This window comes from Lacerta agilis, chromosome 16 (assembly GCF_009819535.1).
Source record: "Lacerta agilis isolate rLacAgi1 chromosome 16, rLacAgi1.pri, whole genome shotgun sequence".
Classification (NCBI taxonomy): Eukaryota; Metazoa; Chordata; class Lepidosauria; order Squamata; family Lacertidae; genus Lacerta; species Lacerta agilis.
In genome coordinates this window covers 36288016-36412062 of record NC_046327.1, presented here as the reverse complement: position 1 = coordinate 36412062, position 124047 = coordinate 36288016, and the positions used below count along the sequence as shown (strand labels likewise).

Genomic DNA, 124047 nt, shown 5'->3' with positions numbered 1-124047 from the left:
CTTCATCCGCAGATCCCAGAGCAGTTCACAACATAAAATTGCAATATAAAAACACAAAATATACAATTAAAATAAGAACAAAAACAAACCAGTAACACCCCCCCTCCCACCACACATTTAAAAGGGTATCAGATGTCAGTTAGCCAAAGGCCTGGTTGAAGAGGAATGTTTTCACCTAGAACCTATTCTGCCTAATGACAGGACTGGCCTTGCCATACTCTAACATAAAGGGCCAGCAACACAGTCACACCAAACCACCCTCAGCACCCACCTGCCAAAGCTTTGCCTTTGAAAAGCAGGCGCTGCTGGGATACTGGGACATTCAACTTCTCGGAGACCAAGCGTTTGAGAGAGGAGATCCGTTCATCTGGGGAGACCTGAGAAGGAAGAATGTGATGAAGTGGGGCTGGCCCCCCAAAACTGACAGGCTCAGAGCAAGGACTTTCATAGGCTGGAGAATATAGGCCCTGATCAAGCACGGAACTAGAAAAGCTGATCAAACCTTTTGTTCAGTAATATACACTACACCTACTGTACCTGTCCGTTCTCAGGTCCTTTTCAGAGTGAATTCCCACCCCCCTCCAGTTGCTCTAAGAAGCTTGCCCCATTGACAAATTGGTCCACAGGAAAGAATTTTGTTCTGTGCTAAATTTATGGCTGGCATTTTTTCTTCCTCCTTCTGGAAAAGCTCCTGTGAAAGGTAGAAGATCAGTTAAGTGCAGCTTTTCACAGCATGAATATTTTCTGCTTTTCCGGTAGCTGTTAAATAATATTACTAAGTAGGCATATAGTGTTTTTCAACTTAAATTAGTGTTGGCCCCTTTTTCTCCCTAGCATGAAAATCACTTGAATGTAGAAAATACAGTCAAACCTCAGTTGTCGAAAGTAATCTGTTCCAGAAGCCCATTCGGCTTCCGAAATGTTCAACAACTGAGGTGCGGCTTCTGATTGGTTGCAGCAGCTTCCTGCACTCAAGCAGAAGCCGTGCCAGACATTCGGCTTCCGAAAAACGTTTGAAAACCGGAGGAATTACTTCTGGGTTTTCGCTGTTCGGGAGCTGTAACGTTCCAAAATGGAGGCGTTCGGGAGCCAAGGTTTGACAGTATAAGGTATGAAGTGGAAATTCATAGTTAAAATCTCTTTTTCCCTTTAAATCATTGAGAGTCTGTTCCCCCAGCTGTAACATGACAATAATACTATTATCATTTATTGATACAGGGATGCCTTAAGCAATTGTTATAAGAACGACCATGTTCACGTGTGTACAATGCTTAGGAAGAGCAATGCATATTAAGTTCAAGGTGTTGGTTCTGGTGCTCAAAGCCTTCTATACAGCTTGGGACCAGGATACCTAAAAGATGGTCTCACCCTTTATACAGCCAACCAAACACTGCACTTGGTAGGAGAGGGCCTCTTGCAAACACATCTCAGCAAGAGGTCTGTTCCATACAATGTAGAAATTGAGTTCTTAGTGTGGCCCTGCAGCATCTATCCTTTGGAACTCCATCCCACTGCATATCAGACAGACACCATCTCTATTGTCTTTTTGGTGTTGCTGAAGACCATCTGTTTTTTAACAGTTCTTTTAAGTGGAGATTGTTTTGCTCTTATATGAGAAACTGTCTTAATTGTTGATTTTTTTACTGTTAAATCGCTTGAGATTTTTCATAAATGAAATGAAATACATTTTTAATGTACTTCTAACATTACTGGATGTTCCAACCTTGGAAGGAAGTAATCTTTTTTCAAGGTACAGTCTGAGGGGATATAAAAGCATAAGAGGAACATTGCCGGATTGGATCAAAAACCATCTAGTCCGGCATTCTGTTTCCAAAGTGACTAACCAGATGCCTGTGGGAAGTCTGCAAACAGAACACGAGTACAACAACCCTCCCACATGGTGCAACCACTAGCTGAAGCTGAGGAGCTTTGGGTCTGGTCTGCTTTGAGCATTATGGAAGAAATGTGGGGTATAGATGCACTAAATCAGGGGTGGGGAACATCTGACCCTCCAGATGTTGCTGGGCTCCCAACTCCCACAGGTACCCCAACCTTATATCAAGAGCCCTTAACCCTGACCCGAAGGCATGTGGTTACTTTCCTGCGAAGGGAAGGCACAGAATGCATGGTTAGAAACACTTACCTTCCTCTATCCAGATCCTGGGCCTGAGCCCTAGCAATAGCAGACACTGTAAAGCCCTTAAGAACTTAGGACCAGTTTACCTAGAAGATCGCGTTACTCTAATCAACTCATTCAATGGATGGAACTGGCACTACTACAGGTGCCACACCCGTTCCACATTTGTAAGAACCTGGCTGTTTAGCATGCCCACGCCTGCTCTTTGGAACTCCCTGCCTATTGAGATCAAGCAGGAGCCCTCACTGTACTCCTTTTGGTACAGTGAGGGCTCCTGCTTGATCTCAATAGGTAGAGACTGTTTAGACAAGCCTACCCCACCCAGATACTTAGAAGTTAATGCCATTTTTAATCCGTTTTAGCATTTTAACTTGATTCGGCCGTTTTGTATTTTTGAGGTTTTTTGTTTGTCTTTCACAACCAAGCTGTGTACACGTTTTATGAAATGAAGTAATACTACCACTCCGTTTTGCCTTGGTCAGACCACACCTGGAACACTGTGTCCAGTTCTGTGCACCGTAATTTAAGAAAGATATTTGACAAACTGGAACATGCGCAGAGGGGGGAGACCAAGAGGACCAAGGGCCTGGAAACCAGGCCTTATGAGGAATGGTTGAAGGAGCTGGGTGTGTTTAGCCTGGAGAAGAGGAGACTGAGAGGAGCGAGACGACCCTCGGGGTCCCTTCCAACTCTACCGTTCTATGACTCTTATGAAAATAAATATTCCAGCGGCAGAGCTGAATTCGACTTCGTCAACAGAGGAAGAAAAAGGCGGCAGGAGAAACAGCTGAGGGCCGGGAGGTATCAGATCTGCTCAGGAGCCCCCACCCCCCGAGTGCATGAGGTCCCTTCGCAGCCATCGATGGAAGGGACCCCTCGCTGCCCTCCGACCCCCACCCGCCCAGGCACAAGCCGCAAGAGCCGGAGAGGCTCCTGCCGCCCTCGGCCTCCTTCCTCCAGGCCAGGTTCTCCCGGTGGCTCCTCTCAACGTCGCCCCTGGGCTTGGGGCGGGCAAGGGCTACACCCAGGCAACAGCCCCCACCCAGCTCGGGCCTCAGCCCTTGACTCAGCATCCCATCACCCGGGAGGAGGAGGAGGCGGGATACCTGGAGGCTGCATTCCCGGCCCTGGAGCGCCTTCACCGTAAGCAGCATCTCGGGACCCCGCAGCTCGGAAAGCCAGAAGCGGCCCCTTTAACTGAATCATAGACACGCGGAAGAAACTTCCCGGAAGGCAGAGCGGCGCGGCGAAGGGAAGCTACGTAGGCGAAAGGAATACGCGGAGGCCTCTCATCTCTACGAGGGCCGCACGCGCACTGAAGCGGTCAGAGAGAGAAAGCGGCCAGAGAGGCGGAACTTGAGTCTATAGGAGAAGCGCAACATCCCCTAGAATGCTAACGAAGAAGACCCGGAAAGCGGTGGGCGCGGCGAAACCCAACCTCTCCACGTCATATGAAACTCTATGATGCAAAGGCTCACGTGCCCGGGAGTTACTAATCATAGAGTGGAGGTGGGGTAGAGCGAGAATAAAGGAGATTCGGGGTTGGGCGGCCCGGCGCCGCAGCCTGAGAGACTTTAATAAGATGCTTAGAAAGCGAAGGTATTTTCATTTTCGGTATTTTAACTTGTGTATGTTTTAAAGTAAGGTTGTGAGCCCCCCCCCCCGATTCTGTTGTTTTATGTTTTTGTAAACCGCTTTGAGGGTTTTTGTAAATTTTATGAAATTAATTAGTTGATTAATTGATTTCAGATTGTAGATTGCGGCGCTTAAAATCTGCCAAGCGCGGGGCGAAATCAGTAGAAACGAACAGGAACCAATATAAGAGGCCGAAATCCAGGCGGACTCGAAGCTTTCCTTCGTTGAAGTGCTTTGAAATAAATACAGTAGTTGTGCCGCCTCTCAGAGAAAGCACAAAAGAAGCTAGGAAATGTCGCTGTGTCGCGCTCTCTCTCTGGGCAGGCTCACTCACTTAAGCTGAGGTGCCAACGTCCTGGGGCCCTGGGAGCACCCATAAAATTCCCTATGAAGGGGCCGGGCACCCACAAATTTCAGTGCCAGCCAGGACCATGGGCGCTACAGGCACCCACATTCGCAGGGCCAAGCTGACACTCCTTTACATCATGTCATGATGTCATGTGTCTATAAAACACTGGATGAAGTTCAGTAGGTTGGTCCCAGCTTTCTTTCCTCTGCTATGGAGAGAGCAAAACCTGTTGAGTCCCCGCCCCACCCCAAACCCACAAAAAATACAAAGGGGACCCTGACACAAACACACCAGAGCACATTCAGTGAGCTCACCTGTGCACTTGCCTACAAAACTGGTGGTTCTAATTTGTGAAAGCATATCATATCCCTAATTTTGCCTCTACAAGCCATCTGCTCTTTTTGCTGGACAGGCAGGTGCTTCTTTTTAAAGTTATGCATGAGTTCCATCAGGAAAAAAGGCAGGGAAATAAATAATAATACCACCAACTTTAGCGTTGTCAGCCAGCTGTTGTACTCATAGCCTGCCTGCGGACTTCCTATAGGCGTGTATGTGGTGGCTGTCGGAAACAGAATGTTGTAGATCCGGTAAGGCTTTTTTATTCCTGCGTTGCAGGGGGTTATACTAAATGACCCTTGGGGTCCCTTCCAACTCTACAGTTCTGTGATTCTCATGCCGTTATCATCCATCCCAACCCCTCTTGCTTACCTTTTTCATAAACCAAAAGGTACTACAGTAGTACCTCGGAAGTCGAACAGAATCCGTTCTGGAAATCCGTTCGACTTCCAAAACTTTAAATGGCTTCCTCTGAAGAATCCTGGGGACAGTAATTTGCCCCTCCCAGAGCTACAATTCCCGGCAGCTTTAGCAAATTACAGTTCCAGGATTCTTGGGAAAAGCCATGTAATATAAATGTGCTTCAAAAGTATGACGTGTATGCAATTTCAGTGTAAGGCAGCTTCCTATGACCTTTCTTCATATTGGACTTTTCAAATTGCCATTGCCAGTTATACTGCCATGTTCTAGAAAATACTTTGCTGTCAGCATGGCATCAGCAGTTTTGAGAAGTTTACAACATACTGTAGATATAAAGGACGGTCTAGGAAACATTTTATATGAATAAATCCCAAGCCCCGTCTAATGGATGATATAGTTGTTTCTAGCTGAACAACTAGTGGTGCTGTTTAAATTGTAGTTTTCCAGTTGGTTGGTCATCAAAGGCCCACTAAGGGCTCATCCACACTTCCTTTTGTGCCGTGTTTCCATGGATTGCCATTTATTCTAATTCAGCAGTGAAATGCTGGTTTTCCTGGGGAAAGTGCAGAGCAAAAGTAAGTATAGATGAGCCCTCAGTGAGCTTCATGGCTGTGTGAGATTTGAATTGACATTGAACCAGTTCAAGCCTATTCTGTCTACCATGGCCAGCTAATTAACACATGGATTGAACAACAGGAAGGTAACAGCACTGGGATCTGAGCAGGTAAAATCTTATTACCACAATTAGCCATGTCCCTTGGGATATTGCTGCAGCTGTCTGCCAGGAAGGCACAGCCAGGTAGTACTTCAGAAAGGTATCTGCAGAGGGGTGAAATTTAGGCTGGAACAAAAGATACTGGAATCTGAAACACAAAGTTTTTCAGTCACAGACATTGTAGCATATTCATCAGCTAATTAACACATCTATTGTGATTAAAAAAATCTTCTCTGATCAGATTCAATTCACAAGTTAATCAGTCAAGACAGTTTCAACATCAATAAATAGCATATGCACATAAATACCTGTGCCAGAGGAATAGAGTTTTAAAACTGGCATTTGAAATACCTGGTACCTACAGGGTCACCAACTTGGCCCCTCCCAACACTTGTGTGTCCCCACCCAGGCCTTCTCTGGAGCCCAGTTTCCACCTACCCTCCCTGCTGAAATTAACCTTGAAACATTCACTTCATTGTAGTCAATAGAATAGAAAGCTGCCTTCTACTGAGTCCGACCCTTGGTCCATCTAGCTCAGTACTGTCCACGCTGACTGGCAGCTGCTCTCCAGGATTCCAGGTGGGGTTCTTTCCTATCTATACCTGGAGATGCCAGTGGGGATTGAACTTGGAAAAGCAGATGTTCTACCACTGAGCTATGGCCCTTCCCCAATAGGCTACTTTGTATGTGAGGTGCCCACAAGTTTCACTTTGCAAATGTGTCCACATGCTCTAAAAGCTTGGCAACCTCTGTAAAGACTGATATTTAACCAGTTTCACATCTTTGTGAAGTGTCCCCCCCCCCTTTCTTGTATTTTTTTCATGTGTAAGGAGATGCTTGTAGTGGCCAGACAGGGACAGTGTTTTCATTCTTTCAGAAATAAAGCCAATCTGCATGCACACGAAAGCTCATACCAAGAACAAACTTAGTTGGTCTCTAAGGTGCTACTGGAAAGAATTTTTTATTTTGTTTTGACTATGGCAGACCAACATGGCTACCCACCTGTAACTGGTACAGTACTTGTGAATCTCATTGTATTCCATCTGTTAATGCTGCTGATATTGCGGAATCATCTTCCACTGTTGTGGCATATATGTCTCTAGTTACAGAGGGAGAAGGTGTTTTTTCTTTTGTAAACTGGAGGTAATTACGGAGTGTGATCTTATCTCATGGAAATTTCCCCGTCTACAGTGCCACCGCAGGCGTGTGCATGCATGCACAGGTGTGCAGAGCGGATTGCATTCCACCTGCCCTGTCAAGTTAGATTAACCTTGCCCTCAAATTAGTTCTCTTCATTCCTTTCCACTTATCAAAGTCTCTCTTACCTTTTTTTTTTTTTTTTTTTGCCTCTGACCTGACTCAAAGGATAATAATATATAGGTATTTGTGGATAATTTATCTGTGTGCATGATGGGAGCAGGTGCTGAATAGCCTGTATTTTTGGATTCAGTATCTTAGGCAAAGCAACAAAAGAAAAAGAAATGCCAGACTTAGACATGTTATGGTTGCATTTCTTAGTTTTAAAAACAAGTGGAGGCATTGCCACGATATAATGTCCAATCCACCATGTCACTGCATCTACTATCCAGTCTTGAGCCTGACCTCTATAAAACGGGTGGGCGGTCTTGCGGTACATTGGATCTACTTTGTTTTTTGCTAGAACCCCAAGATCTACTGAGAGCCAGTTGTAAATAGTTAGAATGAAAAAAACAGGGGACTTCTGGGCACATTCTGAGCCAGGAAATCCATTTTCAGTACCAGAACTGAACTGAGCTCACACCAAAGTCCACTCCTGCCTCATTTGCTTAGTTTTAGCATCCTTCAGGAGGAATATTTCAGTTAGCTCTAACCTATGATGCCTCTTCTCCTAGTTTGCACACAAATGAACAAACAAAATGGGACTCACTATGTTTTTTCTTTCCCAAACAAATGATCCCAACTTCCACCCCATCACAGTGCACTTGACGGAAGTGCTGACCATCAAATCAAACACTGATTTATCTGTCTTGCACCTCCCAACATGTTTCAGGTGGGCTGTCTTTTTATTTTTAAAACACTGAATGCACATTTACGTCCGTTACCGGTAAATTTTTATTTTTTAAACACTGAATGCACATTTACGTCCGCTACCGGTAAATTCATCGCTTTTTTAATGTTAACAAAATGCACTGGGAGGTGGGAAGTAGGTTTGTGATGCCTTTGGCTCTCACCAATCAGCCCTGTGCACAACTGACTTACCGTACAAACATACAGAAAACATTTCCCCCGAGCTCAATCTTGGAGAGATCATGGTACATGTGAACAAAACACAGTGAGTGCATTTCCACCAAGGCCCCAGTGCTCCAACTATGTACATTTGACTCACTTCTTACACAAATGATCCTTTAGCATAGGGGTGAGGTATGTCTTATCAGGGACCATTAACCTACAGAAGAAAAATAAATGAGGAGCTTTGATTCCCCGTCTCCATGGGTCAGTGGCCAGAGGGACACATTTGAAAACATGAATCAGGTTGGCTGTCAGCCAGTCTGATCAGTACCTTCAATAAGCTCACCTCATTTAAGAGGCTGTCCAGTGCTCTGAAAGTGCAAACGGCCCACTGACACCCAGACTGGGCTGCACGTAAGGAATCCCGAGAACTGCAGCTTGTTCGAGCAACAAAACAACTTGGCCAAAACAAAGAAATTTTGTGCATGGTTTGCCCACCTGCCCCCCTCGCACTTCGATGCCCCGGCATCTTATCTGCATAATTTAAATATCCCAAAGTATAGACGTGCTTTTACGTTGGCAAGATTGGACGTACTACCCTCTGCCGTGCTCGAAGGCCGATATCAGAAACTCCCCAGGGAGAAACGACTCTGCCCATGTGGAGACGGAAACTTGGAGACAGTGTCACATGTTCTTCTGACCTGCCCCCTGTACAAAGACCTGAGGAGCGAGATCATTACTCCCCTCCTACTTTCCATCCCAGGTCGCTCATCAGCGGCCGCAATGTTTTATTTGTTAGCGGACCAGAACATCCAGACAACAGAGAAGGTCGCCAGATTTATTGAGAGGGCAATGAGACTAAGGGCCACAATTCGACAGACAACTCGAACGAGGCCACCTTTGAACGGCCTTTTAGCCTGGGGGTTTCATATGATTTATTAGTATTTTTATATATTTGTGTACCTGACTGGTCTTTCCCCAGTATTTTTATCTGTTTTATCTGTATTTTTAGTCGCAATGGCCTGTTGGCTACGTGAATAAAGTTTGATTTGATTTGATTTGAAGATGCTCTGCGAAGGGTAAACTGCAGTTACCAGGATTTGGGTGTGTGTTTTGAATGTATGGTGTGTACACAGCCCTGACCTGCGCTTTCAAAGGTATTCCTCCTGAAATGAGTTGGACAGTAGTTGAGAACTCCCCACCTTTGTAGTTTGCCTGTGTAAATAGCAACAGAGGCTTTGGCAGGAGCCTCTTATGCCCTTCAGCCATTTACTCCCAATTGCTAATCTACACATTTTATTTATTTGTAGAAACAGATGCTGATATGGAAATTAATAATAATAATAATAATAATAATAATAATAATAATAATAATAATAATAATAATAATATGGAACCACCATTCTTGTTTTAACATATTCACAGAGACTCCTTAGTCAAACTGACAAATTCCAACCTGCTCCTTTGAATGGCTATCTACACATCACAACCACTAATGCTGTGGGAACTAAGAAATACCGGTACAGTGGTACCTCGGGTTGCACGCTTAATTTGTTCCGGGGTGCCGTTCGCACCCCGAACAGTGCTCAACCCGGGCGGCGCTTTCGTGCATGTGCAAAAACGCGAGAGATCTCACTTCTACGCATGCGCGAACTGCGCAGAACGCTTCTGTGCATCTACGGACCGTGTGGACATGCGCAGAAGCGTCCGCGCTCAGTGTTTCACTTCCGGGTTTGCAGAGTACGCAATCCGAATGTACTCAACGTGGAGCGTTCGCAACATGAGGTATGACTGTATATCAAAAGGGGCGAAATGAGTAAAAAGGCCTCATAAAAACTCCCCCAAATACTTTATTGAGTGTCCCCCATCTTGTCTTTCTTTCAAGCCCCATCTCATACTCTCCTCACGGGAAGTAGAGGAGTTTAGAGGATATGGGGTTTTTCAACCACTTCTATTTGGCAAAGCTCAATATGGCAGTCCTGCTAGTTCTGCCCTTTCCAACAGCCTTCCTTTGGGTACACTTGGCACTCCAAGTGGGCTCTGCCAAGTGGCCTTAATGCCAATACTTTTTTCTTTTTAATCTGTGAGGCCTGTGTTAATAAAGACATTGCCCAGAAGCTCTTAGGCGAGCAGGTTCCAGCTCTGCTACCCAATGGGGCTGCTGAGTGGAGGTGTTGGTAAAATTGATGCAGACATCCTGGAAGTGCAGCTCTATCTGGGCTGACATGGGATATGCAAGTAGGAGAGAAAAACACGACACCTGACCACAAAGAAGTTATTTCGAGAGTGGAAAGTAACCGTCCTCTAACACCCACCTCTAAGTAATGGAAATAGCCGAACAAATTGACAAAGATAAGGCCCAGCAATGGATTAAAGGATACGGGAGTTCTACGACGACTGAATTTGAATTCTATACATCTGATGCCCTTAGGCAACCCTCATCCACAGATGCGGAACCATTATGAACGTCCTGCTAATCCCACAATTTTCATTAGTTGAACCCCTCCCCCCCCCCAGACCATTTCCAGAAGGCATCTACGATACCACTTCTCTTTTTCATTTCACTTCCTCTTCAAAGCTAGATTACAACTATCACACATACACACACCCCAACCATTACCCAAGAGCCTTGCTGGCAGGCCAACGTCAAAACTTGCAATGTAATCCTATGCATGTTTACTCAGAAACAATTCCCACTGAATTTCAATGAGAACTACTCCCTAGTGTGGGTAGAATTGCAAGCATTAGCCAGTACTCATCCTTATTGCCCCATCAAACAATGAAACAAACCATTCCATGAAGAATTTTGGAGCAGAACATGCCTCTCCCCACCAAGAGTAGAACAGAACAGGCCTCTCCCTACCTCTCCTGAACACTTACAACACAGGAGGGGCACCCAGTTTAGGTGTGTGTGGGGTGTGTCCTACTTTACTCCATTCTCTGCCTGATTGTTAATCCATCTCCAGTGCTGTCCACCCAACCAGGCAATGCAGGGGAGGGTGATGGGGGTGACGAAAGGGAAAGTGGTCCTTAAAATGGATTTGGGGCCATAGTTGAAAAAGTAGATTGGACTCTTAAGCTGACAGGTGAGAAGGGCGGTTTAGTAGTAGTAAAGTCATTGTTTCCCTCTGGCACAAGATCAAACACTTTTAATTGAGACACCCAACCGCAGCAAACGATCACTGCCCTCAGAACAAACTGTGCTGGATGAGAGGACTGGGCACAAATGTCACAACCCTCCCACCATGTCCCCTGTGGTATGCCATACACAGCCAGCCTGGAAATAGTGAAAGTGATCTATACTCAGCAGGCATCCTGCATGAGTAGCGAGAGCTAAAGTTGAACTAGCTCAGAGGTGGCCAACGTGTGGTTTTCCCACTGTCGTTGGACTTTAGCTCCCTTCATCCCTGACCATTGGCCATGCTGGAGGTTAGTGCCTGCTGGACTAGGATGATACTGAATGTTGACGCAGCAGAGCTGGTTCTTCACAGGCCAGAGGCAGAGTACCTTTTGTTCAGACTGCTGAGACAGAGCATGGTCTGCATATACTCTTCCACATTGCCTCCATTTAAAAAACTTGTTTAACGGCACAAAAACATTAATAAGAAATTAGTTTATCAGAGGCAACAGTAGAGAGAATGCAAATATATTCTTACACACACTTATGGACACACAGGGAGGGAGACACAGAGAGACAGACTACAATGCCCCTCTCATATTCCCTGAACTATCACCCAACTCCAAACTTTTTTTTACTTCATTATGTAAAAAAGCAAAGGTAGCCATCTCGGTCTATAAGAAAATAATAATAATCCAAAATCCACAGTTGGGCAACACCTTTATTAGGACCTGCAAGTGACATTTTGGTTGGCCGTAACAAAAGGCATCACGCAAGTGTGGATTTTGGAGTTTTTATTTGTTTCTGACATTTTCACCCAGGCCTTCAAGCACATTTCAGGGTCACTAGCTTTTTTTTTTTTTTTTAAAGTGACAAAATCCTCCTAGCCTGCCTCCACGTCTGCCCATCCCTCCACAAAGCCCCATTTCTGCAGCTCTTGGAAGGAAATAAGAAGAAGAAAGACAGCCACACAGAACATATTATCTCTTTCGTTTTATTCAAAACCCTGTATCCCTGGTGAATGGGAGAGAAGAAATGGGTCAGTTCCACACCCCCCATCTTCCACCTCACAGTCAGTACAGCTCTAGCTCTTAAGCTCCAGAGGCACCACTTGCTGTGTAGAAAAACAAGTAGACAAGAAAACAAAAAGGCCAGATGATGTGGATTCCTAACACACAAGCAGCCTCTGGGAGGTGTGTGCTTCTCACTTCAAAGGGCCCCTTTGCTACCCAAGCCACCCCTTGAAAGGCTGAGAGGCTGAGGCCTTGGAATCCACACCCCAGGGAGGGGGGAAGCGCCCCAAGACCAGCTTCTAAGGCCTATGGTATCCGTCTCTTCTTGCAGGCCACAGCCAATGTTTTGACATCTTTGGTATCTGCCTCCCCTCACCCAGGGGCACTCAGGAGCCAGCAGAACAGAGTCTGTTGTATGCCAGGTTCCCCAAAACCAGCAACAACATCTCTGAAGTGCTGCTCAGGGCCACAATGAAAGGAGCCTGCGAGGCAAAGTCAGCCTGGGCCCGCTGGAAGGAGAGCTGCAGCACAGCCAGAGCCAGCAGGCTGTTCTGTACCCCAACCTCAATACTAACCGTCCGGCGCTGTGGCCCAGGCAGCGCTAAGCACCAAGCTAGCAAGTAGCCCAACAGCAGGCCAAAGAGGGGCACAGTGACGCCCGCCAGCACAATCGGGGCCTGCACATTCGCCAGGATAAAGGCGCCCATATGGTACGCCATGAAGAGCCCTCCTACAATGAGGGTGAAGCTGAACGGCTTGATCAAGAGCAGCAGGAGGCGGGCGAGGCGAGGCAGCTTGCACTTGACCAACATGCCAGTGGAGATGGGCACAGCGATGAAGAGCAGGGTGACGAAGATCTTGAGGAAGGGGACGTGGAGAGTCTCGTGGGCACCCAGCAGCCAGCCGTAGAACGACGAGGAGAGCGGCATCAGCCCTGTGGCTGCAATTGTGGACAGGAGGGTCATAGAGATGGCCACGGTGACGTCGCCACCCAGCAGCAGACTGTACAGGTAGCCGCCTCCACCGCCAGGCGAGGAGCAAGAAATGACCAGTCCCAAGGCCAGCGGCTTAGGCAAGGAGAAGGCCACGGACATGAGGTAGCCGTACAGCGGCATGACCACAAACTGGCCTAGTATGCCTAGCATGACCGGGTGGGGCTGGCGCACCAGGCTCCACAGAACCTCCACCTCCACCTTGCAGCCAAATGCACATTTGTTGAGGAAGATGAGAGGCAGGAGAGCATAGAGGATGGGGTTCTCAGAGAAGTGGCCCAGCCCCGACGATGCCACCGGCTCTGGAGCACTGACACGGATCTGGAAATCGGCTTTCTCAATAAGTCGATTCTGCTCCAGCAACTGCAGCTGCAGCGGAGCTACGCCAGCTAAGCTGGACTGAAACCCAACCATAAAGCCTCCTCCCCAGGAGGCACTGACGTTCTCAACGGCAACAACTGTAGGTTCCAGAGATTCCACGCTCAGCCAAGCATTGGGCCCTGAATAGCGGCAGGAAACCAGCAAGACACCACGGCTGTGTGCAGGGAAGTCAAATTCCAACGCTGTCCCGTCCCCCACACTAAGGTAAGGGCTGTCAACAGTCGCTCCCTGAGCCCAACCAGCCACCAGCAGGTGGAGAAAGAAGAGGGCTACCCCACCCATGGTGCAGCTGGCTGGCAAAGTCATGTAGAGGACTCATTCCATGCAGAACTTCTTTCCCTCTCCAGCATGGACAAAACATGGATTCACTGGGCAGGGGTCATTCTCCTTTTGGGCTCAGGTCCACGGGCACCCTCTGCTGATGCAACAGTGATGGCGCAGAAGCATTCAACCTAATCGGGGAGTGGAAAGGGAGGCAGAGTGTTCAAGCACACCGCACAGTGTTCACCTATAAGGAAATAAACATTGGATAATTCTTAGAGGCACACACACCGTGACCAAGTGAATCACTTCATCTGATCTAACCCAAAGGTCAGCAAACTTTTTCAGCAGGGGGCTGGTCCACTGTCCCTCAGACCTTGTGGGGGACCGGACTATATTTTGGAAAAGAAAAAAAAGAACCAATTCCTATGCCCCACAGAGATGCATTTTAAATAAAAGGACACATTCTACTCATGTAAAAACACACTGATTCTTGGACCGTCTGCGGGCCGGATTTAGAAGGCAATTGGGCCGCATCCGGCCCATGGACCTTAGGTTGCCTACCCCTGTCATAATACAATCTGTAGAATCCTCTAATCTTTAATAGTCTTGCAGCCACAGATCCTCCAGTTCCACTGTTCCCTCCATTCCCAACAACTGGAACAAGGAGGGCTCTCATTCATTTGACCCCAAGGCAGGAAGGGCCACTGAGTGGGTGCTGAGACAATGAAATGGGGCCAGGAAACCCCATCTGGGGGCAATTTCACAGACTGGCTTGCATACGGGAGGGTGGATGACATAATCAGGATTAGGAGAGGGGCAGAGGGATTGCCAGAGTGCTCCCAGTCTATGCAACCCTTTGCTCAACAGAGCTACTCCAACAAAAAGGCAAGCTAGGCAACCCCCTGGGGCACCCAAATTCCAGGGGTGCCTGCCCCAGATAGCTAAACAATGGGGTGAGGAAGAGCCTGCCTGCACTTTCAAGCCAGGCAGCAGCCCAGCAACCCTCAGACCTTCATTGGCTGCCCTGTGTTAAAGGTAAAGATGGGCATAACAATCAGTGTGTCAACATTTTAACTTGCCTAGGGCAGCAATAATACACGGGGGCAGCCCCACATTTATCTTTTCTTAAAAACCTTACAAGGAAGTACATTTCCCCTTAACCTCCCTTTTAAATTCAGCAGATAGTTTTAAAAAGAGAGAACCTTGCTACTTCCCCTATGCAGAGAAAGACTAAACAATGACTGCCTTTCCACCTCAGGATTGTTTTAAATAGCACCAGGCTTGCCATAAATGTACTTGCTCTAGGTGCATAGCTGTCAACTTTTCCCTTTTCTTGCGAGGAATCCTATTCGGAATAAGGGAATTTCCCTTTTAAAAAAGGAAAAAAGTTGACAGCTATGTCTAGGTGTGTTCCATTTGTTTTGGCTCGACCTCCTACAATTTCCCTTTACTGTATATTTGAGGTGTGCATGTTTAAGCTGCTCTTTCCAGGCCTGAAGTGTTTCTAACTCCTCAAACATTTTTAAAGCCCACGAGCGCAAGGTGTTTCCCACAGGAATTATCCCACCACCCATTGCACTCCTGCTCTCAGTCAGTGGCCCCTTTGGAAGAAGAAGAAGGGCGCGCGTGTGAGCGAGAAAGGGGAAGGGAGAGGAAGGGGAGAAGGAGGCACAGCAGGGCACGAGCAGCCCACCCGCTTTGCTCTCCTGCTTCCCCTGCAGTTCAGCTGAGTCACTTCTCTCTTCTAGCCATAAACACCTGTTGGGAAAGAGCCCGCTGGCCACAAAACTTGCTTTCTCTCTCTTCACCCTTTTTTCTTAGGCAAGAGGAAAAGCTCGCAGCCCTCTCGCAACACTTTGCTCCAAACCGATTCCTCTTTCCTTGAAAGGGAGGCGGCCCGTCCCTTCACCCACCCTCAGTGCGTCCTCTTATCTCCCTCCCTCCCCCTACCCCCGCCAAAAAACCCGCCACGCAAGTCTTACCAAAGACCCCCCCCTAAAAAAGTCAGCAACGATCCAACAAGAGCCCCGCGCAGCTGCCCCCGCGTGTGCCCCCCCCCCCGATTATCTCTCCAGCCGTCAATTAAACAAGTCCTCTGCAAAGGAGCGCTCAGGGAAGCCGCGATCCTCAGCCCGAAAATCTGCCCTGGTCTGACCCCTCCGGCTCTATCTCGCTCCCACCGCCTCACCTGCCGCCGCCGCCGCCGCCGCCCCAGAGCTGAACTCCGCCGCTGGATTTGGTTGCGTTCTCCTCCTTCCTTCCTTCCTTCCTCTCCGACTCCGCCCCCCGGGGGTGGCGACGCATCACAATCATAGCCACGCCCACAGCAACTGAATGCGAATTCATGGCAGGATCAACCCGTGAGTTTAGCAAGGCATGCTGGGATTTGTAGTCTTCCCCCCGCAAAATATATATATATATGCTATTTAGGCGCAGAGAATAACAGGGAAAGCACTTCGGATCTGGTATAAGCAAAAATAATTCCCTGCCATGCGCTGGTTGGTTGGCTTGTGTGTTTTTTTAAATAATCTCAGATTGCAGCAGGCGGTATTAAACCCGCTCTGTGCCTCGATTAATAGGATCAGAGGGGCACTCTGTGTTCTGATTGGAGGAAGTGGACAACCACGTCTGTCCTAAATGGGAGATTAATAGTTACATTCTTCTGCTCCGTTTAGCAAAAACCCTTTGCCTGGTTGGCTGGATCAGAAACTCGCTGAACGCTGATTGGAAGAAACGGATGCACTCCACCGCTAACTATCTCAATGGGATTAGGCAGTGATGTGATGGAAAGGATTATGCTCATCCTTTTATTCGATTGGGCAATTTAAAGGCCTTCTGTCCTCGGATTGATGGGATTGGGAGGCTTTTTTTGCTCTGCTGGGATTATGGATTCACTGGTATCAATTAAATCCATTTAGTTTGAGTATTTCCTGTGCTCAAGCAGAGGGTTTGGGATTATTTTTAGTCAGGGATGATGAGAGGGAGGACTTTAATCATTGTTCCACGTGAGCAACACGTTGTAGGGAAGATATAAACACAAGGAAGAAAAGCAAAAAGCAAGCAGTCCTCCCAATGCCATTTCCTGTCAGCTCAGTAACAATATGGCACCAGAGGATGTGCTAAGCAGAGGTCGATAGAAGAGAATGGCTGGAACTTAATATTTAGGATCTGGGATAGCTCAGTTGGTAGAACATGAAACTCTTAATCTTAGGGTTTGGGGTTTGAGCCCCACTTTCGGCAAAAAGATTCCTGCATTGCAGGGGGTCGGAGTAGATGATCTTGGGGCTCCCTTCCAACTCTACAACTCTCTGTGATTTGTATACCACTTCAGATTGTTCAAAGCACTTTACTCATCATTTCTTTTGCAATACTGTACGTATTTACCTGGGTGTTATCCCTATTTTACTAAACAGGGTATTAGCCACAAGACTGTATAGTTTCAAATAGCTAAATTATGTACTTCAAACCACCACATTAAAGTGGAACAAATGGCACTTGATAACAATGGAGGTTTTTTTCAAAACACATGGTTTACCTGTCGGTGTCTTTTTAAAATTATAACATCTGTAAGGATTATGATTGGGACTGCAATCATAATTTTCCTCTTGCTTTATAGTCCCATCTCAAGATATTTCCCTCCTGCTTTGTACAGTGGTACCTCAGGTTACATACGCTTCAGGTTACAGACTCCGCTAACCCAGAAATAACGCTTCAGGTTAAGAACTTTGCTTCAGGATAAGAACAGAAATTGTGCTCTGGCGGTGTAGTGGCAGCGGGAGGCCCCGTTAGCTAAAGTGGTGCTTCAGGTTAAGAACGGACCTCCAGAACAAATTAAGTTCTTAACCCAAGGTACCATCACCTATTAAAAGCTCCTATTATTAGGCCTTCAAAAGATGTAACAAGTATAGCAATTTAACCACCTTAAATGCTTGATTGCTGCAATTCAAGTCTTTGTGCATCTGAGTACCAGTCACTGGGGAAGAACAGCAGGAGAGGGTGATTGCCCTCATCCCCTTGTTACAGGACTGGGGGTAGTGGTGGTCTGGATATCATCTGTGGGTAGAGGCATACCTAGGCTCCCTTGTACCCTTGTCAAGGAACTGCATTGGTACACACACACACACACACACAGTCATGTGCACCTTTGGGAAGATGTTTTGATGTGGAGAGGTGTGATTTTTGCACCCTTTCCTGGGTGGGGGACAACCTAGCGGACCCCTAGGTACAACCCTGTCTGTAGGTTCCCTCCAAGCCTGTAGTTTTATATCTGTAAAATGATATTCTTAAGAAAGAAAGGCTACTAAAGTAGTCAAACCAGTCTCTTAATAGCTCTAGCCAGGCCTGTTTAGCATCTCTTTGCATGACTAAGAAGTCCAAGTGACAGGTTTGCCACAGAAACTATGACTGGATATGCTTTCAGAAGCTGAGCAAAAAGTGGACAGGTTCCCTGCTGCCGCCTCACCCTTGAGGTGATATCATCAGTGAATGTCAGAGGAGAGTAGGTCAGTTTTGGTTTTTGTGGAAGTTTGGAAACTTAATGGTGGAGTGCTAATGCTGTGAACTTTTCCATCTTATACTCAACCTGTAAAAAGTAAAGGTAAAGGTACCCCTGATCGTTAGGTCCAGTCGCAGACAACTCTGGGGTTACGGTGTTCATCTCGCTCTATAGGCCGAGGGAGCCGGCGTTTGTCCACAGACAGCTTCCGGGTCATGTGGCCAGCATGACTAAGCCGCTTCTGGTGAACCAGAGCAGCGCACGGAAACGCAGTTTACCTTCCCGCCAGAGCGGTACCTATTTATCTACTTGCACTTTGACGTGCTTTTGAACTGCTAGGTAGGCAGGACTCAACCTGTAGATGTGTGTAAATAAAACCGTGTACTATAAAGACATGTCTCTAGCATCCTTAATTCTAAGGGTAGCAAACTCAAGGTGTGTATTGGTATCCCTGAGATCTCTCACCACTCAGGAGTTTAGCCTGCATGTATAACCCCACTCATGGACTTTCCAAAGGCAGAGCCGTTGCTACGGTGAGGCTAGCCAGGTTTTTTTTGCCCTGGGTGAAGCCTCCAGAGGCTCCCAGCCTGTGTGTGTGCAAATGCACATGGATGTGGGTGTGTTCTAAACAGGGTCTTTGACTCGGGTGAAATAAAGACTAGTTTTACCCTCTGCCAAAGACGGTCGATTGTGGAGACAGGGTGCCAGCTTACATAGGCCTTGGGTCTGATCTAGGTTGGTTCTTCTTATGTATTTTGTCTGCATGGTAATGATCACTGTAACTGTGAGCAAAGATGGGGGACTCTGGTGGGCCAAAACAGATACACTTTAAAATAAAGTTCCCTCCTCATTATTGCTTTCAGGAAAAGGGGGCAGGGGAACAAAAGGAATATTACCATGCAGACAAAATACTTCAATCCATTGCTTGTTGCTGCCCACTCAGAAGTCATAAAGCTGCAACAAAGCTCAGTTGCGGGAGAACACCACCAAGTACATGTCAATAGCAAAAAGTGTGAGGGGACAGAGAGAGGGAGTCAGCTTAGGGGTGCCTTGAACACAGTCTTGGAAAGCAGACCTGAGAAACCCCTGGTCAAATCCCAGGAGAGCTCCTGTCAGTAGATCAACTATTCTAGGGGTTAGATGTGCCAGTTGTCTAACTCCATACAAGGCAGCTCCTTCTCTCCAGTGTGCTTAGTTTGGTCACTGACACCAGCAGAAGGCAGAGCGAGCTCCATTGGTAAATCTCTGGGTGAGAAGTTGGCAAGGTTTCTGACTCCCTATTGTTTAACAGTAACAACAATGGATTTTTGTATGGGAGGACTGTGAGCTCAGCTCAGTTCTGGCACTTAAACTAAATCCATTTGTTCAGCAGTGGCCCACAGCCAGCATGTTCTTAATTCTGTTTTTTGCACCAGGCTCCACTGGCTATGAGACATGCTCCTGTGTCTTGCTCCTCTGATGCGTCTTGATTTTCTGCTGCTCAAGGAACTTGTCAAAGTTCTCTTCTTCAAACCATTCCCATTCCACCAGGAATTTATTGCACAAGGCATAGCATGGTAGGTATTGTTTCTTTACTAACGAGAACTGACTGCAAATCTGTGCCTTAGATGACCATAAGTATGTAAAGAGCACCTGTAGACCCAAGACAGCATATCTTAGTTTCCTTCCCCCCCTTTCCAGCAGCAAGTGATTGACCCAGGTCAGCCTTCCACAACTTGGTACCCCCCCCCCCAGAGATCACTGGGCTACAACTCCCATCATTGCTGATCACTTGCCAGTTGGGAGGTGGAGTCCAAAACATCTGGAGGACTCCAGGCTGGTGAAGGCTGCCCCAGGTACTTGGCAACACTTGAAATAATGGCTACCTATGGATCCAGAATAATCCCCATCCCAGGCACGCAAAAGTTGAGATTACCTGGAACTTTTTCTATAGGTACTGTCCGAGGACACCTTTTGCTCTCTTGTTCAACAAAGCAAAAGTGATTATTTTAAGCTAGGCTTCCCTAAATGCTCTATTAAAACTGCACAACAGCAGTCATAGGATGCAGCCAGCCCAGCTTTTATGGACATGATCCAAGGAAAAACTACATGTTATTCACACTGTAGAAACATGTGTCAAGTGGCCACTATTTTTAAAGAAAAAGCAGCTGCTGATCTGGATTGGGGCCCCAATATTATTATTATTATTATTATTATTATTATTATTATTATTATTATTATTATAAAAATTGCATATTGCTATTCATCTTTAGATCTCAGGGCAGTTCACAAGGTCCCATGCCAGTTTCCTAACCTAAGTCACCTTCCTCTGCTGCTATTTACTCTCAAAGGTGCCAATGAATGCAAGCAGCACCTTTGAGGGCAAGGTGATGTTGAGGGAAAAAAACTGATATGATAAGAAGCGAATACTGGAATGGGGCAGTGACTACTTTTTCTTCAACTTAAGTGGCTAGTTGAAGCTTTTTTAAAAAAGAAGTATGAGTAAAATGCAGTTTAGCCTTCAGCACAGACACGGGTATGTCCCAAGCCCAAGCATCAGGGTGATTGTGAGATTGGTAGAAGTGCTTCCCCCTTCTGGATTTTGCTCCCAGTTACAGAGGACATCAGGATTGTCCACCCTGCTGCTTGTCCTGTGCTTTCTAGGCACGGGTCTGAGTGGTTTTGCCTTTGCCCTCCCACTTTCCCCTGGAAATCCTACTCTTTAGCGCTCAATTGGAACAAAGGCGGTCCACAGAAAACCTGACTGCCATTTGTTCCAATTCAAGGCTAAACAGAGGGTTTTCCTGAGGAAAATGCTGGGGCAAACTAAGGTGTGGATAAGCCCATCTAGTGGTAACATGATTTGGATCACCATAAGTCTGTTCGCAGTCTTAAATTATGCTTGCGGTGATGAAAAACCTTGGACAGGGTACATGTTGGGGAGAAAGCAGGGGAACAGGCGAGGGAAAAGATAGTAAGCTCAAATCCTGGAAAAGGGCTAGAGAACCTTTCCAGCTGTATTCACCTCTGGGCAACTCAATTGTGTGCAAAGCCAGAGGCAAAAGTGAGCAGAGCAAAGAATGTAAAGTTTTACCTTTGTACACTAGGCTAGTTTCTACCCACACTCTTCTTTGTTTTCCCTCCATCCAGGGAAGCAAGAGGCTTTATCAGAGTCAAGGACACATTCTAGCCAGGCTAGACAAAAACACTCAAGGAGAGCAAAAAACAAGACTAGGAGGGGGTAGGGCTGGGAAGAGTCCCAAGGGCCAGGCAGAGAAGCATTTGTCTTCGGTCCCTAAGGTTCCCCACTCCAGCTATTAAAAGAGCTGCAGTAGCCCATGTTCATCCTTTCCTTCCAAGAATGTGTGAGCTGGGTCCTCCTACTGCGACAGGAAAGAAATTAGGATCCCACCCCCCAAGGGCAGATTAGGCGTTATCTGCAGCGGAAGGCCAAAATGCTGGTTGCAGACCTCTACCTAAAGCAGGAATGGAAGAGTTTACAAGAGTGCAATCACTCTCTTGGCCACTAATTGTGGATCCCAAGGGAACAGCACTGGTTCTGCTCTTGAAAGAATAACAATTAACCAACAGCTGCTGTGCACATTGTTTATTGGAGATACCGTTTATCAACAAGTGTTCTGAAAAAAAGAAACTCAGCTTTGATTCCTTTCCACAACAATGTATGAACAGTGATCCCTCTTCAATTCCCATCACAGTTTAAGTACCAACATTGCCTTTCAGGAAACAGCAACTTGACATTTTTCAAGAGTTTCACCAAAACCATAAAAAGGATTGTCCTTAACACCCTTCCTCCTATATATTAGTGTCTGTAGTAGTGGAAGAACTAACTTAAACCACATAAACTATTATAGAAAAGTAGTGGTCCCTTTAACACAGGGATGAGGAACCTGTGGGCCTCCCAATGTAGTTGGGACTACAACTCCCATCACCCCATAACCACTGGCAGGGCTGACTGGGGCTCATGGGAGCTGGAGTCCAGCAACATCCAAAGGGCCACAGGTTCCCCACCATGTTAGCAGATCACTGTGGAAAAAGAAAGACTGTCACATAAATACACTTGCTTCCTCTGAGCAGAGGGCACCAATCTGCTCATCACATTCAGAGCAACAGGCAAAGGGGAAGTAGGATGAGCTCTTCCAACCAAGAGAAAAATAAGGCACTAGGGGAGAGTTGCGTGTGGCCTCACATATACCTCACTTCTTTTCCCAGGGTTTCGGCCAGACGTGCCTTTTGGAAAGGAAAACTTGATTGCCTAGTTGAGGCAGAGGCTGCTGGAGAGGGGAATGGATAGCTGCCACCATAGGGAAGACAACAACAGGTGGACAAGCAAGGACCTTTCCCCCACCACAAAAAGACACCGCAGGCTTCAAGGAAACAGGTCCACGCTAGACCTCAGCAGTTCGCTGTGGAATGCAGCCCTCCATCTCAAGTGCTTCAGGCCAACCCTCATACTTGTTGGAGCTCTTTTTGTTCTTGACGTGCTATGAAAATAACAAAATCAGGGTTTAGATGGATATTTCACACTCCTCTGCTTCTCCTCCCAGATTTTATCTAAGGCAGAGGTAGAGAACCTCCAGCCCTCCATATATTGTTGGACTCCACCTCCCATCAGTCCCAGCCACCATGCCCAATAAGTCAGAATCAATGGAAGTTGGAGACCAACAATATCTGGAGTGCTCCAGTTTCCCTGTGTGAGCTAGTGATTTCAGGATTTCTCTGAAATACAGACATTTCAAGGTGACATCTGTGAGAAGGAAAAATGGTTCAGTACCTGTTCAAAAGGACTTTTGTTCTGCACCCCTTTGGCTCCTACAAAAACCCAGCTATCTCGAAAAGCTAGGTCTTTGGCAACCTTGCTGCCCAGTTCTGAGAAGATTTTACGGGTCTCTTCATTCATCCTAGAGGGAACAGAAAAAGTGAGTAAACAAACCTCTGCTATTCATTCCTCCAGTCCAATCAACACAGTAAAACATTCTTCTTTCTGGAAAAAGTTCAGTGTGGTGCCAAGAAACTATAGAGTTCCTGTGCTACACAGCAAGACTTTCAACTGGAATTTCTTCTCCCATCCAAATGCTGTAGTGGTGTGAGAAGTTGTACTTAAACACAAGTTATTAATTCAGGTGAAAAAGCCCTGTCCTGACCGTCTGGCAATCTCCCTTTGATCCAATATCCAACAATGGGGAACCAGTGACCCCACCATGTTTCTTGTCTACAGCTACCATCATCCCCAACGACTGGCCATACTGGCTGGGACTGCTGGGAGTTGGGAGTCCAACAACACCTGGAGGGCCCCTGCTTCCCCATCTCTGTCCTAAACCGTAATATAAAGCCACAATATCTGAATTTTCAAACCCTCTCTCCTATAAGCTTATTCATACATGCATGCCCATCATTTGAAAATTGTAGCATCAAGCACCACACACTGCCTGTGTGGAGGAGTCATTACCAATCAGATGGAACTTTCATATTTCATGTTTTCATATTTCAAACACTTTTTTTGTCTTGTTACCCTATTATTTTAACATGAGTGTCCCTGTGGCAACTTTACATTGAATGGTGGCATATAAGAATACCAAACATTTCTCGGGACATGCGGACACATGTGCTTGTTAACAGGCCCAGGCTGCATGTTCATCAAGGTGTGTTGAACCAAAGGTGAACTGTTCCGGAAGCTTTGCTAATGCCATCTTGTTAGTCAAAATAATCTCACCATTAATTGGCAGTTCCTGTAGCAATGAGATCATATACACTTGCTTTGATATAAGCTAATTGGCTTGCTTTGATGTTATCCTTATCTGTGGGCTTGGGGTGCTGGGCTCTGAGCTCAGAAAGGGGAACTATCTGTAAGACTTGGGTATTTGCCACCTATGTTGTCATTAGGGCAGGTGAAGTGATAGACAAAGTAACATATGTTGGATGATATGGAGTTATGCAACTCCCAAGCCAAGGAGAGAAGTAACCTAAAAACCTTTAGAAGACATCTGAAGGCTGCCCTGTATAGGGACTTTTTATTGTTTAATGTTTTGTTATGTTTTTTTACATATGTTGGAAGCTGCCCAGAGTGGCTGTGGCAACCCAGTCAAATGGGTGGGGTATAAATAAAAATTGTTCCGGCACCTCTCGCCACGCCTCTGGCTCACAAGAAGATTCTCCCTGGAGAGGGTCTTCTCATGAGCCAGAGGTGCCCCAGGGCTTTAATGAGGTTCTTCAGCCTCCCCTGCCTCAGCTCTGCAAGCCGCCCTGTCTCTTCGGCTTGCACAAGGGACAGGATAGCTTGCAGAGCAGATGCGCAGGGAAAAAGCTTCTCGGCTCATCTGCTCTTCCTCCTCCACAGAGTTGCCCTGTCCCTCCTGCTTGTGCATGGAAGCAGGAGGGACATGGCAGCTTACAGAGCAGACACACAGGGAGGCTTCTTCCCTGCGCATTGGCTCTGCCTGTTCACACAGCAGCCCTCCCTCTTCCACTGGTGCACAAGCAGGAGGGACAGGGCAGCATTCCTGCACCTGTTTTTCTAGAAAAAAAGCACTGTTTATATTCACTTGCTTTGATATAAGCTAATTGTCATGCTTTGATGCTATTGTTATCTGTGGGTTTAGGGTACTGGGCTTTGAGCCCAGAAAGGAGAGCTATCTGTAAGACTTGGATATATGCCAATCTATGCCTTCATCTGGGCAGGTGAAGTGATGGGAAATTCTAGACAAAGTGATGTACTGCTTTGTATATAAAGAATGTGTGCACATTTGCTTGGGTGCAGACAAGCCATCTCCCTGTTGTGGTGTCTGTCTCGAACATGTAATGGATAGGGGACCTGGCAAGCTGTAAGTCTACTCCTTTCTTTAATAAAGCGCACTGGTGTTTTTGGCATCCTTCTTCAGGATACCTGCACTCAACCACTCCCATGAGCCCTCCTTTGGGCCAGCGGTTCAGGACACAAAGGCTGAGTAACCAAAGGATAAGTAATCAAGCCATGGGCATGCAGGTCTGAATAAGCCCTCAGTGGCCCCCATGCTAGATATAGTCCTCTGAAGGAGACCAGCTTTGGATCTCAGAGTCTCAAATACCAGGCATCAAAAAACAGATGCAACAAACGGCTGTCTTTTCTCAATACACTCCCAATTTTACTTGAGTACCTGTTAAGAGGGGGATTCCCCAGCCTCCCCAACAACTGATTTGCATTAGTTTTATATAAGTTAGGTAGCTTCCTTTCAGGTTGAGTACATTTTTACTGCATTAGTTGAGTGTAACCTGTGCTGGCTGTCCCCCTGTTAACACTCACTTTGTGGCAGGATCATCGTATGAGGCCACAAACACCAGCGTCCCCTCGTGCAGTGGCCGGATAAATTTTAACAACTCGTTCACGTCTGGAAGGGTAGGGAGAGAGGGAGAGAATGGAAGGAGATCTTAGAACAACTGTTCCTCCCAAGTGTCATAGACCAAAGGCTTGCATAAATGCTACAATTCTGCAGAAGTGCAATTCTGCAGAAATGGCGGCATAGTGTGTAGGATTCAGCGATAATGAAAAACTTAACTTTAAAAACCTCAAAGTGGTTGGGGCAGATTTGCTCCAAAGTGCAGGTGGGCAATGCATGCTGAATTATTAGATGATAGAAGGGTGGCTGGACACAATTCGCAGAGGTTAGGTGTGAGGTTTGAGCACTCTGCTTAGCCTCTAGCCCTTCCTCAGTACTAGCAGAGACAAATTAGGAATACATTGTGCAAAAAAGGATGTAAGCAAGTATCAACACAGGAAAATATGGAAGTGTGATCAATTTGCAAAGCAATTATTTTATGACCATGACCCCTAAAGTCTGTTCCCTTACAAGGGATGCGCTCCACATCATCAATACGTTGCAATCTGGATGTGCCCTCTTGATGCATTTACAGCATCTTGACCTTTGAGGAGCCTACAGCACATGCATTGACCCAGGGCCCATTCCCCCCCATCAAGCACCCAGAGTTGTGCTGGGTGTCAAAGCACGTTCTGTTCTGCTTTCAGGTCCAGTATGCACCAGCACCACAAGCTGTTTGCACAGCCTCAGGTGTCCCTGTTCACACAGACCTAGCCTGCAAATCCATCCACTGTTTTTCCGCCTGCTGTCCAGAGCTCTTGGCCTGGTGAGTATAGAGCAGGGGTGGCCAACTTCCAAGAGACTGTGATCTACTCACAGAGTTAAAAACTGGCAGTGATCTACCCCCTTTTGGGGGGTTCAGGTCAAAGTTGTTGAGCTTTTTTTTAGGAAGGAAAGCCCTGTTTTGGGGGGTTCACGTAAAAGTAGTTGAGCTTCTTTAGGGAAGAGGAAAGCGATGCTGAGCTTTTTAAGGGAGGGAAGCCCTGTTTTTGGTGGTTCAGGTCATTTTAGGGGTGCAGGGCAAAGATGGTGAGATTTTTTTTTTAGGGGAGCCAAAGTTTTTTAGCTTCTTTGGGGGGAGCCACTGATCTGCTGGTGATCTACCACAGACGTCCAGTGATCTACTGGTAGATCACGATCTACCTGTTGGACATGCCTGGTATAGAGTGACAGCAACCCTATGCTACAGCCTCTTCATAGGCAGCCTCCATCTTCTGTAATCCAGTGCATGTTAGTCAACATGGCAACCTTCCTTGAAATTATTTTGCCTTCCTCCAAATCCAAAGGCTGCCCGTGCTCCCATAACCATATAATTATTATTATTATTATTATTATTATTTATTTGTACCCCGCCCATCTGGCTGGGTCTCCCCAGCCACCCTGGGTGGCTTCCAACAAATATTAAAATACATTAAATTGGAACACATCCTTAAGATTTCTCAAATAATCCCTGTATCTCCCGTTCTTTTTGCCCCACCTTGAGTACCAAACTCCTACCAACACAGCACACTCACCTCCTGCCCACATGTCAAAGAACTTTGCATCAATCAGTTCTCCATTCACCCCTGCAAAGCAGAGCAGAGCAGAACAGGACAGTGTTGGTGACTAGTTTTTATGTTGCCCTACACCATCATCATTCATGCCCACCACCCTCAAAAGCCCACCTTACCATTCACAAGTGCAACGTTCAGGCCCCGGCCTACATTGTTCTTCACGCTGCTCATTAGCCTGAAAGGAAGATGGGGCTGGTCAGAAAATGTCCCATCAAGAGATCTAAGTGAGGCTAGAGTGGGGTCACATCTGGTTGGTAAGGCTTTCCCCTAGTTTCTTCCCCCACTCCAATAGCCACCCATAGGGGATTGCACCTGAGCAAGTAGATGCAGCCCATGAGCATCACCACCTCCAGTCAGGTTGGTTACAGCAAGGCTTTGAGAGCCACAGTCGTCCTCAGTGGCAATGACTCACATTTTATCCTCAAGGCAGATCTTCGGCCCAATGACATTAGCTGCACCGCTCATGATCCGGAAGGCGAACGAGTTGTCTGGGCAGGCCCGAGGAAGGCCACACTTGTACTTCTTAGGCCTAGGTTCTAAGTAGACAGCAAAGAAGAAATCCTAAAGCCCCGTCGTTACAAGTACCCTTTTGCACCAAACAGGATGCTTTCTTGCACTGTCAAGAGCTGGGCAATCTGTGGACTCCAATTCCCATCAGCCCCAGCCAACACGGTCAATGGTCAAGGATGGGAATCCAGCAACATCTGGAGGGCCACAGGTTCCCCAACACTGCTGCATTGCTCCTAACTGCTGGTGGCGAGGGGAGGCACGACAGTGCTTTAGTCATCCAGCCCCAAGATACAGCAGTGATTGTCACCTAAAAGATCCTGCCCACCTTATACATTATAATAATGGAATTCCTGGGGCAATCCTCTCTGAGAATGCCTTGCGGGAGATTCTGTGATGGCTGCCAATGCCACAGGGCTAAGTGGTGCTTTTTGTCTCACTCCTCCCCAAGTAGCCTGACTTGTGCTTTCTTTCGCTTTTCTCACTGCAAGAGTGACCATCCTGGCCAACTGCCCCCCCCCCGCCGCCGCCACAATCCAGCAAGGAGGAAAAAAGAAGGGACAGCAGAGGGGGGATAACAGAGGCAGTTGGGTTTTTTTTTCTATTAGGATGAGGAATGCAGTACAAGGCAAGTAAGTTTTAAGATAAAACTAGACAAGCAAAGTAAAAGGCTTAAGAGTGGACCAGGCCAAAAAAAAAAAAAAAAAAAAAAGGCCAAGAGAGGCAAGTGTAACTAATCTGAACCTGGGCAAGGCTGAATTCCTCTACCTGCCTCAGAATTCAAAGCTGCATCTATCAACCCTGCCTGTCTTGAGGGAGACACCCCATGTCTGGACATCTCCCTTCCACTGATAGCCACTTTTTGACCAGCTGAAGGAAAGCTGTTGCCAGGAACTGAAGGAGACTTTTCCATGGAACTGGCAACAGCTCTCCAAGATGCCGGGTTGTGGATTTTCCTGACATCAAAGCAAACATTATTTTAAACCCAAAGTTACATGGAAAGCACGTGCTCTACGACTGAACTATGATAACACTACTTCTTCTGACAGCTAGGGCAGGCCAGAACCTTCCCTTAAAGTAGGAATGAGGCTTTCTGGATGTTTGTTTTGGACACCAGCTCCCATCAGTTCCCCAGCCAGCATGACCAAAAGCAGAAAGCTGGGGAATAAGTCTTGCTTTCAACAGGCCTTCACATGCTCCACTGTACTATCCTCTACTTGCACCCTCTCAGCTCATCTGAACTCACTGCGGTATCTACTGTTGCTGCCTTTCTCTGCCGTGACCACTCTGATCTCATCAAGAATGCTGGCCAATTCTTGGCGAATAAGCCGAGGACATTGAGGTAAACCAGTATATTCTAGGGATGGCAAAACACACACAAAGAGCCAGAGGAGATGCACAAGAAAAAGTGATGTGGAACCCTCATTTCCCACTTACCCTAACAAGCAGGGGTGGGCAAATTGTGACTCTCTAGATCAGAGCTTTCCAAACTGTGTGTCAGGACAAGTTAGTGTGTCAGCATGTTGCACAAATGCTCCTTGTGCTCCTCCCAGGGCTGGAAAGGGGTTAGTTTTACCTCTGGTTTGCTAGTAAAACTGTATTATTGTGTCGTGAAATGATGCATGTAAAAAATGTGTCACCAACATAAAAAGTTTGGAAAACTCTGCTCTAGACGCTGTTGGAGTCCAACACCCATCAGCCCCAGCCAGCATAGCCAAAGAGATGGTGGGAGTTGGAGTTCACAGTACAACATAATCTCTCCTGAACTGGTCACCACAAACTCATTTCCTACCAGAGTGGAGTGGCGGGGAGTCACTACCACCACATCTGCTGCTAAGGGAAATTAATGATTCCACTTTATCTTAAGATATATTACAAAGCCACCCCAAACAGAACCCCACTCTTCAGACAGCTACTGAGAACTGCAGTACAGCACAGAACTGTCCTAGACAGCACAGATAGTTGCCAATGAAGACCTCTCTCTGCCACCCCCTTAATTTCTGTGTGCATTTTGTTTGGTCTCCCACCACTGCTTGGTAGTTGGTGCTACATGACAAACTCTATGTCTCTCAGCTGGTGATGCTGTGTGATGAGCTATGATGAGATAAATCTCCCAGTTTCCCCCTGAGGATTTCCTTGCTCTTTCCTTTTGCCTTCTCCTTGTTCCAAAGTGACAATCGGCACTGTGAAACAAGCAGGATCTCTCTGGTTTATCTCAGCTCCACTATGGGAAGTTTAAAAAGTCTCTCTATAAGTGGCAGAACAGTTCAACACAGTTTCAGAGTGCCCAAGCTCCAAGACCTGTGTTGCTCCCAACAAAGTAAGAGTGAGTGATGAGTTTGCAAACTGGGCGTGTGTTAGTGTAGACTCCATGAGAATGTAGCCAAAGCCATTTACCTGTTGTAGGAGGATTCTCAGGACCTGCAAGGAAGCAAAGAAACAGCTGTATCAGCAAGATCCACTCCAGATTGTGCCCTGCCTTTTTACTTGAAGAATGTAGCAGCAATATGTCAAGATTTAAATTACTTTACTCCTCAAAATACCCCAACAGGACAGGTGCCAAAGCACTGATTTAAAACCTCTTCAGTTTATTTATTTAAAGTGTTTTGTGCCCCCCATCATCACAATGCAATACTAGGTCAGGAGATATATATAAAATCATAAGGCTTGGAGGCGAAACTCAAAAAGCCAGAAAGGAAACAATCTTCTTGCAAACTTGGAAATTATGTGGCTTGTATCACTAGGCTAAGCTATCCAGTTTGCGAAATCACTTTTTATACAAGAGTCTCCATTTCATCGTTAAAATAACAGTGTAATACTCTGCAGGGGGGAAAGCAGCTTCTTTATGGTGAAAAGTAGATTAGAACTTCTCAGTGAAGCCACCCAAGGGTTCCAAAGGCTACCTGAGCATACATATATTCATTCCATCACTGAAGAAACATTTAACAAGAGTGAAGTCTCAGGTGCCAGAAAAAAATGTAGATCACACTTTAGCTCAGGGATGGGAAACCTGTTGTCCTCCAATGGTAGGGCCACAGGTTTTCCACCCCTACTCTGACTAGTAAAATTTAATTATGTCAGTTAAAAAAACCCACACCATATGGGATGGCTCCTGCATTTCCACACTATAAGCTGTGATAAAGGGTGGTATATAAATCAGATGAAGAAAGAAAGAAAGAAAGAAAGAAAGGTGATCAAGTTTGACACTATCCACTTCAACATGGGTCATCAGAGTCCAAATCCATACTTCAGGGATTAGGAACCTGTGGCTCTCCAGGTGTTGGACTACAACTCCTATCAGGCTTGGCTACTGACCATGCTGGCTCAGGCTGATGTGAGGTGGAGTCTAACAACATCTGGAGGGCCACAGGTTCCCCATCTTTTCCCTACATTGTCACAAAGCTCACTCAGTGACTCTAGGTTCATCACTTTCTGTCTGATTCAACCCAGGCTTGTAAACAAGCTCACAAAAAGTTTTAACACTCAAAATTTCTTAGTAGCCTGCTGGGGGTTTGCAGTTGAGGAATTTAGAGGTGCAGATCCAAGGGCCTTCTGATGGTTCCCTCACTGCAATAAGTGAGGTTACAGGGAACCAGTCGGAGGGCCTTCTCAGTAGTGGCGCCCGCCCTGTGGAACGCCCTCCCATCAGATGTCAAGGAAATAAACAACTATCTAACTTTTAGGAGACATCTGAAGGCAGCCCTGTTTAGGGAAATTTTTAATGTTTGATGTTTTATTTTGCTTTTAATTCTGTTGGGAGCCACCCAGAGTGGCTGGGGAAACCCAGCCAGATGGATGGGGTATAAATATATTATTATTATTATTATTATTATTATTATTATTATTATTAAACTCTGTATACTCTCCAGCATTTCTACAATAGGCATGAAGGAGACAGCTGCCCCCCACCTCAGCAGCTTGCTTGGATCTCTTGCTAGGTTCAGAGGAAATATATATAAAAATAAAAAAAAATGTCCAGCAGCACCTTAGAGACCAAATAAGTTTGTTCTTTGTATGAGCTTCTGTTTCAGTGTATCTGAAGAAGTGTGCATGCACATGAAAACTTATACCAAGAACAAACTTAGTTGGTCTCTAAGGTGCTACTGGACAATTTTTTTTAATATATATATATATTGACTGCGTCAGACCAGCACGGCTACCTATCTGAATCTAGGTTCAGAGGAGTGATGGTGCACTCTGTCCATCTTCCACCAGCCAACATGCTATGGCTAACAAACAAGTGCTTAAATACAAGGGTGGCCTAACCTCCTTTACAGGGACACTGATGGAATAAAATGTGTTAAGGCCCATGTACATGGCCCTCAACTCCCTTGGGTTACAAAAAATAGGAAGGCACGGAAAGGGGGGGGGATAAATAAACTGCATTGGAACAGTAAGTGCAAATTCTGCAGAAGTTACATAATTAGTACTCTTGGAATTATTCATTAGAGTAACATCTCATGTCTGAGAAAGTAAGTGTGAAAACATCAGCAGAAAATAAATTGCACTCAGTAATTGTGAGAAGATTTTGCCATGATGGAGCTTCTGTACTCCCTCTGCTTTAAGCCTAATTACTCTTCTAAAGTCACATGTTATAGGCACAGAGACTTTAATGACCCTGCGACTGGGCTCCATAAAGGTCTCCAATCTCACTTCTTGTTTAGGGCCATGTAGGGTTAGCCCAAGACACTGAAACACTCACAGATACAATATGCTCATAGCACAGTGGAACTTTCTCTGCAGCTCACCATGCAGCCCTCATGGAGCAGATGACAAGCATGAAATGAATGAAGGCAGGGGCCTTCTTCCCTTGTAGCAGCTGGTACTTGGTGTTACACTTTCTGAAAAGTTCCACTTGGATCTCATGGCTAATAGCTCTTACTAGACCTATGTAATGCTAATCTAAAAAACATCCTAGCCTTCCAGTTATTCTGCTGCCAGTTCCACACAGCCACCTCTAGATCAGATATGAAGAACCTGTGACTCTCCAGAGACTGTTGGACTCCAACTTCCATTAGCCTCAACCAGCATAGCCAATGGCCAGGGATGCTCTAGGTTTAACAACCATAGTTGTCCTCTTTCTACTTTTCCAGAACCCAACAACATGGCTGGGAGTGAAGCATGGAGAAGCAGGCACAGGTAAGGCTGTGGCAGCTGCAAAGGCAACTGTTCTGCCATGACCCAGTGCTCCAACCCTTCCCCACCATAGCCCATCATCCCCACTCCTAGCTGTTCTGGTTCTTACTCCTGAGGAACTGCTGCAGGCGAGAGAAGCCACTCTGGGTACCCAACAAGATGCTGACAAGGATCCAGGTCAGTCCTGCTGTCAAGACGATCACAACAACACGAAGGGGACCTGAGATGGTTAAGACAGACAAAGTCAGATCTGCAACAACAGCAGCAAACCCCTGAAGGGTTGAACCTAACTGCCGCCATAATACAGTCCTTGCTACTACATCTTTCCCTTGTTGTCCCAGGAGCTTAAGGGCTCCAAAGGGCATATCTGATATCACTGGCTAAGTGCTGCAATGCTGTGTCTTAACCAAATCTAAACGTTTCTTTCAAGCTAAAACTTTCAATGCTTCTTTCAAGCTAAAACTCACCTGCTAGTCTCATGGCCCCTTGAGGGTGTCCGGAACCAGCGACAATCCAATGCTACTAGGCTCCTGAAGTGCCAGGGCGGGTGAGGGATTCTGAGATGGGTTAGTCACATGCACCCTTCAAACTACAGAGATCAGAAATGGTAATCTGAATATCTGAATCAGCCCAAAGAATTTTAAAAAAGCAAACAGCCCATACTGTAGTCTGCACTACTCAAAAAGTCATAAACATAAAAATGTCAAACAAATATTAAAGTACTACTTTCACAGCACCCAGTGAAACAACCAAGATAACAATCTTGTACTATTTCCAGACTATGGGCCATTTCATACATTTACACAGCAACAAACCCTGGTTTGCCCTCTCAGCAGGGAGCCACAGTCAAACCCAATTTTAATTTTATTTGAAATAGATTTATTCTGCCAAAACAGTCAATACAGGCTCCTGTGGTGGCAAACCATTAAGAATAATTTATGTACTAATAAATGAATCTGTAAAAAAAACAAAACCCTCAATTACTTAAAACTGTTTTGAGGCTTTTTCTTACAATCAAGTGTTATATATATATAAACTTTATGAAATGAATAAATAAAATATATCAACATCAGACTGCATAAAAATCCCATCAACCCACAGGGAAAGGGAACCTGTACCCTCCAGGTGTAGTTGGACTACAATTCCGATCATTATTGCTTTATTGCTTTTATATCACAAAGAGGTTCTCCCCCTCAGTTAATTAATCCCAACAACCCTGTGAGGTAGGTTAGGTTGAGAGGCAGTGACTGGCCCAAGGTCACCCAGTGAGCTTCATAGCCAAGTGGGGATTGGAACCCTGGTCTCCCAGGGCCTAGTCTGACACACAAACCACTACACCTCACTGACCGCTGGCCATGCTGGCTGCTGCTAAGGATGATGGAGCTGGCGTCCAACATCTGGAGGACACTAAGTCCCCCAACCCTGTGCTAAACCAATTATCCAAAGACTCTTCTAAAAATGAAGAGTTTTCATTAACCTCCTAAGTATTTAGACCAGGGGTGGCCAACTCCCAAGAGTAAAAACTAGCAGTGATCTACCCCCTTTTGGGGGGTTCAGGTCAAAGTTGTTGAGCTTTTTATAGGAAGGAGGAAGGCCCATTTTGGGGGGGTTCAGGTCAAAGTTGTTGAGTTTTTTCAGGGAGGAGGTAAAATGTTGAGCTTTTTTAGGGGGGCACATTTATTCAGCTTCTTTGGGGGCGCCAATGATCAGTGATCTACCACAGTGATCTACCAGTGATCTACCACAGACATCCAGTGATCTACCTGTAGATCACGATCTACCTGTTGGACATGCCTGATTTAGACCAATTAGGGGAAGGAATTCCATTTCTGGAACATCACAACCCTCAATCATGTTGTTGCCAACCATAAAGGGACCACAATTATACCTGCCAATTCCTCAATGGCGTATGACTGACAAACAGATCTGGCTTCCACTGACCTCAGAGGCACCTGGAAATCATAGCATCTCACTGCTTTCTGAGTGACTTGGGAGCTAGACACAAATTCAGGGTGAAACCCCTGCCTACTCTAGTCCCAGACTCTGTCCTTTGTTTACCGGTATGTTGCAACAGGATGAAGTGTCTCATCCTTGCCTTCTACCCTAGCTCCAAACAGGGGGGGGGGGGGGAGAAGAGTTTGGATTTGATATCCCGCTTTATCACTACCCGAAGGAGTCTCAAAGCGGCTAACATTCTCCTTTCCCTTCCTCCCCCACAACAAACACTCTGTGAAGTGAGTGGGGCTGCAAGACTTCAAAGAAGTGTGACTAGCCCAAGGTCACCCAGCAGCTGCATGTGGAGGAGCGGAGATGCGAACCCAATTCACCAGATTACAAGTCTACCGCTCTTAACCACTACACCACACTACACCACACAGAAGCATTTGTTGCACCCCTAAAGGTAGCATGACAGAAATGAGTTTTGCATTCTTTCTCTCCACCTCAGAGCTACAAAGCCAACATCTGAGTACCCCTCAATCAAACATGAAAAGTGAGCAGGTGAGGCGGTGGGGAGAGTGATGGCCGACAAGATCAGCAAAGCACATGTCGTGCAACCAGGCGAAAACACCATCTTTGGGAAGTTCACCCACAAAGAGATCCCTGGGAAGGTCATCTTTGAGGACGAGAAGTGCCTTGCCTTCTGTGACATTTCCCCACAAGTTCCAACCCATTTCCTAGTGGTTCCCAAGAAGCTTATTGCTCAGTTATCTCAAGTGCAAAATTCCGATGACGCTCTTCTTGGATTCTTAATTATTGTGGGCAATAAATGTGCAATTCAATTAGGCCTGACGAGGGGATACCAAATGGTGGTGAATGAAGGGCCAGATGGTGGTCAGTCTAACAAGTGCATCTCCATGTCCTTGAACATGTCAGATGGGTTGGCCTCCAGATTAAGAAGGTGGGGAAGAAAGAATCTTGCCTCCAAACTCCCTCAACTAATGTTTTCAAAACCCAACTATGATCAGTAACTTCAGTAACTTAAACTTTCCTGTGGAGTACAATTGAAGTTGTGCAATTATTGGTCAATAGAATTACAAGCATGCTAGCTCATCCAAAAAAAAAAAATAAACCTGAAAAAGTACAATAGTATGTCTAATAGGACTTCCTCTTAAACCTGTAAGGCAGGTTTGGATGTATACAGGTAAAAGTCTCCAGATACCCAAGACCCTATCTAGTCTTCCTGGGTTCCAAGAGACTTAGTCAAATATCAGTGGGTTTGGATTGAAGGTCAACATAAGCACAAGAATTGCACCTGACAACTTATCTGTAACCAGTGCAGCTCCTTCAAAGTAGGCAAAGTAGGCATTATACTACAAGACTTCAAGATAGGGGTTTTACACAACATTTTTTTATCAGTTGTAACTACTGGACACTTTCCAATCTCAAAGTAAACACAGCAGAAATCTTTATGGCTAGCTGTGTAAACAACTGTGTTTTGTTTAAAAATGTCTTTGTCCTGTTTAAAAATCCTCCTTCTTTGGAGGTCTTTAAGCAGAGGCTTGACAGCCATCTGTCAGGAATGCTTTGATGGTGTTTCCTGCTTAGCAGGGGGTTGGACTGGATGGTCCTTGTGGTCTCTTCCAACTCTATGATTCTATGATTCAGACATGAAGAGGACTTCAGCAAGTCACCATGGTAAGATGTTTTACAACTGAGATGCAGTGACTGATGAATGTCCCAGAAATGTCAAACCACACACTGAACAGCAGTGAGGCCTGGTCTACAGCAAAACAAGGTGGTAGGATGGATTGTACTGTACCATTTTTGGTGGGGGGGCAATGTTTTGAATGCTCTCCCCCATTAAACAAAAAACAGGTGCACAGTAGACTGTGAGGGAGACCTGGGCTAGAACTCTCCCCCCATTCTGCTAGGTTTTTTGGGTGGTTTCTGTTCACTTGCTTGTTTATATTGGAGAGTTTTGGGGAAACTAATACTTTTGTTTTCTGCTTCCTGGTTGCAATTTTAAAACTTGTATTTGTGTTGTGGTTTGTTTCCCTATGACTCCAGGGTCTATGGTTTGCTGTAATTTTATATCATATATTCCATATTTTATGTTTTTATGGGCTTATAGCCGCAATAAATTTGAATTTGAATTTGGGGAAAGAATGTGGCTTCCAGCCTAGTGACTGAAGTGGTACAATGCATTGCAGAACCTCAGAATTCTCTATCACCCTCTCATTCTGCTGCCTGTCTGTAGACCAGGCTTGAAGTGGCTTCCACTGTATATTAGCAGCATTGGCCTAGGGTTCAAGTTCCTACTCCACTATGATCTCTCTGGTCACGGGACCTTGGCTAATCCTGTTCCTCTCTGCTCCACATCATCATTTGTCCTCAAAAGCCACAGAGGCAAAACAAGGTAATCACCTCAAAGAAATTGCACAATACTGTAGTTAATAACAATCCCCTGAATTCTATGGAGTTGAATTGACCTCTTTCCTGAGCCCAGAGCTGGCTTCAGGATATGGTGGTGGAGCCTGCCCTGCCAGTTGTCAGCTCCTTGTTTGACCCTGGGGCTCTTTTCCTTTTAACCTGCCCTGGATCACCTCTTTCCCTACAGCTTCAGGCTGGGGAGCCAATGATCCACTCATCGCTAGACACTGGAAGGGAATCTGTCACACACACACACACACACACAGAATTTAAAGTTGCTCGGATTTCCCTCCAAGCTGGACCTTTGGGGCAGCGGAGCTCAACCCCCCATCTTGTTCTTCAACCCTCCCCACATTACTCTAAAATCAACCACCTTTTATTTATAAAGAAAATATACCTCCCTCCTCTCGTAGAATCATCGAGTTGGAAGAGACCCCAAGGGCCAGTCCAACCCCCTGCCAAGCAGGAAACACCATCAAAGCATTCCTGACAGATGGCTGTCAAGCCTCTGCTTAAAGACCTCCAAAGAAGGAGACTCCACCACACTCCTTGGCAGCAAATTCCACTGCCAAACAGCTCTCACTGTCAGGAAGTTCTTCCTAATGTTTAGGTGGAATCTTCTTTCTTGTAGTTTGAATCCATTGCCCCGTGTCCGCTTCTCTGGAGCAGCAGAAAACAACCTTTCTCCCTCCTCTATATGACATCCTTTGATATATTTGAACATGGCTATCATATCACCCCTTAACCTTCTCTTCTCCAGGCTAAACATACCCAGCTCCCGAAGCCGTTCCTCATAAGGCATCGTTTCCAGGCCTTTGACCATTTTGGTTGCCCTCCTCTGGACACGAGGAGGTGACAGGCGGGTCCCGAGCCTTTAACAGTTGCACGGGCGGCAGATGCGCAGCTCCTGAAGCCTCCTTCCCGCCCGCCAGTCGCTACGCAAACATACCGCGGGGAAGCGAGACCTGTTGCACTTCTGCCTGCCGCGCCCCTGGAAACGGCGCCCCTGGAAACTCCCCCCGTTGCTCTCGCTCGACCGAGGCCATCCGCCGACAACCCCTCTCCCTCTCCCTCTCCCACCCGCAGCCCCTCGCGCGCCCCCCGTCCCTCCCTTCCTCCCGCCCGCCCCCAAACCCCAAGGCAGCCCCCTCGTCTCTCATCGCGCGCGCCTCTCCGCCCCCACCCTCCCCCCCGCGCGTGAGGTAAAGTCCAGCGGCCCACATACTCAACTCGCCCGCACAGCGATCTCCTCCTCATGGCGCCCCTGGATTATCGCCCTCAGGCGCCGGCCTGGAAAACCGCCTCCGAGAGGCCTCCGAATCCCGCCGCTCCTGCGCCGCCTCTCCCGGCTCCGGGCCTCCAGCAGGATCTTCCTGCTACTGTAGCTCGTCGGCTGCAGCGGCTCCTCCCGCCGGCTCCGCCCAGAACCCCGGGGCAGCAGAGGCGGCAGCGGAGGCTTCTTTTCGGACGCGGTCCCTCCCGCACGGAGCGGCGCCCATAACACCACCTGCTCCTGACGGGACCGTCAACCACGGGAGGCCTGAGAGCGGGAGTCCTGGGGCAGCTGCTTCGGCATGATGGAATTTCCCTTAAAATAAGGGAGAACTTGACAGCTGTGAGCTGCTCCCCCACCTCACCTGAGGCTGCTACTACCTGTGCGCCCTGAGGGAAGGCGCCCAAGCCAGGGAGGACCCAATGCTGGCTTGAGAGGTCTCCGTCTCTCGACGTTTTATATAACCTATTATTAGTAGCAGTGCTTTACAATGGTAAACTGTCTTGGGTGCCTTGGCAAAAAGGCAGTAAAAAAAAATCCAATAAATGTGGATAAGTCGCATAGCTATTGTTGCAGAAAAATGGAGGGGGGGGGGAGTTGGCTTTTGCTGCCCAATTCCCCAGGGGACTGAGTCCCCTAAGTCCATGGTGGGTCAGAGATGAATGGATGGAGGCAAGATCCATAGAAAGCAAGGCAGATATTTCTTTTTTCTGTTGCAACAGAGTCCCCCCCCCACCTTCTTGCAAGGAGGTGAGCAACCCAGAACAAAAGTGTGCAGGAACCTTTAAAGACTTCAGACTAACCCCTTAGCCAAAGACCACCCTCAAGGCATCATACCCACTGAAATTTGAGAGTGAGGCCATTCTTTTGAGATGGTAAACGCTTTAGTTCTTGAATCCAGGTCACAGGCCTACCCTATTCACACATAAAATATGCCCTTAGGATTTGTAAGTGGAAGAACTATTGGAAAAGGTTTATCCTCTGTAGAGGAAATATTTAGAGTCATCAGGAGAGCCAAGATGGCTTTGGGGTATTGTTCTGTGTGCTAAAATAAGGTGCAATTTTTCAGGGAACATTTCCTAAATTTTGAAGGGTGAAGGACTGGTTTTCTGTGGTGTGTGTATCTGCTATGTTTGTGCAACCTAAAATTTTATAATGCTACCTACCTAAGATATTGGAGGTATAGACGTGCACTGTGACATCTGGGTGACTCATGCTGAACTTGTTATAAAGAAAAAAATCTGCCCTTATTGGGGCACACAACAGCCTTTGTAGAGTCCTTTGTAGGTCCTCCATCTGTAGGAGGAACTAACAGGCCAACCAGAGAATATTGAGAAGCAAAGCAGCTAGTAATCATGATCTTTATTGAACTGTTGCGACAGGGTCCTCCCTCTCACGCACACAGGAGAAAAAGAAGGAACCTAGAACAAAGGCGTGCCTGCTCTTACATAGAAATTTGAAATTGCCCAAGCTGGAGTTCAAGACCACCCCCAGAAGCATCATGCATACATCACGGAAAAGGGTGTAACCCAAAACTACCACCCCCAGATACATCACACCTACATCACAAAAAGGCGGTCTCCAACAGATTTCAAGAGAAATCCGAGTGCATTGTTTATCTCCTCTCTGCCAGTTTATATGATAATGCCTTATCTGATTGCCTTTTCTGAGTAGCTCTCTTACAACACTGGCCATTCCTTTGAGATGGTAATCACTTTAATTCCTGAGACAATGGGAAAGTTCCCTCACCCCCTCCTTCCTTGCAGAGAAACATTTTGTCAGTTTGGGAGTCAAAAATGGTTTCAGGGCTATTCTGTGCTGCTTCACACACGTGGCCCATACACTTGTGTACGTGTTTGCTTAGTACATTGATGAACAGTTATTGTATATATAAGATCTTAATTTGTTTATTTCAAACTTTGTCAAGGGTGATGCAAGTATCAAATTCTTTCTAATCAGTACTAGACTGCTTTATTATACACATGCATTTGGGACTGCAGCTGGTGTTAGCTGCATTGTTTTATCCTCCAAAATTGAGATTTCATTTTTCACTGCAAGCTCAGTTTCAGTATTTTAAGGGGTCACCAGTGATAGGGCCAGGGGCAGCTATTCCGCAATGTGGATTCAAGTGTGCAACAGCTGAGGAGGGGGGGGGTCCCTTGTTCACTTACTGCATCTTTGATGGCCAGGGGACAGGGAAGAGAGCCTCCAAAGTGAAAGGGAGTTTTCATGTAGTTTGTACAGGGAGGAGGCAGTTCTGATTTAGTTCCTAAAAGGGTAGGATACTCTTTTTCCAATGAGGGCCACATTCCCTCAGGGATAATATGTTGGAGGCAGTATACTGACAGTGTGCAGGGCTAGAGCTGCTGGTGGGCAAGGTGAGAAGCATATTTACCTGTGGTCTGGCACAGGTATGGAGAACCTGTGGCATTCTAAATATTTTTGAATTCAAACTCCCATCAGCCCTAGGCAGCATGGCCAATGATCTCTGACAATGGGTGTTTTAGTCCCACAACATCTGCAGAGCCACAGGATCCCCATCACTGGTTTGCCATAAGGTCTGAACATCTGTGCAGTCCCCACCCCTCACCTTGCCACAAGCACAGGCTCTTCTACTCCATTTACGCAAACAATGAAAATCTAGACGTATGGCAACCCTAAACTTGTGGCAGGAGCCAATCCACTCGCACTGATGGGACTGTGCTCCCATGGCACCTTCCAGATGACAGAGCACCCTCCACTGCACAGTGTACTTCTGGTCTCCAGGAGTTCCTGCTGCAACACAGTGATTCAAACCTTGTATACTGTTGCCACATACATGCACACTGCTCAAAAGTGCAAAAGGAAGGTAAGAGGCAGCATGGCATCAAAATAGTTCCTTTGTCTTTCATGAACTACCCATCCCAGAGTTTATTGTATGTAAGTAGGAAGCTGGGACATCTGGGGTGGAGGCAGGAAAAAGTTCAATAATAATTGGGGACAGTGGGAGTCAGTATTCATTCAGAAGCCCTAAATATGTAGGAAGGGTAAATTAGGTTTACAAAAACAATATTTATACCCCGCCCATTTGACTGGGTTGTCCCAGCCACTCTGGGTGGTTTCCAACATATATTAAAAAATGAAACAATAAAAAGTCCCTATACAGGGCTGCCTTCAAATGTCTTCTAAAGGTTTTTAAGTTATTTCTCTCCTTGGCTCGGGGGTTGCATAACTCCATACCCTCCAACATACATTACTTTGGGATTTTCCATCATTTCACCTGCCCAAATGATGGCAAAGGTGGCAGATACCCAAGTCTTACAAATAGTTCCCCTTTCTGAGCTCAGAGCCCAGCACCCCAAGCCCACAGATAAAGATAACATCACAGCAAGCCAATTAATTTACATCAAAGCAACTGAATATAAACATATATGACCTCATTGCTACCAATTAATTGTGGGGTTATTTTGACTACCAAGATGACATTAGCAAAGCTTCTGGAACACTTCACCTTTAGTTCAACACAAGGACAGAGCAAGCTTATTTTCTCCTGCTCTCAAGGCTAGGACTGGAACCAATGGAAGGAGATTTGGACTAAACATCAGTAAGAACTTTCTGATAGCAAGAGCAGTTTGACAGTGGAACCAGATTCACACAAGAGGTGGTGCGACTCTCCTTCCTTGAAAAATTGTAAGCAGAGGTTGGATTGCCATCTGTCATGTATGATCTAGTTGAGATGCCTGCATTGCAGAAGCGTGGACTAGATCAGTGTTTTTCAACCACTGTTCCACGGCACACTAGTGTGCCGCGAGATGTTGCCTGGTGTGCCGTGGGAAAAATTTGTTTATTTGATTCCTATTCAAGAGAATTACTTTATATATAGTCAATATAGGCACAGAGTTATTTTTTTTTTAACATTTTCTAATGGTGGTGTGCCTCGTGATTTTTTTCATGAAACAAGTGTGCCTTTGCCCAAAAAAGGTTGAAAAACACTGGACTAGATGATCACCCAACTCTTTAATTCTGTGAGAAAAACAAGATTCCTAGTAGGCAGTTGGCTCTGCTAGTAGGCAGTTAGCTTTCCACATTCAACAGGACAATTTACTCAACACACTTTGCTTTGCTGAAGGACAGGTATACTTTCTTCCCTCGCCTCTATCTTCCATGTGACAGTCCTTGAGATATTTGAAGATGGCTATCATATTTCCTCTCAGTCTCCTCTTTTCCAGGCTGAACATACCTAGTTCCCTCAACCAGAGGTGCCGGCTTAGGTCCAAGATTTAGGGGGTGGGGGCAGTGCACCATACATGTGGGAAGCACTGTTTCTGTGCTGCTAATCCAGACCACCAGGGGCCTTTTCTCTCACTACCCCCCACCTCCTCCCCTGGCACTTACTTGCATGCAGGAGGCACAGGTGAGGTTGCCACTGACCAGCACCAGGAGGACGACTGCCGGGCCGAGGTACAAATCTGAGAAGAAGCAAATCTGACACCGAGCATGGGTTTAAAGATTTGCCCTGTTTTACAACGGGAGCTTTAAACGTGCATATCTTTATGTAGGCATTATTATGGTTTTCACAAATATGGGAAAACCAAGACTCTTGCAATATTCTCTACTATTTTTCTTTAAAATATATATACTTGGGGGGAGGGAGACAGAAGGAACGTTATGGGGGGTAATGGCCATAAAAGGAAAACTGCCGAAGAAGGGAAATGGATTTAAAGTGTTGCATTTTAGCCATTTCTCAACATAGCTGCCTTGAAACATGGCTAGCTCATGGCACTCATCAGGTAGATATGTCATGATAAATTACAGAATGTTTAGACATGTTTTCTTCATTATTTTTTTTAGAACATCCAGATTTTTATAATGGTGGAACATATCAAGCCCTCACAAACCTCACCTGCCTCCAACTTTTGCCACTATCAATCTGCTATTGTGGTTGAAAAGCCCCCTTTGAATACCTACCTGGAAATAAAGTAAATGATTGATTTCAAAATGACTACAGTTTAACTTTTAAAAAGTAATTTTACTAGTAACATGCTTCAAAAGTAGAATTTAACACAAAATTATTGAGAGAAGTTAGACCCTGCGATGTTAATTTAAATTCCTCAGTAGGCTATCAGGAAGCCCTAGAGAAGAAAACAGATGTACAGCAGAAGTGAAATATTGGGTTCATAGCAGAAGAGAAAACAAAAATGCCTAGATGAAATATTGAGTTCATTGTAAATTGTGTGTGTTTTTTTTTACTTGCACCCACTTGGAAGTCTATTTTGGCATTAAGCAGCATATAAATAAACAGATAAATAAATAACTTCAATAAGTTCTCCCTGCCAAATTAACATTACCCAAATACCCAAAATCAGTGTTACAACTCCTGCGTCAAGACAAAGCCAACCTGGCACTGCATGACTCCCTAGAGTGGAATTTACTCCTGGGGTTCAATGGATCTCAGCAGTGCTCTGTTACTTCCCCATCCCTTTTTTTGTTTTGTACACATGGGAAAGAACTTCAGGTTTGCTTGCTTGCTTGTTTTATATTAAAAAAATGGAAAAAAATATACTCCAGTGTTCTTTTGAAGTGGTGTAGCCACAAAAAATGAGCATTAATAATATTATAATAATGTTATTATTTATACTCCGCCCATCTGGCTGGTTTTTCCCAGCCACTCTATATCATTTATGATATAGGCAGTTATTTTCCCTAATCTATTTTGAGAAGGTCTCTTATCTGTTTGAGACCCCAGTTACTTTAGGCATTTGGTACTTTTCCTTGCTTTTGAATTATGGTGCTGGAGGAGACTCTTGAGAGTCCCATGGACTGCAAGAAGATAAAACCTATCCATTCTTAAGGAAATCAGGCCTGAGTGCTCACTGGAAGGACAGATCCTGAAGCTGAGGGCACAAGGAGAAGGGGACAGAGGACAAGATGGTTGGACAGTGTTCTCAAAGCTACCAACATGAGTCTGACCAAACTGTGGGAGACAGTGGAAGACAGGAGTGCCTGGTGTGCTCTGGTCCATGGGGTCACGAAGAGTCGGACACGACTAAACAACAACAATTTTCCTTTCCCACTGATATTTGACAAAGGACCTCTGATAACTTCATTATTTCCATGTAATCTTAAAAAAGAAAAAGAATAAGGATGGATTGCATCAGTGATAAGCATTCACCTGTTCCATAAACAGTATGCAACACACCCTTGTAGACATTATGAGTGTAGAAAGGAACATCTAATAGAATACTTTTCTGAAATTATCAAAACAAGAAACAGCAGCAACATGCCAACATCTTAGTTACTACCCTGCTTGTCGCCACCCCCATTGTCCTCCAGCATTGTCAAGATCCAAGATATAAACTTCTATGTTATAGCAATTCTTTAAGGGACAAGATTGCCTTGCCCTGAGTGCGCTGAAGAAGCCCATGCTGAACTCTGTTGGATGGATTACAATTAAAATGGAAAAGCCAGCTGCTGGACCAAGATATATTTGAACAATAGATTGCAAAGAATCAGGAGTCAAAAGTTTGACTTGGCCTTGTTCCTAAACGCATCGCAGATATACGCCTAAAGGAGTCCGCATGAGGTAATCTGTCAACAATATACAGCTAATGATCCTGCTGATAGAAGCTGAACTGAATCGAACCAGCTGTGAGGTTCAGGCTGTTCTGACAACTGAATGGGTGGGGCTAGCACTTGCCCCGCCCACTCGATCGTCCTCCCCCTTCTTCCTGTTTTCTGTTCTCTGGCGCAGGCGCGATGCGGCCCTTTAAACGTGCGCAAGGAGTTCCAGCAACCACATTTCCTTGCTGGTTGAATCCTTCCGCCTTGGCCCTGAGGGACTTTTTCTTCTGCTTTCTTTTGCTTCTGGAGCTCCCGATGTAACTCAACGCACTTAGCTGAGCCGTTTGGATGGGGGTTCCCGCATGAGATAGGTCATTTTAGAGGCGCGCGGCGACATTTGGGGGAGGCTCCTTTCGCACCTGAGGAGAGTGGCGGAGGGAGACGCTTTGTTGTTGATGGCACAGCCTCAGCGGAGGGTATTGAGAAAGTCCAAGATGGCGGCGGCTGCCAGGCCGAGGGGACCCGGCAGGCCTTGAGTCCGGGAAGGGAGGGCTGTGAGAGCGACACCGGGCCCGGAGAGGCACCAGGGAGACCCCGGAGAGGAGGCGGGAGCAAGGCTAAGGGGAGCGGCGACCCCGGGGAACCGCTACGGCTGAGCGGCCTAGCCACCCTCTTCAGTCAGGCCTGCGGCTCAAGTGAGGGGGAGGGGTCGGGTATGGCCCCCTGAGGGGCCCCCGGGAGGGAGAAGCGGGCGGGGGGCATGGAGTCCCGGGAGGAGCTGGGGGAGCAGACCGAAGCGGGAGACCAAGGCCAGGGAGACTGGGCGCCTCGCGAGGAAAAAGGGGAGCGAGGGGTGCGGGGTTCGAGGGCGGAGAGAGGCCCCTCAGGCGAGAGTTGGGAGCACGGGGATTGTGGGGAGCGTGGTCCCAGGTCAGAGAAGGCCGAGCGGGGTGCCAAGGGGGAGCGAGGGGCTCCCAGGGGCGACAAGGCTGAGCAAGGGGATGGGGGTCCCCGGGGAGATCGAGCTCTTCGGCCTCCCAGAGGGGCGGACCAGGCGGACCGGGGGTTGTGGGGGGCAGAGCAAGGCGAGTGGGTGGAGCGTGGCCCGGCCTGGGCGGGGGAAGCCGAACCCCCGTTGCCCCCCGAGGATTTCTTGCCGCCGCCCGAGTGTCCCGTCTTTGAGCCCAGTTGGGCTGAATTCAGCGACCCACTAGGTTACATTGCGAAAATCCGGCCCATCGCAGAGAAGAGCGGCATCTGCAAGATCCGCCCTCCTGCCGTAAGTATGGAATACTGTGGGCAAGGGGACACGAGTTGGGTGGCGCCTGTGGATTTCGGAGTAGCCCGTGCCTGCCAGTGGGCATGCGGAATTTGGAGCAGCAGGTTCTTGGTGTGCGACGTGCAGGTGGTTAGAGCAGGTGAGGGCCGTTGGGGCTAGTGTCCACCAGTGAGCAAGTGGAGTGGATTGAGTGGGAATTGTATTGGGGTGCTCCCCTTTCAGTGGGCAAGAGAGTTCAGTTTCAAGAACCACCAGTGACAGGTCTTGGGTGTGGATAACATGACTTTAAGGGTGTATGGGGCTGTTGGAACTCCTGAAAGGAATTATTGAGTGCTGTCATAGTTATGGAAAGAGTTGAGTGTGAAGTGGAAGATGTATGGCCTTGGTGGGTTTGAAATATTTGGGTTCTTCCCACCATACTACTTCCAGCAAGTCAATAGCAGTGGGAGCCAACCCAGTGCCCATCAGAGGTTGTTGAACTCCTGTTCCCATCAGGAGCAACCAGAGTGGCCTAAGTTCAAGGATGATTGGAGTTGTAGTCCAACAATATCTGGAGATCACCACATTAGGTGTTTTTAGTCTATAGGGATGCTTGTATTGGCATGATAATAAGAATGGATACGTAGCATCTGTGGATGCTAGAGACAGTGATGCCCAGCATGCTGTTTGGGAGCTGAGCCATCTGCATTCACATTGGAGCATCACTTGTGACATAATCAGTTAATGGATGTTGAGTAGATGAGGAAGTTGATGGAGTGATTGGCTTTGTTTGGAAGAATGTTGTTTCTCTGTCTTCATAGTACTTGTATCAACCTCTGTCATATTTTTGTGGGCTTGGAAGGGGCTTCAGTTTCTGATTGAGTAGTCAAGATGTGGTGAAATGTGTGTTTTGATGTAGAGCTTGTTCTTTTGCAAAGTTGTAGAAGTTGATTGGGTTATCTCCTGCTTCTATTACTTCATGATGTCTCATGAATTTCTTAGTTTTTCCCTTGCTGGGCCTCAGCTGTAAACTGCACTACAGCAGCATCTACATTATTACCGGTATATTATTGATTTGCATGTATGTTACTTAGTTCTTTCCCTGTTGTATTATCTTGATGCAGGGGAACTGGTCATAGCCTAAAGATTTCAAAACCCAAAACAGAAAGCATTTCTGTAATGTCCAAGTGACATAAACTTTGTCTTAAGAAGCAGTACAGGGAAAGGCTAGTAAGTATTATTAGAGCAATGCTGCTTTTCTAGCAGAGATTGTATCAAAAGAGGCATTGCATAGAGTTTTGATTCTTCTGTGGAACCAGAAGAGATGGTGAAATGGAATTCAGGTAGGTGTGTCTAGAGGAGGGGGCCCATCTGTTTTAGCATTTCTTGCCCTCTGGTCCTGCTTAAGCTATTGAAACCACCCACCCTTCTTTCTCTTCTTCACTGAGAAACTATTATGGTTTTTAGTCAGTGTACCAACGTCTGTCCAGTGAATAGCTTTTTTGTGAAGGTAAAATGGAACATTTTGAACAAGAGGTTTGTTCCACATTTGTTTCTATAGAGCTGTAGTTCAAACTAGTCAGTGTCCTCCATATCAACTGTTTCTGCTGTAGTCAAGCTTAATGTAGGACGGGAACCTGGACAATATGAATCTGGACAATGATGTGAGTCTGGACAATGGTGCCTAAAAGTTGTCTTGTTAGCATGTTTGCTTTTCCTCTTCCATTTTTAGGTTTTGGAATTTTAAGAGGCATTACTGTCTGATATCTTTGTCATGATTTTGTGTACATGCTAACATTTAGTAGAATGTATGGTATTGTAGATCTGCTTTATTCCTCAAGCAAGCATTTCACTACAAATCAGCAACGTGATAAAATGCCTTGCAACTGAGAAAACAGGAATTTTCCAACTTGGCCTTCCTCTTATTTTTTTAGTTGAGTTATGCTGTTAGAAACCAATAAAATACTATTCTTTGCTGCCACAAGTCCAAGAAATAGCACATATTTATATGAATCCTATTGGAAAGAGGGGGACACAAATCCTGGTGGCTGTTGATCAAAATTAAAATGTGTAACCATCAATTTGTGACCCACTTTTGTTATGAGACCTTGAATCACTCTCTCTCTCTCTCTCTCTCTCACACACACACACTCCTTCACAGGCCTTCCCTTGTCTTTCTGTCTGGCATTTGATGACCATAAGCAGTTGCCCCACCCTTGAAGTGTCTGTGTCTCAGCATCAGCGTAGTTCACTTCCTGTATGTCCAGTGCCTTGGGGAAGAATATTGCTAATGGGTGAAAGAGACACTGATGATGTCCTGTGTTTCTGTCTGTATAAATGGTCAAGATGAAGACATACACATGCGCACCACTTTACACTGCCTAATGCATTCATGCTTCACTAGGAGGCATCCATGTGGAAAGCAAGGCCTCTTTCAAGTGTCAGCTGTGTCTCTGCTTGATCTCTCTTGTGTATGGAGGGCTGTTTTGTTGTTAGATCAAGGATATTCCCCCTTCTGCCAAAGTTTTACTGTTTTTAATCTAACATGCTTAAGCAGTCTAAGCTTACAATCAAATGGGATCCTGTGAACTACTTTCTGAGCTTCAAGGCATGTAGATATTTAGCTTAATCCTTGCTCGTGGTGTGTTGTGAGCAAAAGTACAGTACTGGAATCTCTTGCTGTTTAGATTTATAAGATTTAGATGTGTGCGCACAGAGCATTGGGATCCTAACCACACCATATTTCCCTCTCATTCTCAGGACTGGCAGCCTCCTTTTGCTGTGGAAGTGGATAACTTCCGGTTTACCCCACGAATACAGAGGCTCAATGAACTAGAGGTGAGTCTTGCAAGTGTAGAGACAGAGAACTGTAAGGTTCCTTGCACATTTTTGATAGAAGGAATAGGCTAGGTAAGACAGATGTCATGCCGCCTCGTTTTTTGGTACTGGAAAAGGTTATCAGGAGAAGCCTTAATAAATTGCAGCAAAATTAATATAATTCAAGAAATATGAGAGGATCCTGGAGGATAATGAGAAATTGTGGGATTTCTGGGTTTAATAGCTGTCAGTTTTGTATGTAGTACAGTATATTTAATAATGATAATACATTTTTATTTATACCCCGCCCTTTCCCGCCAAACCGGGCTCAGGGCGGCTAACACCAATAAAATCACAACAAAAACATAAAACAATTCATTAAAATACAAATTAAAATACAATTTAAATTTTAATCTAGACTGCAGCCTCATTTTTAAGTAGCCCACCAATCACACCAAAAGAATGAAACATTTATTTGTATTCTATTGTTTTACAATTTATTTTAAGGGTTTCCCCACATCTTCATTGCTTTAATTAGAGTATCTCTGATTCTATGCTCTTGTTATTTCTTCTCTTGTACTATTCAAAGGATTTATGTGCATAAGGTACTGGCAAGATGGGACAATCCTATACATGTCTATTCAGAAGAAAGTCCCATTGAATTCAGTGAGTCTTTCTCCCACTTAAATGTGTACAGGATTGCAGCTTGAGTTGTACTTGGTGAAATGAGTGAACATTCTGAGGCTGCAGTCCTAAATGCACTTGTTAAGCCCTGTTGGAGGCACTGAGAATTACTTACATAGGATTGTGCTGTAAGGAGTTAAGGTATAAGATGGTAACCTAGGACTCTGACTTCCTTTTTGGAGTGAAGTAGTCAAAAGGTTCAAGTCTTAGCTATGTAGATGAGAAAAGTTGAAATATTACTATAGTGCACATGTCTAAGACCAGTTCAATGAGTGTGTCTGCTATCTACAAAACTGATTTCATCATGGCACCATGAAAATATGTTAGAGGTCAGTAATTGGTGATTCCATGATTAAGTTGGAAACTAATGTAAGTCATTGATATGAGAAAAGCTGACTGCAGTTTGTCATGTCCCTATTGTCAGGCACAGACCAGAGTGAAGCTGAACTATTTAGACCAGATTGCAAAGTTTTGGGAAATCCAAGGTTCTGCACTGAAAATCCCCAATGTAGAGAGGCGAATCCTTGACTTGTACAGCCTCAGCAAAGTAAGTTGGAAACTAAATTCCTCCATTGAAATAAGCTATTCCTTAAAAACAGAGATGGGAGATAACATGTAAAGTTTAAAAGGGGTGGTAGAATGGATGGATTTCATTACTGGTTTGGTGAAGTGACCGCCAGGGCTCAGCCTTGGGTTGCTGTGGATTGTGATTTGGAGACAGGGATAGGAAAAACCAAGTATGATACTGGAATATGCATTCCTTTTGTGTGATGATTGTTTGAAATTAGCCAAGCTTGGGAGGAATAGTATTTCTCAATATTTTTGTATTCCAGATTGTGATGGAGGAAGGTGGATATGAAGCCATCTGCAAGGATCGCCGGTGGGCACGAGTGGCTCAACGCCTTTCCTATCCATCGGGGAAGAACATTGGATCCCTTCTTCGCTCCCACTATGAGCGCATAATCTACCCTTATGAAATGTACCAGTCCGGTGCCAACTTGGTGGTGAGTAGCAGATCTCATTACAACAGTGTTCTGCAACCTCTTAAAACCTCATTGCACTTTCAGTTTCCTTCTTCTTATTTTAGATGTTTATAGGAAAGATTGGAACCTCATGAATGCATTCCCCTTGGGAACTATTCTGTTCTGGAAAAGGATTTTTTTTTTTTTGTAGACAGGAAGGCAGAGATTTGAGCTGCACAAAGATGTCGTGTGTTAGTCTTGTGTTAGTCTCTTGTTCTTGTGGGAGAGCTGGGTTAGGCACTTGCTATCTGATCCCTAGTGATGGGGTCAGTATAGTCATGAGGTCTGTTTGGTGCTAATTCTACTCTCCCCCAGCAGTGCAATACCCATCCATTTGACAATGAAGAGAAAGACAAGGAGTATAAGCCACACAGCATCCCATTGCGCCAATCAGTTCAGCCATCCAAGTTCAACAGCTATGGGCGCCGGGCCAAGCGTCTGCAGCAGGAGGTGAGTATAAGACACACCTTCAGCCCTAATTATAATTTTTATTCTGGGTTGGGCCAGTCACTAACTCCCAGCGCTGTTACACACATGCATCTCCCTGACACTGCAGAAAGCTTTATTTCTTCCTAGACCTGCTGGAGTGCATCCCTCCCACTTAAAGAAGTCTTGTCCTCACAGGTCTTAAAGACTGGAAATGTTTGTCTTTGGCCCTTCTGGGACAAAGCATTGCTTTTGGAAGGAACAAGCTCAGTGATTTTAAATTACTATGGCTGGAAGAGAAAGGAATGTTGATTAGACCAAGTAGATGAGAGTTTATAAACGTGGGTGTTGTTTTCTATAGAAGAGATATTGCCTCACTTTTTTGTGTGCGTGCTTCATCTTTATGAGCTAACAATGTAGGTTAAAGACTTAGTCAGCTGTGAACCACTAAAGGTTTATTGGAATGTAATTTTGGGTTAAAAAAAAGTTTTGTTTTTTGTTGGTTGGTTTTAAGAAAGCAAAATCTGACTATTCTTGTACCTGTATAGTATGTGTAAATGTTGAATCTCGTTGTTTAGAGCATGTTCAAGGGACAGGTGTGTTTATGCATTTTTTAAAATTAAAATGCATAAGCTGCTTTTCAGCAGCTTCTTTGAAAGTGGCATGCAATAAAATAACTAAAATATGATAAAGATTCAATAAAAGAACAGCAAACACCATGTCATTAAGAGTTGGATAAAAATATGCTGGTTTGTGGAGTATGGATTATTCCAAGCTGAAGGCCTGCCTAAAGAGGCTGTCTTTTAGTAGAGGGAAGGGGGTAGAGCAGACTCACAAGGGAGAGTATTCCAGAGTATGGGTGCTACAACTTGAGGGAGCCCTGTCCTGCATAGCCGCTTGCTATCCTTTTGTCCAGAGGTAGGGAAAACTCATAGGTGAAAAAACATATTACCCCAGTGGGAAGTTGTCAGCTTCAATTCAGTAGCGGGTGGGGCCACCAGCCCCAAAAGTGGATGGAGCCAGACCACACAATCTCACACGCAAAGCTATTTCCCATGGAAACAGAGACGTATGTTTAACCATTTCTAGTTTGTTTTTAAAAGAGTAAAAAAACAAAAGCTCTTCAAAACCCTTTATCCTGACTGCAAAGGCAAACAAAAAACACCCTATAATACCAACAGAAGAATGCAGATAACCTCAATGCATAGCTGAACTTCAGGCCCTGCTTTGCAGCTATTCAAAGCCTCATTTCATGCATTCAGTTGCAATACGTACAGACCCTTTTTGCATATTTGCCAGAAACACAAGACCACCTCTTGGCTGATCTTCTTATAAAGAAAGAATCTGCATTTGCACACTTTGCAAAACACCAAAGCAGTTTTCCCTCTCAACCACTCCCTGGTGGGTGGGAGTGGAACTGGAGGCCTGGAGGAGTCCCTCTGAGTACTGTATCTGGCTCAGAAGTTGGGAGTTCCCCATCCCTATTTTAGGCAGTGGTGGAACAAGGAGCAATACCTTTCTGGCATATCTCAGCAGGTGAGCAGGATCATGAAGAGCAAACAACATTTTGGATGCCCTTGGCCCAACCTTTTAAGAACCTCTCTCAGGGTTGGAAGGGACATGAGTCTTGTGGTTAACAGTGTGCAATTGGAGCATAGCCTCATATTTTGTTTTCAGTTATAAAATGAAAGACAACCGATTATAGTAAAGGGATTGGGAGTTGCTCATCTTTAGGAGCAAGGAAGTTTATTGGGGTATGTCTCGCAAACAAGGTCAGATCTTTGGCATGAATTAATCTGAAATAACCTCATGATTCCATAGTCTTCATCAGGAATATGGATTAGAATCCCCACTTTGTCCATTTACAGTGAAGGGATGGCTCAAAATCCGCATTTTCCTGCTCTCAAAACTCTGAAAGAACTAGGGTGACAGCATGGTTTAAAGGTGTGAAGGGCTAGCTAATCTACATTAAGGTGCCTTGGGTGTCTATAGAGGATGAGGGGTGGTGGTAAGAATTAAAATTTCGGGATTATTTCTCCCGTCCCACGTTTTAAGTTTGCTGTGTTGCTAAATAGTTCCCCTCTTGATTCCCCATCAGTAAAATGAGCTAAAAAATAGTTCTTGTTTTCCTCTCCTTTTCTTCTTGCTCCTCCCCCCACCATGACTACCCTGAAATTCTTGAGGAATTCTAGGGGAGAGTAAAGCCTAACCAGTTGTAACTCCATTGTAGCAGCTGGCTTTCAATTGTAAGGCACCTTAATTCCTTTCATTTCTAGATGTTCAAGAAAAAGAAGTCATAGACCAGGCAGCCATCTCCTTCATTACAATCCAGTACTACTCCCTTCATTAAAATTCCTGCAGCCCTGTTGTTGATCCCTACTCCCCACTCATTTTGTCGCCCTCCTACAGGAATCCGAATCGTGCCTTGAGCCTCCCAGCGCCCCAGCTCTGTTACCTGAGCGAGCGCCTCAAGCATGGGTACAGTTCCTGTTCTGTACATCTCTCCTGCCTCTCTTTTACTCTTATTTATCCTGCTTCATGGCTGGAAGTCCATAGACCACATAAAATGGGAAATATGGCCTAAGGAGACTAAATCTCCCATAATACACTCTTGACTTTTGTTTATGTTGCAGTATGGCATGTTTGACATCAGGGGTGTATGTAACCAAGAATTTTGTTGCACAATATGAGGTACTGCCGCAGGAGCTCGGTCACAGCTTAGCACTATCCTTGCATTATCCAGATCTCCCTATGCAACAGTTATTCTCCCCAGTCTATCTTCTACTGTTGCTTTCCTTTGCTGCTGCTTTCTTTCAGTGTTTGTGACACAGTTTAAGGCTGATAACCTTATATTGTTATCCCCTTTCTAATTACACCTTCCTTGCAGCCAGAGCCAACAGAGGAAGACATTGAGAAGAATCCAGAACTGAAGAAACTCCAGATTTATGGTGCTGGGCCTAAAATGCTCGGTTTGGGGCTTGTGGCCAAGGACAAGAATATGCGCAAGAAAGGTGGGAATTGTGAGCTAGCCCTGCATTTGAAAAGCCGGAGGCAGAGTCGGCCCTCTCCATTCCTAAGGTTTTTTTCTCCCCAAATATAGACAAGGAGATGCCTGAGTGCCCTCCAACAGTGATAGTGAAAGAGGAAGCCCCTGTTCCAGAGACTAAGCTGGAGCCCACATCACCCCGACGCTATGCAAACATGAAGGAGGAGCTGAGGCACAGTCCAGAACCTTGCACCAAGATGACAATGCGCCTACGTCGCAACCACAACACTCAGTTTGTAAGTGGAATCTTCTGTGTTCCTACTCATTAGTCAGGTGCCCTCCATTTGCTCCTCTATGTCCTGCCTTTGCATTAAGTATCCTTTGTTGGCGGAGGAGGGCATGTAGAGTGGGTTACCTCCTCTCTCTTGTTCAAGGTCTCAGGATCTCATTTTCCTCTTATCAGTGATGGGATGGATCAAGACTGACTAATAGATGCTGGTTGCCGGGAGATGTGACCTCCGTCACACTTTGCCTGCTTGTATACAATAGCTGAATCACTGTCCTGTATTTTCTCTTTCCTTTGGAACATCCAGTGATGGCTGCTGTCAAAGAAACACCGTTGATAGGGTTTAGCAGATGCATGTTCTTGATTCTTATAGGACTGCTTAGGGTTTGCTCCATTTTCTTCCAGATTGAGTCTTTTGTTTGTCGTATCTGTGCACGGGGAGATGAGGATGACAAGCTCTTGTTATGTGATGGCTGTGATGACAACTACCACATCTTCTGCCTATTGCCCCCCTTACCTGAAATTCCAAAAGGCGTCTGGAGGTGTCCTAAATGTGTCATGGCGGTAAGGGGTCCCTTTCTGCCTCTTGACAGCAGGCACAGTGGAACATTTCTTGCATGTCCAGATGTGAAGATGCCTGATCTAAATGGATCTGTTCTTGATTACAAAATAATTATGAATGTACTGCTAACATGATCATCATTGATAATTTGGTGGGAGGGGGTAGTGGGCATGTCCGAATCCTTTTACTTATTTTTTTCTGTCTTTGTTCTTCCATAGGAATGCAAACGCCCCCCAGAGGCTTTTGGGTTTGAGCAGGCCACTCGAGAGTACACACTACAGAGCTTTGGCGAGATGGCAGATTCTTTCAAGGCGGACTATTTCAATATGCCTGTACATGTGAGTCACAGTACCCTCACTGTAGGCTAGGCTGTGGGCTAGTAGGAACCAACTTATTTCTGGGAAGGTTGTGGAATACACTAGGTGCTGCAAGGAAGGAACACAGCATCCTGTTCTTTTGCAGATTCTGCCATGCAGTTTCTAGAGTTTAGAAATGGGGGGGTCTGTATTCTTGACTTCTTCCTCTGCTTCTTTTCCCAGATGGTGCCAACAGAGCTGGTGGAAAAGGAGTTCTGGCGCTTAGTTAACAGCATTGAAGAAGATGTAACAGTGGAGTATGGGGCTGATATCCATTCCAAGGAATTTGGAAGTGGCTTCCCCATCAATGATGGCAAAAGGCAGCTCTCTCCAGAAGAAGCGGTGTGTACCCTATTGAAGGCAGACGTCCTCTTGCCTACATATCTTAAGCCTCTCACCCTTTGCAACTTGAGGCTTACGTTGTGCTACTAGCCTTACCCTCTTTCTTAGCTCTCTACATGTGATTGCAGGAGTATGCAGCTAGCGGCTGGAACCTCAATGTGATGCCAGTGCTGAAGCAGTCAGTGCTATGCCACATAAATGCTGATATTTCGGGCATGAAGGTTCCGTGGCTCTACGTGGGCATGGTGTTCTCTGCTTTCTGCTGGCACATCGAGGATCATTGGAGTTACTCTATTAACTACCTCCACTGGTAAGACATCTGGGGTGGGGAGGGGAGGGGAGGGGACATGGAGGCCAGATCTGTTGTCTAGTGCAAGGCTTCTCTAAAGGCTGCCCAAGTTGGAAGTAAGAAAGTGACTATTACAAACAGTAAAAATTTAAAAATCACTAATAAGGGTGAAAGAATATTTTATTTTATTTTATTTTAAATCTAAATAGAAAGACAGATGAAAGAGAAAAGAGTGAACACAAGTCCGCTTTCATGGCACTTTGCATGGAATTTAAGAGGACCCCAGAAAGAATTCTGCTATAATGGAGCTCACATTATATAGTCTTTAAATAATAAGCCTTTAAAATAAGCAGTGCAGCAAGCACTCTTTCTTTTGTTACTCTGTCAGTTTTCCTCTCTTTTTCTGACTTCCTTCAGTACCACCTGTTTTTGAACCTTGATGTGAACCAGTTTGGGAGACAAAATTTGTCTGAAATAAACAAAATTTGCCTCTTTCTATACACTTCAGTAACCATAAGTCTTGAGGGGGCATTTTGAGGCTGGGAATCAGTGGATGCTCAGTCTGCTTTCTCCCGAATTTTAGGGATAGCTGAAAGCAGCACTTTCTGACTCAATTTCTTTTTCAGGGGTGAGCCCAAAACCTGGTATGGGGTTCCATCATTTGCTGCTGAACATCTGGAAGACGTAATGAAGAAGCTGACCCCAGAACTGTTTGAGAGTCAACCAGACTTGTTGCACCAGTTGGTGACGCTCATGAACCCCAACACACTCATGGCTCATGGGGTCCCAGTGAGTAATCTATCTGTCTAAGTAGCATGTATGTGTCTCCCTTGCACTGCCCTGTTCTCATTGCTTCTCCCTGTATGCTGCTGCAGGTTGTCCGAACCAACCAGTGTGCTGGAGAGTTTGTCATTACCTTCCCTAGAGCCTATCACAGTGGTTTCAACCAGGGCTATAACTTTGCTGAAGCAGTAAACTTCTGTACTGCTGACTGGGTGAGTCATATTTCTGCATTTTTAGAAATACTTTTCTTGTAAGAAAGAGCGTGGTGGGCTACCAAAGCAGGACTTTAGGGTGATGAACATGGGTTGCAGTTTATGACTATGGAGTATGTAAGGTTCACCTGACAATCCTAGGAGCCAGAGATCCTCAGTTGTATTGACAAATGGACTTCTTTCTTTTTCTTCTTAGTTGCCAGCTGGTCGTCAGTGCATTGAGCACTACCGCCGCCTCCGTAGATATTGTGTGTTCTCACATGAGGAGCTTATCTGTAAGATGGCTGCTTGCCCTGAGAAGCTGGACCTGAACTTAGCAGCTGCTGTGCACAAAGAGATGTTTATTCTGGTGCAAGAGGAGCGCAAATTGCGCAAGGCTCTTCTTGACAAGGTGCAGGGAAATGTGATGGGTAGACACCTATATGATGCAGGGGCAGGGAACAATTGTATGATAGCTGTGGATACCTGAGCAGTTGATCATTGTTTTCTCCCACCCCAGGGTATCACGGAGGCAGAGCGGGAGGCCTTTGAGCTGCTCCCAGATGATGAGCGCCAATGTGACAAGTGCAAGACAACCTGTTTCTTGTCAGCACTAGCTTGCTATGATTGTCCAGATTGTCTTGTCTGCCTCTACCACATCAATGACCTCTGCAAGTGCCCCAGCAGCAAACAGTACCTCAGGTGGGCAGAAAGAAGCAGACTGCTTTGTTTGTTCATTTAAATGCATTTATAAACCACTTTATAAAACATCAATATAAAATAAAACATCAGTATAAAATAAAACATCAGTATAAAAGCACATGAAAAGAAGAAATCAGGTAATTTAACCAGCCAGAGCAAAAAGAAAAATCTTTGCAAGACATGTAAATTAGTTTTTTTTGAACAAGTTCTTTGTCTCCACCCCTTATTTGTATTTGTTAACCTGCATCTGGCAGACTGGTCCTTTCAATGCTGAAGATCTGAACTAGGTGTTTTACATTGATTTGAGTATTATAGCAGCATTGGAAACATGACACTGCTTTTTTTAAGCTAAGATCTTAAGACTGTCTTTGTGGTGTCACTTCAGAGGAGAGGTGCTGAGTTGGACACAGGGAAATTATGGTTTATAACTCCTGAAGTGTTACTAGGCTCAGGTGAAATCTTCCTGACTGTCACACTTCATTCAAAAATGAAATTAACATAGGCAGCTATCTGTCTAGCACACAAAATTGGCAACAGTCAAAACTATTCTAGGAGTGATGTGTTTACCCCAATGTTCCACACGGCAGCATCTTGGTACCCTGACTCAGATGTTGGGGTTGGGAAACACCCTGGGGAAAAGGGGTGGGTGGACTTGGGAAACTTGTTGAGAACATAGCAAGGTAATGGCACATCTGTGCCTGCCTGACATTTCAGGCTTGCATGTGGAAGTTTGGAGGATACCTTATTACTGTGTTAAAAGAGTGCTCTGAAGTGCTCCTATAAATAAACCTATTGTCTGTGAAAAGGCTGCAGAATAGGAATGCTGCAGGTTTCACTTTTTCAGAGATGCTAACTTGGAAGTGAGAAGCAGTAGCCATTAGTAACTACGACACAATGAAAGTGATGGGAAGATTGACACTAAAATAAATTGTAGGTGCATTCAAAGTCTTAAAAAGATTGTGTGTTGCTTTGTTGTTGTTTTAAATGTATTTTTATTAATGATTTCTTGATTTACAAAGTATGTGCAATGTCTCATATTTTTTCAGTGTACTGTATCATTTTTACAAATCAGTTTCATTTGTTGAGACATTGGGAAGAAAAGGGGGAAAGAGGTTGGTGTGGTTGCTTTGTGAGAGGAGGAAATAATAGTTTCAGTACATGTTGTTAGGCAAGATTTGAGGGTTGATGAATGGACTTTTGTGGGCTTTGCTCTGATTTTGAGATCAAACTGATCCCTTCTTTTTACTCCTCCATTCAGGTATCGGTACACTCTGGATGAGCTCCCAGCCATGTTACACAAGCTGAAGGTTCGAGCAGAGTGCTTTGACATGTGGGCCAACAAGGTTCGAATTGCTTTGGAAGTCGAAGATGGACGCAAAAGAAGTAAGTACCTTTTCCTTAGGCTTCTTATTTCTTAAGGCACTGGTGTCTTCTAACAAATAAGGTTAATCTCTATGGTCTCAGTGGGGAAGTGTGCAATTATCCCCCAAGACCCTGCATACAGGCTGAAGTATGATGTGAGCAGAAAGTATGCACTCTCGTTGACAGTATTAGGGCTTTCTTTTGTAAAGCAGAATGTGAGAAAAGCAGTGACAAGTGTGACAAGGTAGTGGGAACTGAAGCATAAAATTCAGAATGATGGAGGAGCTGGGAACCAGGTAATGTGCCACCCACTGATTGAGAGGACAAGAATCCCACAATGGTTGGAAAGCTTTTGGCAACTCGTGGGCTTTTTTCTGACCTGGGTTCCTGAGGTTGATAGCAGGAGGTGTAGCTGAAGAGGTGTAATTGGCTCTGAACTTCATGGAGTGTGTCTGCTCTTGCAGCCTTGGAGGAATTGCGTGCCCTAGAGTCTGAGGCGCGTGAGAGGAAGTTTCCTGAGAATGAGCTCCTTCATCGACTCAAAAGCTGCTTGAGTGAAGCAGAGAAGTGTGTCTCAGAGGCCCTGGGTCTGATAAGCAGCCAAGAAACTGGGTGAGTGAAGACTGTAGATAATGAGTTTTATATACAACAATATAAAGTGTGGATGGCATAATCTTGCATCCAGCTTTCTATGTCCATTGGGCTGAGGCAGTCCGTTTTCCAGAGTGTCTCTTCTGCAGGGATACTCTTCTTTGTTTTAATCGTACTGTATTGGTGAGGGGGCTGTTTTCTTCAGTAGTCTTCTGTGGGATCAAGTTTTGTTGCGTTTCTCTCTTTATACCTGCTAAGTGCATTCTGTCCTTTTTCCTGCTTGCTCTTACAGGGAACCATCAGTCCATATGACAGTGGAAGAATTACGTGTTTTCCTAGAGCAAATGAGCAACTTGCCTTGTGTCATGCACCAAATCAAAGAAGTCCAGGTGGGATAATTGGTGGTGTATTGTGGCCCCCTGCCACAACTGGAGATATATTGTGGTCCACTGGGAGCACTGATAACTGGTGTTGCTTTCTAGGTGAAACATAGACCGACTGTAAAGGAATCTGTCTGACTTGATGATGTGTATCATATTCTAGGGTGTGTTGGAGAAGGTGGAAGCTTTCCAAGCTGAGGTTCAGGAAGCTCTACAGGATCTCCCAGGCAACTCCCCAGAGCTGCACAGACTGCTGGCTCAGGGAACATGCCTAGGGGTGGAGGTGCCAGAGATGGAACTACTGGAGAGACAGGTGCAACAGGCTGTCTGGCTGGAGGAGGTCAAGCAGACTCTACGTTCACCCCAAGATAAAGTCACTCTATCTGTTATGAGAGCACTCATCACCTCTGGTTGTGGGGTTGCACCTAGCCTTGCTGTGGACAAAGCCATGGCTGAACTACAGGAGTTACTCACTATTGCCCAGCGTTGGGAGGAAAAAGCCCAGATGTGCCTGGAGGCCAGGTGAGGTTTAAGCACCATTGTTGACAGGGAAGAGTTCAGATGCCTGAGTATCCACAGCTCTTGTTGGGAGGGTTCAACTCAACAGAACTTAGTTATTTGTGTAGGTGCCAAAACATGCCTGTGAAAATCCTTGTCTGACAATTTCCCTCCCCATCACTTGCAGGCAGAAGCACCCACCAGCTACACTAGAGGCCATCATCAAAGAGGCAGAGAACATCCCAGTGCACCTTCCCAATATCCTGTCACTCAAGGAGGCTCTTTCTAAGGCACAGGCTTGGATTGCTGATGTTGAGGAGATCCAGGTGTGTTGTAGCCCTGAGGATTTGGGTAACTTTGCTCTAAAGGCCCCAGAATCTGTCATTGTGCGCTATAACCTCTTCAATATGTGCTATAACCTCTTTACAGAATGGAGATCATTATCCTTGCCTGGATGACCTGGAGGGGCTTGTAGCTGTGGGTAGGGATTTGCCGGTGCGTCTGGAGGAACTGCGTCACTTAGAAGTGCAAGTGGCTACTGCACATTCCTGGCGGGAAAAGGCCTCCAAAACCTTCCTCAAAAAGAATTCCTGTTACACGTTACTTGAGGTTAGTAATGGTGTTGTGCGTGTGAGATGAGTGGATGCCATTCTAGGGCCTGACCTCTTGAATCAAAGGCTTCATACCTTGCCTCTTTATCCCAGGTGCTGTGCCCATGTGCTGATGCCGACTCGGACAGTGTCAAACGCACCAAGTGGCAGCGGGAGAAGGAACCAGGCCTATACAAATCTGATACAGAAAGCCTGGGCCTCTCAGCACAAGACCTCAGGGACCCTGGCTCCGTTGTGAGTGGCTGGCTTGAGAGGGCTGTTTGTGTTATGAATGGGATCTGGGGCCTTTTCTCCTGTGAGAGTTGTTGGATCTGAACTAGTCCCAGGTTGGCAGGATTGTTTCTCATACCTTCACCTGTGATAGATATTGCTGAGGTCCAAAGTAGGATTGCATTGCTATTGAAATATAAAGATTGATATGGTGGACTTGTGCTTTTGTAGATGAATACTAAGAATCAGGGAAATGGGTAGCATGTCTGGATTTCTGCTAATAACTTGCTTTAGTTCAGAGATGGGGTAGCTGTAACCCTCCAGCTGTTATAAATGTTCAGCCAGATAGTGCAGCAACATCTGAGGATTGCAGATTTCCCATCACTAATCTAGTAGTACCTTGTTTGGAGAAGAGGAAATTAGGTTCTAGTGAGGAGAATGGGATTTTGCTTAAGTTTTTACTTCTATGTAATCACAACTATGTAACCTTGTGCCAGCAGATCTTGGCCTTCAAAGAAGGCGAGCAGAAGGAGAAAGCGGGGATCCTACGCCTACGTCAGTCAAATGCCCAGAAGCCTGTGCCATCAACGCACAGTCCTCCTGGGGGCCAGTACTGTGTATGTTCCCAGCCTCCAAGCCCTGCTATGCTGCAGTGTGAACTGTGTCAGGACTGGTTCCACACCACCTGTGTGACTTGGCCCCGCCTTGGCAACCCCCGCCCCTCTCCTGCATGGTGGGAATGGGAAGCAAAATTCCTCTGCCCACTCTGCCAGCGCTCTCGCCGGCCCCGCCTGGAGACGATCCTGGCTCTGCTTGTAGCCCTACAGAAGCTTCCTGTGCGACTGCCTGAGGGAGAAGCTCTACAGTGCTTGACAGAGCGAGCCATTACATGGCAGGACCGTGCCCGCCAGCTCCTAGCCTCCTCAGAAGTAGCAGCTGCCTTGGAGCGCCTGGCGGGGCTGCGGCAGCGACTGGTTGGAGATTCGGCCAAGGAGGCAGGTGCTCTCAAAGAGAGCAGCTGTAATGAACAGACCAAGGTAAGTGAGTACAGGGGGAGATGGGTTGGTTTTTAGTGCTAACTAGCCAAGTCTGGATTGGGAGTGCAAGTGTGGTGCATGTATTTGTCTTTCACATAGGTGTGTTTGCTTTCCAGTGGCGGAATATTCTTATTTTGTAGAAATGTCAGCTTAGCAATACTGTAACAATAAAAAGTACATGTATAGATTTTCTTTCCAAATAGGTATCTAAATGAGATTGATGGTTACAATCCAGTGTAGAAAGGGCAGTGAAATCTTCGTACAGTTGTGCAGTCAGTGGATGGTGGGTGTTCATCCTTTCAGCCTTTGCAATAAGGAACTTCTTTTGTTGTACATTTGTTAGTGCCCACACCTACTGGCAGAATTCTGAATACACTTTACTGTATTTGGGGCCTTCGAAGAATTTGGTAATTTTGGTTTTTTTAAAAAAATGAAAATTACAAAAAGATATTGTAGGGAGGGAGATAAGGAGGAACAACAATCTACTTTCCTTTTTACAAAAGGAAGTGCTGGAACCATTAATATGCAGGAGAACGGAGCCACTTGGAAAAATAAAATTCTTTGCCAGCTTCTGAATCTTAAATCATTTCATCTGTTTTGGAAACCAAATAATGATTTGATTCAGATCAATATGTGAAATTCACCTCCCACCCCTGTTACTTGGCCTTCATCTCCCTTGCCACACTGCTATAACAAGAAAATCTACTGCTGCCAGAATTTTCCTGCATCGAGCCCTTATACACTCCTGCCTGCCCACTTCCTGCTATTAATAATGCGCAGTCCTTCTATCACCAGACACTGTGTGTTATTTTGCCCCACATCCATCACCCATTGGTTCTTCAGGCCACTTTCTAGTTTGTCCCACTTGGTTTTAGCCACCCTCTTTCTGGACCACCACCTCCAGCATTCCTCTCTCTCTCCCGCACTTAGTATGCAGCACCTCTCCTTAAGCACTGGAAAGTTCATTCAGTGTCCTTTTCTGCTTTTCTTGATTAGTCCCTTGCCTCAATTCCTAGTTTTCTCTGCATTTCTGTAAGCCTTTTTCTCCTGACACTTTCTACAGGTCTCTCATTTTATTGCCTATTCTGCACCCCTCTTTCTGTAGCTGTTTCATGTCCTGGGACCTCCTCACAGTTCTCAGACTGTGTGAGATTTCAGCCTCACCCAAACCTACCACTTTCTTCCCTCAAAAGGTGGTTTGCCAACTGCTATGTTCCTTAAACAGTTGAGTATTCCAAGCCATCACACCAGTTTAGGCACTCTGTCTCAAAGGTCTGAACATGACAAAGTGTGATGTAATATACATCTTTTGAATTGCCTTGCCTTGACTGCCATGATCTCAAGTGAATCTCATGTGCCCTGTCACCATCTACAGGGCTACATTAGTTCCTGTGCAGAAACTGCATTTGTGACATGGAAGTCCATTTCATCACACACCTTCCTTTTCCTCAACCAGGTTTCCTTGGAGAACGGAGACTCCACAGCTCCAGAAAAGAATGGCTCCTGTGCCTCAGGTATTTCTCTAGTAAAGCCCTTCTTTTGCCAGCTTCCCTACTTCACTTAGAATTCAGGGAGTTTGTAGTTTGAGTGTTCCACTTATTTTTAGGCACCTTTTGGTGTCTGTCTGGTTTAACAATTATTTGGGGAAATTAGTCCTAGCCCTGTTGTGCAGCAGAGGATTCTAGCTGTTTCTTCTCCTCAGTTGCCTTTCTGCCCCTCTCACAGACCTGGAGACGCTCTGCTCTTACCTGCCACGGCTGCAGGGCCCTGTACTGGAGGTGACAGATGCCATTCGCCTACCCCTGGAGGAGCTGCTAATGGAGGGAGATCTTCTGGAGGTGACGCTAGATGAGAGCCAGAGCATTTGGCGCCTGCTGCAGGCTGCTTCTGTTCCCCAGCTCGACAAATTCCACCAACTGCTAGATGTAAGCGACCATGCTTCCCTCCCCTCCAGGGGCATATTCTAATTATCATCAGAAACGCTTATCTGATTCCTTATTTGTTGGGACTTCTTTCACTAGCCATGAATTCATTATGGCCTCCTTCATCGCAGGAGTGTTGGAGGAGGTCTCCTGGATGTGGCATTTGTCAATGAATTAGGAATAGATTCATACCTCAAGGGACTCTAATCAAAGCTGGAGTCACTCATGAACTGAGCAGCTGGTTGTTGTTGTTCTTTTTTTAAAAAATTGTTACATTTGTATCCTGCCTTTCAACAAAATGGTGCTCAGCTAACAGCAATAAACAAAAATACAATGAAATGCCTTGGGGCACCTTTAAAAATGTCATATTTATTGTGTCTTTAAAGTGCTGCAAGATTCTTTGATTTCCTAACATGGCTTCCTTTATCAAACCTGCTATCTAGCAGAGAGCAGATCTAGAATCCAGAAAAACTAAAGGTGATTTATTTAGAATAAGTGGTAGACTTCTCTGGTGTAGAATAAGTGTGCCTGTAGTTGCATTACCTGTGTGAAGGTCCTGAGGAAGAGCTTATCATGCAGGTCAGTGCAGAGGGGTTGAGTCATAAGTTAACAGCATTGTAGAAGCAACTGATTACTATTTAGGTATTAGAATTACCTGCACGGGATTATCTTGGAATTAGCTTTGAATCCATCCATCCATCCATTTTTATTTTTATTTTTTTGCATTTTGCAGTAACTGCAGCAGTTGTGATATTCTCTGGAAGTCATACAGGGGCAGAATTGGAGCACCCTGGTCTTGCTCTATATGGCATCAAGGAAATCAACCCTGCCCATTGTTGTACTTTGTACATTTCTCACATTTTCCCAATATTGGGTTTTTGAATAGTTTGAATACTTTTGCAAAGCCTTGAGTGAGTTGGCTGCAGCAACTTCACAGGCAGAGATGAGTGCCCTCATGACAGATGTGCATCTGTGGTGTAGTTCTGCCATGAAAAGAAATCTGAAATCAAGCCAAAGCTTGCAGTAGGCTAGAATATTAAGCATCAGAAAAACAGGATTTGTCAGTCCCTGCTTTCTTGCTTCTTTTTTAGCTGGAGCAAGCAGAGCGGCGTGGCACCCGTGGGAGAAGCCGAGACTCTGAGCGAAGGCGGAAGCGGAAGACAGAGCGTGGCGACTATCCACCCTTGCCCAAGGAGGAATTAGAGCCAAAGAAGATCCGGGGGGCAGACCCAGCGCTGCCTCAGGGTGGGGCTCCCCCTGCAGCAGGCACAGATTGCAGCCACAATGGAGTTGGGGTAAATGTGGAATGGGGCATGTTCTGAGCTAGTAGTGGGGCACTCAGGGGTTGGTGTTTGTTTTTTTTAAGTCAGGCGAGTAGTCAATGTGTAGTAACTGTCTTCCTTTTTCCTAGCAGTTGTGACGGCTAGATGATGCCTGGATTTCCCCTTCCTGGACTATACTGCACTGCAAGGGACTCTGGCAGCCCCATGTCACCCTGTTGGTTTGACTAGCACTCTGCATGGGGGGGAGGCACCTAGTCCCAGAAGCTGGAGGCTACAATCTCCCCCACCCGGACTCAGCACTGGCCCTGCACCAGACTATTTTCAGATGATGTAATATTTCATTTTCTTTTTTTCCTCCTTTTGTATTGTTGATACCTCGGCAGGGGGAGGCATTGCAGGGGTCACCATGGGCACCAAATGCAGGACCCACCAGTTCCCTTTGGTGGAAGCAGCAGGGTGCACCCTGTTGCTGTAAGGACTAGAGCCTTGCAGAGACCTGTTGTGGGTGGCGATAGCAGTGTGTGCTGGGAAAATCCCCAGCTCCTTGCTTCTGGCAGTAAAAGGAGTCAGGTGCCCTCTTAAGGGCAGTGCCCTGCTCCTCGTACCAGCATTCCCTAGATACAACAGGGGCAGCGCCTCCTGTTGCACAGAGGGGCAGCTCTCCCCAAACACCCCTATCCTCTTCCTGGTACCTATTGGGTTTTATAGGAACTGGGGTAACCACTTTGTTCTTTAGGGTGGTGGAAAGGGCAAGGAATCTTCTCGTTCCACTCCACCCTGACCTTCCTACCCCCAGATCATGGGCCCCATGCTGCCTCAGGCTCTGACACTAAAGTCTTTTTGTCTTTCTCTTTTTAGTGTTTTTCCTTTTTTCCAGCAGGGGAGGGTGGGCTGTTGAGGGTAGGGAGGGTGTGTTATTTTATTGTATTATGATTTTTTATTATTATTAAACTTTGGAGGTTAATGAACTTACTTGGATTTGGGGGGTGAATGCCACCTCATCCGTCAGGGGTGCTTTTAGCAGTTGTCATGTAAAATGTAGGCATGCACAGATCTAGTGACTGCTCCTGTCTTGTAACTTCCTGCTATGTAGGAGGATAGGTGTGGAGCACTGAGAAGCCCTGATTAGCTGCTTTCTCCCTTTGAAATTCTGAGTTCTGGCACCCTAGTTTTCAGTAAAAAATATAGTGTGATATGATTCTTTCAGGTGCCTAATAGTCACTGTAGAGCTGGAATTGGGAACCTGCAGCCCAAGGGCCACATGTAGTTGTCAGTCTAATCCCATACTGCTGGTGATGGTGGGGAACCTACCAGAAGAGGAGGAGGAGGAGGGTGGGAAATTCTACAATTGATCAGTTCAGTCCTCTGGCAAGAATAATCTGTCCCTTTCCCTAGCAGTCCACTCTCTAGGGAGAAGTGGGTGACAGGAAAATAGAGGAAAAGGTTGCCCACTTTTGGCAGCAGCCTGGCCCATCATTGGCACATGGTTCCTGACAGAAAGTTTCCCCTACCCTAGTTGTAGCAAGCCTTGCTCTCCCTCCAGTAGTGAATTGCACATCACCAAGAAAAGAGAAAGCCCTTTAGGCCAAACATACATACATTGCCAATAAGACACAAAGAAAGAATTTGAGGGGCAAGTTGTTACGGCTCTGAAAATGAATATTTAAAACTTTTTTTAATACTTCAGAAGCCCTGCCACCCCCCAAAAAGCCCAGAAAAGTAGAAGGACCAGTAGATGACAGAAGAGCACTGAACAAAGACAGAAAGAGTCAGGTTAATGGATTTTTCTGTGTCAGTCTTCACTGTAGATTATCTTTGAGACTTAGCTTTTCAGGTGCACTCTCTGTTATGTTAAAGAACTCAATTCAGAACTCAATTGTCAAATAAAAAATAAACATCAGCTGGCCTGGGCTCCATGACACTTTAACCAAGGCATTTTTCCTCCAATATTAAATTGGTGATATTTTGTGTAAAACAGGAAAAATAATTTTTTCCTTTTTGGAGAGGAGTTGAAGGCTCTGTGGAATAACAGGGTTTTTAAACATCCAAGAAATTAGAAAGCCATTTCCCCAGGTAAACTGGTAGAAAGCATTATTTAAGACTAAGATACTTAAGTTTGCATAGGACTGGCCTTCCTGGTGATGAATCAACTTGGAGGAAGTCTTGCCTCCTTAACATCTTTGGAATTCAGTGTCTCAAACACTGAGCTAAGACCAGTCAACATTAGATGCTTGGAATTCCCAGAATGCTTTTGACTGTCCCTCCCCATAGCTTCCTAAGAAAGCTTTGCAGTCAGAGATGAGAGGAAGAATTTTCCCATGGACCAGTAACTGGCTATAAAGGAGGGAGAAGCAAAGGGTAGGCGTGATTGAGTAGTTTTCACAATGGAGAAGAGCAGCCAGTAGTATTTTAAGTGCCCCTCTTAGAATTGATGCTATGTAATATTTTTAATCGAACTGTAGGCAGGGAATAGTAAGTAGCCAAGTTCTGCAAATAACACCAACTTGTTCAAAATGGTGAAATTCCAAGGAGTCAGGGCAAAGCTTCAAAATTGGACTCCACAGAGGTGTATACTATTTTGTGCTATGTGTAACTAACCTACACAATGTGCTTTTAGTTGTTATAATAATAGCACCAAGCTTTGATGGCTTTAAAAAAGGATTACATAAATGTGTGGAGGACAGAGCTATTGCTACCCATCAACAATAGAAGCTTAATGGAAATTACATGTGCCAAAACAGTATTCTGGAACACCAGATTTTTTTTGGGGGGGGGGAAGAGATGGTAAAATGGCTATTGTTTCCAGCAGCTTCTGCAAAACAAAATGTTGAACTAGATGGGGCTTGATCCATCAGGGAAACCTTTGGTTCTTGAGCTGGATACAAGTCTTTGTAGCACCATTGCTAGGTTTTCCCCCTTGGTCCAGCACTTGAAGGTGGGGGTGCAGGGGTGTAGGCAGAACCCTCCTACAATGAGGCATAAGGCAGTTCCCCTACCATGGGGAGAAGGAGTCTGCTCACACAGAACATGTAAAAGGGTGTCTTTCCTGCTGTAGACAAAACAGAAAAGCCGGAGAACTCCAATCATCTGAATAACCTGCAGTCCAAAGCCTGCTACTGCATTTCAGTTCAACAAGCAGTTTATACAGGACTCAAAAAAAGAGCAAAAGTAGCCTTGTCTTATAAGAAAAATTCCAAACTTCACATTAGAGCAACAACTTACCCCAACCAAACTCCCACAAAATTGTTATCCAGAACACTCTCATCAGGCTAGATGGCAAGCAAAGCAGGGGACTGCTGGGGGGGGGGGAGGCTGTAGACGCCAGCATTTGTCAGTCTTATGGTGGCATGTAAAAGGAGGTGGCAGACATTAAAATGAGACTTGAGCCTGATGACTTGTTCCCTCAGACTATTAAGAGGAAATGAGAGCCCAGTCAATCCACCAAGGATGGGAAAAGGCATAAATGCACCCATTCTGCTGGTGACCAGCAGTGTTTGCGGGAACCATTACCAAGGCAAAGAACCATATGATCTAGTTCCATGATTCAATGAGGTTTTGATGATTAAGCGGTATATAAAGCACATTAAATAAAATGCTATAGTGCAGGTTTCAGGTTACATCTATGGTTGCTGGGAGAAAAGGCACACATGATGGATGAAGCCTGCAAAGTACCTAGCAGTGTTTCATTTGAATGTCTGCTACATCCTCCCACATTCCATCTTAAGATTCTGACTAAATGTAGTCTCCATGGATTCAGCACTAACCAATTCTCCCCTCCCTGCTTTTGTTTACCTGAAGAAGCATTCTAAAGAATTTGAAACCTTTATAACATTTTGGTTTACTTAATAAAAGTATTTTCCTAAGTTGGATATTGAAATATACAGAGCAATTGGTCTGCCCACTCATGCAAATTAGCTGTATTTGCTTATTTGGCCAGAGACCAGACAAAACCTAGGATAGATCTGTTTGTTGATAACTTCCATTCAAGGGTAAGGGTCGTTTTTATACCTGTGTTGTAGCCAAGGTAAAAGTCAGCTTAATAACATGTTTTTTATCCTTCTCTGATGTTGACACCTCCCATTCTTGGTAGGTCTTTGATCTAACTGGATGGGGCATTACAACTACATTTTAAATATAATTTTAGGATTACTGTGCAGGAATGTTGTTACTTTCAGAAATTCACCATGGCCCTCTGCATTTTGTTTAGAAAATAAACTGGCATTTTTATTCTCTGCAGTCTGCTCCTGTAACAGAGGGATAATATACCATGAGGTTAATGCTGACAGAAGCCCCACCATTTTCCTATCATAGTAGGAAAAACAGTTTGTCATGTTAGCAGGGGTGGTGGTGGTAGGTGGGTGGGAGGGAGTGAATGAGCATTGTAAAAAATAGACTCTAAAACCAAAGCCCCTGGAATCTGCACTGGTCATATATCTACAGCTGTGGGAAAAGCCAGTGAGCCTTGGTCCTGCAAAACCTTGGAATTAGCCTGGACACACAACACAACACACACTATTAGCATCAGTGCTGTCCCCTCAGTTTGAGGAGGAGAGAGGTTTCCCCTGTCTCTGTATCCACCCATCTCTTACAAAGAGTCCCTTGGAATGTCATTCTTTCACGCCAGAGAACATGGGTTCAAATCCTCTCCCCACTCTTTCCCCTCCCATGAAGCTCAGCTCCGAGGAGGGGAATGGTGGCCTGTCCAGGGCTTAGAGCGGTGGTGGTGCTGGCGGCTGCGGCGGCTGCTGCTGCTGCTGTTGATGCTGCTTCTTCTTTGGGAGTGCTGGGGACTACTTCTGGTCCAGTTCAGAGAGTGCTGGGTGGCTCTGTACCAGCTGCTTTGCTGTTCCGAGTCCCACAGACTAGGTCCAGTGTGGGACTGGCGGCCACTCCGACTACGCCGTGTATCCTGGCCTTTGTTGAGCTGTCGCCAATAGCTCTCGCAAATGCCAAGAGCAGGGGCCTCCTGGGTGATGGCCCCCTCTAGCAAGGCATGTGGAAGTATGTGCAAACGAAGACGGCGCAGTGTGTGGCGGAATCTGTTCTCTGTGCCTATGCACTGGTAGAGCCCACCATCAGCCGGTGTCATTGGGCCTAAAAGCACACCCTGAGGCGTGCGCAGCAACACACGATCACGGGGCAGCTGCAAAGGGAAGAAGAGAGTGAGGTAACTGAAGTGATTTAGATTTTCTCTTTAGAAATTGCACTCTGTCCGTAAATTCCTGCAGCAGTTAGTGTAGCTGCAGTTTTTGTGAGATAAATAAAAGCTGCTCCCAACATTCCTCTTATGTCAGAGATGATATCAGGCTGCTTTATTTTTAAGACAAATGTCAGTGTGACTACTCCCCCCCCAAAAAAAGTTTAACATCTCTACAGTCCACACACACACACACACACACAGCTAAAGGTTATTCAGGACGAAGGACTTACCACCTTGCGCTTGTCAGAATTGTCAGCTTGCATAAGCCACTTGATGGAGGCATGGGGAGATCGTGGTTCACACTCTAGGAATACACTTCCGCCTTCTAGTCCATATTGAATTTGCTCATGTAATTGTTGCTCTACTGTTTAAAAAAAAAGTTTGCAAATAAGTCCAGGATTTGTTGAGTGTTATAACCCCACTGTAATTCTGTATGTTTTGCAAATTTGTCTTATTTGGTTAGCATAGAGGTTTGCTTTTCCAGAATTGTTGCTGCAGAAATAGTTAACTCAAGAGTTCAGCAGCCATCATCCAATCTCCCATGCCTACACCACATCTGTGTTGCCCAAAGCTTCATATCTGTTCCATGTAGTAAGAGATAGCAATAGGAATTCCCCACAGCCTTGAAACTGGGCACCATGACTAAGTACAGCTACCTGCAGCACAGCCAGTTTTAGGCTCCACCTACGTTGACTAGAATATAGACAGTGCTCCTGGAAAGGCAGTAAAATGACAAGCATTGCTCTGGAAAAGGGAAGTACAGCTTAGCACAAAACGGAGCACTTGTGCACCTGTGAGGGAGATGTGCAGACAGGGCCAAGTCCTTGTAAGTCTACAAAAGCAAAGCGATGAGCTCAGTTGATGAGAGGCCCAACCAGGCCAGCTTGTTCAATGGCTAGGAATAGAAGTACCAGGAAGGCAACAAAAGCCAACACTTTTTCTGCTAGACATTTCAAAAGACAACATATTTTCATACCTACAGGCAGCCCTCATTCTCCAGTGCTTCCAACAGATGGGAATGAGTTTTTCAAGAACCCATGAAAAAGACAAGCCAATGGTGCCTTTGATTTAGATCAGGTATATAGGCAAACTCAACCCTCCAGATGTTTTGGGACTACATCTCCCATCATACCTAGCTAACAGGACCAGTGGTCAGGGATAATGCGAGTTGTGGTCCCAAAACATCTGGAGGGCCAAGTTTGCCTATGCCTGATTTAGATACATCGTAGTAAGTCTTCTAATGGAGGATAAGTAAAGCTGCCAACCACCTGGCAAGCAGTAAATTACATCGGAGATCACACTTTGCTGAATCTGCATTAAATGTGACAGAGCTGAGCAGCCAAGTCAGTCACTAGGGAAAGAGCTAGTGCTTGATTCTGGACCAAAGTGTAAGTAAGGCTCAAGCAGTATTACAAAAATTTAGGAAGAGTCCTTTGTCACAACGTTGCTTTGAAGTGGGGACATACCCTCAGTTGCAAAAAATCACAAAAATTAAATAAACAGAAATTTGCTGCTTTCCTATTAAGAGATCAGAAATGCAATGGAGACAAAATTTGCCTACCACATTTCAGCCCACCTTCCTTTTAGTTAACAGACTCCAGTTTGTATCCTGTCTCTTCTGGACCCTCAAAAAAGCCTTTCATTCCGCTCTCCAACTTTTCTAGTTTCTGAAGTGGAGGACAATGGAGGGATGACAACCATTACCAATGATACCACACCTCACAATGCAGGAAGGCTGCCAAAATTGCCAAATTAATGTAGAAAAGTCCAGGAACAGGGACTTACAGAGTTAGCTCTTAGGAAGTGTTCACTGCCAATTTGAGATAAGGGAATGCCTTCATTGTGGAACTGATGTAGCATCTTTTTAGTATACCCAAGATAAAACATTGCATCTGAATAGGCGTATGACAAAAACAAGCACACTCTTGCAGCCAGAAGAAGCAAGCAAGCAACACTTATAAATTCCTGATATCCAAGAATTTAATAGAAGAATTTAACCTTCAGATAAGCTGAGAATAGCAAGAAGTACTAGCACACACACCCTGCTTTGATATCTGAGAATCCTGTGATCCTCAAACCTACCAAGGCTGAGATGATCCTGTAGTACAGTTGACAAAGCAGTAACTGGATGTTCACAATCTCAAAGCCCCACTCAAGCGCCAACTAAGGCAGGAAAGCGAGCAAAGCTTGAAACGCCACTTCAGCAAAACTGTATGATTACTTCTTGACCGTCCTGATCTGGCTTAAAAAGTAGATTGCTTTGCCACAATTTGCATAAGACCTGGCCCAGGAGACTGTGCTAAAGAGGCAGGCTGGTGATAAACATTCTCCAGGGAAAGTACAAAACAACTTTAAAATAAATTTAAGCTTTGCATACCATTTCTCCCGTTGATGAAACTGTCAGCCACTGAGTTAGCAACTAACACATCCTGACCATGACTGACATCACAGCCAGATCCTCTCAGAAGCTGGCCTAAAGGTGCAAAATCCCACACTACAAGAGGGATAGGGAACCTATGGTCCTCTGGATGTTGCTTCACTACAACTCCCATCGTTCCTGGCTCTCATTATTGGCTCTGCTGTCTGGGACTGATGGGGATTGGAGTCCAACAACATTTGGAGGACCACAATTCCTCCATTCCTGTTCCATGAGAAGGCCTTGCCCTTTGCGACAGTTTCCACACTCCAAAGTACACCAAAATTTACCACTGCATCTAAGGAAGGAGACTTGAGTCCATGAAAGCTTGTGCCATAATAAAGTATTTCTCTTTAAGGTGCCACAAAACGTTTGTTGTTTTTGCTGAAACAGACTAAGACAGCTATATCTCTGGAAACACTAACATCAAGACAGGCATCAGTCAAGATAACCTTTGCATCTCACATTCTTCCACCAGTGTTTTCACTCGGAGGCAGGCAAATCATCCCAGGCAACAAGTGTGTGTGCTGCAGCAGTGCCTTCCTATGTTCTTCCTGAAAACCTCAGCCATTGCCCTCTGTTGCCAACCAGAGCTGTTTGTGGCCTATAGCTTATCCTGCAACCTCTACACTGGAAGACACTGTCCCATTGCTAGCGCTAAGTTTGTTTCAATTTCAGCCCCAATCTGTTTGTGTGTGAGGAGCAGGGGACGCCATCTTGTTCTTTGCCTCAGGAACCAAAACGTCTTGGGCCAGCCTTAGACAAACTCCTTTGGAAAAAGTAAATAAATTGCAAGACTCCTGGTCAGAAGCTGCCACTGATAATAAGAAAGGAAATGACTTGGCAAGTGCTTCTACTCAGTTGGCCAGATGAGTCTTTTAGTAAGCCTTCCTGATGATAAGCCTTGATAGTGTTAGTCCCATTCTCTTCTGCTGCCTCTAAATTAGACTGTCTTTCCTTCTGCGATGATGTCCCTCAGGTATTCTTCATAAGCAGGGAAGCCCAAGAGCTGCATAGGTCTAAGCAATCTCACTTAACCCCTGTTAAAAAAAATTATACCCCCCCCAGACATCTTGGAACTAGACTGAACACTCCTATAGATATTAACACAAGGAATAATAACAAGGGAGTGTGTAAGGGGGAAAGTATTTGCTGGGCAGAGGGCTGTTGTGCTCAGGTCCTTTGGGCTTCCCTTAGGCGTCTGGTTGGCCACTATGAAAACAGGATGCTGGACTAGCTGCCCCATTGGCATGATGCCACTCACATTATTAAGGTCTTCAGAATAGAGGGTTGTTCACATGTCACATTGAACATAGCTACAAGCCATATCTACACATGTACCAGTGTTCATGTGAAAAAGGGCGCATGTGTGGATTTGTGCAACGCAACTATTTACTTGTGGAATCACGCCATGTATGCCCACTTGACCACTTGGATCTGCAGAATTAGCACTGCCATAGGTGCCATATTTGTAAGAAATTGTTGTGATTTTTTTTTTGGCAAACTGCTTAGAGGTTGGTGGTACATAAAGGTGTGTGCGTGCATATGAATACTACTTACACTTGCTGAAATTCCCTTTGTCAAAGGTACTGAAGATTTTGTGTTGAGCCCCAGACTATTGCTGATCAGTCTGAATCTGCTTCAGCAAAGCCCTGTGGACCCACCAGGCCACCCTCAAATCCTTAGGAGAATTTGTATGGAGGGAAGGAGGCAGACAGACTACACCTTAGTAGCAATGAGGTCACTAGGATAGAGCAGCATACAGGCCTAGCTGAACCCACCTCAGCAGAACACAGTGCTGGAAGAGGTGCAGAAAAAGATAACCTCAGACGATCAAGGGGCTAAAGCATCATCACTACAAGCCTAAAGTGTCTGATACCTTCGTGGCTTACAATGGAGGAGGACAACCAAGGGAACCACAGCAGAGGTTCATAAAATTACGCATGTTGTAGATAGAGAGGTTTTTCTCCCTCTGTCAACACATTAGGCCACCCAATGGAATTCATGGGCAACAGATCCCTGGACAGACAAAAGTAAGCACTTTTTTCAACCAGCGCATCATTAGCTAATGAAAGTCACTGCCTCACAACAAGGTGAAGGCCATTGTCTAATCCTCCTTTAAAGTCATTTATGCCAAAGTCACGGAGGATGTAGTTCCATTCATGGCTATTAGCCGCGAGGTCTACATGGAACACCCACTTTCAGAGGCTGAATTTCAACTACTGTAGGGCAAGCAGGGGAGCTGTGTTGGCACCATGCTCTGCTTGCCAGCTTGCCAGGAGCATCTTACTGGGATGCCAAACTTAGGCGGACCTTCGTTCTGAAGCAGCAGAGCTCTTCTTACACTTCTGTAAGATTTCCATGGCCTCAAGGGCAAGCTCTGCCATCGCTGCAAGAGGAGTCAATTGACATTGCTGATTCAAAGGCAGGTTCGTTAACAAAGAAATTGAGCATATTATTCAAAATAAACAATTAAAAAACAAGACTCTAAAAGGTTCTCCCATCTTTCACCTTTGTCACCAAAAGGATGAAACAGAAACACAGGTTTGGAGCACCTTGTAACTTTATTAGAGTGCAGGACTCTCTTTCAGAACCAGCATACACAACCCATCACAGGTGGCATTTCTTCTGGTAACTTGCAGCAGTTCTTGTGGGGCAACCCATCTTGCAAGAATTACTCTTCCATTACAGGAGAATCATACATAGGGCAGTAATGTTTATGTCTCACAAGGGTGGGGAATCTTTTTCATTCCCCCATGGCCAACCTTCTGGAGGCTTCGTGGTGGTTGGCATTGACAGAGGCCAAAGTGGGTGGAGATGCCTACTTTGGCCAACTGGCTACATTCCAGCCAGCCAAAAGACGAGATTTCTACCTCCACCTAACCTCTCTCCATACTTTATCTGAGCTAGCAAGAGTTCTCACGCTCCAAGGACACATTCCCACCAAGCAAAAGCACAAAAATGAGTATCAAAAGTGACCTGGGAAGACTCCTGAAGGCCAGAGAGAGATATCAGGAGGGCTTCGTACCAACTTACACAAATGCTTCCCATGTGTGGAGATCACATTGCTTGCCCATACCACCTTTCCCTGCACAACCCCAGTGCTAGCTCTTAGCATTATCCCACTCCCCATTTCTAACCCACTAGAAGGTCATTGTGCTCCCCTTTTGAAGATCCTGGCACCCGTCTCCCCTGCACTAGTAAATCCTCAAATGGTCAATTCCGTTCATTTCCCACCCCCACCAATCTCTAATCTAGATTGTCCTCTGACACTTAATGCAGAGAAGAAATACCTTCAAATTTATCTTCTAAATCCTCATTATGTTTAACACAGCATACGCAATCCTCCCCTTCTAATTTGGAATTACATTACTTTTAGAGGAAAAGGAAGCTGCCTTTTACCAGGTCAGAATATTTATCCACCCAGCTCAGTATAGTACTCTGACTGGCCACAGCTCTCCAGGGTCTCAGCCAAGAGTCTTGCCCATCACTTGCTAAACCAACCCTTTTTAAAAAAACTGTAAATGCCAGGGATTGATTCTGACACCTGTATTCATCCTATGTGCTATGGCCTCTTCATTCAGCAACAGAGCTTGCTTTTATAAAGCCAGGAGTCGCTGCAGTAGCCAAACCACACAGAGTTTTCTCTCAAACTTCCTTGCAGAAGCAGTGAATTTGTTTTTCTTTCACAAGTGCTGAGCAGGCATGTCCTGGTCTGAGCAGCTGAGATAACCCTTCCTCCTGTGGCAATTAGGAACAGAGCTTGCCTCTGCCTTTTGATCCCCAGAGGAGCCGGACTTCCCATTCCAGGCAGCCCTCTTGAGACTTGCCAAATTTTGTCAACATTTGTGTTAAGGGAAATGGCACATTTGTTGGCAAGCACTTCTTCACACAGCACGCAGTTGGACTATGGACTATGGATCTCCATCAGCTTGGATGGCTTTAAAAAAAAATGGATTAGACAAATTCTTGGACAAGAAGGCTGGGATGGTGCTGCGAAGACTTACCTTTGGCATTAAAGCCCCGGCACTGCCGCAAAGGGTCGCCATGTTTGATGTCCTGACGGCGGCTCCTCCTAAATGAGAGGGAAGAGGTCAAACTCATTCCCTTTTCCATCCCAGGAGCCTTCTTTGAGTCTTTCTTTTGAGCAGCTAAGGGAAACTGTTAGTAAACACCGACCAACCATAATCATGATGATAAAGGTAAAGGTAAAGGTACCCCCGAACCGTTAGGTTCAGTTGCGGACGACTCTGGGGTTGTGGCGCTCATCTTGCTTTACTGGCCAAGGGAGCCGGCGTACAGCTTCTGGATCATGTGGCCAACATGACTAAGCCGCTTCTGGATAACCAGAGCAGTGCACAGAAACACCATTTGCCTTCCGACTGGAGTGGTACCTATTTACCTACTTGCACTTGACGTGCTTTTGAACTGCTAGGTTGGCAGGAGCTGGGACCAAACAATGGGAACTCACCCCATTGCAGGGATTTGAACCACCGACCTTCTGATCAGCAAGCCCTAGGCTCAGTGGTTTAGACCACAGCGCCACCAGCTTGATACTTGGTGCTTATTATTTTTCTTCTTTGAACAGCCAGGGGTGGAGCATCTGTGGCACTCAAGATGCTGTTACACTACAACTCCCATCATCCCTGACCATTGGCCATGCTGTCTGGGGCTGATGGGAGTTGGAGTCCAACAGCATCTGGAGGGCCACAGATGCCCCAACCCTGATTTAGCTGACTCATCCTGCCTCCCTTCAGTTTATTGCTTCAAGACTGCTTATATTTGAACAAAATTGTTTTCAGTCAAGTTTCCACACGCAGACCCTTCTCTTAGAACAAGCTGCCTTGCTCTCTGCCCTTTGTCCACACTGGAGGGACACACCAGAGGCAAATAGGGCAAGGCGGGGAGGGGAGGGGAGGAAATCTCAGTATTGGTGGCAGCAGGGGAAGCCGCCTCGGAGCACCCACCACCCAGACCAATCTGAGAGTGGAGGAGAGAACTGCCAGGCCAGGGATGCTCCTGCCACAGCCACACATTACTTTTGCTCAGGCATCAGGCCTGATGGCAGTAAATAGCCCTCATAGAAGTGGGCTTGGAGGAACTGACTCTTTCTCTTTCCCTTGCCAGTGGTGTCTTTGGGTGCCTCTGCCAGAGCAAAGAGCAAGCCCTACCCCTGGAATGAAATTCGCTCCCACAAGACGTAGTGATGGTCACCACCAACACAGATGGCTTTAAATGAGGATTAGACAAATCCATGGAGTGGCTGCTAGCCTTGATGTGCTACCCCCACTGGCAGAGGATGCATGTTTCTGAATTGCTGGGGGCTCCCCACGGGCACCTGATTGGCCATTGTGAGAACAGAACGCTCAACTCGATGGGCCACTGGCCTGATCCAACCTCCAGGCTCTCCATACATTCACGCTTCCCTCCCTCCTTCCCACGGCATTTGCCTTCCCAGCTTGGCACTCTCAGGCTGTTACCTTTTGGCTGTGTGGCTGTAGCGTGTGCAGCGCTGCCCATCCCAAGCGCAATAGGGGTCCCTGGCCAGGCAGCAATCGGCACAAGCTTCACCGTATTCGCGGCACCGATGGAGGCTCAGCTGGGAGACCCCCACGTCTGAGGAGGCGTACAGCTGTTGCTGCAGAGCAGAGAGGAGAGAGCGGCGGCTGAATGGGAACCTGGATTTCACCTCTTGTTGCCAGGCCACCCACTTGCCTCCTACAAGATGAAGCCAAGGGTCCTTCAGCCTCCGCGTAACAGCAGCGGAATCCTAACCTCCCTTCTCAGAGTTGGAGGACTAATCCCACAAGGTCCTTCAGATACCTGCACCCCTGTCAGAGCAGCAACCCAGAGTGCTCATCTCCTACTTTGCTCTTCAGCCACAGGTACCTCAACCACCTACCCGTTTAGAGGATATCCACAGGGTCTTCACAGGTGCTGGAGCCTGTAGGGCAAAAAGGGGAGAGGCCACAAGTTGAGAAGGGCAGAGACAGGCAGCAGTGTTAGGGCAGCAACGACAGGGAGCCACGTGTTCACTCACCCTGAACACTTCCACCTCCTCCAGGGTCAGCTCTTCCAAGATGCCCTGTTCTTTCGGCAGCACAATCACCTTCTGCACTGTGCCCTGGTCTGGAGGAAGAAGACCCAGACATCTTCCTTCAGAAGCTATGGAGGACATTTTACTCCAGTGCTTCAAAGAGCTGAACTGGTTGCTTGTGGACGGTATTTAGGGTCAACTTCAAAGGTGTTGGCGTTTACCTTCAAAACCCTACACTAGGGATGAGGAACCTGTGTAGCTTTTTAGATGCTGTGGGACTTCAACTCCCCTTAGCCCCAAGCAGCACGGTCAGGAATGATGGGAGTTGTAGTCTGAGAACATCTGGAGAGTCACAGTTTTCCCATTCAGCCAGGGGAAATTAAGAAAAAGAAAAGTCACTCAGGTCACAGCTGGGAATTCAGTGGTATTCAATATGCACTTGTGGCACCTATTAGCACCTTTAACAAGATCAGGTCAAGAGGTGAGTTTTCTAGGTGACTTCCACCACAGCTTGTCTGATGGGGGCAGTGGTGGCAGCTGATGAGTGACAGTGTCAGAAAGCACCCCTAGCTAAGCACTCTCCAGAAACTCTAGCACCCATTACTTACCTGTCCCAAGAAAGAGAACCTCGTAGCGCCCGTCCACTGCATCCACTAGGTCCACGGCCAAGGTGGTGAAGCTGTAAGGCACATTGGTCCTCACCAGCAGGGGGCGGCGCTGCAGCGGGTAAACAGCATTGTACATCAGAGGGTGGGCACGCACAAACGTCACCAGCTCATCCGAAAATTCGCGTGTGGAGCGAAGTCCTGGGGTGAAGGTTCCTCCTGGGCACTGAGAAAGAGAGCCAGGTAGTAGAGTCAGAGTCTTGGCCAGGGTGGGGGGAACTGTAGGGTTCCAGCTTTCCCCACCCTACCCTGCTAATCTTCTTTGTACCCATAATGCAAAGGAAACACACAATTAAGTGTAAAGCAGGAGAGGGGGTAAATATAAGGAAGAAATTGCAAGGAGCTTAGAGGAAATGGAAGGAGAAAAGGGAGGCAGACAATGAAATACAGGCGCTGAGGGGACTAAGACATTAGGGGAGGGAGAGGCCTTGGTGACTCACAGCTCCAGGGTGAGGGTAGGGCACCCGCCCCGTGTAAGGGCCCCACTGGTAGTTGTGTCCCTCCTTGTGGGCAAAGGGCCCATTGAAGACTGTGCGAATGTCAGCCATGGAGTAAACGCAGACCGCAGAGCCACGGAACACGGACCTGGGGGACAGGAGAAGGGAGACAGGGTGTGAGGCCCAAGGCCTGCTGAGCAGGCTAAGCCCCAACACTGAAGCCCAGCTGTCCCCACCACGAGGCGTTCACTCACCCCAATGAGGAGAACACCCCATAGACCAGAGGGTGCTTCTCATCCTGAGTCGGCAGCAGGAAAACATCACCTGGAAGAGGGAAACAAAGAGGCAGAGCTTCTTGAGGGAGGTGGGTAGGTTGAGCGTGCAAGATTGCCAGTCCCATCTAGCCTATGGCCAACCCCCTGCATCAGGCATGGCAGCTTGAATAGAAGTTGGTGCCTATACCTTGCATGCATCTCCCAGTTACATCTGTGCTGTGGCTTAGAGGGACATACTGAAACAAATGGCAGCGAACAAATGGCATGGCAAGGGGTTGGATTAGATGATTCCCAGATCCCTTCCAACTGTACAATTCTATGATTCTATGAACACACATGGAAATCCAAGGGTTCCTTCCAAAGGGTCATAGGAATGGATCAAGTCCAGAGAAATAGGTCGCTTACATCGGAGATGGGATTGATGGGAGTTGGGAATCCCCAGGATCCCCATCCTTGGCTACACAGTGAATTTAGGGAGATCTACAAATGGCCAAATGAAGAAAAGCCTTGTTCATCCCAGTGACCACTGGAACACACAGGGCTGGGATCTTCTACCTTGACCTGGAATGCTAAGAATAACAAGCATCTCGGCAGATGTCTTTTGGAATGGCCTCAAGAACGCCTTGAAGTTGGCAGGGCCAAGATATTTCAATGGCCACTCTCGGCTTACACCTGGGTTTAAGTCATTCCAGCTACCGTAATTTCTCCAGAGCTTAGGGTGCAATTCTGTCTCCTGTGCCGCAACCCTCTTACAGTCACCTGCACACACAGAGACACTCACTAAGCCTCAGGTTTCTGCACCAAGGGTGGAACCTGAAATCCGTATGACCTTAACCTCCCCCTGCCAACATAATTCATTTTTGCCCAACCACAACAAAATCCCTCTCCAAAACAGCAGCTCACGGAGCTCATCAAAGAAAGTCTCCACGCCGTCCTCTCCAATCACCGAGCAGACAAGCCGAGCTTTAAGGAAAGTCGTCCACTTGTTCACCAAAGAGCGCTGCCCACCATCATCATTCTGAAAAGGGAAATGTACAAGGGTCTGTCAGCTAACCCCTACAGTGGCCAAAGCGAATCACATGCTTGGTCTCTGAGTGCACAGCTTTTCTTGCAGAAATAGACAGCATGTAGAGCCCAGTCTGGATCAGGATATGGGGGGGGGGGCTTTAGTTCTCCCCTGCCACCAGTATGCTCCCAATCTGGAAAAGAGGATGATGTACTTGCATTGGGTCAGGGGGAAGCTCTCATTCCTCCCTGAAGAACACATAGATTCAGCAGCCACCTCTGGGCTGGAAGATGAGGAAAGCCATTGTTTGTACTGGGACCTCTTGCCTTAACACCAACATGCAAGCAAGAAGCAGAAAGCTTTAAACAAAAATTAGAACATGGTGGGCATGGAATAGGAAAGGGTAGGAAAGTTTTATCATAGAGGAGCAGAGAAAGCCAGAGACCCTAGGATTAGGAGACCTAAGAGCAGCAGGAGCCTCTTAGTTGATTCAAAATAGAAAATTCTTTCCAGTAGCACCTTAGAGACCAACTGAGTTTGTTCTTGGTATGAGCTTTCGTGTGCATGCACACTTCTTCAGATATTGCATGCACACGAAAGCTCATACCAAGAACAAACTCAGTTGGTCATAAGGTGCTACTGGAAAGAATTTTCTATTTTGTTTCGACTATGGCAGACCAACATGGCTACCCACCTGTAACTGTTAGTTGATTCAATTATGGTGTGGATCAAAATTCTCTAACCCAGGGATGGGCAGGCTTCAGGCTTGAAATATTTAACTGCATCTTTTTTTTACACCAAAACACCAAGGTGCACCGATCAGAGCAGTGTGCAAAATAGTGGCTGGTGGGTGGGGACACAGAAATAAGGAACAGGGTACCCTCTGATCACATGAGAAACCTTTGCTGATCCACTGCAAATCAGCCAGAGATCTATCAACAGAGCTTGATCTTTCTGTCTACCCCAGCTCTAACTCCTTTTCAGCAATAGCACTGTTACCCATAGAGAGGACAGTTGGGTCAGCACTAATTCCCAGGAGAGAGCTCTTCCCAATCAACTTTAATTGTGCCGCCTGAATTTGCTGGTATCTGATTGAATCCCACCGTCTGGAAGTGGCACCGTTTCAAGATCTACACAGTTAAGGATTCAGGAACTATAGTGGACCTTGGAAAGTGAAGGACTCTCCTTCCTTGGAGTTTTTTAAACAGAGGTTGGATGGCCATCTGTCAGGGATTCTTTAGTTGTGATTCCTGCATTGCAGGAGGTTGGACTAGAGTAGACAATTCTATGGTTGCTGTAACTATATGGGCCCACCACCCACTCACAGCACTCTCTGGAAAGACTTACGAGGTTACAAAAAGACAGCACATGAGTCTGGCCCACTTTCCTTTGAACCATACATTGTTTATTGTTTGTACATGTTTGCTTATGAAATGAAAAATAAGGAATAAAAGTTAAAACAATAAAAATGAACTGGTCAAAGGGACAACAGTAAGTAAAGGGGATGCCAGGAAAACGGGACTTATGTTCACATGTGGTGGGGCTGTAGATATGTACACTTTTTCTGGCAAAGGGTGCTTAAGGAGATAACAGAAATCACTGGGTTAAAGCTGACCGAAACTCCAAAGGTAACATTATTTTCAATTTACGATGGGGTGGAAGGTTCGCAGGCTATGAAGGACTTGCTCACAAATTTATTGACAGCTGCACAAGTCATTATAGCTAGGAAGTGGAAGGGGCAAGGTGAATATAAAATGGAAGAATGGTATGAAGAGGTGTGGGGTATAGCTATTAATGATAAATTAATGTGCTATTAAGATAAGATGGGGAATATGCAAGAGAAATGATTTTGAGGAGATATGGAAGGTGTTTGTAGAATTTGTACTGTTAAAATGGAAAGGGGTCAAACCATCGCAAGAGGTGTTGAAATTTCGGGAGGTTGGATAGTTACAACGGAATGGTCTTGTGGGTGGGGTGCACATTTTTATTCCTTATTTATTATTATTACTTCGTCAAAATAAAAAATAATTATTATTTTTTAAAAAACAGGATTTGGGGTAATTTGTTCAGGCATCCTTTATTATGTGCTGCTGGGTAAATCATTAGGCTAAGTAAGACAGGTTTCCCCCACGCTGGGTAGGGTTTTATACTTAATGAGAGTATTTTAATATTTGTTGGAAGCCGCCCAGAGTGGCTTGGGGGACCTAGCCAGATGGGCGGGGTAATAATAATAATAATAATAATAATAATAATAATAATAATAATAATAATAATAATAATAATAATAATAATAATAATAATAATAATAGTTGTTGTTGTTGTTGTTGTTGTTGTTGTTGTTGTTATTTCAGACCCGAACAACATTTTGAACTCTCATGAATATCCCATAACTCAGAATGTAGTAGCTCTTCCCTAATCACATGACAGGGTTTCAATGGCCATGTGTTCAGTTGTCAGGGAAATTTAAAATATTAATCACACACAATCCACCAGCAAGTTCCCTCCACAAGCCACAATGAAAGGATGAGGGAATCTGGGCTCTTTTCCAAGCTCCCATGAATTTCAATAGGGCTTTTGCAAGAAAACATTTGAGTTGGTTGCGGTCACAACCTGTGCACAACGAAGACCAGAATCACTGTGCATATACCTACGCCTTCCACAGTGCCGCAACTGGCACAGGACCAGCGTGCTTGTTTGTGTGTCTGCATCTCTGTATGCTTGTGGGAACTCAGAGAGATAGGCACAGAGTAATGTGGAAGTGGGGAGTGGTCCTGCTCAGGGTTCCAGCCCGCCAATAGTGCTCTCTTCCACAACACACCACCCCCCAACAACAACAGACACCGAGTGTTCATTGGGCTTTTCTGTGTTGGTTTCTTCACTGACACACAAACACATGTCCGGCCAAAGATAGCTTGCGCTTCTGTAAACTCTTGAGGTTCTCCCAAGTGTGCTGACACCTCCCTTTTATTCCTCAGTTGCCTAATTTGGTGCTATAATCCTGCTGACACTCACTAGCAGAGTTCACTAGCTGAAAGGGAGTGATAATAGCCCAAAGAAGATCCCTGCTGGAACAGACCAATGACAGTTCTAGTCCATTATCCTTTTCCTTGGGGAGTTTACAAACAAGGCATCAGACAGCTCCTGCTAGATTTCCCCATACTGCCATACTGCCTCTGAATTCCTATAGCACAGTACAGCATTGTCTGGTTATTAAATCCAAAACACACTGTATGGTAGTCAACTAATTCATCCTGTTAGTGTGTGGATTACCACTAGCACAATATTCAGAAAATTCCTGAAGGCAGCCCTGTTTAGGGAAGTTTTTAAACTGTGATATTTTAAATGTATTTTAATGTTTGGTGGAAGCCACCCAGAGTGGCTGGGGAGACCCAGCCAGATGGGCGGGGTACAAATAATAAATTATTATTATTATTATTATTATTATTATTATTATTATTATTATTATTAGACTCCCTCCCCATCTCCTCCCCCCTGCATGTGCCCCAAAATTTGCTCCAGAGGGTTGGAGGAACCCTAGAACAAATTTAGGTGGTATGCAAAGGTAGCATGGGGGGGGGGGGAAGTCCCATTGAGCAAGCAGTAATCCTTAGGCTAGTGGGACCTTGATTTCGCTACACTGAAGGCAGCCCAGAATTTGGAACCCTTTTCTAGGATCTCCAGGTGCAATTTTAGCTCTGCAGCACATGGCAGGAGGAGGGGCACAGCCATCGCCACCAGCAAAACACACGCTCACACCCCCCTCAGGCGGCAGCCCCCAGCCTGCTCCATCCTTCTCAGCCTGCTTCCCCATGCCTCAAGCCAAAACTCAACCGTGTGGGTGGGTGTCTCCCCCCCCACTCCAAGCGTCGCTCACCAGGCAAACCCGTCCCACCCGAGCGAGCACAGCAGGCCCCACGGCACCCTCAAGCGCTTTCTCACGGAAAAAGAAGTAGAGCTTGTCATCGTTGTGGTCGGAGCTGTCGGGGATGACGCGGGCGTGGAGGAAGACGGGGTCTGGTGGGGAGGGGGAAAGGTGCCGTTACCTTGGTCCGCCACTAGGCAGCACAAGCAAACACTTAGCTCAGTGGCTGCCAGCCTTTGGGGGGCAAGCGTGCCACAACAAGTCAAGTACAAAATCTAGGAAATTTTCTACACTTTAGTCTGTACTGTAACACATACACGGCTCCTTCCCTATTGTTACGCATTGGGGTAATGCTCATCTTTTTCGTGGGGTGGGTTGAGTTGGATCTGTCCTTTTGCACGATGAGCATTCAGATTCATAGTCTGTTCTTTGTGCACTCAGTTTTTTAAAAAAATTAATGCCACAAATGACTTTAACTCACTTTTGTGAAAAAGTGGCAAATGAACACAAATAATAATGAGGATGAGAACGGGCGTAAGTCTGCTGAGCTGAGCAGCAGGCGGCAGCCTAACAGAGGAGAAGCAGGCAGGGCTGCAGGTTTCGCCTCTATGGCACTGCCAAGTGCAAGGCTCTCCAGGTGTGCCGCAACACACACCCTGCTACCTGTGCCACTCACAGCACAGGAGGTGAGCCATACTTCTCTCCATTATCTACAGTCTGCTATCCCAGCATTCATCCCCACCTGCTTCTGGCTACCTCCATCAGCCTCATACCATAGAGCCAGCGGGAATCATGTTGCTCGGTGCGCACAGCCGGTCGAGGCCCCATCGTACGGAACACGGCAGCATCAGTGCCCATGAAATCCACATGAACTCCAGCATACAGTGTGTTATCTGGGGAGAGGAGAACAGTGGAAGAGGCACATGAGAGCATTAGTTGAATAGACACACAGACACATGTAGACATATAGCCAATGCAAACCTGAAGGAAAGGGAACTGGGTACAAGAGTGTAGACCTTTGGTCTATCTGCTCCAGTATTGTCTGCCTTAACTGAGAAACAGCAATCCAGAACATTAGGCATGGGTCTCCTAACCCTGTTTTTGAATCTCCTTTCAATTGTGGTTAAACATGGGACCTTATACTTCCAAAGTATGTGCTCTGAAACTAAGTTATGGCCCCTCAGTGGGGAAATATCTTTTTGGCCTGCAACATCCTCAGCAGCTTCTTGTTCCCTGCCAATCAGCTGTTTAGCGCTAACTGGCTGCAGGGCCGTCTTAAAGGGATCAGCCGCCGTGGCGCGATGATCCCTCGGCGCCCCCAGCGTGCCGCCTCCCTCCCGCGCCGGCCGCCCCTCGGGAGGGGGGGTGGGCGAGCGGGGGGTGAGGGGCGTGGCGCTGGAGCGGCGCGGATCTTTGCACGCCCTTCCCAGCGCTCCAGCTGGGGCTCCGGAGGACGGGCGGCTTGCAGCTCGCCCGCCGGTGCGCGAGCGCCCGCCCGCCCACCCATGGGGGCGGGGGCGGGTTGGGGCGGGGGCGCCCGGTATGCCGGTGGGCTTGCGGGGGCGTCCCTGGGGGGCCCGGTGCCCGGCGCCACCCAGCCCCTATGACAAGACGGCCCTGACTGGCTGCTTAGCTAATGCAGCATGTCTAGTAAATGCAAGAGAAATACAAGTCATCCAACAATGGTGGCTGTAAACACACAATGACATGGTCTCTGGCTCAGTTGGGCAACCTGTGACCATTTATATGCTGACAAGCAAGATGGGTCACACTTATCTAGAGCTCTCTTGTAAGAAAAACAAGAGTTAAAAGACAAATACATGTATATGCACAACACTACTGGTACTTTATAGAGATATCTGGTAGCATGGTTGCATGCAGGGACACATGCAAACTCACTCAAAGTCACTTACTGACAAGCACAGCCATGCTGTGCTGCCGGGGGTCATATGGGCACTTGCCCTTCCCTGGCTCCAGTGAACGAGGCACCATGCGGAAAAGGTACTCCTTTGAAGGGACAAAAGGGGAGAAGAGAGCATGAATATGAGCATGGAAAACTACCTTGAACACCTAACCTAAAGCTCAGCTCATTTCCAAAACTGTGGAGGGACAGAATCCCGCTCTTGACCTGCTCTCCTTTTCAGAAGTACCCTCTCTCTTCAGAAGCTCACATAGGTAACTGCCTTAAACTAAGGCTACGTACTCACTAAAGCACATTTGTAGAACATTCTTTCCCTCAAAGAATTCTGAGCACTGTAGTTTACCCCTCACAGAGTTACAACGCCCAACAATCCTGAGCAAACTATACAGGTGAAACTCAAAAAATTAGAATATCGTTGAAAGGTCCATTTCTTTCAGTAATTCAACTTAAAAGGTGAAACTAATAGATGGGATAGACTCGTGACACGCAAAGCGAGATATGCCAAGCCTTTCTTTGTTATAATTGTGATGGTTATGGCGTACAGCTGATGAGAACCCCAAATTAACAATTTCAACTTTGGGGTTTTCATCAGCTGGACGACATAATCATAATTTACAACAAGCAAAGGCTGGACATATCTCGCTTTGCATGTCATGAGTCTATCTCATATATTAAACTCCAGTAGCTAACGAAAACAATTGCTTACATAAATGGACTTTTCCACGATATTCTAATTTTTCGAGTTTCACCTGTAGAACCCAGAATGTTTTTTAATAGTACAGGATGTATAGGACTATTGGTCCATCTAACTTGGAAGGCTTTAAAAGAGAATCAAGACAAATTCATGGCGGAGATGGCCATCAATGGCTCTTGGCCATGACAGCTATGTTCTGTCTCCACAGTTGGAGGCATCAATGTTTCTCAACTCCAGTGGCAGGAAACTATGGGAGGGGATGGTGCTCTTGTGTTCGAATCCCGCTTGCAGGTTTCCCACAAGCATCTGGTTGGCCACTGGGAGAACAGGAAGGCGGACTAGATGGGACATTGGCCTGATCCAGCAGGCTCTTCTCATGTTCGAACTCACTATGGTCAACAACAGGGAACCTGTGGGTCTCTAGATGTTGTTGGCTGCCAACACCCATCAGTCTCAGCCTCCCAGCAATATCTGTGGTGCCATAGGTTGCCCACACCTGAGTTACATTGACTGGCAGTGGCACTCCAGGGTTTCCGACTGGGATCCTTCCCAACTCTACCTGGAGATGCCAGGGATTGACTTTGGGAATACAAATCATGTCTCTACCACTGAGCAGTGGCTCTCCTCCCAGCAGGAAGCAATCCAGGTTCTCTGCTTACTTCAGAGCGCCAGCCACGGTTGACAAGGGCACAGACTGGGTGGTAGGCCCCTGTTCCACACACATACAGGTGAGTGCGGTTCAATGGCTGCATAAGCCGGATGTAGTTGAAACATTCGCCCTGGAGGGTAAAGAGGAAACAGGGCATGAGCTGGCAGATATCCTCCTGGCAGCCAGAAGTTGGCTCAACCCCCCATTTTCTCACCCTGTCCCCTCCCCAAAAAATAAAGAGGGAGGGGAGCTGACTTCTGGTGAGGGGCATTGCTGAGAGATTAATCTTTCAGATTGAGTAGTGTTGTTAGAAACACAACAGCTTAGAAACAAGCTATGCAGGATCAATGGATAGCAAAAATGATGTCATGGAGGTAACAGCTTTGTTTTGCTTTGTTGTTGTTTTTTGGTAATATTGTTCTCAGAGGTGCACAAGAAAAACCAGGAGTATTGCCTGAAGGGGTATTGCCTGAAGGCACATCATCTTGTTGAAGGTAAGCAAGTCTGGGCCTGGGAACCACATGCCTGCCACCTCAGGTTCCACAATGGAAGAAAAGCGGGATATGAATGTAAGAAACTAAAATAAGGAGTCAGATGGATTCAGGGACAGCCTGGAGCCATAGGCACATTGACAAATGGTCTTTCCATGGGGATTTGGGGGCATTTAGACCAAAAAACCCACTAGCGGTTGTGAGGTGATACCCAGGCTGATAATAAGATAGCGGTACAGCAGCAACTACGACTCACCCTCTGCCCCTTTCCTGCCAGGCGACACTCATTCTGGTGGCTGGGAAGTGCTGGCCAATGAATCTGTGCAGAGAGAGATGAACAGGAAGAGGATTGGAGGATTGAGAGACTGGAGGTATTTCTCCCTCCATGCCAGGCCTTCACGCACTTGCAGTTAGCTGCCTTCTGAAGCTTGGCCAAGAATCCAGTGTGCCCATCTCCCTGGCTGCCTCTGCTCCAGCCTATCCCATGTTCTTCTTCACCTCCTCCCCCACCAACCAAACCCAGCCTTTTCTGGACGCATCCAGCGGACCACAGCCCAACCCCAGAAATGCTGGGCAATGTGGCCCCTTTCGTTCTGACCCAGCGCGGCTCTCCTTGAGGCCCTCTGCAGCAGGGCTTACAATGAGCGGCTCCTTGTTGATATTGTGAAGATCCAAGGCCACCAGGAAGTCTCGTGCCCCCAGGTAGAGTCGCTCCTGGTCTTGGTCCATCAGCAGGATCCGATAATCGCTTGTGTTGAAGGAAAAGCTGAAGGGGCGGGCAGTGCGTGTCTCCAGCAGTTCTGGGGAGAGACATCCTTGAAGTCAAGGGTCAGTCCCACAAGCCAGCCCACTCCGTCAGTCCACTGGCCTCCAAAAGGAGGTTAAGTCTCTAGTGTCCTCACCCCCCTTCTTTCTTGCTGCCTTCCCCATAGAATGGGCGGCAGCAGGAGCAAGCTAATCTATGTGATCCCTGGTCTGGGCTCAGGCCGAGCTGAGCTGAGCTCAGGGGGTATTTTGGTCCCATGAAGTGGCTAAGGCGGAGCCGACGTGGGTGGTGGGGGGAGGGCGCTCAGCGGCTGGTACAGCAAAGAGCCTAAATCCCCCAGCAATCCCCCTGGCCACATTCCAGAGGCGAAGATCAGAGAGTGGCCTGGTGAGCTTCCCACCTGCGGTGACCTTGGGGATGTGGCCAGAGGACAATCAGCCTCTGCCCAGCTACTTTCTGCAGCCAAGTCTGGGCAAGAATTCAGAGACCAGGGACAGAAATTGGCCTAATCCCTGTGGACAAGTGGACAGAAGAGCAGATTTCCGGGGAGCTCAGAGAGGGAGACAGGTGGGGAGCGGGGAGGGAAAAGAGCCTGAGTGGGATGAGGAATTGAGATCTAATTAAAATGAAAGGAACAAAAGTAAGTGCAGGAGCAGGACTCCACGGTCCTCAGCCAGCGGGCCCTCTCCTCTGTTCCTTCTGCTCCGATTCAGCCGACCGACTGAGTCTGAACGCCTGGAGACAGAACCCAGGGAACCTGGTGGAATTCCCCAAGCATTAACACATGGCAGGTGGGAGACTATCATTCCCCACCCTGCAATAAATGTCAGGCAGCCCCATGGCAGGATGCCCAGGGCAGGGTGTGTCACGCATACCCAGATCTGATGTATACAATGACCATTATATAACACTGGTGGTACATACACCAGCAGTGCTGGGGACCCCTTTCAGGGATATACACAAAACCAAGCAATACTGGATTATTTCTTAGGCGTTATAAGCAACAACTTGAGAGGGCATGGGAGAGTTTTTCAGCCATAAAGGAGGTGGTTGTGGTGGTAAACCTGTGAGCCTCTGGATGTTGTTGGACTCCCAGCATCCTTTGCCATTGGCCATTCTGGCTGGAGCTGATGGGAGTTGGAGGCCAACAGTATCTGGAGGGCCACACACTCCCCACCTGTGCCATATGAAAACAGGATGTTATATAATTACCACTGGAAAACTGTCAGTTATGATAATTAATTATTAGGTGTTAGGTGAAGGTACAACTTCCCTGATTTTCTCCTCTGACAGGAGGGGGAGAAATACCACAAGGTGCTCTTGCCATACCAGCAGCAGTTTGGGAGGCCGTCTATATGGGTCCCCAGAGACTTTGGAGAAAGAATGTGTTTATGACGTTTACACTGGATAAATCTGGAATCTCTCTGGAAATAACACGCTGTTGTTGTTTTTCTGTCTGGGGAAATTCATGTGGTGATTCTGTTGCTGGGTAAACAAAGGCATAGTTGCTAAGGAACACAAATCTGCAAGGAAAAGGACCTTTTAGGGCTCTGAAAGCCCCTCACGTCTTCTCTCCTGGGTTGGGCCCACCAGTGGCAATGGATGGTGCTTTAGATGTGTCTCCACCACAGCAATACAAGGAATACTTCGAAAGCTGCCCCGAATTTGCACAGCCAGGGTGGAGGGAGACTTCTACCAGCCAAGAACCAAACAAATAAAAAACAGGCATCATTTCCTGTATTCGCACAACAGGCGTTTGGGCAAAGTGTGTCCTCCATCAAAGAGGGCACGTGTTGCGGTGCGACCTGGCCACCTGACCCGGTGTTGTGGGTGGGTAATCCTGGATCAGCCACAACCCGATAGGTGGGTCCCGTGTTGCTGGGGTACAATCTGACCAATGGGGTGCTGAGAAAGAGCAGCAATGCGGGACCTATATAAGCCCATGCGAGGCTACTGAGCTTCCTCTTTGGGGCTATCACATCGGAACACCCGGCCACCTCTCCCTATATTTAGGGCTTGCGCTTGACCTTGCTATGCCATCGTGTGTTGTCTGTCATTGGGACAGGGGCACAGCAGGAATTTTCCCCACTTGGCTGATTGGCTGGTGCCATTTGGGTTTCGCCTGCCGCGTAGCAAATAGTCACAACTTGTAAGTTGTGGATAGGCTCTGGTTCAGGTGATAGGCGTGGCACGTGATGTGGCCACGCCTATGCAAATGTAGGCTATTCCGGTAAAGGAATCCAGGGACTCACTGGTTTGGCGTTCCCCGAAAGGGGTTCGGCCCGTGCCCGAGTCCAGGGGACATCAGGTCGGCTGTTGGGTGCTCCTTCCATCAGCTGTCCCTGGTGTTCATCCTTGGCTGTCCTTAGAACGTGGCTCTGGGACAGTGCTGTCTGCAAGGGTGCAGGGAGATAGTCGAACCAAAACCTATGCAACCACTCACTTGATTGTAATCAGTAAAGTTGTGACCTAAATTCTGCCAAAAACCAAACCAAATATCTGTCTCCTGTGTGAATTTAATTTGGGGAAAGGTAAAAGGTCTAAACACACAACTTTGTCAGGAGCGTGCAGGAAGACTCCCTGAAATGCATATCCAGACCAGAGATGTGCCACTAATAAGAGACTTGCTGGATCAGACCATCTAGGCCAGCATTCTGTGGTCACAGTGGCCACCCAGATGTCTCTGAGAAGCCCACACTCCAAATATGAGTGCAATAGTGCTCTCTCCTGCTGTTGTCCTGCAAAGACTGGAGCGCAGAGGCCTGCACATAGCTGCTATCATGATGAGTAGTCATTGCTAGGCTTATCTGCCATGAATGTGTCTAATCTCCTTTTCAAAGCCGTCTAAATTGGTGGCTGTCACCACATCCTGTGGAAGCAAATCTCATAGTTTGAGTATGTGCTGTGGGAAGAAGTACTTCCTTTTGTCCATTTCCACACAGAGAAGGTATTAAAAACTGTCACCAGACATTTATTAGAACCAGGTGGAGTACCCTCTTGCAAGGAACCATGTTTGGGGTTAGTGTTTGGAGGAAATCGGTTGGAGCATGAAATGTTAAGTGGGAGGGAGTTATGGATTGACAGTTGGGATGGTGATCAAATTTTGTCAGTCGACAGTGGAGGGGTGAGAGGATGAAGGGTAGAGGGGATTAGCTGAGTGGGAATGGGTTTAGGAGATTACTGGTTCTAATTGCATTCATCCCAGACTTCAGCTGACTGAATTTATTTTTATTGTTCCTCAAATAAAGCACTTGGTTGTTAGCCCTGGATAACTGTCGGTGGAAAACATGTTTAAATGGTTTGAACACCCACCCGAATACACCTATTCACTATGTGACCGTGGGGTTGTCGTGGATAGCTCAATTAAGACATTGTGAAAACAGCGTAGAACAGTTGCCACTGCTGCCCCACCCCCCAAATTCCATGCTAGGAACCATTAGGAAAGGAATTTGAAAGAAAATTGTCAATATCATTATGCCATTATACAAATCTTTGGTGCAACAATACTTAAAATACTGTGTGCAGTTCTGGTGGTCTCACCTCAAAAAAGAATATGGTGGAACTAGGAGAGGTTCAGAAAAGGGCCACCAAACTGATCAGGGAGATGCAGGAAGCCCCTGTGAGGAACGGTGGCAACAAAAGGGGCTTTTGAGTTTAGAAGAAAGCCAAGAAAGAGAATACATGGCAGAGGTGTATAAAATTTAGCATGGCATGGAGAAAGTGAACAGAGAAAAGTTTCTCTCTCACACATAACACTAGAACTTGGGGAAACCCAATGAAGCTGAACGTTCAAAGATTCAGGGTGGGCAAAAAGGAAGTTCTTCACACAGCTGAGCCATGGAATCCACTCCAACAAGATGCAGTGGTGGTCATCACCAACCTGGATGGCTTCTAAAGAGGATGAGGCAGATTCATGGAGGAGAAGGCTATGAGCAGCTACGAGCCACCAAGGCGATGTTCTACCTCCACTGTCAGAGGCAGGATGCTCCTGAATGCCAGTGGGTGGGAACCACAAGTGGGGAGAGTGGCGTTGCTCTCAGGTCCTCCCATGGGCATCTGCTTAGGCACCGTGGAAACAGGGATGCTGGACTAGTTGGGTCATTCGCCTGATCCAGAAGGCTGTTCCTACGTTTCTATGTTCTTTTCCCGATAAAGGTGCCTTGACACCTCCTGCATCTACATACTACTGTTAGCACAGCAAGAGTACAACACTTTTGGAAAGCCATGAACTTTAACAAGCCTCTGGAAGTCAAGCAGGAGTGGCAAATGACCCTTGCAATAGAACTTGATGTCCCCTCTGCCCCAAGCTCACTGGGTGGCCTCACTGGTTCTATTTTATATCACCAAAAAATAAAATGTTGTTACATGCCTTGGCACAGGGTAGACAATCAGTTGGACATGAACAAAAAAGTGACCTTCCCACATTGTGCAACAGCAGGAGAACCCACCATATCAAAGGCACACACAACCAGAACCCACTTTGTAAAGGTGCATGGGCTCTTCATGTGGCAGACGTGTTGAACAGACACAAAGAACATTGTGCACCCAGCACAGATCTTTGCCACACCCTGGCCAAGCCCACGGTGCAATCTAGGCTGCAGCAACCAAGCGGCTTCAGTTCACAAAGAGCAACTGCACAACACTCTTCTCCCCACACTGTTCCCAAACAGTAATGCCCAGCCATACTTCCACTGCACCCTCCTGCCTTCATGAAACATAAGCTGGCCAGGCTGCACATGAGATTACTGACTCCCCAAGGCTGCAATCCATGACATGCGTCCTCACCACATACAGTCCTATGGGTGCACACAGACACAGGCAAACACACGTGTCTATTGCATGTGTGCATTCATGCATGCATGCACGCGCACACGCACACACACATGGCAGAATGGTGTTCAGGGCTTTGCCTTTTATAGGCAGGATTGCTGCTGCCAGAAGGAATGAATTGTCCTTTGGCCAAGGATGTTTCTCTCTCTCTCTCTCTCTCTCTCTTGCACACCCATACACACCCATGTACTTCAAGGGCTGGGCTAGCACCAAATGCCTTAGCTGAAGGAAAGGAGGGGAAAAGGGCTGCAAGGAGAAAAGAGGGCTGGGTGCCCGTAATGGGGGTTGTGGCATGCGCTCCCCCAGCAATTAAACGATCTCCTCTCTGCCCCAATCTCTCTCACTTCCCCTTCCCAACAATGTGCTTTGAAAAGGGGAATCCATCCAAGTGTGTTCCAGCCTCTTCTCTGTATGGCATGCTGGGTATTTTAAGCCCTTCTGGGAAATCCTTTCCCCCTGTGACTGGCAAGTAACCAGATCCCGGAATCCCCGAGAACAGAGAGTGTAGGGGGAACCCAGCAAGGTCACAGGAGATGTATTTGGGGATGGGGGGAGGGCAGCAGGAGAAGCCAACACGACAGCAGAGGACCCACACATACAATGGCATGTGTTTGTGTGACTGGGAAAAAAATACACCTGTAGTAAGGCACTTTCCACAGTAAGAAAACCGTCTAGGCAATTTTCCTGCCTTCTGGCAGTATCTCAGCATGCAAGGGCATGCCTTGAAGGTGACGCTTGTGCCAAATTTGCAGGTGTCATTGGCTCATGAATTGACATGATTTGCTGCATAGGATGCAGTCAGGGAGAGAAACCCACACAAGCAGACTTGGCCCTGTGCACATTAACTGCATGGCCCACTCATGCTGTCCTGCACATGGCACAAAATGCTGCTAATATATGTACAACTCATGGCAACCATTGTGGGAATGTGTTCACCTTTGCTTATGTGTGAATGGCCTTATAGTTCACACATATAGTTGACGATCTCTGCCCAAAGATCTGCTTGTCACTAAACATTCCCATTTAAATATAACCCATTGCTCGCACACTTGCCAGCACACAAAAAGGTGTTGCTTATTGTAAGACTACACACATATAGCTGCCAGAATAAGGCTGCATGATTATGTGGTGCCTATGGAACCTATTGCCACACGGTGGTGCGGCTGCTACAATGAGCAAAAGCAATTTAAAAAAATAATAATAATCATAATTAGATGGATGTAAGGAAAACCTTGCTGGTGGCTTCTAGGCATAATAGCCAAAAACGCATCTGCCATAAAGGAAAACAGCATCCCTCTGGCTACCACATCAGAAGGCTGAATGAATGAATGAATTTATTTTTACGGTCACAGACCAACTTACTAAATCAATAATACAAAAATAATACATTAAAATTTGCACAACAAAACCATACACGTATATATACGTATACAGCAGCATTTAAAATATATAGATTAGAATTGGGGCATTAAAATGTGGCCTAAAAATTGCCATTTAGGGTCCTATTCATAGCGATAACACCGCTTGTTCTCTGAGCTTTATGGCTGCTACACAGTATTTAGCTAATCTCAGGGTCCATCATCAGAAGGCTTAACAATGAGGGATGGACATGGGCATCAGACTGTGCTTGCAAATCTCTCTGAGGATTCTGGTTGGCCACTGTTGCTAGAATTCCAAGCCAAAAAAATCCAGGCCATTGGTCAGGTACCAACAAACAAATCTCCTGATCTGACAGGAGACCTTTTCTTTTTGCCCTGTGGAGGGACACACTGCACATGCATAAACACAGGTAGAAAAGGGTAGAAAAGGGTACCTATTTTCTAGAACAGAAACATCCCACTCCCAATAGACGGTGATCTACTCACACTATATAGGAAAACTGGCAGTGACCTACCCATTGTCACTGGATGGACCAAAGTTGTTGAGCTTGTTTGGGAAAGGCAAAGTTGTTGAGCCACAGTTGTCCCCCCCCTTTTGGGGGGGGAGATCACTGAGGGGCCAAAGATCTACCAGGATCTATCAGGTACACCCCGCCATCTAGCAGTAGATCACAATCTACCTGTTGGACACCTTACTGTGGTGTTCTATGGTTCTCATTAAGGAACATCCTTGCTTCCTTGCCGTCAACCAACTTTCAAGGTGAGAAATGTGGCGTAGTTCTTTACGGGCCTCATCTGCATGCAAAATGGGCATCTTCTTGTCCTCCTCCACTTGCAGATGAGCAGGTATCAACATTTATAGTCCACCTCTGTTTGAGCAGCTCACAGCAGCAGCACACATGGGGATTATCCCATTATATCCTCACAGTGTGGGCTAGGATCAGAGATAGTGACGGGCCCAACATCATGCAGGAAGCTTTAGAGCCAATTGTATATCTCTCTAGCCCAAGTGGCCTTGCGTCATGCTGGAGCTGTGAAATGATTGCCTACATTTTACACACACAACCCAAAGCCCTTGCCTACCACTGCCACAAGCACCTGTGAATCTGCCCCTGTTTTTCCTCTTTTCTTTCATGTCACTGCTTACTCACATACAACCTGCCTTCTGACTGATCAACACACAATCTCTCCTCCTCCTCAATGAATGGCTATGACTTCAAACAATTCCAAGGAGCTTGGAGTACAAACATAACAAGTGACCATCACAGAGAAATCCACGTGTGCAGTTATGGAGATCCTCAAGATGAACTCAAGTGCAAATTCAAGGAGTGAAATATCTCTCCCCCCAAACATCCCCTCCTACACAGTAATAATGCACTACAGCATTATTATTAGTAGGGCTGAAATGTTTAGCCAATCAGTGAGACTGAGCAATTCAAAATCTCGTAGATATAACTGGGCAGCAGATTTAAAATAATTCACTAGCTCTTACAGTGGTACCTCGGGTTACATACGCTTCAGGTTACAGACGCTTCAGGTTACAAACTCCGCTAACCCAGAAATAACGCTTCAGGTTAAGAACTTTGCTTCAGGATAAGAACAGAAATTGTGCTCTGGTGGCGCAGCGGCAACGGGAGGCCCCATTAGCTAAAGTGGTGCTTCAGGTTAAGAACAGTTTCAGGTTAAGAACGGACCTCCGGAACGAATTAAGTACGTAACCAGAGGTACCACTGTATTTTTGAATTCACAGGCAGCAAGCACATTCAGATGAGAGGCATCACACCCCCTTCCAACTTTCTCCCAAGGAGAGAATGCCTCTTCTGGGGTGGGCACCTTCTGTGGGACACCCACATGCACCCACAATCTAAGAATGCTACACTCCTGCCTCAGAACTGTAGTTTTATTCATATGCAAACCAATGCAGATATAGTCAGTTACTCAATTGATTAAAAATCTTGCATGGCTTAATCAGCTTACCAGTTTCTTTCACCAGCTGACAGCCCTAATTATCCTGATCTTTTGGTGCTGCCCGCTGCCATGAGAACCCCATATTTAGGTTGGCTGACAGAAGCAAACATACACATTTCAGTATGGAAAGAGAGTGTTGTGTAATGGTTAGTGTTGGACTAGGACTAAGGAGAAATTGATTAAAATCTCTGCTCAGCTGTGAAGTTCACTGGTTGTCTAGTCATTAGCTCTTTACCTAACCCTACCACACAGGGTTGTTCAGAGGATAAAAAGGAGGGGAAACAGAACTGTGTGCAGTGCATTGCCTTGAACCTCGAGACAGGATATCAATAACATAAAAAATAAATGCAATGGGCTGTAGCCAACTAAATTCTACTCAAAGTAGACCCATTGAAATTAATGGACCCAAGTTAGTCATGTCCATCAATTTAAGCAGGTCTACTCTGAGCAGGACTAACACTGGATACAAAGCAATGAAAATCACACACCCCTCCATAACAGTTCTCAGTTGTAAGCAGCACCCCTTCACAGCCGGCACTATCATTAGACCCACTACAGGTGGGTAGCCGTGTTGGTCTGCCATAGTCGAAACAAAATAGAAAATTCTTTCCAGTAGCACCTTAGAGACCAACTGAGTTTGTTCTTCGTATGAGCTTTCGTGTGCATGCACACTTCTTCAGAAGTGTGCACGCACTAGGCAGCTGCCTCAGGTGCAGACCTCTGAAAGGCACAATTTTATCCAGATTAGTTTTTGTTACATCTTATAAATTCCTGATAATGTTTTACTTTTATATTTTGAAGAATCTTATCATGTCTACAAGACATGTGTTTCTGAAAAGTGAAGTTAGCAATTTGGGAGGCGGGATGCCGGGTGCAAGTACTTAGCCTTGCCCAGGGGGGCAAAATAGCCCTGCACCGGCACTGCCCAGTGGTGCCACACCTCCCGCTTCCCTTCTGTGCCCACCTGGAAGGCGACTCCCACGGCCTCCACCCACAGCCCTGGGCATCACCTGAGTCTCGCCGAGCCGCCTTCTTCTTCTTACCTTTGTAGGTTAGGTAGACCCGGGGAGCGCCGGCGAGGCTGCTCTGGCCCAGGCAGCAGCGGAGCAGCAGCGCCAGCAGCAGGAGCGGGGGTGCCCAGGGCGCCATGGCCCACGGAGTCCTCGGGACACCTGTGGCGGGAAGAGAGAGACACCTGGAGCCGCGCCCTTCTTCTGCAGGGCTCTGGGGCACCTGGCGAGGGGAGCAGGAGAGGGATACACGCGCCCCCCCTGGGTGCTTGGCGGCAGGGAAGCGGTTGGTGGGGGAGAGGCCTAGAGGGCGCTGCGTCCGAGGGCGCGAGATCAAAGGCGCCTGCCTCGCCCGGCCCACCCGGCGCCCGGCCAAGGCGCTGTAACCCGAGTGGCGGCCGCGGCTCCTGGCCACTTCAAAGGCTTGCTCTCCCTCTGCCCGCTTCGGCTGCACGCTCCCCCCTCGCCATTCTTGCTCTCCCCTCCTTCCTTCAGGCCAGCGGCACTTTGAAGTTGGGGGACGCAGGCTGGGAGTCCCCAAATGGGTGCTGGCTCCCAGCCCACCGCACCCCCCCCCACCAACTCTACCTCATTGGACTCCTCCTGGACCCCGGGAAATGGCGCCCCCTGCCGGCGCCCCGCCCGGAGCACTTCGCCTTGGGACGGCCCCCTTCATTCTGGAGAGGGCACCGACGCTTGAGCTGCCATTCTGGACTCGGTGTTGCTGTGGCCTCCTGACGCCATCACTCTCAGCACAAGGGGGCAGGAACGGCAGCAATCCCTCCCCGAGCCCCAGCCGGGCTATAATCTTCCCCATGCCACAGAACAGGTGCCAGGGGACAATGCCAGGAGCACCCCCTCCGCGCGCCCCGCCAGCCCCTCCGCTCCCACCCTCTGCACACGCAGCTCACACTCCGTGCCAGCAGGGCTCGGGCTGGGCGCTTTGATCTGCCTGCCAGTCCCGGTCGTCCCTTCGGCTCTCCCTGCCTATGTGCGCTGCTGCTCTGCTCTGCCCTGTCCTGTCCCTAGTTCCGCCGACGTGCTGCAACCTGTCGCTTCCATACCTGAGCCAGGTGCAGCTAACCGAAGCAGGGCATGCTGGGACATGGAGTCCCAAATGGCCCCAGGTGCCAGAGGGGGCTTGACTCCCTTAACGCGCACAGCAAAGTCACCCCCCATAAATCGAGGGTCCATATTTCGCATGTTTGGCCACATCTCTCGGTCTCTCTCTCCCTTGACACGCAAGAACTCCGAGAGCACAAAGAAGACCCTCAGGTGCCAGCCTCAGGTCCGCCCCCCCCCCCCAGCCCGGCCAGATCTGCTGCCACAGCTTTGTTTTGAAAAGGACAGGAGGAGCCTCCCTCCTTCCCAGTTTCTTCTTAGTTATTTGCCGCCTGGCCCTCACCCCAGAAGCGGCTGCATCTCAGGCAAAAGCTGCAACCCCGACGCGCGCTTTTCCGGGAGCCAGTGCTACTGAAGCGCCCGCCGCGGAACGTCTTTTGGGTAAACGCGCGCAGAGTCGAAGGGACAAGAGAAGCAGGAGCGGCGCAAAGTGTGTGCGTGCCTCTCCCCCCCCCCCCAAGCTTTAGAGGAAAAATAAATAACAGGACTGGCTGGAGAGGAGGAATGTTGCAACCGAGGACTGCGGCGGAGGTTGGTGGGGTGGCAATCTGTTACTGGGATACAGAAGGAAGCACTGGGGCTAAGGAACAGGGCCAGGATCGTCGCAAGGGCTGCGGAGTCTCCAGCCTTAAGAGAGCGGAAAGGCAAAGCTCAGAGGCCACTCACCGCCCCGCTCCCGGTTCCCGACCAACGCGGCGGCTCAGAGCCCGCGGGCGCGTCCACTCGCCGGCGCGCACGAAACTTTCTCCGTGGTGATGTTTCTCCGGAGGGGAGCCGGTCGCCGCGAAGGGAAGAGGCGCATCGCTGCCCCCCCTCCCCGCCTCCCCACCCGCGGGATCCTGGGTTTTGTCACTCTGCGGAGGGAACGAGAAGCAGCTGAACGTCGTCGCCCCACCGGGCAAACCCACCGCGCTAATCGGCGTGCAAGTTCCTGCTCTGCCTCCTGGAGCCAGAGGAGCAGAGCCGGCCTCTCCCGAGACGGGCGGGACGCCTTAACCCCTTCGCTGCTCCCGGAGCCGAAGAGGAAAGCGCTCCCCAGGCGGTCGGGCGGTCGGCGTGGCGCCCCGGCGCCCCCTCCCTCCACAAGAAAGAGGGATCCGGGCAGGAGGGGCGGCGGTGCAGCCTGCAGACAAGAGGGACTCCGAGAAGATGGGCGGGGCGGGGGGATGGGGAAGACCTTCCCCAGCTGGGGGTCTCAGCCATGCGCCCGTTTCTTTGATGCCTCCTTGCCTTCTATGGGGCGCTCCTCCAAATCTGCCCCTCAGCCTTTGGGTGGTGGTGGGGGGGGGGGAAGAAAATCTGGCTCCAGCAGCAAATTCCAGAGTCAGGAGGAGCCGAGAGAGGTCTTTTACCTGCGCCAGGATCCAGCGGGCGCGCGTGTGTCACAACAACAACCTCCTCTCGTGCCAGGCAGGCCCAGGAGGCTCCGGAGCCCGTTCCTCGGGAGTTGTTTGCATCCTGCCAGCCGCACCTTTGGACTCTCCCCGGCGAGGAGGAGGGCGGCACCTGCAGGAGGCCAGGAAAGGGGGGGGGGTCCCTGGCAGGGGAGCCGGAGAAGGCGGGGTGTGAGGTGCTGGAAGGAGCCCGGGGCAGATCCGGCTGGAGGAGGAGAGGCGAGAAAGACGCCTTGACAGGTGGGCAGGTCACCCCCCCCTCCAGAATCCAGAGCTTTCCCACCAGCGCACCCTTCGCACCGGGCGACCCACCTAATCAAGCTCCTCTTAAAGACAGGATGGCGCCAGACTTACTTTGGCATCTAGCGGAGATGGGATGATGGGGCAGCTCTTGCACAACAGAGCCCAGGATGTAGCTTCACAGGAGCAGCACCGCGGTACATCTCTTGCCTCCTTCAAAGGGCGCAGAATGGAAGAAAGTCTCTTTCTCCAACCTCCCCCCAAACTCCATCTCTACTCTTTATGACCCAGTGGATTTTGAAAAAGTGGGGCTGTCAGGAAAGGACAGCAGTCTGAGCCCACAACACACCGCAGGCTTGACTCACCGCATTTTGAAGTTAGCAAAATAATATACTTTCTTGTCCAATGTGTGACTGCCCTGTAAGACCATTTCGTGTGGCCTAAACATACCACTGTTCTGAGGTTGCTTTCCTGAGCTTTGGACCACATCTTACATACAAGGCATAGTGAGGCCAAGATCCACCCCTGAAAGTTTGCTCTAATGATGCCCATGTTGCCACCCTGGCACACACCCAGCTGGTGCCTCCAGGGTCTTCTCTGGTGAGGCTGTTGCATCTTTTCCTTGAGAGTGCTACAGTACAGGAGAAACATTGAACTCTAAACGGAAGACCCCCCCCCCCAAAGGCAAAGGCCTGTAAATATAGGCAACCACAGGCACTACAAAACTATGTAAAAAACATGAGTCAGTGAACTGTGAAAGAAACACAGCACACATGATTTATACCAAATATGGTCTTGTGTTGTGCAGGGATGGGGAACTGATGGCCCCCCAGATGTTGATGAACTATCACTCCCACCACCTCTGATTATTACCTGTCTGAGGCTGATGGGAGATGGCGTCTCACTCTGACAACATATGGAGGGCCACAGGTTCCCATCATATTTTCACAAAGTGTGTCATTGTGAAGCTTGATCTATGACAATGCAAAAGGGAGGCCTAGCAGCTTGCTCATTTCATTAACTTATTGATGAGTATGCATAATTTAAACATTGCACATCACATTGTCATGTAATAATACTTTATTGAGCTAATACTTAAAGAGTACTGATTTATTGGGTACCAGATAGTGCCCATTAACATGAGCCTTCTAGATTGAATTGATTGATCAATATGAGTTATGTAGTTCTTCAGTTTGGGTGCAACCTTCCAGCCTATGTGAATCCACAGAATCCTTTAATTTTTACAAAATGACTTGGTGGCGGCCTGGGGGGGTGGGGTGGGGAAGGCGTGGTTGGCCATCTAACAGAATATTGTTGCAACGCCTAGCTAGAATCAGAAATAGTCAGCAGGTTCCTTGCCCTGTGGGAGACACCTAAAGCTGCACAGGGAAAACATTACTCAACCAGGCCTTTGGCCGTTATGCAGTCTTTGACCTTTTAAATATTTGTGGGGTGGGGGTATGTTGTTGTTGTTGTTGTTGTTGTTGTTAGCATTTTGTGTTTTCATGTTGTAAACTGCCCTGTGATCTTTGGATAAAGTGTGGTATATAAATTTGGATGAAATGTGGTATATAAATTTAATTAATTAATAGGGAAGAGCCATAATTCAGTGGCAGAGCAACTTTAATTTCTAGTTAAAATTAAAATAGGAAAGACCACTTTCTGCCTGAGACCTGGTGACCTGGCGAGCTGCTTCCAGTCAGAGGAAGCAAGCAATATTGGGCTTGATGGAAAAACAGTCCTAGTACTGTATATAGAACAGATTCATTTTTTGAGAGACTCTGTAGACCAGTGCTGGAACACAGATTCAATTCCTGGCATCTCCAGGCAGGTCTGGGAAAGACCCATCTGAGATCCTGGAAACCTGATGCCAGTCACCACAAAACAATACTGAGCGATATGGACCAGAGGTCTGACTCAGTCTAAAGCAGCTTCCGATGTTCTTCATACGACCTTCTCCCCAGGAAGGCTCAGTATAAACTGACCTTGAGAAGGGGAAAAAAAATACTCTGTTCAAAGGCACAGGAAGCCAACACCCTTCTTGTATTAAGAAAATATCACGCCAGAAGATAATATTTGTGAGTGATTATAGTTGTGCATTGTATATTTGGAGAGATTTCTTGTCTTGTGTACACTGGGCTTCTGAATGACCATTCTCGCTACCTTCCTTCCTTCTGCTTAAGCAACCTTCTATTACTAGCTTTCCAACCACACATGCAAAATGTAAAAAAAACAGAATCAGAGCAGGTGGGAAAAAGGCAAAGGAAGATGGGAACATGCTCACTTAGAAGGTTGCTCTTCAAAAATAAAAATGGAAAAACAGTACTGCACACAGTTGGGAAAATCCATTTCCCTTCCCTGTGCTAAAGAGTGCCCCTCCCCCACCCCATGCCCAGATTTCCCAGACTAGTGCAAATGCCTCTTTTCATGCTACAGCCTTATTGTTAGGAATTGCTACCCAAGCATGCGCTATTCCTGTCCCCCTCCCCATCCTGTGTGCATGCCACACACAGCAGGAATGGTTCCCACGGTTCCTGGTGTCCCGTCCCCCCCCCACCTCATGGAAGGGGGCTGCGGGGGAGGGCATTACTAAAGGGGGAGGGAAGAGGATGTGTTGATGGAGATGAGAGAGAAATGAGCCTGATTAGGGGAGGAGGGTTTGATTATTCCCATTGCCAGCAGGTGCCCGCGGAAGGAGTTCCATGGGGATGGGGGTGCCTAGCAACGCTCTCTGAAGCGCAAACTGGGCGGAGGCAGATGGGACCTGAAAAAACCAGCCAAGGAATGGGGGGGGGAACCTACAACCCCCCTAGAGGAGGTTTAGGCCCCAGGTCAAATTCTTTGGGCCAGGAAATCTATTGCAATCCACAACAGAGGGAAATCCCAGAGAGAAAAACTATTTGGGCATCCATTCTCTCCCTTCAAAGAAGCACTCTCCAACCTTCGCTTTTGGCCCTTGCAGGTAGAATCGCAAAGGAAGTTGAGCCTGTTATTGGAAAAGCCAGAAAGAGACTTCTAGACCTTCTCTACATTGTGTTCAGGCTAACCATTATGTGGGCCAAATACAGATCTATGCTTAAGGTCTCCTCACTATCCCAAGACTGTGGGCTGGAAGAGGATAGAGGTGAAGTTGAAAAACCTGTAAATGTAGAAGGTCTCTGATGAGATTTTATAGATTCTCTCTCAGCTATATCTATACTGTACTTGTACTCTTAAAGTACATATAAAGCACATGACTTCCTTCAAATAATCTTGGGAAATGTATCTGAAGAAGTGTGCATGAACACGAAAGCTCATACCAAGAACAAACTTAGTTGGTCTCTAAGGTGCTACTGGAAGGAATTTTTTTTTTTATTTTGTTTTGACTATGGCAGACCAACACGGCTACCTACCTGTAATTGGGAAATGTAGTTTGTGAAGGGTGTTGGGGATAAGTTCTTCAGGGATAGCCATGTGCTTTAAATGTATGGTGTGGATGTGACTTTCGTCTGTAACGTCTGGCTGAATCACCCAGTTAATTATACTGTGAAGGCAACCCTTGACACAGTGCATTTGGTGGAGTTAGGGCAGAGGCCAGGACTGAGAATCAGAACTCCTGGATTATGTCACTTGCACACTCCAAATAGGGTAAAGGCAAAGGATAAAGGGACCCCTGACTATTAGGTCCAGTCGCAGACGACTCTGGGGTTGCGGCGCTCATCTCACTCTATAGGTTGAGGGGGCAGGCATTTGTCCTCAGACAGTTTTACTGGGTCATGTGTCTAGCATGACTAAGCTGATTCTGGTGAACCAGAGTAGCGCACAGAAACGCCGTTTACCTTCCTGCTGGAGCAGTACCTATTTATCTACTTGCACTTTGATGTCCTTTTGAACTGCTAGGTTGGGAGGAGCAGGGACCCAGCAACCAACGGGAGTTCACCCTGTCACGGGGATTCGAACCGCCGACCTTCTGATCGGCAAGCCCTAGGCTCTGTGGTTTAGACCACAGCACCACCCACGTCTATGTATGGTAGCTATGCCTAATGTATGCAGAAGACACTATTTTGCACCTTTCCTGAGAAGAACTTGGTACATGTTTTTGGCTCCTGCATAAAGTGGAAAGCAGAAGATGAGGTTGTCTGTGAGAACAGGGCACTTCCAGACTGCTGATAATTTTGCAGGTGGGAAACAGCTGCATACTGGGAAATTCAGGCCATGCAGTTAAGATGGATTTGGTGCTCAGGCTTAAAAATAATAAATAATGAGAGTAACAGGGAAATGTGGGATAACAATTGCTTGATGCAACATTAATGGCCAATAAAGCGAGATGAGCGCCGCAACCCCAGAGTCATCCGCAACTGGACCTAATGGTCAGGGGTCCCTTTACCTTTACCTTATACCACTTTAAGAGTCATGGCTTCCCCCAAAGAATACTGGGAACTGTAGTTTGTTAAGGGTGCTGAGAGTTGTTAGGAGACCCCTTGCCCCCCCCCCAGAGCTGTTAAACCACTTTGGGAATTGTAGCTCTGTGATGTAAGTAGGGTTTTCAGCACCCTTAACGAACTACAGTGCCCAGGATTCTTTGCAGAAAGTAATGGCCCTTAAAGTGGTCTAATAGTGCTTTAAATGTATGGTGTGGATTTGAACAATTGTATCGATTCCCTGCAAACAAATCAGAATGAATGCTCAGTAAATAGCTGCCATCATAGAAGGTCCCCAGAACCTTTGTGCAAATGAATAATCATGAATATTCAATAAGCAGACTGCCTGCAAGTGACCAAGAACAGCTTGAAGGACAGGACATAAAAGCTGGAAGTAGGGAAGGTGTGGAGGAGGGAAGAGAACTCAAAATTACATGGCAGTTCAGAGGGGAAGAAGGTAAATCACAGATTCCAGCCCCAAGGGCCTTGACTGTGGAATGCCAGGTATTCCTTCTCCCTCCCCTCCATGTCTGCAGTAATTGTCCGCCTTGCTGTTTCCCTTGCTCTAAACCTACACGCACCACCAACCCTCCTCTGACCCTGCAAGTGATCCTGCCACATTTTCCAGTGTCCTTTGGTTTCCCCCTGTCCCTGCCCTGGCTTTAAGGCAATGGTCAGCAACTGACAGCCTCCAAGTCAAATCTAGCCCACAAAAGGCTGCCAGCTGATTTACAGACCATGGGAGCAACAAGCCATGTTCCAAATACAGTGGTGCCTCGGGTTAAGAACTTAATTTGTTCTGGAGGTCCGTTCTTAACCTGAAACTGTTCTTAACCTGAGGTACCACTTTAGCTAATGGGGCCTCGCGCTGCTTCTGCCGCACAGTTTCTGTTCTCATCCTGAAGCAAAGTTCTTAACCCGAGGTACTATTTCTGGGTTAGCAGAGTCTGTAACCTGAAGCGTCTATAACCCAAGGTACCACTGTATATATAGTTATTTGCTTCCAAATCCCAAACACACCAACCACTTCCTCACAGCTTATTGCATGCCTCTGTGAGGTTTCTGCCAGAACAGGGGGAGGGGCTGATAATGGTTCCTGTGGGGGAATCCTTTGGATGAAAAATGTGGGATAACCAGCCTCATATAGCCAACATGCTTAAGTCTAAGTGCTCACTAAGTCTGAGTGCTCACTAGAAGGACAGATCCTGAAGTTGAGGCTCCAGTACTTTGTCCACCTCATGAGAAGAGAAGACTCCCTAGAAAAGACCCTGATGTTGGGAAAGATGGAGGGCACAAGGAGAAGGGGACGACAAAGGATGAGATGGTTGGACAGTGTTCTCGAAGCTACTAACATGAGTTTGGCCAAACTGCGGGAGGCAGTGAAGGATAGGCGTGCCTGGCGTGCTCTGGTCCATGGGGTCACGAAGAGTCGGACACGACTGAACGACTGAACAACAACAACAACAACAACAATGCATGAAGGGGTTAAATGCCATAGAGTAAGCTGTCCTGCCAGGCTTAGCTAGGGCACTCCCACTCTCCTTGGGAGGAGGGTAATCAAGCCTATTGTTGTACCTCAGTCTACCTGAGAAGCTGAGCATGTAAAGAGGTCTGAGCTCAGGCCGCATGGCTCTAACAAGCCACTCTTATGTTCCTATACCAATAATTTAGGAACTTTCATCACTTTATAACGAAACCAAGTTTTACTGCCTGTGTAACATTTTCTGAATGCCATAGGGGAAAGTGCATGAATCCAACCTTTGAAGAGTTTGCTAGCAAACCATTTCTAACTTACCAAATGTGTGGTCTTTTTCTATGTTAAGGAAAGAGGGGACTATTTTGGAACTCACAAGGGCATATCTTAAGGTCTAAGAGCCTGTATTTCAATGCTTTACTTTCCTGCGTGTTTTGTGATTGTAAATCTCTGCTGGGGTTCTATCACCAAAGAATACTTGCCTAAAACCTGGATGATGGCATCTGGAAAGTGTGTGCATACACACACCCCACCTCCGTATTTTTCCCTTGCCACCAACAAGGAAAAGAAGGGCTTGACGTTCCAGTGCTAGGCCCTATATTAAACTCTACAAGGTATTTGAGAGCATTTTTTTAATTGATTCATAGTTTTAATTATAAGATTATAGTCCAAGTGCTGATATCAGCTATATTTCCCAATTGCAGACACATATTCTATGCAAATACCATGCTTGGGAGAAGTAATGGGAGACTGCACAAATCAGAAGCTATCTGGAGGGTCTACTATGTATTGTATGGAAAATTCTCCAGGACTTCTAACATGGTTTCTCTATCTTTCTCCCTTAAAGTCCTTAGGATGATGCCTTACATATTCTTGAAATATCTCCATCTCATTTTTTGTTACTTGCTCATTTATTGAAGCAATAGCTGACGCAGAAGTCCACAGTAGCCTCAAGACTTGTTGCTAGACTCTCACTCCCAGGGACGGGTCTCTAGTTGATGGCATTGTTCGGAAAGGTGCTCATCTGGGCCATCCCAGCTGAGACTTGATAGACCACTGCTGGAGGCAACTGTAGCAACTGCCCTTCACCCAGCAATTGGTTGTGGATATCCCATGGCCCCTGCAGAGATTAGGAGAGGGGGGCCACTTCCAGCACGGAAAGTCATGCACCCGGTAATTGACTGCAGAATCTGAACCCTCCAACTCAGCACCTTCAGTAGGAATGAGAACACACTAATATATATATATGTATATGCTGAGATAGCACTGTATGAAGAAGGTTCCAGAACGGTCTTGCTGACTTCTTCCTTCCTCCCTTCAGCCCAACTCTGCCTCCCAAAACAATGACAGGAGCAGCAGGAGAATCCAGCTACTTGGTCCATAGGCTGCTGCTCTCCCACGGGGCAGGAATAATTGGTGCTTGGCTCGTCTGGACGTTTTTTCTATCCAGTCCACATAGGAGGTGATGCTGGAGGACAGAACAACCATCTGGGATCCCGGAAAGGGCTCACTCATCAAGCCAACCTGGCTCCATGTCATGCTCTTGGCCTCCAAGTGGCACAGCAGGGCTGCACCCTCACCTACCTGGGAGAAGAAGAAAAGAATAAAGCAAGAATGCTCCGGCTTTGGCCTATAACAAGGTGTGAAGGTGAGTGGTTGATTGGAGGCTGTTTGGAGAGATACTCACAGCAGCACCCGGCAGATAGCTAGAGCTATTTCTTACAACACAGTACATGCCTGGATTGACCCCAGGATGTTCCTTGGCACAGTCTGAGGGCATTAGCACCTTGACGTGGTATGCGCGGGAGTCAGCCCCAATTTCACCTGTAAAAAGATGGGTGATTAGCCAGCAAATTGCTTCCAACTCACTTCCCACTTCTGGAAAAGAAAACTCCCAGAATCCTTCCTCCATCCTATGGCATACTGCCCCTAGCCCCACCCTGTCAGAATCCAGCCTTGACTCCCAAATGCCTGGACTCTACATTTGTCCGTTGGATCACACCATTTTATCCTGAACTAATTTGTCTCAGGAATTGTGCCCCCCACCCCACCTCTGCTTCCATCACCACAATAATAATCTAGTTTAAAGGTAAAGGTAAAGGTAAAGGGACCCCTGACCATCAGGTCCAGTCGTGTCCGATTCTGGGGTTGCGGCGCTCATCTCGCTCTATAGGCCGAGGGAGCCGGCGTTTGTCCGTAGACAGCTTCCGGGTCATGTGGCCAGCATGACAAAGCTGCTTCTGGCGAACCAGGGCAGCGCACGGAAACGCCGTTTACCTTCCCGCTGGAGCGGTCCCTATTTATCTACTTGCACTTTGACATGCTTTCGAACTGCTAGGTGGGCAGGAGCTGGGACCGAGCAACGGGAGCTCACCCCGTGGCAGGGATTCGAACTGCCGACCTTCTGATCAGCAAGCCCTAGGCTCAGTGGTTTAACCCACAGCGCCACCTGGGTCCCCAATATAATCTAGTTTAGCACCAAATAATTTGTTTATTTGTATAGTATAGTTTATTTGTATAGTATAGTATAATTTGTTTATTTGTATAATAGTTTAGCACCAATATAATCTAGTTTAGCACCAAATAATCTAGTTTAGCACCACTGAAAAACCCACTATTTCCCTACGCTTTTAGCCATATGCTTTCATCATATCTACACCATAAACATGGGGCCTAATTTACATGTTGTGAGAGACACGTTACCACAGACATATGGTCCCCTCCAGGTAACATTTAACTACAAAAGACATGAGATATATCATCATAGCTTCCAGTGTTTTTTCACTGTACTTCATTGGATGATATTTGCAAGGAGGGGTGTGCATGATGATGGCATGTAACGTGTCATTTAACAAATGTTACTATGGAGACACAAGAGGTGCCGTGAGGCAGCGACAGTCAAGAGTTCCTCTCAACATCTTTCTGGTGCACTTGCACTAATTTAATAGCCATTCCTTCTCCTCAGATAACCTTGGGGATTTTAGCTCTGTGAGGGATCGCTGAGAAGCCTTAGCACCCTTGCCAAACTACAATGCTCAGGATTCTTTGCAGGCAGCCATTGCAATTGCATAAAAATTGATGGAATATAGATTTGGAGAGAGTAGATATGTCCCTGGTGGGTGTGCCTTCAAGGACTGTCCACTTCCACTCAGCACAGCTGATCCCTGCAGTTCACACACAAGCTGTGTGTACATGCGCACATGCGCACACAGTAGTTGGGGGGCAAAAACCAGGTTAAGCTCCATTGGCTGCCCGCACAAATCATGCTGCAACTTGATGCAGCGTCACAGGGCTTCCAAATGAATGTACTAAGGGATATTTGATGTTAAGGAACAGAGACTGGTGTTTGATATAGTCTTGGAGCATACAACCCTATACAACAGCAAGGTGCCTCTCTTCTCCCCGTCTCCCTCCACCCCACTCCCAGCCAGTCTCCTGACATACCAGATTGCATCATTTGTAGACCCATCACTTTGCAGCTATCCCAGGGCTCCTTTGGGAAGTACGCCATAGGAGCCACATGTTGGTCAAAGGCGATGGGCTTCTGGAGGAGCAGCAGAGCCACGTTGTAGCTGCCAGAGAGACTGTACTGCGTCGCCTCCTCATAAGGGTAAATTGCAGCAACGTGGGTGCCTCTGGCATGGCCCTTGGGGTGTGTCAGCCTCACAAAGACAGCTATGTTTGCTGGGTCCCTGCAAACAGCAAAGAGGGACCTGGAATAACTCTGTTTTGGTTCAAAGGAAAAGCAACAAGGCAAAGGGAATAGTGTAGGCTAGTCCATTAAGTCAAATGGGGCACTGCCCCACCAACCTCAGTCTGCCCTAAGCCCCTACCCACCTGCCTTCTTAGCTACAACCAGTTCAGGTGATGTCACTGGCTGTCTGCTTCCTCCTCCTCCTCCTTAGTCTCTGTGTTGCCCTTGTAGAACTCCGCAGGGAGCAGGATGGGGACAAAACTAGAATCAGTTGGCACTGGCTATTATTGACTCCAACTGCATTGTGGCCTCCCTGCTTCCCACCCTACCAGTCTCAAATGGGCACTAGCCATCACTAACAGGGAATAAATAGTCTCTTGTTCTTCATTTTTATGCTCTTGGTAGGACCCATAATGATGGGACTGGGCAGGCAGAAGGCTCAGCTATGTTTACGTAGTTTATTCAAAGTAATAACTCCTTCATAAACTATGGTAAACTTGATGTTGACCTATGTTAAAATTAATCTGGGCCTTTTTCTTGCTTCTGTTCATGTTATCTGAGCTCATTGGTGATGCTGCGGATTATAGCCATCTCCCTTTCCTGTATGTCCTCTGGGCAGCTATATCCTACAGCCTAGGTGTGCCTCTTTCACATTCACCCTGTAATGAAATGTCTCCCTACCCTCCCATGTAGCAGGAGGGAATGGATGAATATTGATCAAGGAACTAGCGTCCCCCCAAAGGGCATTGGCTCTGATCTCCTAACACAGGGCTAGAGAACCTCTAGCCTGTGGGCCTAAGTTGGCCCGCCATGCTTCTCCCATTTGGCTCTGATTCTGAAGAAGGCCAGGAGAATGGGGGCACCACTCACGTCTGTTGGACACACTGTGCTGTAGTCAACACCCAGTAGCGATTCAGAATTGAGCCCCCGCAGCTGTGATTCTCACATGTGGCGATGAGCACTTGCCAGGGCAAGGACAATTGTGCTGAGATCCATGCAGCCAGGGCTGAAGAGGGCAAAGAGGCTGGGGTCAGTGTGTGGTGGGGGAAAGGACAATAGCAGAGCAAGGGAGGCTAACTCTAAACAGTAGGAAATGTACATGGAATGCCATTCCTGTCAGGGGTGCTCTGGAAGGCATTGTGCCATCCATATGTACAGGCCACAATGACCTGGGGGAGAAGGGTCATGTGTTTTGAAGCAGGTCACATGAGAAATTCCAAGCTATCACTCACTCTCTGGTTTCTGTAGCTGCCTAAGATTTTTTGTCGGCCTCAGGTGTTTCCAAGGAACTGTGCGATTGTAACGATACCCTGCAACCTTTGTGGTCCTCTCCAGCCAGGGCAGGTAGTGGGGCAGACTGCTGAAGACATAGGGGCGGGAGCAGGCTTCATCAAAACTGCTCAGCACCCCCAGCTGAAGCCAGGCCCCACCCTGGGGGTCAGGGCAGATCAGTGGAGAGCCCACATCACCCTAGATAGGAGGAGGGAGAAGGAAGAGAAAATGAGAAAGAGAAGTAAGGTTCCGAAGAAGCTTCCCAACCATCACACTCTTTCAAACAGCACCTGACCTCCTTTCTGTGGGGCACTTTATGCTAGAGCTGGCCCAGTGGCTGCCTCAAGCAGCAGGAGCCCCCAAGGCTTTAGCCCTGCAGGTGCCCCACCTGCCCCACTGCTGGCACAGAAGCGGTGCTAGTATTGGTACCGATTTCTGCTGAAATCACACCTGAAGTTTTACAAGAGCTTGTGGAGCAAGCACAATCTTGCGCAATTTCAGTGAGATCTCACTCGAGATTGGCGCTGTTGGCTGCAGGGCAGGTAGAGAAGCGACACTGGTGGCAGCAGGTGTGGTGGTGGCAGTGGCAGGGCAAGGCGGCACTTCCTGTTTCGACATGCCACCTCTGCTATAGGCAAACCATGTAACAAGCTAATTTGTAAATACCCATCTACTGGATCCATGACAGCAGTATGAGAGAGACAGAAAGACGGAGACAGAGAACATGCAATATCTAGGTGCTGTTTTACACCTGAAAGAGCTATGTGTGGCAGGCAGGAATTATGTCTTTTAACCTCTTCAGTTTAACAAATGGGTGAGGAGACTGACTTTTTAAATCCACACCCAGTTGAGTCAAAAAGCAGTGGAGGTGGGTCACAATGATGATCTACTCCCAAGCTCTCTCTCACCGTGCAGACTCCTTCCGGGCCCATTTGAGCCTTGATACAGAATATGGCATTGGAGAGCTGCTCTCCAAGTTGGTCGCAGCTGGTGACGCTCAGGATGTCTAGGGGATGTCTCAGCAGCACGGCAGGGCCTCCTACAGCAGGGAGAGAACATATGGGGGTAGCACCACCTGCCCTCAAGTTAGGCAGCATAAATCCATGCCCTCACCGATGACCACCAGTAGGGCTCACAAGAGGATGTGGCAGGGCACAGAGATGAGGATCCTTTCTCCTTCCAGCTGTTGCCAGACTACAGCTCCCATCATACATGACCTTTGACAATGTTGGCTGAGGCCAGTGGGAGTTGGAGTCCATTAGCATCTGGAGTACAAGTTCCCCACCCCTATAGTAGGATAAAGAAAGTGAGCAGATGGGAACAGGAGGGCTGAAAGTTGAAGTGGGCAAGAGGAATAAGGAGAAGAGTCCATACCAGGACAAAAGAAAAGGAATATTGGGATAGAGAGTGGACAATGGACAGGAGTGTCCATGAAGATGAGCTGTAGAGACCTGAGGAAGGGCTATGTTCCCAGACAACAAGCCAGCTCTTTGGCTGCCTGCAAGAGCGATGTGACGCTAGCATTATACCTTTCATGCATCATTTCATGAGAGGGCACCGCACAAAACCAAACAGACTTACAGTGGTACCTCAGGTTACATACGCTTCAGGTTACAGACTCCGCTAATGCAGAAATAACGCTTCAGGTTAAGAACTTTGCTTCAGGATAAGAACAGAAATCGTGCTCTGGCGGTGTAGTGGCAGTGGGAGGTCCCATTAGCTAAAGTGGTGCTTCAGGTTAAGAACAGTTTCAGGTTAAGAACGGACCTCCGGAACGAATTAAGTTCTTAACCCGAGGTACCACTGTATCTCTCTTGGGCGATGCAAAGGACAGAAAGGTAACCAGAAGCCCCACAAAAGAGGCTGGGGTTAAAGCATATCTTTTCCGATCCCCAGCCTGGGGACCCAAACTACTAATTGATATGCAATCTTGCTCACAGAATCACAGAGATTGGAAGAACCAACAAGGTCATTTAAGAGAGCCCCGCCCTGTGCAATTCAGATCACAGCGTACAAGCAGAAAGCACCACTTACCTTCCAGCACAGACCAGCCTGGTAGCCAACAATTTCTGAAGTCACCTATTGCATCTGCCTTGTCTGAGAGACACACAGGTGCAACTAGGGGACCAAATTCCAGTGGCTCCTCCAGTTGCAAAAGGCCCAGGTTGTGAAGGTCCCTGTGCTCCAACCAGTTTGGGTGTGTCAGAGACTGGCGGGTCTGCACTGAGTATGTAGCCTTGGAGATGTCAACTAGACCAGCCTGCACCAGGGCCAAAGCTTCTGATTTTTTCCTGAAACAGAGATACAGCAACATAGTAGTTTCAGCAACCCCACACAACATGTTGCAGAAGTAGGTATTGAGCACTCTGTTGTAGATACTGATGTTATTTGAACTTTTATTATATGAACTGTGAACTTTGTATAAAACGCTATCAAATAAAATGTGCTTCTGTGGCCCCATAACACCTGCACAGCATGTAAAACAAATGACATATATTTGGGGTGGGAAGGTTATTAACGCTGCATAAGGACTTCCTACTTCAGTGGGCACAGAATGATGGATACATATTCCAGTGTGGTGGCTGGGTAACTTTTTAAGGCACAATTCAGCACAAGTCTGGAAATCACTGGGAAGGATAAAAATGCATACTGTGTTCTAGCATGCTAGTAAATCACCCTGTGATCCTAGGATGAAGGGCAGTAATAATAATAATAATAATAATAATAATAATAATAATAATAATAATAATAATAATAATAATAAATTCAGCATTTTTAAATGGATGCAATACTGGTAGCAAAAAGGTGCTTGGGGCAGCAATATATTTTGTAAGAGTGAATGGGCAGTAAAATGGCAAATGAAATTCAATGTATACAAGTGTAAAATGAAGCATATGGGGGCAAACAACAACAACTTCATTTGACTTATACGCTGATGGGTTCCAAAGTCGTGGTGACTGACCAGGAACGAGACCAAGGGGTCATAGTGGACAGCTTGATGATGTGTGGCAGCTGCGAAAAGGTAAATTCCACTTGAAAATAAACATGCTGATATCATGATGCAGTTATTCAAGTCACATTGCAACCACCTTTGGAATACTTTGGAATACTTTTGGAATACAGTTCTGGTCACCACAGCTCAAAAAGGGTATTTATTGTAGAGCTGAGAAAGGTTCAGAAATGGGCAACCAAAATGATCAAGGAGATGGAGCAACTCTCCTATCAGGAAAGCCTACACAACATTTGGGGCTTTTTAGTTTAAAGAAAAGATGCGTAAGAGGAGGCATGATAGAAATGTATAAAACTATGGAGGACGTGGGTGGTGTTTCATAACACTAGAACTTTGAGACATCCAGTGAAGCTGAATGTTGAAGGATTCAGGGCAGATAAAAAAAAAGTATGTTGTTAAACTATGGAATTTGCTCCCACAAGAGGCTCTGATGGTCACCAACATGGATGACCTAAGAGGGGATTAGAGAGCCAGCATTGTGTAGTGGTTAAGAGCGGTAGACTTGTAATCTGGGGAACTGGGTTCACGTCCCCGCTCCTCCACATGCAGCTGCTGGGTGACCTTGGGCTAGTCACACTTCTTTGAAGTCTCTCAGCCCCACTCACCTCACAGAGCGTTTGTTGTGGGGGAGGAAGGGAAAGGAGAATGTTAGCTGCTTTGAGACTCCTTCAGGTAGTGAAAAGCGGGATATCAAATCCAAACTCTTCTTCTTCTTCTTCTAGACAAATTCATGGGAAGATAGCAATGTTGTTGTACCTTCACTGTCCGAGGCCTTTGGCCTGATCCAGCAGGCTCTCCGTATGTTCTATTGAAATTCATTCCTTATATCTTTAGAGTTTTGGTCTACCACTGTGATTTTATTTATAATATTCCGTTTCCCCCCCTTCCGCATTAATTAATTTTTCAGCTTGTTATCAGATGAAGGAGAATATATTTAAAATTGTGTATAGGTGGTAGCTGATGCTCACAAAACTCATCAAAATGTACAAAAGGGGCTTTAAACTCTGTTGGATATGCTCAGAGGAGGAAGGCAAGCTGGCAAAAAATATTAGGAGATGGTCTATGAAGAATTTAAAAAAATGTGTAAATTCACCTCCCCCCCACAACCCAAAGCCTTCCAGCTAGCCGTCATAGGAGAGGAGCTACCAAAAAAGGTGTGTAACTTATTTTTATATACCACAGTTGCTACAGTAATTATGTATGCAAAGAAAAGACGAAGCTATTCCAACAAAAGAGCAATTGTTCGAGAGTTTGCAGAATTAGCGAGCATGACTTCTAAAATAAGGGATTGTGATGAAGGGAGGACAAAGGCTGAGTGGGAATATTTCAGAGAGTACCTAAAAAGAAATGATATTACAACTGGCCTGCAAGCAACTGTTTGAACAACAGTAAAATAAAACGAAGGAATTGGTAGAATTAAAATAAGGTGTAGAAAACAACGGAAATGCAGCAAACTAAGATTCTGTTAGAATGTCACTGAAGGTTAGGTTGGGAAGTCTGTAAAAATAGCATAAGGTAAAATGTGTATGGTGTACTGTAAAATTGAAAATGCATATATTTCCAAGACAACGCACCCATCCTGAACTAGATCAACCTGAATAACAGGATACTTACATAAGGTTGGCACAGCTGGCTGAGGTTAAAATCCACCAGGGGTTGAGAATGGAGCCAGCACAGAAATGCTGGATGGGCATCTTGAGAACGACAACCCAGGGAAATTCCCCCAACTCAGCCTCAGAGCAGCTTGGGCATTTGGGCACAAAACCAGGCCGCAGCCCACATCCTGAAGGTAAAGACCAACACATTAGAAATGAATTTGCTTGCCTTCAGTTCTCAGATTATCTAACAGAAGTCTGAAGTAATATTATCCAGTACAGTCTATTTCCCTCCAGAGTGATGGGGGAGCAACTGGTGGCACACACATAACCAGTTCCTCAGATCTCCCCATTATTATTATTATTTTTCAGGGGTGAGGAGTACATGTACTCACCAAATTTGTGATCCATAAGAACTGCCATCTTGTTAAGTTGGTAGGTATGGGAGTTGGCATCCCATGCCAGTCCCATCTCACACTGTTTCAGCGATACCTGTACAGGGAGTTGCAAGTTGGGCATTATGGTTACGCTAGGTGGGGCAAGTAATGCTAGGGAAGGGCCAGGAGATGGGCCTTCCTCGCGTTTACTCTTGGGGAACTGTGGCCTAGCTACAACAATGTGAACAGGAGCATCTTGGTTGATATAAGTGTCTGGTATGGATGCTATGGCTGTTGAAGGAGGCGTTTGTGGCTCTGTAGTGGTAGCAGGTATTATTATTATATGTGGTTGTACAACAGTTGACATTTCTGTTGAGTGTATTGTGGATGTTTCAGATATTTGTTCGGTTGTAGAGGATGTTGTGGACGACTGCCCTGCTGTTGTGGATGACTGCCCTGTTGTTGTGGACGAATGCCCTGTTGTTGTGGACGACTGCCCTGCTGTTGTGGACGAATGCCCTGCTGTTGTGGACGACTGCCCTGCTGTTGTGGACGAATGCCCTGTTGTTGTGGACGAATGCCCTGCTGTTGTGGACGACTGCCCTGCTGTTGTGGACGACTGCCCTGCTGTTGTGGACGACTGCCCTGCTGTTGTGGACGACTGCCCTGCTGTTGTGGACGACTTCTGCGTTGTTGTAGATTTTAGTGCTATTGTAGATGTTGCAGAAGATAGATGTTCAAGTGTGGAAGACACTGCAGAAGATGTTTCTCTGGGTGTTGTAGATGTCTGTCCAGTTGTTGAAGATGATAAAAATGGGGAGTGTCTGGTAGTTGTAAGTGTTACATGGGGTGTTGTGATCTCGGGGAGGGACTGTCTTGTTGTGGATGTTGTAAAATTTACATGATTCTTTGCTGGAACTATTGTGACTACTGACTGTAGTCTATTGAGTGCAGATGTAGATGAAGTTGTAGGTATTACAGTTAATGTATTTGTATCTTCTGGCGATGAGAGTTCAATTGTAAAGGTAGAATCCAACAGTGGGGCTTTGGTTGTCAAAGTTATTTCTGATGGTTCAACAGGTCCAACTTGAGATGCTTCAGATTCTTGTTCTACAGTGGGGAGTGTTATAGGCTCTTGTAGGACCTGTGTAGTTGTTTGTGTTGGGAATATTACAGATTCTTCAGCTGTTGAAGATAATTCTCCTTCTGTTTCAGACAGAGCATATAATGGTGTGATTGCTGGGGAAGACAATTCACCATTAGTGATCTCGCTATCGTTCAGGTGTGCACCAAGTGCTCCTTCTCGACTCAGCCACTTCAGATGAGATAAAATCTGAGAAGCCAGGATAGGAGCTGTGCAGTTGTGTAAGCTCTGGGACACGACACCCATCACCTCCCAGTGCCCGCTGACAGGGTCACGACAAATCACAGGACTGCCTACAGACAGCTGTAGCGGAAAAGAGAGAATGATAATCAGATATGGAATGAGACAACTAAAGCAGATTATAAAAAGGGTCTGTGCCACTAAAAGCAGTAAGGAATGCTGTCTCTTGGGAAGCATATGAGCTCAGTTGTTGTTTTTTACAGCTCCTCAGCTATGCTGCAGTTGGCATGAAGAGGCATTTATTTTGTTTGATTGTGCTGTTTCCTGTCCACACCAGCAGGTGGAACATGACAGGATGTGTCTCGAATGAATAAAAGGTGTCCCTCCCACCCCCTCCTTTCATTCCTCCTACATAACTATTTGTGCTTTCTGGTAATGTTTGTTGCTGTCCTATACACTTGCTCACACTTTAAAAAAAAATCCCATTAGAATTCTGGTATTTCCAAACCTTGGCCAATCTTCCCTTCCCCTGACTGTAGTTCCTTTCTAATCACATTGGTCCTATCAAATAGTATAAGACTACATCTAACTTCCCACATATACAAAATGGTGACTAGAAAAGGGAAGTATAGAATGGGCACCCACTAGAGAACTGAGGAGGTAGAGTTGGTTTGTAATACAGAATCACTATTTGCTAGCTGTTGCTGAAGTATGAGGGAAGTGCTACCCTTCTTATATGGAACTGCCCTTTTGAATTTTGAACAAGGACCCCAAACCAGTAGGGACGTGCCCTAACACATCTTCCTGCATCACAAAATGCAGAGATATGACAACAACAGCATTGTGTGAAGTACTCTGTCCTGGTACCCCAGTTGCTAGAGAAAAGGTACCTGGCAAGGGATCCAGGAAGAGAAGAAGTGTTAGCAATGTGCTTAAGCTCCTGGGTTGTTCTGGAGACAGGTTGCTTTGTACAAGAGGCTTCTTCTCTGTACAAAGTACCCTTTCCACCTGTTTCCCATAGCCAAGGTTCCCTCTTGTGAGCCTTATGTGCACAACATGAAGTCAGAGAGATACAGACACATGCTGTGCACCCCATTATCTGGTCTCCTTGTGTGGGATTTATATATAGATGGTAATGAGCTGTGATTGGTTGATGAGTGAGTTACCCCATATCCTATACTCTGTTGCGGAGATGCGGTCTGGACAAAAAAAATTATGTGCAAGTGGCCATTGTTTAATCCCTTCTCCCCAAAGTGATCAATGGGGAGGATTTTTTGTGGCCAGGTCTAGGGTTGGTGTAAAAAGTGTGTGTGTGTGTGTGTGTGTGTGTGTGTGTGTGTGTCCATTCACACAATCGACCCTGAATCCATTCATTTGGGATTACCATGCAGTTTGTGTCATTAGACGCCTCTCTTGAAACACACAAGTTCCATGATTTGCCTATGTCAGGCCATTGCATGGCACATTCCGATGTCACCAAAGTGTGCACAATGATCTCCTTCACTGACCATCTGAAGGACCCTGTGAAGAAGGAGAGATGACTATAAACTGCAATGCCTGTTAGCCTAACTCCAGGGATCCACTCCAGCACTCATCAGTCTCAGTGCTGTGCGTGTGTGTGCATGCGTTGTTGTTTTTTAAAAAATCAAATTATCCTACATAGCCTTCTCTAACTTCTAAGCCTTCATCAAGCACTGACCATATTTTTTCTAATATTTCCATTGCCATAAGATATAATTATTTGTTGAGTACCAGTAATAATTGCCCCAACACTCTCAATATATCAAACTATGTGCCAAATACACGTTAGTTGAGTATAGTGGTTCTAACAGATGTGACATATACACTTAAGTCTTTTTAAACAACTTGCAAACCTACGACTTTGACTCTGGGCTGTGGTCACAACCTTGACAGGGCTCCTCCAAACTCACCTTTGTATCTTCGCTCAATAATCCTACATTCCTCTTGTGTGTCATAGGGTTTTTTTTTCCGAATGACACAAGCTGGCCACATGTCTGGCTTCCTTAAATCAATTGGCTGGCCAAGCAGAATGAGTCCCAGGTCATTGTTGGGTGGTGCATCCCAAGAGCTGAAACCCCGGTGTGAAATGAACTGGCTCACTGTCTTGCTGCTGTAACGTCCATGAGCACCAGTAAATTCTACATTACTCGGCTGCCTGCAAGGCAAACATGGAAGGTCCTTTTATAATCAACCATAGCTATCAGATCCTGAACGGCGAGACCTTACTCCACAACAGCCTGCTCATTGTTCAGGCACTCTTATTTCATTTCAGAACCAACCATCTTAGGACCAGAGCTAGCACTCCATTACGAGAAAAGCACTTCCAATCTCTCACATTACTCACATCAGTAGGAAACAGTTGGCTGCTGTCAGGACCCACCAGCTGCTCAGGACAACTCCTTGGCACCTTTTGCCATTGCCAAATATGTTGACTAACCATGGTGCTTCCAGGGCTTCTCTCTCTTCTGGGGAGGGAGGCTTGTCCCAATGCGTCCAGGGATGTCGAATGCTACAGACTACAGAGGAACAGTAGAATATTGTAGGATCTCCCATTCCCTGCATCCTGTCTGTGGTACAATGTGTAATACATGCTTTAGTCGGGGCTTTGGATATTGAGCTGTGGTTCACCCCAATGAAGGAGTCTTTGATGGCTCACCAACACTCTAGGCCAGTTCTTGAGTTAACCTCTAATGTAAACCAGTATTGCACACCCTCCCTCAATATGGTACAGGTTAGTCAAATGAATAAGTTGGTTGTGCAAATGAACGCCACATGGGACCTTTTTCTTAAAAAAACAAAACAAAAAAAACAAGCTTTATACATAGTTCATTGTCAGGGGCTAATGTTCTGTACTTGAAACCTCCCATTCAGTTATACCACTTAATCCTAAAGAGTTTCTGGGTTACAGAAGATTTTCTACTTCCCATAACATGGGGAACAGAACTCAAGCGTACTAGCTCTGACTGTGGTCACTTACAGGTGGTGGTGGAGGACAAAAACAACTGGAAAAGGGCAGAGAGCCCAAGGAGAAGCTCCATCCTTCCTCTCTATGGCAGAGGGAGGCTTTGGGATCTTAAAGGTGCTTCATACGGAAGATGAGAATGGATAGTGTAATCCACAGGCCCCACTGAGGCAGGGAGTCAGCACATGAGTTGTCTGGGATGGAACATTTAAGCTCACAAAAGACTCACCTGTGACATCAACGCCATAGAACTCCGAGAACTGCTTTGAATTCTAGCATGCCTTAAAGATCTAGTTCAGTGTTCCTGTCACCTCTTCTGACCCTTGAATACAGTTCTCTTTCAGAGATGCTGCTGTTCCCAGCACTGGCTGGGGCTGATGGGAGCTGGAATCCAAGAAACATAAGAACATGGAAAAAGTCTGCTGGACCTGGCTCATCTAGTCCAAGCAACCTGTTCTCACAGTGGGCAACCAGAAACATATGGGAAGTGCCAAAACAGGACCTGATTGTAACAGCACTCTACCCATTTGTGATTCCCAGAAATTGGAATTTAGCAGGGGTTGGAACATGTGGAGGACCACAGGTTTCCCAACTGTGACCTGTATGTTAAAACAGAACTGTTGTGCAATTATGGACATGGCAGTAGTTTGAAATTAGGAATACTGTACTAATTATGTTTTATGGCAAAGTTACACTCTAGAATAAGGTGCATTTAAAATAAGGTTCCTCTGAGCCTTGTAAATAAAGCCACAAGTGTTACCAATCACCTGCAAAAAAATGTTTACTAGCCTACTGGGAGGCAGACAGAGGAAGGATGGAGCTCTGTCCCTCTCGGATGCATTTATCTCATGTGTGGAAAGTACTTAATGTTCCATCTCTCCTCCATAGACCTGTTCTCTCACTTTCAGTGAATTCCTAGTTGCTAGTGTTTAGCGAGAGGCAGTGAAGGATAGGCGTGCCTGGCGTGCTCTGGTCCATGGGGTCACGAAGAGTCGGACACGACTGAACGACTGGACAACAACAACAACAACAAAAGTGTTTAATTCAGGGTTGGGTTATCTATTGCGGTGTGAATACAGTACTGTCAAATTAGCATGCTTTAGCTGTACTTGTCCATTAATGGAATTCTCCTACTCCCCATATCAGTGTTAGCTACTAAGGTGCACTTCCAGATGAGTTTGTGGAATGAGTGCTACTCAGTGACAGAACCAAGTTCCAGACGAAAAAAAGTTCTGGTGCTACTCATGCATGCAAGTTTTTTAGTGCATCCAGGTGATGTCATCAGAAAACTAGACCATATTCCCCACCCCATTTAATATTGATTGCTCCTTACCACACAAAATCCAGTAATATTGTTGTGTATTGATTCAAGGGTTATCATATCTGTATTACTATTGTCTGTGCTCACATTAGGGGAAAGTAACTGCCTTCCTGTTCCAGAAGGAACAGCTACTATTGGTTCATTCAAGTTGCTGCATTTGGATCCTCAGTCTTATTGGTTCCCACCAAAAGGCAGCTTTGTGATTGCTTGAGATTGTTCCTCCAAAATGTATCCTTTCTAGTCAGTCTACTGTCCCTATAAATGTAGCTTCGCTCTCCTCAATTCCCCAGTCTTGTTTACTTGAATAAAGATTGTTACACGAAGAAGCTGTCTCTTGCCTGCCATGTCAGAGAGCTGAAGTCACTTGCTGAATCACTATCCCCACGCTACAAGAAGTATAACATGTTATACATCTACAGTCACTGATGTTGAAGCTCCTTCGTTTTAGTGGGCAGCTTGTCATGTGGCTGGCTTCTATCACTACCCCGTTTGCTCTGTTTTGCTACTCAGCTGAGGATCATAACCTAGCCATTTTATTTCTGATGCACAAGTGGAATGTCCCAATTGATATTTGCAACTCAGCGGCCACTTGCCACAACCAGGCTGTTGTGGAGGCTGGCTGGAGTGATGGCTGTGGGAGCCATGAACCCCAATAAAGGCTGTGAAAACTTCCACTCGTTCTGCTCCAGCTTCTTTCTTGAAAAGTAAATGGCTGGTCAAAGGAACCTCACTGAAGCAGGGGCAATATTTTGATAGAGGTCTTGCATAAGAGCAAACTTGCACAATATCCTTTTTATTAAAAAAAACAACAGCTGATATATGTACAGTATTGTGACTATCTTTAA

General features: G+C 46.6%; 7 protein-coding genes across 14 annotated transcripts in view; 1 reads left to right on the top strand and 6 right to left on the bottom strand.

The window, feature by feature from the left end:
• The window catches only part of UBL4A (ubiquitin like 4A), a 6692-nt gene extending 3296 nt beyond the window's left edge, over positions 1–3396 (bottom strand). Inside the window, exons 1-2 of the mRNA XM_033173482.1 lie at positions 3244–3396; positions 272–377 (exon numbers count right to left, since the gene is read on the bottom strand). Coding sequence (XP_033029373.1) covers positions 272–377; positions 3244–3291 — 154 coding nt within the window. The 5' untranslated portion in view covers positions 3292–3396. The remainder of the gene's footprint in view (positions 1–271; positions 378–3243) is intronic.
• An 8500-nt stretch (positions 3397–11896) lies between these two features.
• On the bottom strand, positions 11897–15858 carry SLC10A3 (solute carrier family 10 member 3). The gene is made up of 2 exons (XM_033173407.1): positions 15757–15858; positions 11897–13812 (listed from the first exon to the last, which is right to left on the bottom strand). The coding sequence occupies exon 2, from the start codon at positions 13608–13610 to the stop codon at positions 12318–12320; it is 1293 nt and encodes a 430-aa protein (XP_033029298.1). The 5' UTR covers positions 13611–13812; positions 15757–15858; the 3' UTR covers positions 11897–12317.
• A 5776-nt stretch (positions 15859–21634) lies between these two features.
• On the bottom strand, positions 21635–38322 carry FAM3A (FAM3 metabolism regulating signaling molecule A). Its single transcript, XM_033172905.1, has 10 exons — positions 38205–38322; positions 33076–33197; positions 32718–32828; positions 29870–29893; positions 27378–27501; positions 27082–27140; positions 26927–26977; positions 25340–25424; positions 22835–22961; positions 21635–22544 (listed from the first exon to the last, which is right to left on the bottom strand). The coding sequence occupies exons 2-10, from the start codon at positions 33086–33088 to the stop codon at positions 22449–22451; spliced, it is 690 nt and encodes a 229-aa protein (XP_033028796.1). The 5' UTR covers positions 33089–33197; positions 38205–38322; the 3' UTR covers positions 21635–22448.
• Positions 38323–45537: 7215 nt separating this feature from the next.
• Positions 45538–66241, top strand: KDM5C (lysine demethylase 5C). Of its 7 annotated transcripts, none has more exons than XM_033173963.1 (28): positions 45538–46071; positions 48811–48888; positions 49976–50098; positions 50385–50555; positions 50892–51023; positions 53409–53477; positions 53887–54010; positions 54100–54281; positions 54677–54835; positions 55052–55171; positions 55373–55531; positions 55660–55841; positions 56447–56609; positions 56696–56815; positions 57012–57206; positions 57315–57496; positions 58755–58879; positions 59323–59470; positions 59742–59838; positions 59993–60351; positions 60515–60653; positions 60757–60936; positions 61032–61172; positions 61646–62185; positions 63642–63699; positions 63911–64110; positions 65199–65402; positions 65519–66241. In XM_033173963.1, the coding sequence occupies exons 1-28, from the start codon at positions 45553–45555 to the stop codon at positions 65525–65527; spliced, it is 4878 nt and encodes a 1625-aa protein (XP_033029854.1). In that variant the 5' UTR covers positions 45538–45552; the 3' UTR covers positions 65528–66241. The 7 variants fall into 7 exon arrangements, with proteins under 7 accessions (XP_033029854.1, XP_033029852.1, XP_033029850.1 ...); XM_033173961.1 differs by having other exon boundaries at positions 50889–51023; positions 61649–62185; XM_033173959.1 differs by having other exon boundaries at positions 50889–51023.
• A 2328-nt stretch (positions 66242–68569) lies between these two features.
• Positions 68570–99135, bottom strand: LOC117061252 (semaphorin-3F-like). 2 transcript variants are annotated; one of them, XM_033173967.1, is made up of 17 exons: positions 99030–99135; positions 89683–89843; positions 89300–89362; positions 88563–88682; positions 87202–87295; positions 86062–86181; positions 85301–85440; positions 81324–81438; positions 80400–80469; positions 80149–80293; positions 79652–79874; positions 79047–79135; positions 78909–78950; positions 78487–78644; positions 77014–77081; positions 70821–70954; positions 68570–70533 (listed from the first exon to the last, which is right to left on the bottom strand). In XM_033173967.1, exons 1-17 carry the CDS (start codon positions 99133–99135, stop codon positions 70063–70065), a joined length of 2319 nt encoding a protein of 772 aa, XP_033029858.1. In that variant the 3' UTR covers positions 68570–70062. The 2 variants fall into 2 exon arrangements, with proteins under 2 accessions (XP_033029858.1, XP_033029859.1); XM_033173968.1 differs by having other exon boundaries at positions 70821–70951.
• A 9808-nt stretch (positions 99136–108943) lies between these two features.
• LOC117061195 (serine protease 55-like) lies at positions 108944–114906 on the bottom strand. Its single transcript, XM_033173881.1, has 7 exons — positions 114627–114906; positions 113501–113631; positions 112553–112790; positions 112191–112326; positions 111071–111318; positions 109314–109450; positions 108944–109210 (listed from the first exon to the last, which is right to left on the bottom strand). The coding sequence occupies exons 1-7, from the start codon at positions 114904–114906 to the stop codon at positions 108944–108946; spliced, it is 1437 nt and encodes a 478-aa protein (XP_033029772.1).
• A 3405-nt stretch (positions 114907–118311) lies between these two features.
• LOC117061194 (serine protease 55-like) lies at positions 118312–122105 on the bottom strand. The gene is made up of 6 exons (XM_033173879.1): positions 121897–122105; positions 121264–121435; positions 120826–121074; positions 120283–120409; positions 118719–119021; positions 118312–118515 (listed from the first exon to the last, which is right to left on the bottom strand). The coding sequence occupies exons 1-6, from the start codon at positions 121955–121957 to the stop codon at positions 118312–118314; spliced, it is 1116 nt and encodes a 371-aa protein (XP_033029770.1). The 5' UTR covers positions 121958–122105.
• Positions 122106–124047: the final 1942 nt, after the last annotated feature.

Excerpts from the sequence above, each read along its gene's own strand:
- FAM3A (XM_033172905.1), bottom strand. Across the intron at positions 26,978-27,081 it reads GAACGTTGCACTTGTGAATG|GGGTGAATGGAGAACTGATT; the intron begins GTAAGGTGGGCT and ends TCTGCTTTGCAG. Across the intron at positions 22,962-25,339 it reads TACGATGATCCTGCCACAAA|GATGAATGAAGAGACCCGTA; the intron begins GTGAGTGTTAAC and ends TGTTCCCTCTAG.
- LOC117061252 (XM_033173967.1), bottom strand. The coding sequence starts at position 99,135 with ATGGCGCCCTGGGCACCCCCGCTCCTGCTGCTGGCGCTGCTGCTCCGC. Across the intron at positions 79,875-80,148 it reads CCTACCCTCACCCTGGAGCT|TGCCCAGGAGGAACCTTCAC; the intron begins GTGAGTCACCAA and ends TCTCTTTCTCAG. Across the intron at positions 77,082-78,486 it reads TACAGCCACACAGCCAAAAG|GAGGAGCCGCCGTCAGGACA; the intron begins GTAACAGCCTGA and ends CCTCTCATTTAG.
- LOC117061194 (XM_033173879.1), bottom strand. The coding sequence starts at position 121,957 with ATGGAGCTTCTCCTTGGGCTCTCTGCCCTTTTCCAGTTGTTTTTGTCC. Across the intron at positions 121,436-121,896 it reads TTTGTCCTCCACCACCACCT|TCTGTAGCATTCGACATCCC; the intron begins GTAAGTGACCAC and ends GTTCCTCTGTAG. Across the intron at positions 119,022-120,282 it reads CTAATGACACAAACTGCATG|CTGTCTGTAGGCAGTCCTGT; the intron begins GTAATCCCAAAT and ends TTTCCGCTACAG.
- SLC10A3 (XM_033173407.1), bottom strand. The coding sequence starts at position 13,610 with ATGACTTTGCCAGCCAGCTGCACCATGGGTGGGGTAGCCCTCTTCTTT.
- LOC117061195 (XM_033173881.1), bottom strand. The coding sequence starts at position 114,906 with ATGTTGCTGTATCTCTGTTTCAGGAAAAAATCAGAAGCTTTGGCCCTG. Across the intron at positions 111,319-112,190 it reads GCACAGTGTGTCCAACAGAC|GGACCCAGCAAACATAGCTG; the intron begins GTGAGTGGTGCC and ends TGCTGTTTGCAG. Across the intron at positions 109,211-109,313 it reads GCTATCTGCCGGGTGCTGCT|GTAGGTGAGGGTGCAGCCCT; the intron begins GTGAGTATCTCT and ends TTCTTCTCCCAG.
- KDM5C (XM_033173959.1), top strand. The coding sequence starts at position 45,553 with ATGGAGTCCCGGGAGGAGCTGGGGGAGCAGACCGAAGCGGGAGACCAA. Across the intron at positions 55,172-55,372 it reads ATTTCAATATGCCTGTACAT|ATGGTGCCAACAGAGCTGGT; the intron begins GTGAGTCACAGT and ends TTCTTTTCCCAG. Across the intron at positions 58,880-59,322 it reads CGAAGATGGACGCAAAAGAA|CCTTGGAGGAATTGCGTGCC; the intron begins GTAAGTACCTTT and ends CTGCTCTTGCAG.